The sequence below is a fragment of the Schistocerca americana genome, chromosome 1 (assembly GCF_021461395.2).
Source record: "Schistocerca americana isolate TAMUIC-IGC-003095 chromosome 1, iqSchAmer2.1, whole genome shotgun sequence".
NCBI lineage: Eukaryota > Metazoa > Arthropoda > Insecta > Orthoptera > Acrididae > Schistocerca > Schistocerca americana.
In genome coordinates, this window is record NC_060119.1 from 688,909,037 (window position 1) to 689,053,215 (window position 144,179).

Sequence of the window (144,179 nt, forward strand, 5' to 3'; positions counted from 1 at the left end):
GTGTGTGTGACATTTTCGACATTCATGTGAACCTCTGCTCCATCTGATGGAGTATAATTCCCGTCCATGAAGGGTTGGCCTGTTGGACTCCTCAACTCTGATTGGACATGCGTCAGCCGCTGTAGGTTGAATGACTACAGCCCTACCACCAGGACCAAAAACTACTGTTGACCTTCAGAGAGAGTTCCAAAAGGGCGCTAGATGACAATCCACGTTCAATGGCGACTCACCATGAACTCACTATCTGTCAGCTCCAAGGTCCACGTCCGGCGAGCCACATAATGCCTTCGTGTATGCAAGGCTAACAGATTACATTATCTTTCGGTCCGATGACAGGTGTGTGATCCAGTTGTTCTGCTGACTGGAGGTCTTCGGATACTTTAGACAAGATAATTGAGACGTTGGGTTTCAGAGGCTGGTCACTCTACTCATATCGACGTTGAATGTTTCCTTCCTCTTGGAATCTTCTCCGTATCCGTCAAACTATGCTACAGGCGGTGTTCACCTTAATGTGATTTCTTTTTTCATCAGCGAATGTGACACTAAACCCAGCGTAACACTCTGGAGCTCACCTTCATCATGTTTTCAAGTATCACTGTAGAGCAGTGGCTCCCAACCTTTCTTAGACCATTACGTGATGGAGAAATACATCCATGGTTGAAGCAAGCACCTGTTCAGATTTGGCACAACTTTGAAATATAGAAGGTCTTGTTCGCACAGTACTTTATTAAGCGTTACACGTTTCAAAATTTCTTCGTCAGACTGAAGCTGTGGAATGAAGTTTACAAGAGAATTAATGACAAAAAATGTATACATAACTATGGATCTAAGTATTCCACTATACAGAAATTTCAATTGCTATCGTACTTATATTAAAATAAAACTTTAGTACAAAGCTCACGAAAGTGAGTACATAGGCTGAATACAATACAGATCTCTTTTCATGCGGGTACATTTGACGGTGCCGTTGTCTATTCGAATAGAACCAGTGCCAAACTGAGTGTGCCGATTAAAACATCAAAGTGGTAAATGAAGGCCAGTTTACATTAGAAAGCAAGTCAAAGAGTAACTTTACAAACTTCTATGCACTGCAGTTAAGTACAAGTCAGCCTCCGTGAACAATTCACGAAATACATTTACGCTAATTTTGTGGAAGAGAACTCATACTAACAACATGGAAAGTATGCCGTTAGGTAACATTGTGAACAACGTTACAGAGATAGTCTTTAGTCAATAATTAAAACAGAACATAGTTGCAACTAGTAACTGGTGTGGTAGAATATAAACATAAAACTGATGTAGGTAATAAATAAAATATAAGTTGTGCAGGAATAAGTTTACAGTTATCACTAAATAAAATGTTACTTAAGTATCACTAAATGTAGTCAAATTACAATAGACGAACATGTATTCCTTTTTTACTTATTGTTAAATCGTGTAACTGTCCAGCAGTTATCAGTTTATAACCATCACAAAAAGAAATGTTACATTAGTATGATCATACAATATAACCATTTAGGCAAGCCTAGATGAGTGTCAACAATTTGAAATAAAATATTACATGTTTCCCACTATTTTACATTAAAACCGTAAAGGTATGTATTAGAAACGTACAAATCAGCTCGAAGTAGATGCATGAGGCCATTAGTTTGGCACTGGTTTTATTCGAATAGACAACGGCAATAACTGAAATTTCTTCGTGTATGAATACTTAGATGCATACTTATGTATATATTTCTGTCATTAATTTTCTTGTACAGTTCATTGCACAGCTTCAGTCTGATGGTGAAATTTTGAAAAGCTTAATGCTTAATACAGAGTCGTGCGATCAAGACCTTTCTATATTTCAAAGTTGTGCCTTTCTTATACCCTTACCCCTCGCCTTCCCATCTGATGCCCTCCCTCCCCTACGTTAGTACCAACTGTATAAAAATAAGTGTTCCATTCATATTGCCGGCCGAAGTGGCCGTGCGGTTAAAGGCGCTGCAGTCTGGAACCGCAAGACCGCTACGGTCGCAGGTTCGAATCCTGCCTCGGGCGTGGATGTTTGTGATGTCCTTAGGTTAGTTAGGTTTAATTAGTTCTAAGTTCTATATACACTCCTGGAAATTGAAATAAGAACACCGTGAATTCATTGTCCCAGGAAGGGGAAACTTTATTGACACATTCCTGGGGTCAGATACATCACATGATCACACTGACAGAACCACAGGCACATAGACACAGGCAACAGAGCATGCACAATGTCGGCACTAGTACAGTGTATATCCACCTTTCGCAGCAATGCAGGCTGCTATTCTCCCATGGAGACGATCGTAGAGATGCTGGATGTAGTCCTGTGGAACGGCTTGCCATGCCATTTCCACCTGGCGCCTCAGTTGGACCAGCGTTCGTGCTGGACGTGCAGACCGCGTGAGACGACGCTTCATCCAGTCCCAAACATGCTCAATGGGGGACAGATCCGGAGATCTTGCTGGCCAGGGTAGTTGACTTACACCTTCTAGAGCACGTTGGGTGGCACGGGATACATGCGGACGTGCATTGTCCTGTTGGAACAGCAAGTTCCCTTGCCGGTCTAGGAATGGTAGAACGATGGGTTCGATGACGGTTTGGATGTACCGTGCACTATTCAGTGTCCCCTCGACGATCACCAGTGGTGTACGGCCAGTGTAGGAGATCGCTCCCCACACCATGATGCCGGGTGTTGGCCCTGTGTGCCTCGGTCGTATGCAGTCCTGATTGTGGCGCTCACCTGCACGGCGCCAAACACGCATACGACCATCATTGGCACCAAGGCAGAAGCGACTCTCATCGCTGAAGACGACACGTCTCCATTCGTCCCTCCATTCACGCCTGTCGCGACACCACTGGAGGCGGGCTGCACGATGTTGGGGCGTGAGCGGAAGACGGCCTAACGGTGTGCGGGACCGTAGCCCAGCTTCATGGAGACGGTTGCGAATGGTCCTCGCCGATACCCCAGGAGCAACAGTGTCCCTAATTTGCTGGGAAGTGGCGGTGCGGTCCCCTACGGCACTGCGTAGGATCCTACGGTCTTGGCGTGCATCCGTGCGTCGCTGCGGTCCGGTCCCAGGTCGACGGGCACGTGCACCTTCCGCCGACCACTGGCGACAACATCGATGTACTGTGGAGACCTCACGGCCCACGTGTTGAGCAATTCGGCGGTACGTCCACCCGGCCTCCCGCATGCCCACTATACGCCCTCGCTCAAAGTCCGTCAACTGCACATACGGTTCACGTCCACGCTGTCGCGGCATGCTACCAGTGTTAAAGACTGTGATGGAGCTCCGTATGCCACGGCAAACTGGCTGACACTGACGGCGGCGGTGCACAAATGCTGTGCAGCTAGCGCCATTCGACGGCCAACACCGCGGTTCCTGGTGTGTCCGCTGTGCCGTGCATGTGATCATTGCTTGCACAGCCCTCTCGCAGTGTCCGGAGCAAGTATGGTGGGTCTGACACACCGGTGTCAATGTGTTCTTTTTTCCATTTCCAGGAGTATATATATATATATATATATATATATATATATATATATGTGTGTGTGTGTGTGTGTGTGTCTGTGTGTGATATATATACATGTTTGTGTGTGTGTGTGTGTGTGTGTGTGTGTGTGTGTGTGTGTGTGCGCGTGCGTTAGAATGAATGACGAACGAATTCGTGGTGCTTCGCAAGCCCTACCCACAACTCCTTCTCAGAAAAGAAACCTAACTATCCACAATGAGGGTACACAGTTGTTACAAAACATGCTTCCCCTGGATTATTGCTCTCCATTGCGGCACTTGCATTACCTGCACTCCTTACTTCTGAACTAGCAGAAATTGACAGACTTCAGGCTGTGAATGTTTTGTGTCTGACTACTCAAATAATAATAGTAATAATAATAAAACTGTGTACAGCACTATAGTAGCCCTTACGTAGTTACTGCCGTGTCGTGCTGTCAATTAATTCATTTATGTTTCGAATCGAGTAATGGAGGCAGTTTATCGACTACTGTAGGTGCTATCTGCAACTTGGAGAAGATATTTTCTTGAGATATTTAGCATTTGTTACGTATATGTCACACTTTTATCATCAGCAATGTACAGGACAAAGCACAACATACGTGTGTAGTGGACGGACTCTGTGAGGTACGTGTAGCCTCTACCGCATTAATGCTACTAATTGAGATAAAGTAATGATCAACATTGGTCTTACAAAATTGTGATAATACTAATGATCTTTTGAAAATAATTTAGTTTTTACCTCTCAGAAAATTTCATTTTATCCCTCAGGGGGTAATTACCCCAGGTTGGAAACCAGTGCGGTAGAGGATAGTACTCCAAAATGTAGTAATCATTTAGATAATCTTACTGTCGCATTCATGCAGTGTTTTTTGTTCTCTGCTACCAGTTAGCCTGCATAACATAATAACAGAAGTACTTCTCGTCTCATTTTACTGTTACTTGTGAAATTTGTCTTTTCCGGTGAATTAACCTGCTATATTTTATAAAAGATATGAATATTAAATAATATTTTTGTCCCAACTTATTATCTATCTAGTAACTAATTCCGAAATTGTAATGCAGTAGGTCAATTGAGTAGGTTATGAATTACACCTGTCCCTAATATTGACAATTTTCATTAATTTGTTCACAAGTCCTCCATGTCCTTCAATAATGTTATTTGTGTAGCACAAAACTAGTTCAGCTTAAACTTTCGTTCATCGTCAATTATGTTCCAATTGAGACAGATGCGTATGCCAACTTGCATATAGCTACAATTCCCAATTATTTGCACGTGTAATCATTACTGTAGTTCATATTGTTAAATGTGATTGTGGCCACCGACTAGAGTGAAACGTAGTTTGGTCCTATCTATAATGGAAACGGTCACAATACAAAAACTCCAGTTGAAAGACGATATTGTGACTTAAAGACCTGAGCCAACAAGTTTGACTTACTTTGTACAATCAGAATAAAACACATTTTGTGAATCTTTATTCCTCTGATCACTGAGAGCCTATCGTCAGTTTTCCAGCAAGTTTATGTAACTCTGTCTCATTCTGTGTTTTTTAAATAGTGTTATTCACTTTATTTATTCATGTTTGTCCGCATCCCTAATTTCTTGTCTCTGTGCGCTTCGACAGCTGATCTGGCGTCGGATTTTAATTACTAAGTGAATTACTTTTCCTAATACCACCATTGAACTGTTTGTGTTGTATGCATAACAGTGAAAGCAAACAGTGCAGTTGAACTTTGCATAGTCTGCAGTGGAATGCATATTACTATCAGCACCACTGAAACGAAAACTTTTCACTTATACACAGTTCATGTTGAATACTGTTTCTTACCTCATTTGTTTCACTACATTGAGTGACAAAATGACTAGATTCGAAAACTGTGTTGGTAAGTCAAACAGAACAGACCTATTCCATAACTAACTTTACCAGGCCACGCTTTGCTGTCGCTTAGTCTGATTAAACGGAAAAGAAAGACGTTTCTTATATGTATGGGAATTGGAGATACGTCCTAATCGCTTTCTCTTCCCGGTCTCTGTCCATCTCCCACTCCTTCTTTCTTCGCCCGTGTCCTCGTCCTTTTCCCTTTCTCCGTCCATCACTTCCTCCCCCCTCTCTCACCATCTCCTCCAGCCCCTCTCTCTTCTTCTAGCTCAGTCCATCACCTCCTCCCCCTTCCTCTGTCCATCTTGTCCTGCCCCTCTCATTCTATCTCCTCCTGCCCCCTCCATCTGCCCATCTCCTCCTTCCCCTATTCTATGTTCATTTCAAATGGTAACCCCCACTTTTTATTGCAAAATCAGTTTCTACAAAAAAACTACGTACATTTATTCTTAAACATTTATTTCGATTCTTGGTAGTTGGAGCTGTAATTCAAGAAAATCCATGTTCTCATTTTTGCGTGGAAAATGGTGACGGATAAATAAAAAAATTCTTATTTACTTCATAAATTTTGATTCGCTAAAACAGAAACTCTTCGTTTTTTTTTTTTTTTTTTTTTTTTTTTTTTTTTTTGCAGACTCGGATAAGTCTTGTTTGTTTCGTGGTCAAAATTTGTAAAACTCTAATCCCTATCTCTCAAATCCCACCTTATGGAAAGGGAGGGAGAGTTTTAGTTAAAGCGAATCAAAATACACAAAGTAAATAAGTATTTTTTATTTATCCATAACCATTTTCCACTCAAAAATGAGAACATGGATTTTCTTGAATTACAGCGCCAATTACCAAGAATCAAAATAAATCAACTGTTTAAGACAAAATGTACTAAGGTTTTTATGTAGAATCTTATTCGGCCAAAAAAAAAAAATAAAATAAAAAATAAAAAATTGGGGGCTTCCATTTGAAATTTTAAAGTTGCCGAGGGGGCTGGGGTGGCGGGCTAATTTTAGCACCAGCAGATGTCCCCCTCGAAAATGATCAACTTTGGATTCTACACATTTTTCCCTGTGAAGTTATTTTTCGAGTTATTCTCGTTTATCATCTTAAAATTTTATATATATATATATATATATATATATATATATATATGTATGTGTGTGTGTGTGTGTGTGTGTGTGTGTGTGTGTGCGTGTGTGCGTGTGTGTCTAAACGTTTATTACGCTAACGTGTAAAAATATGGAGCAAATCGGAAAGGCAAGTTTTGAGATTTTTAGTAACAGTGTTTTCCTGTATTGCACACATGCAATTATGTGTTACAAGTATATATATATATATATATATATATATATATATATATATATATATATATATATATATATTAAAGAACTAGTTACCTAACAGAGGCCTCATATTAGAATTCAACGTTGATTCAAAATTTTAAAGCAGTCGGTGAAGAACTTCTGGAGACTAACGATTTCGAAGAAACCAAAATTTATATTTTTATAACATTTGCCCTTTAATGACATGTATAGTACATATACACTAGATGGCGTTCCATTAGGTATATAACAAGAAATGTATATTCGAATGATATGTTGTCAGAATTTCAGAGTAATGCATGAAGAACTTTCGGAGATTTTGAACTACGTACATCTACGTTTGTTCTTATTTAGAAATTGCGAATGTTGCTAATCGCAAATCTCCTAAAGTTTTTGACCGAATGCTTTGAAATTTTGAAACAACGTTGTTTAAGAATACGCGCGTGTTTTTATATATGTGTTTTATGTACTAAAACACGCATGTATTAGAATGCATCATCGTGTCAGAATTTCAAAGCAACCTGTCAACGACTTTCGGAGATACACGATTTTGAACAAATGAACATTTACATTTTTGTATATATAGATATATATAGATAATGTATTCTCTATCATCTAATAGATAAAAAATGTGTTTAATTTATTTATCTGATGGGAAATGCACTTTATCTAAAATGCGAAAGCAATTTCTAAGAGGCATTTTTAATACAAAGTATGTTATTTTCTCCACTTCTTAACTTTTTCTGCACAACAGTAATTTTATCCACCGTGAACGTTGAGTCCGTTGTGACAGGAAAGTTAGTCAAGTATCCGTCTCCATCCCACAATTTTCTACATTCGTTTCTGTGCGTTTTCTGTGCGTAAACAGTTTCTGTAATAAATTTGTGATACTGGCTGTTAAATCTGGTGTTTTAAGCTGGATAGCTGTTTATTCCAATATATTTAATAATCTTGAGTTTGTTATGCTGACAAAGCAAGCAATGAAATGTGTCCACCTCTTTCCAAGCTTACTTTGTCAATGAAGTTTCAACTACTTAAAGATTTGTAAAATTTGCTTTCAGTCCGTGTCTACGAATTTCCTTTCCGGTGAGTACGCATTTTTCGGAAGCTTGGCAGTTAATGACGAAAGAGTCGTTTGTAACTACCGCTACTGCGTATTAAAACGTACAACAGAATGTAATCCACTTGGCAGTGTGACGTGACCCTTGGGCAGCGTAGTGTCTCGAATAGAACTGTGACTACCGCAGGACAACATTTAATTAATAGGATGTCTATGGTTGGTAGGCAAACACACACCAAAGATTCGTCTGCAGAAACGGGAACAGAACGCAATGGATTTAACGTTTTGCGAATGAAGCAGATATTTCGTCCTGTTATATACATGCGTTAATCGTATACTTTGAATAGTGGAATTCATGATATTTTAGTGAACCAGAACCTCACTGATCTTTCAATTAGAGCCTAACAATACTTCCGAGTTAACTCCTAATCGCAGAACTCCCTCACTTGGTTCAGATTAGGGGCTACGAATTAACACGCAGCCACACCCTCTAATGTCTAAGCAGATAATATGCAGAAGTGTGCAGAGAAAATCCGGAGCGCATCTATCAACAATTAACGCGGGGAGCTGCTACGAGCGCTAGTTACTTACTGGGAACTGCCCCGAAGCGCGAAAATCGGTCGACAATAGGCCTGAAAATAATCACGGTTGCGTCCACGCACAAAAGACAGATGCAATAACGATAATGGAAAGCACTGCGGGAAAGCGACCAGCCCACCCTACAAATACTAACCAGAAAGATCAATAGCGATCAACATGCGGGCGTCACAGTGGCACAGAAAAGGAGGGACGTGGGGGAGCCTGTTGACATTTATCAGGCGCTGTTGCAGCGTGGGACTGCGCGGGCGGAGGGGTGTGGGGGAGGGGTAGGTCGCGTGCCGGCCGCCACGCGCACCTCGGGGAGGGGGGCGCTCTTGCCTGGGACTACACGAGCGCGCCGCCGCGGCCTGCGCTAAGGTCTATAATCGCTCGGCTGCGCGCAACAGTTTGACCCGCAGCGTTGTGCCAGCGCCGCGGGTCTGCGGCAGAGGAAAGCCGCCCCTAGGTACGGCGGCGGCGGGCCACGTGGTCGGCCGTGTGAAACTCGGAGGCGGCCGCTTTCCCACAGTGGTCCGCGGGCGCACCTTGCCTCGCAGTGGCGCCTGCGGCAGGGGCAAGGGAGGCGGCCACGCGACCGCGCGCCGCGTTCAGATCGTGGGAAACGCCGTGCGTCACAGCGCGCAATTACTGAGGCGCCCGCCAGGAAGTGCGTTTCCTACTCGTCCCGCCGGCTGCGGGCGCCGCTCCATACGTAATTAATTTAATGCGGGCGCTGGGACGCCTTTCCTCCTTCCACTTACGCGCGCTACTGTACTTACAGCCGGCCTCGTATCTAGTTTCACTGCCTACACTGAGAGTCGTATTCAGTTTCAACTACTTGAGCATCGTGCGAATGTAGATTTGTAAGACTAATATAAACGAAAAATGGCATTCCACACGCACAAGTTTGGATGGCTGTTAGCGCTACTGTCTGTTCAAAACATAAATTAAAAGAGAACATAACCAATTTGTAAATTTCAAGATATTTGTTTACAAATGTAGTCGGCCTGTTTTTGTTTTGCCAGCGTTTTGTGTACAAATATAACCTTCATCGCATGACTTGTCGATAACTTTGCACATACGCATGTTGCGAAGGCATTTTCCGAAAGTCTGTTTAAAATACGAAGAAGAATTATCGAAACTATTTACCAAATTTCTAAGAATGTTTATTTAAAAACGTAAAACTCTTGTGATTTGTTAGTTGTGTTAAAATGGTTCAAATAGCTCTGAGCACTATGGGACTTAACATCTGTGGTCATCAGTCCCCTAGAACTTAGAACTACTTAAACCTAACTAACCTAAGGACATCACATACAGCCATGCCCGAGGCAGGATTCGAACCTGCGACCGCAGCGGTCGCTCGGTTCCAGACTGTAGCGCGTAGAACCGCTCGGCCACTTCGGTCGGCTGTTAGTTGTGTTTCTCCTTATAAACTGAAAAATATAATTTTCAATCTAATATCGACTGAGTGTATGTATCTAATCCCTGATCCTCGCAGATTCTACTTTGCAACTCTGTGCGGGACTCACAGACAAATACACTAGTTCGAAGAAAATATCTTCTCAGTGATGTTCACAATAAGAGGCGGTCTCTGTTTACCCTGTACCGAATCGTTATGATTAGACCCTGCGAGTTGTAAAAAGTCATAATCACTTTTCCCATCGACGTAACTCTATCGCGTCTTTTCGTTGTGCATTTTCGCTTATATCAAATCGTTGTTTAAACTGCAATTTCGTATTTGACGTGCCATTGTAAATCTACCTCACGACTTATTGAGACCCTACGATTCTTCTTCAACTTTAATGATGTGAACTCACCCCATCGTGTAGTCAGCTTTTTGATAGTTGATAGATTACATGTCGGTTCATAAGACATGCTTAAACATGTTATTAAGCTGGTTAATCTGCATGTGATAGACTGCTGTCACGACACATGAGTTTCCTCTCTGTCACAGCCTTTATTGCAGACGAAGTGGCTCTCCAGTGATTTTGTGCGATTTCTGATATGATGTGGTGGACTCTGAGCAATCGCAACATCTTTGCAATATAACGCAGGAGGTGGAAAAACCTATGCGGGACTAAACAATGACGAGCTTCGCTTAGTTACCAGACCACTAAAGAGAAACCTTAAAATTAACACTGAACTATTTTTGTAAAAGAAACAACGCATAATGGGCATTTATTAATCATCGATTTCAAATTACACGACCACTTTTCTATTCCCAGGATCTGAGCACAAACGACGCAGAAGGAAGAGTGAAAAGTAACGAGCTGGCTAAACCGAAGTATCACAGTAAGCCTAGTACGTATACCGCTGCTCACCACACGTCATAGCAGACAGGTGTAGTAGACCGACCATTGGACACAGGAACGCCGGTGCTGGACTCATCTGCATCTACGTCTCTATCTGTACACCGCAAGCCACCCTGCAGTGTGTGGCGGAGCTTACTTCGTGTACCATTGTCATTTCCCCCTGTTCCTGTTCCAGACGCGAATAGTTCGCTGGAAGAACGATTGCCGGTAAGACTCCGTGTAGCCTCGAGTCTCTCTAATTTTATCTTCATGGTCTTTTCGCGAGTTATACAGAGGAGAAAACAATAGATTTGTTAATTCATCAAGGAACCTACGCTCTTGCAACTTCAACAATAATCCACATGTGATGCAAAGCACCTCCCTTGCAGCATCTGCTACTGCAGTTGAATGAACTACTACGTGGCACATAAGTGAATGAACCTGTAACGAAGCGCGCCGTTTTTCTTTGGATCTTCTCTGTTTCCTTTATCAATCCTATTCGATGCATATCTCGCAATGATTAGCAGTATCTAAGTATGGTTTAACGAGTGTCTGTAAACTGCTTTCTTTGTTGATGGACCACATTTCCAGAGGATTTTCCAGTGAGTGTCAGTCTGGCATCTGCTTTACTCGCGAAGAACTTTATGCTGTCATTTCACTTTAGATCGCCCTGTAAGCATATTCCTAGATATTTTATGGAAGTAGCTGGTTCCTTTGATTGTTCAGCAATGGTGTAATCATACAATAAAGAATGTTTCCGTCTATGCAACCGCAAGACGTCACATTTGTTTAAGTTGAGAGTCAATTGCCACTCCCTGCATCAAACGTTAACCCTCTGTAGGTGTTCCTACATTTCGTTAAAATTTATCTAGCTTTGCGACTTCTCTATATACAGCAGCATCATTCGAGAAAAGCCTCATGGAACTTCCGACTTCATCTGCTAGGTCATTTACCTATATTCTGAAAAGTAATGGACCCATAACATTCCCCTGGGGCACACCCGGAGTTGTTTTTACGTCTGAAGACGTTCAGAATGACATACTGTATTCTGTCTGGTAGAAGTCAAGCAACACGTCATCCAACGGGGCGCCCGGCGTATACTGACTTCCGAGGCTCGTGGACGAAAAGAGCGAGCTCGGTTTCACAAGATCGTTGTTTTCGGAACTCAGTTTGGTTTCTACAGAGGGGATTTTCGGCCTCCAGAAATGTCATAATCGCGAGCATAAAACATGTTCCAAAACTATGCAACTGACCGACGTCAGTGATATAGGCCTTCTTGAAAACGGCAGTGACATGTGCTTCTTTCCAATCATCAGGAACACTTCGCTCCTGTGAACACCTAAGGTGCACAGCTGTTAAGAGGGGGGCAAGTTCTTTCGCATACTCTATGTAGAGTCGTAAGTAGAATCGTATTGGTATCCTGTCAGGTGTAGTGGCCGGCGCACATACAATAGTTCGTAGGGTGGGAGGGGATAAGACCTGGGAATATGCAGTATTTTTAACATTTTCAAAGGCGAACGGTGAACTGGAAGTATCCATAAAAAGTTCCAATTCCGACCCTGTAAAAATCCTGCATAGTATCGATTTTTAAATTATTTTCTTGAAAAAAGAACATCTGACTACACTATTTTTGCCTTTCACTGAGAGATGGGAGGGTGGGAGAAGGACCCCGCCCCCTTGCTCTCGGGTAAGGGCGTCCTTGACCTGTAGGTACACCTGCCATCATCCCTTGCTGGCGAATAATACTAGATCACTGATTGTGTCAATCGGTTCGCCTACAATACCGCGTAGACGAAGTGTTCCTGCTAAACAATCCACCATATCACCACTCTGGAATTGTCAGAATGATTTGAGCAATAGTCCACCGACACAACGGTGTTTGTATGGCCGCCTCGGGTCGCGCAACGCATTTTGTAGGGCACACTGGATCGCCATCGAACAAGACGTGTGCGCCTTGGTCCCAGTTCCGACTAACATCTGCCAGTTGTAGGCGCGGCTTGAATGATAATCAGGACGGCTACAATTCATTTGGCCTTTTGTTTAGTCCACGCCACGACAGCCTTCGTCAAGGAGAAAGACGGGAGTTATACGTTACTGATAAGATATCTAGAATTCAACCACCCTTAAGTGAATAAACTTGTAATGTGACATTTAAAGGATTTTATTATGTAAATATAGCCGCGTAACTCATATCAGTAAGAGAAGATTTGTATGTCAATACAATTATTGTATGTTTTATGACACAAGCATACCAACATCTTGTTGAATCGTATCTATGGGTGACCTAGCATGCCCCGAACATTTATGTAGTTAATTAATATAATAACAAATGTTGGTATTGATAATTTCGTTTACATAACATCTGATAGTCAGACAGGCATTTACTTGCTGTCTCTTATAAAGATACTGTAGGGATTATCAGATTTTTCTGCTAGAGTGTTAAAAATTATCAGATGTGCCAGTAGATTAATTGTATTAGAGTTACAAAGCACAGGAAGCTTACAGTGTTTTGTCTAGTCGTGCAGACTGTCTTTTACTGATATCCATTTATTTTATTCATGCATTTATTTCGCCTGGCAAAATAAGGCACATCTAAGTGACTGTCGTCACAAAATTCACAGCACATGAACAGTAGATGATAATAATAATAATAATAAATAATAATAGTAGTAGTAGTAGATACAGTAATGCTTATATGCATTTAGTATGAATAGTCATAACAGCAGATCATATCTCTAACGATAGAAAAATGATCACATGTGCACAATCAGCACCAAATGATGTAGCATCGAGTTTCCAAATAGAGACTGATTTGGCAAAATCTATCCTATTTTCTACAGCAGTGTCATCTACTCCAAGAACTCAGGCGAGGCGTTCTCTCGCGTTGTCACCCTAAGAGAGGCGCTGTTGTGAGACTTGTACTCCCACGTAAAATGGCAACGAGCGCCTGCATCCTACGCCTGATATTTCCCAAAACGCGTAACGTCGACAGAATTGGAAAATTCAAGGTAATCAGGACTCCTCACGGTGCACTCGACGTGACTACTGAAAGAGCACGCAACGCAGGAGAAAGAACCATCGCTCAACAGTCTGGCGTTCTTTATCGTGTCACATTAAAATAACACCATCTTTGTGTTAATGGATAGAAACAAACTCTTAGAGAAAGTGTGAAAGCTTTCGAATGGATTAAGTATCTGGTGGCGCCAGTGTAACGCGAATACTCTCATGGAGATATATATGAAGTCCCTAGAGAAAGTGTTCGTCCTTGTGAACATTATTCACAGATTTAAGAGCCTTTGTGATCAACAACCTTGGCGTGAGAAGTTTCCTGTCTGTCACAGTTTACGGCTCCCGGTGGCCACATAATAGAAGCTAAGGAAGGAATGAGTCTGTCTCCACTGCTAATTACTAGATCACTAGTATCTTCCAAGAATGAATTTTCACTGTTTAGAGGAGTGTGCGTGGATTTTAAACTCCCTAGCAGATTAAAACAGTGTCCCGAATTGGCATACCGACCTGGGACCTGTGTCTTTGGCGGACAATTGCTCTACCGACTGAGCAGTCCAAAGGAAGGTAGGAGCTGAGGTATTCTCGGAAGTAAAGCTGGAAGAGCAGATCGTGAGTCGTACTTGGACAACTTAGTCGGTAGAGCATTTGACCGTGAAAAGCAAAGGTCCCAGGATCGAGTCCCGATCCGCGACACAGTTTTAAGTGCCAGGGTTTTTCACATCTGCCAGGAAGTCTATAATTTATTATTCCAGTAAATGGACTGACTACCTGGCGTTACTGCGTTACTTATTTATCCTTATCTTGTATTTGACAGGAAAAGGAAAGTACTTTGTCTATAGGGGAAAATCCAACTTTTTTACACTTTTTGAAAATTACAGTCACCGAAAATTATGGCTTCGTCCGTAAAACTGGTAGTTTTCAATGATTTCACGTCACCCTCTAACTATCCAACCCCCACTACAGCAGTGCTCGGAACATATGGAGAAATTTCAGCTAAACGTTCTGACATGTCTTACTATCTAGGTAAATGAGCTGTGGACTTAAGACAACCCTCGCACCGCTAGGAGTGGGGTAAAAGCTGGAGGTGATCAGTACTATTTATCTGTCATTATCTTGGCAGACTATGATGATTGTTGCACTGTCACAGGCTCAATCCGTCAACCCCAGACGGCTTTTCTTGTTCCGTGAGACACAGAGTACGGTTAACCAGTTTCTATGTTAATTGCGAGTTAATTTTCGACTTTAGTTTTGCTCTGCATGCTGACGCTACATTCGCCTCGCCGATATTACGCATGTGATATGATATGATATATGACATCACGGTAGCTTCGAGGTGGGTGGCAGGGGACATACTGGGGGGTGGGCATGTCGCGCCAATCTGCTGGCTGTGAGGCGTCTCACGATAGTAGGACGAGGCGACCGCTGTTTAGTCGGAGCGTCCGCCGGAACCGTATTCGTCAGATTAGTTGGACGGCCGTATACGACCGCACGCGGGCGGCTGATCCCACGACATACAGTTACAGCGGCATTGGCACGCGTCCAATGCATACGACCAAGTCGACCGCATAAGGCCGTACACGGCCGGCTGACGGACGCATCCCAATGAAATGGCAGTATTCTTATGTAGTTGGTGCAAGTGAGCGCTCGTTCTTGCTTGTGTCTGGATGTGTTTCACACTTAATTGCAAATTCTGGGGGTAGGAAGAATGTGAGTGAGAGCAGGTGACTGTGGAATATGCATGACACGACGTATCACCTCCGCGAGTTACAGAGGTTGAAAATCACAGAGGAAGCTAAGTGGAATCTCTAATCATAAAGTAGCAAAAAAAACGTAACATTCTGCGATCAAATTTATTAAACATGTGATACGTGACGTTCAGTGTACATTCAATTAGGCTGTTTATAAAATTCTAGACACTGTATTTAAAGACAATATTGAGAAGATTGTAAAGACGCCGCCCAAATGCCGTCTTGCATGCGTCTGTCAGATCATCTTCGTGCGTCGTGGTGATAGAAACAGCACAGATCTTCTAAATAGCACGCGTCCTTGCACTTTTCTATTGTTTGTCTGTTCTTTTTGTAAATTAAATATCGATTGAAAGCACACCATTCAGTAAGAATGCTTCAAAAATTCTGGAAACTGCAATTAAAATTAAAATTGAGAATACCTTCAACCGTACGTCCACCTTATGTAACTAGTATTCTCTAAATTACTCAAAATTCTTTCACTGGTACACTTCAGCTGGGCAAAAGAGCGCCATAAATTTGTCTCGGATGGAATACACCGCAGTGACTGCGATCTCGCCGACAGAATCGTATCTATTAATCGGTTGTGTCAGCTGGCAACTGAATGCAGCTGCTGGTTCTTCCCCTTGCTTGTCAATTACGATGTCGTGTACCAAATATCTACATTTGAGTCTAATGTCAAAATAACTAGGCTTACCAATTTCAGCACCATTTTGCAGCAATATCCATTTAGTAGACCTTATTCCAAACGCACGTTCCATTACTTGTCGAGCCTTGGAATTTGCTTTGGTCACTGGGATTGGTCTCAGTCTTCAGTTCAGTTGCCTCGCGACTGGCTGTTGCTGGCCGTGTGTCAGACGTTACTCGGCTTCAGTGGACGAGCTTCGTCGCGAGCGGGCCGTAGTCTATCACCACACAGCCAACCTGTTGCAGTCGGACGAATGCGGCCCCAGTGGACGTCCAGGCTTAAGAGTCTTGAACCGGTGCTGTTTGTTTCGTAGCGCGGGAAAGTCGATTTCGGTGTCGGCAGACTAGCTACTTTCGTTAGTTCCGTATGCGAACGGCTTATGACTGTCGTCTGTTCCTTTGATAGGAACATTTAGGTTGGATTATTCTTCATTCCTTCGATACTGTTTAATGAATTGCAGATATGTGTTGTCCTTACCGTCGTGGTTCTCCACACACACACACACACACACACACACACACACACACACACACACACAAAAGCATCGTGATTTATACGACAGTTTTCGTTAAGAAACTGCGACGACACTGGATACTTAGAAGGTCAAATCTTAATCAGATGAAACAATGGTGAACGACTGGACTACATAACCCGTAGACTGAGACACTTTCTCGGAGAGACTGCGATGCAAAAATTAAAACACACTTTTTCTAGGGCCTTTTCTCTACATTGGACCTTGAGGAAGGTGACCACATCTTCGGTAACCTCGGTGTCAGCTAACATTTTTATTAACTGTCGAATAACTGAAACTACTGTAGGTAAAACATCAACGCTAAACTCAGCCCCATTTTTATGTAGAATTTTGATGAGAAAAAGCACCTGTAAGAAAAAGAAAATGTTCAGAAGAGTACATACATCATATGAAGCCATGTGGTGCAATCGGCAGAAAGCAGAACGTGCGATCCAAGGCAACTAAAACGTTGGTGGGGTGGCGGGGGGGGGGGGGGGGGGACGCCACAGCAGCGTCAGGGGAGTCAAAACAAAGAGAGCATCCACGGACTTTGGAAAAGCTGGCCGAATGCTATGAGAAATATTGAGATTCGTTACAGTTTAGACAGAATATTGAGGGGATAGGGTAGGCTTACTGAGTAAGAAAATTATCGGGACAGTTTCATTTTTACAAAGCTGTGAACAGAATGGAATAATTTGGTGTAATCAAGGTTAAGGGCGTATGGTAACAGGTGCTGAGAAAACTGGTGAAGTGGAAAGAATAAGTGATATCTCAAAAGAATGAACTGTAGGTCTATCAGTGCCTTTAATCGTTTACATGAGCAATAACTTCAAGAAAACATCAACGAAAGCAAGCTGAACTCGTCATTGTCTTAAAGTGAACACATAGCAGGTTATAAGCAAAAAGGTACAGTGAAGCGACTCTAACAGCCTCTCCTGTACAAATGTCAACCTCACCTACCCGAGTTGCAGCTAAGGATTGCTGCACGGTACACCCTGTTATTGCTAACGAGGCTCTGACGACCGAGTGTTTCCCGGGATAAGGAAACGCCCCCTATCAAGTGCCAACGGTCTCAAAGAGAGCGGATGAGCGGATAGAGGCAGGGCACTCTCTTGTCCTTGGAGTGAGAAATTGCTCCTAAAGGCGGAAGAACTTCACAGTCAACGGCATAGGATGGAGAAGGCAACGGGAAACCACTCCATTAAAGATCACTCAAGATATCCCAAGAATCAGTAGCGCACCATGCCAGAATCTTCTGTTAAACATAAATCCGGAGTAATAGTCCCCCAATCGGATCTCCGGGTGGGGACAATGGAAGGTCAGGCAAAGTTGAAGAATACACTAAAAATAGCAAGAAAAGAGAAGATTAGAGGCATTCGAAATGTGGTGCTACCGGAGAATGGAAAAAATCAGCTGGCGAGACAAGGCTACAAACGAAGATGTCCTCAGAAGAGTGAAAGAAAACAGATCTCTTTGGCGAAATATACAGAAAAGAAGAATAACCTTCATAGGTCACATTTTACGGCATAACAATTTCATTAAGAGAATATTAGAAGGAATCATTGAAGGAAGAACTCGCCGAGGACGACCTAGATTAAGCTACATTCAACAAGTAATAAATGACATCGGGTGCCAGACCTATGCAGATATGAAGAAGAAAGTTGACAAAAGAACGGAATGGCGTGCTGCTGCCAACCAACCTGTGGGTTGATAACCGAAGAAGAAGAGCGCAGTAATTCTTCGAAGCTAAAAAAGACTCGGAAATTTCAGAGATCAGAATTAGACGTTTTCGTGCAGCAGATTCTTGTAATAAGGTTGCGTAACAGTCAGCTGACAAAAGATGTTCAGAAGATATAAAAAAGGTGTTACGCAAATAAACATTTAAAAACTAACACTTAAAAATTCATAAACCATTTTTAAAACTTTTTAACAACGTTGATTAAGCCGCTAGTATGTTTTTTCCATTAGGTGATCCGTAACTCATATTTATTGACGCGTTTCGAGATTAACTCGTCATCAGAACATCTAAGAAGAAAGGTGGAGTTCTTTATACAGAGTATGGTGTCTTCTTTGCGCGTCACACGTGACGCCATACAGTGTATGAAGAATTCCACCTTTCTTCTTAGATGTTCTGATGAGCTGATCTCGAAACGCGACAATAGATGTGAATTACTGAACACTAAATGACAATTTCGTCTAGTAACCAATTTGGCAATGTTAAAAGTTTTAAAAACTTATTAGCCGTTAGTCGCAATCCTCCTACGCGACTGGATTTTAACAGACATAAACAGTATAGACAGTTTATACCAACAGAACACATGATATTTGGTCATTTGTCTAACGCTAATAATTTTCACTGATGGACTGATAGCTCTCACCACCTCTTCATCTTTAACATCTGTATGGACATTGTGAACACCACCTTTCCTAAACGCTATGTGGCGTAGAATCCACGTTTCTACTTGCTTAGCGTGAAGAAAATTTACTTCAAAGAAAAAATTTACAATTTAGCGTGTTGTCTAATTTATCGTAATACTGTTCTTCATTACATCGACATTTATAGTCTTCGTTAGGCCAGCTGGGCTGAATTTATTAGTTTTCTATGGGCACTGTGTGCAGAATGCCTATGTTCCACGACGATCCTTTTATGTACATACAAAACGTTTTAATACAATTTTATAACGATTCTGTATCTCAAGTGCACAATTTGATACATTGTATTACCGCTGCTGTGTTACATTTGCTTGAGGAATGTTACCAGGGTTTTGAAACAATTCTTGTGTGTAGTTCAGTATGGTAAAGCTGCCTTTGCGGGTTAGCGGGCATTACGCAACACTAACGAAGCCAGCAATGCTCCGCAATTACTAAATATGTATGGGAATTGAAGATGATGTCCTAATTTCCTTCTCTCTCTTCTCTCTATCCATCTCTTCCTCCCCCATCTTCGTCCATCTCCTCCACCTCCCCCCTCTCACTGTACATCTTTCTCTCCCACCGCTCTCTCTCTCTCTCCCTCCCCCCCCCCTCTCTCCCTCTCTCTCTCCATCTCCTACTTCCCCCTGTTTATGTTCGTTTCCTCCCTCCCCCCTCTCTGTCCGTCTCCTCCATTCTCTCTGACCTCGATCCTTGTTTATTGTTACTGCAAACGAAGACTTGATTGGGAATTGAAGTTGCTTAAAATGAATGGGTAAATCGGTTGGGATGACGGGTATCCGGGATATAAGAGAGACCTCTCCAGCTGCTGGGTCTCTGAGGATAGTAGCTTCAGTGGCAATATTTGGCATTTTTTTAAACCTGCGAACGCGTAGGATGACGAAGTTTCGAACGATTTTTATCCCTAGTAGTATTCTAATTATAATATAAGCGATATAATTCTAATGATAAGCCATCAATACAGCTTTCTTGTCTTCCATTAACGACTATGAGGAAAAAAACAAAAACACGCATAGCTGTGTATACAATTTTTGTTTGGGATGACAACTTACCTAATGGATTAAATGTTCTGCTATCGCAGTGAAAACTAATTGTAAGAAAGAAACCGCACCTTTTCATAGCACAGCATCTTTTTTCTTGCAGTCGGGGTTAGCAGAAAACCTGTAAACTTTTGTTTAAAAAATTATGCAGTACATGTCCGTCTGAATGTGTCTTGTAGTGTCGTGTAAAACGTTGAAGTAAATTGGTCATGATTTCAAGAATTTCTCGAGATTTTTGCTAATAACGTTTCCCCATAAAAAAGAATGGCGTATGTCCATCCGAGAGTTCATTAGAGCATTGTGTAAGAATTGGAATCAAATTTGACAAGAATTTTTCAGATATTTTTGACAACAACTTTAAACAACGTCTTGCCTTTGTACGGTAGAAAAGGTATAGATATGGGACGTGGAGTCATCTGCCTATTCACAGTAAGCATTCTTTTAATGACTACCGGCTTGATCTTGCCCTTTTCAGCCATTTTCCCCTCGTAATGGCGTTTGTTAACTATGCTGCGGACCATGGCGTATTTGTCCATGCTGAGGTGTAGTACAGATAACGCTCTTGGTGCTGCCGTCTGTTAATAGTGCCTGTATAATCTTTATGCACGGGAGGATTGCACCTTCCACCGTGCGTTCCGCTCTCTATGTTACTCAGTTATTAGTAGTCACAGTAGAAGTTAAAGATGCATGTTACTACTCGAACACCAAGTGTACTTATAACTGCATCCGCCGGCCGGAGTGGCTGAGTGGTTCTAGGCGCTACAGTCGTGAACCGCGCGACCGCTACGGTCGCAGGTTCGAATCCTGCCTCGGGCATGGATGTGTGTGATGTCCTTAGGTTAGTTATGTTTAAGTAGTTCTAAGTTCTAGGGACTGATGACCTCATAAGTTAAGTCCCATAGTGCTCAGAGACATTTGAACCATTTTTATAACTGCATCCCTCCATAGCCACTTCGAACGAGGAAGTATACACGAAAACTGTTTAGGATTTCAGCCTTATTCGAAACTGCGTGTCGGACACTGCGGAGAATTTTTGGACTGAGACCTAATTTTATTGATTATATATACTTTTTATTTATATAAGACATTTGTTCATACTCTGATGCTTTATAATTCATATCTCTTTTCATGTAGTCCAGGAGTGACCAGAAAATGGTCTTGATGGAAAGTACTGAAAAACTGGAGAATTTGCTCATTTATGTTTTTGGTGGGTGCTGATAATGAATTTCAACTTTGTCATCTTCGATTTTCCCACGAAATGCAGAAAAAAGAATACAAAACGTCATTCAGATTTATGCTAACTGATCATAAATAAAAATGATGCTTTTTAAATAAAATCTTTCGATAAAAAATTAAACAACACTAAATTCATTGCAACTTTGATCCTAATGAATTTCTCACACACACTCTCTTTGTTCGCTCTCATTCGCTTTACTTCTGTCTCAGCTGTTGTGCTTCACGTCACTCGTTAGATCTACATGTAGGGTTCTTTTGTTTGCCCCCTGCCCCTTCATTTCCGTCACCATCATCCCCTTACTGGTCCCCATTCTTTTCACGATGCATCCCAGTCACTGTTCTTTCGTTTCACGTGTTGGTTGCCTTGAAAGAAAATACTGAACTGAAATTGTTTTGTTTATGAAGATCTGCTCAGTGGCGTAGCTATGTACACAAGGGCCCCGGGGCAAAAATGAATTGGGAGGGGGGGGGGACTATTTAAACTAAACTAAATACTTTACAGATGCAAAACTACTTGATCACAATCTTCTTACCGCCCACCACATGGCATAATAAGGCAAACCCACTTACTAGTAAGTACATTATTATATCTAATGCAGTAAATAATATTTTACCATACCTCATAATAATATTACAAATGTGAAAGTTGGTTTGTTTGTTGCACTTTCACGCAAAAATTACTAGTTGGATTTGGATGAAATTTTACACACGGATAGAGTTCGATCTAATTAGGACATAAGATGCTTTCATAGCGATAAAAGGATCCCGTGGGATAATTTTCAATGCGGAACAAAGTCGTGGGCAGAAGCAAGTAAAAATAAACAACGGGGAAGTAGTTCTCAGCCACGAAAACATGCTCCCTGGCCGCGAAGCACGATGGGAACTCTCAAGTCAGGACTTGCGCTACTGAGGTAGGCACAGAGGTGCGGGAAGGTGGGCTATTGGCAGTGCCGCCAACTCACTCTCGCTAAACTAGTGCGCTGTACCAATCAGCCTGATTTCGTTTAGAGCTACGATTTCCGATCAGTAATTGTCGATAAGCATCGGAGGCAGGTGCCATGTTTTCGTGGCTGTAGCAGATAACAGTTAATAATATAGGTAGACAATAAAACGAAGTAGACAATTCTGTTTTAACTATATACACTCCTGGAAATTGAAATAAGAACACCGTGAATTCATTGTCCCAGGAAGGGGAAACTTTATTGACACATTCCTGGGGTCAGATACATCACATGATCACACTGACAGAACCACAGGCATATAGACACAGGCAACAGAGCATGCACAATGTCGGCACTAGTACAGTGTATATCCACCTTTCGCAGCAATGCAGGCTGCTATTCTCCCATGGAGACGATCGTAGAGATGCTGGATGTAGTCCTGTGGAACGGCTTGCCATGCCATTTCCACCTGGCGCCTCAGTTGGACCAGCGTTCGTGCTGGACGTGCAGACCGCGTGAGACGACGCTTCATCCAGTCCCAAACATGCTCAATGGGGGACAGATCCGGAGATCTTGCTGGCCAGGGTAGTTGACTTACACCTTCTAGAGCACGTTGGGTGGCACGGGATACATGCGGACGTGCATTGTCCTGTTGGAACAGAAAGTTCCCTTGCCGGTCTAGGAATGGTAGAACGATGGGTTCGATGACGGTTTGGATGTACCGTGCACTATTCAGTGTCCCCTCGACGATCACCAGTGGTGTACGGCCAGTGTAGGAGATCGCTCCCCACACCATGATGCCGGGTGTTGGCCCTGTGTGCCTCGGTCGTATGCAGTCCTGATTGTGGCGCTCACCTGCACGGCGCCAAACACGCATACGACCATCATTGGCACCAAGGCAGAAGCGACTCTCATCGCTGAAGACGACACGTCTCCATTCGTCCCTCCATTCACGCCTGTCGCGACACCACTGGAGGCGGGCTGCACGATGTTGGGGCGTGAGCGGAAGACGGCCTAACGGTGTGCGGGACCGTAGCCCAGCTTCATGGAGACGGTTGCGAATGGTCCTCGCCGATACCCCAGGAGCAACAGTGTCCCTAATTTGCTGGGAAGTGGCGGTGCGGTCCCCTACGGCACTGCGTAGGATCCTACGGTCTTGGCGTGCATCCGTGCGTCGCTGCGGTCCGGTCCCAGGTCGACGGGCACGTGCACCTTCCGCCGACCACTGGCGACAACTTCGATGTACTGTGGAGACCTCACGGCCCACGTGTTGAGCAATTCGGCGGTACGTCCACCCGGCCTCCCGCATGCCCACTATACGCCCTCGCTCAAAGTCCGTCAACTGCACACACGGTTCACGTCCACGCTGTCGCGGCATGCTACCAGTGTTAAAGACTGCGATGGAGCTCCGTATGCCACGGCAAACTGGCTGACACTGACGGCGGCGATGCACAAATGCTGCGCAGCTAGCGCCATTCGACGGCCAACACCGCGGTTCCTGGTGTGTCCGCTGTGCCGTGCGTGTGATCATTGCTTGTACAGCCCTCTCGCAGTGTCCGGAGCAAGTATGGTGGATCTGACACACCGGTGTCAATGTGTTGTTTTTTCCATTTCCAGGAGTGTATTTTACCATCATTTTCTGGATTTAGTTCTGGCAATACCATCAAAAAGTACCGTTACATCTAGGCTTAATGGGGCCTTGTTTTCGGTAGCTATGAGTGCCAAATGTCGCAGTCGAGCTTGAGCCATACGATTCCTTAAATAAGTTTTGATCATTTTTAATTTGCTGAATGATCTTTCGGCGTGCCGAAAGTGACAGGTACCGTATAAAATAATAAAACTGAAGTAAACACTTCCGTAATGTCGCATTCTAGCACTGCCTTTTTAGTTATAATTTCCTTACATGATTGGTGAACAGTCCATGTCAGAGTCAATTTGGGTAGTACAAGGTGATAAATATCAATAAACAAAAGTGAAAAATGAGAGCCTATGAAATAAAAATATTTATTTTAGAATTGATCGCGTGTTTTGTAATAAAGTTAGTTCATCTACAGTGAGCAAAAATGAGGGTGTTAGGAAATTAAATATTTGATAGACTGCACTCGTTTCAGTAAAACATGTAATTAATTGAGCCTTTATGTGTCTAGTATATTTTTGAAAATTGTAACTTTAAATATTTCTTCCTGTTCCGAAATCAGTGGTCAGAAGTTAGTTCATCAATATGTCTTAACTTTTTTTTGCTGTGTCTCGTGAAAACTGGGATCTATTTCATATTTTTTTGCAGCTTCAATTAGTTTGACTGATTCGACATGATTTCTGCAAAATATAAATTTTGTTTTAACATGTGTTAAAGGTCTGTTTGCCTCGTCCAAATCGATACCTCGCTTTTTGTAAAATTTTGGATGCGTAACTGTGTGAAGAAGGTCAGAACGCAAAGCTGTGCTTATATGTCAGTAATAAAGTGGAAATGTGACCTCCAGACCAGATGAGAGGAAACGAAGATTAGCAAATCGTAAATAACTAAATTTTACATAAAAAATCGAGACGTGAACTGTTGAATGTTCTAAAACTAACAAAACTGTATCGTTATAGATCCCGCTGATGATGCCTTAGAACAAGAAAAAGGCGAAACGCGTCTGGGATAAATAAAGTGCCAGCAGGATAAGGCAGTTTTATTTTTCTATGCTTGCTGCGGAGGATGGCCACGCAAACAAACTTGCTAGAAATAATACTTTTGCTTCTCTATCGATTGGTTGTTCATTCTCAGACCTGGTTGCTACTGTGTATCTCAGAACAATGCTTAGCTGATCTACCTTCGATATATTCTGTGCAGTGTCCATGATAGCGAGAAAGGGTGATGCTCTAATTTGTTCTCGGAGCTAATTTTGAAGTTTGTTTCCTAAGCACTCAGTCAGCTCATTATGAATTGTTGGAGTCATATACCTTTTAGATCATATAAACAAAAAGGTGCAATTTTAAATATGTTTTCGAATGTAAGCAATCGAAAAAATAAACAAAAAATAAAATTTAAAAAACTTCTAGTAAGTAAAAATTATACATTTGGGCATATCCAAAACTTGCCGCAAAATGTGATCATACAGGACGACAACCTCTACAACGGACAGAAAATTGCCACGGTATCCTTTCACCTGACTTAAATTCTCTCGGTGTCCTCTGAAAGTCAATGAACTTTGTGCTAGAGTAAGTATGATGTCGAATAACCTTGCAAGAACATTTTCCAAAATGACTCTTCCTTACGAATTTTATTTTCAACTTCCTTGTCGATAGGATTATTCTGTTTCCAAAGTTCAATCACAGCCACTCGAGAAACTGTTTTCTTTAATTCTTTCCAATCCCGATTACCCGAACAACGTGCATTACCACTTTGCGAGCAAACAATCACCAATGTTGACATCAGGCTGCTCCTAGAATTTTGCAATAACACAGCAAAAAACGATTAACTGGTCCCTACTAATAATGTGGAACATAGTACGATATTGAAAACACCTGTTGTTCTGGTGGGGATCTTTAGGAAATGGTCCTGAAAGCTGTAACGTTCCCATATCAAGAATTAGACGTTTTTCTTTATCACTCAATGCGTTGTTCGTGAAGTTTCCCAGGGCATAGCAAGTTTTATTTACTTTTTCTAAGAGTGTTTAGGTCTATGGTTCTTTCCCTGTTTCGCATGTCATGCAGATGTCGTCCACGTGATCGTTGGCGTCGTCGTGACTGGCGGTATTTTTGACTGCAATTATTGTCGGATCGTCTTCAATAGGCTTCTCAGCACATACCATGTTATCTGAGTGACAGTCAACATAAATGTTTGGGCCGGAAGTACTTGTAGAAGGCTGAGTAAGAAATTTGTCAGTTTTTGTCAGTTTTTATTTACTCTCTTCTTTTCGCTTAAATGCACCACTGGGTATCTGTTTTTTATCCTTTATTTTAGTTCACTTCAGCAAAAACTTCGCAAAGTGAACAAACAGTTCTAATGTTTGGTTACCCTTATGTGCTCGAGTCGAGTACCCACTGCATAGCACTAACTACACGTTGCTAAAAATAAACCTGGTGTAAGGATTGAGCTATGTATACTTCCGCGTTCGCTGTTACCTCCTTGGCGTGTCGTTTACGTGGACCTTAAAGCACACCCTCTCCAGTACATTCAAGTACGACGATAGTAAGACATGTTGCGCTGTAATGTCACCGGTAAGACCGAAAAAAATCTCACAACCGCACAAATATTACCGGCAGATTTGCGCTGACTGGCCAGCTCACTCATGTGAATATCTGCACATAGTTTGAAGACACGACGAGCTACAGAGAAACAACAAAACAGCAAATGCTAATTGAGTTTGAGATAATGAATTAAAATACGGTGAAACTTCGAAATACGGACTTTAACAGCCAGGTGGAAAGCATATTACGGTAAGTGGAAAAGAGAGAGAGAGATTGTTAGTGTACATGATAAACTCTTTCCTTCGAAAACTTCCATCTTTCAATCTCCTTCGTGTTACCACAGATGACGTGTCACTGATCTCATTTGTTCTAAGATTGCAGTATACACGGGATGCCTATTTGCTTTCATCGCCCTGAGTGAAATGCATGAGTTCAAAGCAATGTTTATCAACCTGCATTCTTCTATAGTTGTTGTTTCCTGCGCAGAATACAGGACTTAGGTCTTGAATCCGTTATCTTGAGGCAGTAAAAAATTCTACGCGAGGAACTGATATTGTATAAATAATTAAATCTTCAATCAGTTTGTTTGCACGGGATGCCACTCGCTTTTTTATTAGCAGAACACGAGAAACTGCACAATTACAATCCACTTTATGAATCACAAATAACCTCCATTTTTTACACTTTCATAGAAAATAAAACAATGAACAAAGTATTTGCGTAATTACTATCAAATTGTTCTCAGTTTCCACATAACCAGAGACTGCTAATTAAGTTCGTAACCGATACTGACCGAGGCAGACAATGTGTCTGTCTTCCGAGATTGACGAACCGGCTCGGATCTTACAGCCGAACCACTTTGCCAGCCATCCAAGTTAGGCGCGTTTCGAAGATTTCCGAAGCGCTTCGTTTGCTTTTTCGTTTCGCAATTGTTTATTATTCTGCTGGTTATTAACACTTTTGAAATAATAAAATGATAGCCTGCTATTGAGAGATGCTTTAATGTGAAACAAAAGTAAATTCACTGTTTAGTTTTTATAATATTAATAACAGAAGTTTAACATTCTGATGCGCTACTTTCGAACGCAAGAGACAATCGCGGAGGATGAACATAATTGAAGCGGTCTTTCGCACGACATCCGTACTGAACAAACTGTCATCGCATACGTCACCTTCACACTGCTGCCTTCTCAACTGCTCTAAGAAGCGCTTCTACTAGCAGAATGTGATTCCTGCAAAGTCAGAAATATTACAATATGTCAGTTCGTAAAAAAGAGCAGGCAAAGAAGTTGAAGCCACTGAAGGCCGTACTTCGTCATTAACTCATTCGGTAACCTTTTAACTCACAGGTCACCACTGGAGCTGTTATTTGCAACAGTGATGACGAGACGATAATTAACACAATCCACAAAACCATCCAAGACCAAGATCCACATTTTCTCTTCTTCCTTTATGAAATTCAGAGTGAAATTGGTTACAACACATTATCGGCATCTATGATTAAGGATCATTCGCTTAAGCCGGCCGGTGTGGCCGTGCGGTTGTAGGCTCTTCAGTCTGGAACCGCGTGATCGCTACGGTCGCAGGTACAAATCCTGCCTCGGGCATGGATGTGTGTGATGTCCTTAGGTTAGTTAGGTTTAAGTAGTTCTAAGTTCTAGGGGACTGATGACCACAGATGTTAAGTCCCATAGTGCTCAGAGCCATTTGAACCATTTGAACCATCATTCGCTTAGGGAAATTCCCTACGCAAGCAGTTGATTTACCTTGCTTACTGTCATATTATTGCTTGTCCGCTACGACGCGGCATCTCGCTGCCGAGGAGAATTCTGGGAAAATGCGGATCAAGGCCTAGAGGACGCGGGAAGGAAAGGTCGGGGCTTTGCAGGGCCTGCTATTTCGCACGTAATACTATCGCTTTCGACGTTAAAAATGACGCGTGGCAGCAACAGCGTGTCATAATGAAACATTGTAGAGACTTCATATTCAAATGTGTTCACACTGTGCATTGTCAAACACACTGCTAGTAATTCAGCGTCACTGACTGACGGGACTTGCTTTTATTTGGCGTTTTCAGGGTTTGTGGGGTAGTATTTAAGGTAAACCTCATTTCAACAAATACGAATTCCGGATTTGTTGTTTATATTTTATAAACAACTGTCGGTTTTTAACTGTCTGTACAGAAATATGCTATCTACTCGTTGCAATATTCTGCCACGAATGGTAATTGCTTCAAATGACACTTATCAGTGTGCCTGGTGAGCCAGTCCTTAACCAAAATATTGTGAGTCAGTAATGCAAATATACCTAACAAATTTTTCGGCAATTCAGATACTTTACTGTATCTAAAGGGTGTGGGAAAGTAGGGGGTGGGGTGGCTCTATGGCCTTGGCAATGGTAAGATGTGACGAAGCTGATGTCATGATTCCCGTAATGGCCTTGGAGATAAGAAAAGTACTGATGCACCCCTCCTCTCCCATCCTTAACGTTGGTATCAGACTAGATGTCATGATCGTGGAATGGCCTAGGTGATATGGATATACGTGGTTGTCTCAGGTGTAATATGATACCAGAGATAAAAAACGCTTTTGGTGATGTCAGCACATTCTTCGCCAGAATTCTCACTGCCACCCTACTTCAGTCAGCTAAGCGCAGTCCCAATTCTGTCATGGTGTATTGCTCTTTAGTAGGGAAGAGTTGCTAATGGACAAATTGTTTGTTAATTATTTAGGACCGAGCGAGTGGCGCAGTGGTTAGCGCACTGGACTCGCATTCGGGAGGACGACGGTTCAAACCCGCGCCCGGCCATCCTGATTTAGGTTTTCCGTAATTTCCCAAATCGCTTCAGGCTAATGCCAGGATGGTTCCTTTGAAAGGGCACGGCCGATTTCCTTTCCCACGCTTCCCTAATCCGATTGGACCGATGACTTCGATGTTTGGTCCTCTCCCCCTAATCAACCAACCAACCAACCAACCAATTATTGAGGGCCACTTCCTCACACACTAAGAGCGTCAACAAGTTCATTTTCGCTTTAGTGGATGCTTTCAGCCGGATTGTGTGGCTTCTCTCAAGTATGGAGGGGTATGACTATAGGTTTGACAGTTCAGCATCTTGATTAAATAATTTCTTACTTGGCCCTCCCAAGATGCTAGCAAGGGATAATGTGCTTACCTTGACTTTTAGAGAATTAGGAAATTTTGTTTTGATAGCGCCACATCGCATATCATCAATATCCCATTCTATTCTGAAACATCATTCACTGAACGTGTTAATCGGTATCTTAAATCAGCACTGATTATATGTTTATCGTGACGAATCTCAGAATAACTGGGATAAATCCATCACTTGGCTTAATTTTGCTTGAGTTTATAACAGTACCACTACTATGATAATTTAGTATGCTTTTACCTAAATAACAGAAAACCCTGTCTCTATGTTGCCACGTATAACCCTCTTACTAAATTTAGTTTAGTTTTTAAATAAAGTACACTATGGGAGGAAAGTCCTGTAGGAGAAGCTAACAAGTGGAGTTGCCCTTTTTACGGAATTTGACCGAGTGTTGTGTCTGACTGATGAGTAAATCAAACTATTCAATTCTTTTCCTAAGATGTTACACAGCGGTTAGAAAGAAGCGCAGTATGAATAGTATTATATTGAAGGTAGGACAGCGCAGTTCCAAGTTTATTTAGTGTTTTAAAATAGGTACTAACGGTCGCCAGCTTATCCAGGTAATGAAACAGTGAAGTATTGGAAAAGCATAAGTACGAATTTTTCCTACTTTCTTGCTACTGGCCGGCCGGAGTGGCCGAGCGGTTCTAGGCGCTACAGTCTGGAACCGCGCGACCGTTACGGTCGCAGGTTCGAATCCTGCTTCGGGCATGGATATGTGTGATGTCCTTAGGTTAGTTAGGTTTAAGTAGTTCTCAGTTCTAGGAGACTGATGACCTCAGATGTTAAGTCCAATAGTGCTCAGAGCCATTTGAACCCTTTTTTTCTTGCTGCTGTCTAAGGTCTTCTTCAAATAAATTTTGCTTCACATGAACAATGTTGGTACCGACACTGGACTTATTTGACTAATACACCCTTATACACAAAGTTTTTAAAAGAGAAAAAACCCAATAGATAACTTCAAGTTCAAGGAAGCTAAAAAAAAAAAAAAAAAAAAATTGGCCACGGGGGGGGGGGGACGACGACACGACCTTTAGAAAATCACTTTCCACAACCAACAAACTTAAATACTAAAATACTTAGATACTAAAGCATGCAGTTTTTATACTGAATATTTCACTTCAAGAAAACCTCTTTCTTACTGGAATTTACTTTCAAAAGCTTTTATTCTTTGAACTGTGTATAGTCATTAAACAGATCCTAGTAACTTTGCTTCACTCTGACTTAATTTTACGTAAGGAAACTTTTACTGTACCATTTTGCAATAATTACGAAAACTTTTAAAACAAGAATAGCTTGACTTTATTTCCCTGTAATGTACTAAAGCATGGACGTGTTATTACTGTAACTAAAATTTTCATTACGCCTTTCAATGAAATAAGTAAGACAACTGTTCTTTAACTATTGCTTAAGATGAAAATATTTATTAACTCTTTAACTTTATGATGCAAAATTACATTTAAAGTCACTTTATTCAATTTACACTCTTCGACTACCGAGACGTAATTTCATTACTACAGGATTTAGTCCCTCACACATATATCTCATTATTTACAGAAAAACAATTGAAATGGTGCCTCCTTATTTTAACTTGGCACTTCATAAGTCTGTAAAACAGGATACTCGGATTAATCAAACACCAGGGAGGAACTCTGTATAGGTGCATGTTTAGGATGAAATAACAGGGTGAACCAGTTTATTTGAAATTCAACTATGATTATTCACTAATAAAACACACTTTAGATCAATGGCTCACGCTGTGCAAAAGTAAACAAAAAATAAATCTTATCTGGTGGATGCAGGCTTGAGTGCGGCGAACAATTAAGGCAGCTACACTACACACAGTACGGCATGCAAGTATCTTGTTGTATGGGCTCAATTTCTCTTCTTTGAGTCGTTAAATTTTACCTGCAGTAGCCTAACAACTCGCAGCTGTGCCGTAAGCCGTTTGCAGTCTTCATCCGAGGGATTTTTGTGCAAATTTGTAGCCAAAGCTTCTCCTGCTCCACAAGGGTGTTGCCTCAATCACTGCTGCCTACAAACTGTATGACTTACGTCCCGCGCTTGCTCTCTGTAGCGCGCCAATTCTACCTTGCCGCCTTTTCGAGTCCCCAGAGCCACTTGCGTTTCAAACAAAAGCACTCTCGCTTGTACATAACACCTATTTGTTACATTGTTCCTAAGCGTGACCATTCCTTTCAATTGTCAAATTTACATCAACATGAACAGTTTATACACACAAACATTTTTAAATACTAAATGTTATCAAAAAATTATTTAACGTAATAGGCTATTTACAAAGTTTTTTACGTACTTACTCACATACAATCCGCGCGACCGCTGCGGTCACTGGTTTGAATCCTGCCTCGGGCATGGATGTGTGTGATGTCGTTAGGTTTAAGTAGTTCTAAGTTCTAGGGTACTGATGACCTCAGATGTTAAGTCCCTTGGTGCTCAGAGCCATTTTATCCATTTTTCACATACAATGCAAAGAACTTCAACCTCCAGTACAGCACACTTTACTTTACATATACAGAAAATATAGTACAAATATGCGAAAATTTTAAAGCAAGAGAATTGCAAAAAATTTATATGAACCATAAACAAATTCCACAGCGCAAGAGGTGCATAAGAACAACCCATGCAAAATTAATGCCTTCATACCCAAGTAACTCTCTGTTATCTCACGTTTTGTCTATCAAGGACCTCCTTCCCGAGAAAATTGATTCTGACAGCATTAAAAGAATTTGAACACAAGCGGGAGGCACAGAAGCGTAAGAACCATAGGCGTTCTGCCTCGTTAAGGATTGGGCATCTAGTTTTCGTAAACTTCTGAGCTCAAAGCATGGAAGCAGTCAAAATTTCTATTAAGCTATTGCCACGTTTTGTTGGACCATGTCAGATTGTAAATACGCCCGTCCCAGTTAGTACCAGTTAAAAATTTGGCTACCAGTAAACTTCATAGGGTTCATCTTAAGCAGGTTAATGTTGGTGTTCCTTGTGAGGTCAGCGGAGCTCAATAAAACAAGGGGTGAAGTGCTCAATCCATTATTCCTCCCCCCACCCCATATTTGACTTTTAGAGGGGCGGGGGGTGAGGATTTGACACGTGCAGTTCTCTGATATGAATTCGAAACTGCGATATAATCTCTGTGACCGTGTAGCTAGGCGGTTACCTGTTACGTGTCCTACCTGGGGGCTTGCATGCTCTCCACCATGCCGACTTAACGACGTTGAGCATGAGCTCACATTCAGTCGTTTAACATCGATAAGTACAGGATGGGCATCCAAGGTCAAGTACTGTCAGTCATTGGCATGTGGATGCTATGAACATTTGTCAAAGTTGAATATCTCGTTTAGCGGATGTGTGGTTATTAAGCCAACTTATTTGCCTAAGAAGCACGTTGCTTGGGTTTAGTGGATGATAGCCTCGAAACTTTGTCTGCTACTTGTGTCTACAGAATTCACTGACAAAATGAGATTAATGAGCTGTAGTCATCTTTGTTTGTTGGACATGTCTGGTGAGCATCTTAATGTAGAACTGTACGAAGAGTTGTTCAGAACTGTCCGTTGCGCTTTCGTGTTCTTTAAACTGTTTGCGTGGTATTGTTTTAGATTTGAGTTAAAACAGTTTATATTCAAAGAATTTACGGTTCCAGTTTGGTCAAATTACACTGCTAAAACTGTTCGTGCCACAGTTACTTGGGGCAGATTGTGTAGTTCCTGTCTGTTAAATCTGAGCCCTGTTTGTAATTTATGAATATTATCTGTACCGGCCTCCCCCCATGAACCATGGACCTTGCCGTTGGTGGGGAGGCTTGCGTGCCTCAGCGATACAGATAGCCGTACCGTAGGTGCAACCACAACGGAGGGGTATCTGTTGAGAGGCCAGACAAACTTGTGGTTCCTGAAGAGGGGCAGCAGCCTTTTCAGTAGTTGCAAGGGCAACAGTCTGGATGATTGACTGATCTGGCCTTGTAACAATAACCAAAACAGCCTTGCTGTGCTGGTACTGCGAACGGCTGAAAGCAAGGGGAAACTTCGGCCGTAATTTTTCTCGAGGGCATGCAGCTTTACTGTACGATTAAATGAAGATGGCGTCCTCTTGGGTAAAATATTCTGGAGGTAAAATAGTCCCCCATTCGGATCTCCGGGCGGGGACTACTCAAGAGGACGTTGTTATCAGGAGAAAGAAAACTGGCGTTCTAGGGATCGGAGCGTGGAATGTAAGATCACTTAATCGGGCAGGTAGGTTAGAAAATTTAAAAAGGGAAATGGATAGGTTAAAGTTAGATATAGTGGGAATTAGTGAAGTTCGGTGGCAGGAGGAACAAGACTTCTGGTCGGGTGACTACAGGGTTATAAACACAAAATCAAATAAGGGTAATGCAGGAGAAGGTTTAATAATGAATAGGAAAATAGGAATGCGGGTAAGCTACTACAAACAGCATAGTGAACGCATTATTGTGGCCAAGATAGATACGAAGCCCACACCTACTACAGTAGTACAAGTTTATATGCCAACTAGCTCTGCAGATGACGAAGAAATTGAAGAAATGTATGATGAAATAAAAGAAATTATTCAGATAGTGAAGGGTGACGAAAATTTAATAGTCATGGGTGACTGGAATTCGGCAGTAGGAAAAGGGAGAGAAAGAAACGTAGTAGGTGAATATGGATTGGGGCTAAGAAATGAAAGAGGAAGCCGCCTGGTAGAATTTTGCACAGAGCACAACTTAATCATAGCTAACACTTGGTTTAAGAATCATGAACTAAGGTTGTATACATGGAAGAACCCTGGAGATACTAAAAGGTATCAGATAGAGTATATAATGGTAAGACAGAGATTTAGGAACCAGGTTTTAAATTGTAAGACATTTCCAGGGGCAGATGTGGACTCTGACCACAATCTATTGGTTATGACCTGTAGATTAAAACTGAAGAAACTGCAAAAAGGTGGGAACTTAAGGAGATGGGACCTGGATAAACTGAAAGAACCAGAGTTTGTACAGAGTTTCAGGGAGAGCATAAGGGAACAATTGACAGGAATGGGGGAAAGAAATACAGTAGAAGAAGAATGGGTAGCTTTGAGGGATGAAGTAGTGAAGGCAGCAGAGGATCAAGTAGGTAAAAAGACGAGGGCTAATAGAAATCCTTGGGTAACAGAAGAAATATTGAATTTATTTGATGAAAGGAGAAAATATAAAAATGCAGTAAATGAAGCAGGCAAAAAGGAATACAAACGTCTCAAAAATGAGATCGACAGGAAGTGCAAAATGGCTAAGCAGGGATGGCTAGAGGACAAATGTAAAGATGTAGAGGCTTATCTCACTAGGGGTAAGATAGATACTGCCTACAGGAAAATTAAAGAGACCTTTGGAGATAAGAGAACCACTTGTATGAACATCAAGAGCTCAGATGGAAACCCAGTTCTAAGCAAAGAAGGGAAAGCAGAAAGGTGGAAGGAGTATATAGAGGGTCTATACAAGGGCGATGTACTTGAGGACGATATTATGGAAATGGAAGAGGATGTAGATGAAAATTAAATGGGAGACACGATACTGCGTGAAGAGTTTGACAGAGCACTGAAAGACCTGAGTCGAAACAAGGCCCCGGGAGTAGACAACATTCCATTGGAACTACTGACGGCCTTGGGAGAGCCAGTACCGACAAAACTCTACCATCTGGTGAGCAAGATGTATGAAACAGGGGAAATACCCTCAGACTGCAAGAAGAATATAATAATTCCAATCCCAAAGAAAGCAGGTGTTGACAGATGTGAAAATTACCGAACAATCAGTTTAATAAGTCACAGCTGCAAAATACTAACACGAATTCTTTACAGACGAATGGAAAAACTGGTAGAAGCCGACCTCTGGGGAGATCAGTTTGGATTCCGTAGAAATACTGGAACACGTGAGGCAATATTGACCTTACGACTGATCTTAGAAGAAAGATTAAGGAAAGGCAATCCTACGTTTCTAGCATTTGTAGACTTAGAGAAAGCTTTTGACTATGTTGACTGGAATACTCTCTTTCTAATTGTAAAGGTGGCTGGGATAAAATACAGGGAGCGAAAGACTATTTACAATTTGTACAGAAACCAGATGGCAGTTATAAGAGTCGAGGGGCATGAAAGGGAAGCAGTTGTTGGGAAGGGATTAAGACAGTGTTGTAGCCTCTCCCCGATTTTATTCAATCTGTATATTGAGCAAGCAGTAAAGGAAATAAAAGAAAAATTCGGAGTAGGTATTAAAATCCATGGAGAAGAAATAAAAACTTTGAGGTTCGCCGATGACATTGTAATTCTGTCAGAGACAGCAAAGGACTTGGAAGAGCAGTTGAATGGAATGGATAGCGTCTTGAAAGGAGGATATAAGATGAACATCAACAAAAGCAAAACGAGGATAGTGGAATGTAGTCGAATTAAGTCGGGTGATGCTGAGGGAATTAGAGTAGGAAATGAGAGAGTTAAAGTAGTAAAGGAGTTTTGCTGTTTGGGGAGCAAAATAACTGATGATGGTCGAATTAGAGAGGATATAAAATGTAGACTGGCAATGGCAAGGAAAGCGTTTCTGAAGAAGAGAAATTTGTTAACATCGATAATAGATTTAAGTGTCAGGAAGTCATTTCTGAAAGTATTTGTATGGAGTGTAGCCATGTATGGAAGTGAAACATGGATGATAAATAGTTTGGACAAGAAGAGAATAGAAGCTTTCGAAATGTGGTGCTACAGAAGAATGCTGAAGATTAGATGGGTAGATCACATAACTAATGAGGAAGTATTGAATAGGATTGGGGAGAAGAGAAGTTTGTGGCACAGCTTGACCAGAAGAAGGGATCGGTTGGTAGGACATGTTCTGAGGCATCAAGGGATCACCAATTTAGTATTGGAGGGCAGCGTGGAGGGTAAAAATCGTAGAAGGAGACCAAGAGATGAATACACTAAGCAGATTCAGAAGGATGTAGGTTTCAGTAGGTACTGGGAGATGAAGAAGCTTGCACAGGATAGAGTAGCATGGAGAGCTGCATCAAACCAGTCTCAGGACTGAAGACCACAACAACAACAACAATCTGTACTGGTTATGTGTAATTTAGTTGGTTCTCAGAAGATATGGAAGCTCAATTTTATTACCTACTGTTTAAGTTTAAGCCATGCTGTCCTTGATGTTTAAATTTATGTATAAATTTTATTGTAGAATTAGCCTGAATTATCAACTTAAAAACAAGCTACGTACATTGGCACATTCTGTCTTGGCTATTTGCGTTGTATCTAACTTCATGTTTGGCTTTTGTTCCTAGTCCCGGGATCTTTTATGTGACATCTGGTACCTATTTATAACACATCAATAGTGTTCCTCTGATATATGTACGGTTATGTTTAACAATACTTTTATTGTTGCTCAGTGACTGCTGTGATGTGGCGTGTTCGCAGGTGTTAAGTGAAGTGTTAACCCAAATTTTTATTCATTCATGCCTGATGTTTTATTATGGTACATTTTTCAATTGAAATGTTTTTGTCTGTTCTATTATTATCAGAGTTCATACTGTGTTTTACTGAATTTATTTTGAAACTACCTGAGTGAGGTAAAGTTCTACGGAAGATTATGACTAGAAATCTCATGTTAATATTTGAGATACTGAAAGCTTAGTGCCGATTTTTGTGAACGTTATAAATAATTGCATTTACGTGTTAAAAAAATTCGCAATAACACTCTGAACAATTTGTTAAATAAAGTTAATTTATCTTGCCTGTGTGTTATCTTGCCTGTTGTGTTTATTGTGCGTGCCGCTTTACCACTCCATCTTCCCATTGCTAACTTTTCCAAAGATGGACAGGCAGAACGATATTAATCATTCGCAGTGATATTGTCGTTAGTCAAGCCACCATAACCTATACACTGAGAGGTCTCCAGGCAGTTACTGCAGGAAATAATACTAGACACCTGCTGCAGGTTTCTTTGATGACAGATAAATGAAATGAGGAGCACGTGTTAATACACAGAAATATCGAGCGGAACCACCAGTATAAAAGGTTGTTCAAAAAGAGCCTTCCTAATTTCTGAAGGCTATATTTTTCACACTCTAGATAAATTTAAAGTTTTGCGTAAGACAACAAAGTTTTTGCTTTGAAAAGAAAATTATACATCTTATGTGAATTTACATACAACCTTGGTATCTTCTTTTGTCCGGTATTTTTTGTCGTATATCACAGACCGGACGTTAATAATGAGGGGCCAGATACACTTCCTGTCGCCATCATACGACCTTGGGATGATTTTTCAAGTTACATTTGCGATCAAAGTCTTCATTTAATTTTCACAAATGTTCAATGGACCTTCCCAACGGACGACTACAGCCGTTCAGACCATAATCAAACACATCCTACACTTTTGCGAGCATGTCGGGAGTCACTGCATTCAGTGCTTTTACTACGCAACGTCTCGATTCAGACCTGTTTGAAGAGGAACCACATAGGCAGGATATATCACCAGCCTCAAAAAATATTTGCGTCACATACCGTCGAATTGGGCGACCTTGGAGTTTGGTGGTGCTGTGCGAGATCCGCATGCCCCCTACATTCGATTCATCTTTGAAGCAGCTGATTGTTAAGAAATACTCTTACATGTCCCAAGGTCCCGAGTTCGAGTCTCGGTCGGGCACACAGTTTTAATCTGCCAGAAAGTTTCACTCTTACATGTAGGTTGCCAGTGCAGTGTCTCTCCGCGCTGTTAAAAACACAAATTTTCAGCGTGTTCTCGCCATTGTGGAAAAATCAGCGTCTTTAAACTGCTGGTCTGAGTAGTCTAGCGTGCACAGCATGCCACGTTTCCCGCAGTCACTGCCCACTGTGCTTCTGCCAGGCGGTCGTTGGGGTGTTTGTATCTTCATGTTCCAAAATGGTCCTTTAACGTCATGTAAGACAATTTGACTTCTTGTGTCTCGATATCGCCACAGTTCTTTGCGAATTTATTGCGAAGACTGTTAACTGAACCAAACCCATCGCGACATAATAAATCTACCTTAATACAACTGTGGTGGTTGTTTTTAATACTGGTTGCGGAGTACAAGATGACCAAGCATTTGTTATTGTCGTACGGATCCATCACTTCGCGTGACGGTATGCGACACCGTAGGGTACATAACACCGTAACATTTTATACAAACATAGCGAGTAACTTGGATCGTAGGTGTTACCTGCCTGACGAATTGAGGCCAGTGACTGTGCCTTCTCTTCGAGGTCTTGCGCTATCTTGTTGAAATACAATTTTGAAAAGATAGCGCAAGACCGCGTGTTGTCCGTGCTGTCCTGGCCTACATCGATGCGGAGTATGTTTGTCACCCTGGCCGGCATGTTTTTCGGATCTCACACGCCAACACGACGGCTGATGAATCAAGCATGGAGTTGAGCCAATCAGGATGTCGTACGCGTGTCTGTCATCCTAGCTCGGTTCGAGTTGACATCCAACAGAGTTAGAGGCATGGTTGCTGCCAGTGTATAGCCGTACACCCTCAAAATTGTGTAATTTTAGGCTTTCGCGGTGTATAATGATTTTGACATGTTCTCGGGTATTCGGTCAGGAGGCGACGCAACCAGAGGGCATTTCAAAACTTACAAATTTAATCATCGATTTCTGATGCTACACAATATACACACAAAAGTAAAATTTCGAGATTTTCTATACTCGTGAAAGAGAAATACCGACGACAGCCGCATGAGGACGTTGAAATAATTCAGTGGCAACAAGTGAAAATTTGTGCCAGACTGGGACTGGAACCTGGATTTTCCACTTTACATGAGAGGCCACCTTAAACGCTTCAGTTTTCCGAGCACGCTTCCTGTCCAACTCAAATTCCCAACTCGTCGCACACTACTTCCGTAAAGCCCCCTGTCCATTTTGCTCAGTGCTCGCAGCATCTCGCATTATTCCCGAAAAAGGTCGCGCTACGGTGCACGCACTCTGAAGACATGAAATGCCGTCAATGAGCAGTTATTACTGTTATATGTGTGGTGTCTTTTTCTTTCTGATATGTCCAAAATAACAGACACCAAACATATATAAGTAATTTTCTACCCTTCCTGGTGTTGCATTTTAATGGGAGGTAGTGTACTATCTAACCTTCTTACTGAAAAAATATAAGAAAATGACATTCAAGCTTGAAAAAAGAAAAATATTTTCTTTGATGACCCGTACACAAGAATGTGGCTATAATTGTGAGATGAAAGTGTGCTATCTGTGGAAAAGTGTGTAGTCGCCAAGCCAAAATTTTTGTGACTAGAGATAATTTTCACTGATTTAACAAAGTAATCTTTGAATTGCGCTCATCTTACTTCAGCACAAAAGGAGGTACGCTACGGAATTGTAATTAACATATATGTCTTGTACAATGTGTAGAAGAAAGAAGGAGTATTTTCAGAGCAACGCTGCTACGTAAGCCTATTTCTGTAAACTGCTGTTAGGTATTCGGCAGTAGGTACTTTTTATTCTGCGATATCCGAACCGTATGATCTAGTTGTTTTAAGTGAGTCACACTACTAGTATGTTCGCCTTTACTGTATGGGAATAGGTAATGACAATTTTGACTGCAACACAGTAACTGTCGAAGGTCACGAACGTCAAAGATGTTCCGGCACTGAAGCTGATGCTATCTTGCACTGACGTAATATCATTTATCATAGTACGACGCCTGCTGTAGAAGCAACAGAGGCCGTGAAAGACCCATTACAGTTGTCCATGGAAGGCTGTTTGCCTTTTCATTTTTTGTAAATGACTGTGAATGTCAATAGCGACTTAGTACTCATACCCTGTAGAATAAATTTTTGTCACAACCTGAGTTTCACATTACTGCAGGATGATTGGCATTTGATGACAGTTGTCTAATATTATTTCGTGGACAACCTGAGGCTAGTCGTCAAATTTGGAGCGCTGCTGGTGACAATGGTTACTTTTTGGTGAGAGACTATTAAAATATGCACGAAATTTTTTGATCGGTATTAGTGCCAATTAGTTGTCGTGGAAGTCAGATGGTTGGAATTAATTATGTAAGGGAGCCAGATGTTTGTAAAAAAATATGTAACGGTCTAGATCAAAACAGCATCACGAAAAATTCCACGTTACCCAGTATGTGTATCGCCACCACTAATTATTTTTAGGTTTGTGATATGACACTACAGTTTCTTTTATAGACAAGTACCATATGTTGTTATGACAAATGTTTTTCTGTATAGTAACAAAGAAAGGCGCTTGATATTCTGAAAATGGATAAGCAGGTGGATGTTCCAGTTGTACTGAATGTATGGGTGCTATCGTTCAAATTCATGTGGAAAGGATTTAAAATTTACAGATAATATCACAAAAACTGTATGTGAGCACATATGGACACAACATGATGGTGTACTTAGTAGCACTATAAGAGTGGACGCTGACCGTGCAGTTACGTACCCGAAATTATCGTCGTTACATGATCGCAATGAATTGTAGAAAGGCTTGGAGAGTATTTCCACACAGCGTAATGAGTGACAAATGTTTTTCAATGTGGTTATACGTAAGATAATGCCCATAACAGAGATAAAGCAGCGAATTGTATCTGATTTCAAGATCAGTGGTGAACATCTTGAACAAGTAGCATCGTGCAAATATTTAGAAGTAATACGAAGAAGCGATATCAGTTAGGATTATGGAAGGATAACGGAAGACTTAGATTTATTCGAGAAATTATGGGTAAGAGCCGTGCGTCTATAAAGGTAATCACGCACAAGACGCTAGAGCAACCATGACAACAAACATCAAGCAAATAAAGAGACATGCGGGGAGTATCATAATATGTCGGTATATTCCATACGGAAATGTAACAGGTATGTTCAAGGAAGTTAAACAGAAATCCCTGGGAAAAAACTGTGTAGTTCCCGTATAACCCTCTTGAGTAAATTAGGGTAACCTGTGTGCGGAGAAGACCTTTGATCATTATGGCGCCATCAAAGTATACCTGGTGCAGACATCACAAGGAGAGGATAAGAGGCATCAGGGTGCGTACAGAGTTATACAGACAGTCAATTTTTTCTCACTGAATATGCGAATGGGGTAGGAAAGTATGATACTACGTAGCCTCCACCATGCACTGTACAGTGGCTTGCGGAATAATTATGTAAATGTAGATGCATCAACTATAAATCGGCGAGTTTGTTCAAATGGTTCAAATGGCTCTAAGCACTATGGGACCTAACATCTGAGGTCATCAGTCCCTTAGGCTTAGAACTACTTAAACCTAACTAACCTAAGGACATCACACGCATTCATGGCCGAGGCAGGATTCGAACCTGCGACCGTAGCAGCCACGTGGTTCCGGACTGAAGCGCCTAGAACCGGTCGGTCACAGCGGGCAACGGCGAGTTTGTGCATGAACTTCTAAGCGCATATATGAACGTGGCTGATAGCCTGATTCAGCCCTAGAAGGCAAAGATGTGCGGTTCTAAGGGCATACACGAACGTGGTTCTATCGCCTAATTCAGATCTGGAAGGGAAAGACATGTGACGTAGACAATGCGTGAGGGTCCTCCTGGCTGTGCGCCGTGAACGGGAGAGGACGCAACCCGCACAGAACGCAAGTGTTTTGATCTGCCGCACTCAAAGGGGCCAGTGTCTTTAGACACATTGCATCAAGTGTTACTTGGTATGTATGACCTTCAAGCAGAAAGTAAAGCCTAATAGAATCTGTCTTCGATGACAGCAGCTACAGTGTAGCTTCTCTCTGCACACCATTAAGTTAGATTTGCAAAAGGTGGCTACTAATTGCACGTGTCGTGGAAGAGACTATCGGCGTATCTTTTTGTGGTGATTACAGCTGCCATCCTACGTTTTAACTGCAAAACACAAATGCAAAATATTCTGCTTTAAATATTCAAATATTTTCTGCTCCTACAACTTTCCACTACTCGTTACAGTAAAAACTTAACTATTTATAAATGCAGAAGCGTGTAGATGTGAATATAATATTGACCGGCGAAATAATTGTTAAAAAATTCAATGCGTTTCCGAGTTAACTAGCACTGAAGTTAGCCAATCAGGCCGTGGTGCGCGCAAACTCAAGCGGTCTGTCAGATACAATCTGTGTCAGTTGTTCTCGTAGCGTAGATGAGCACGCGACTTCCCAGCCTTTGGTTCGGTTTTGACACATACTACCGTTCCAGTACAATTTTTGTATCGCTCTCTTGTTCGGTTTTAGGAAGCCAAACGAACAACTTAGTTGGTTACACAGTCGTTGGCGGGCCACTTGAATTTGTGCTCGCAACGACCAGATTGGCCAACTTCAATGCTAATTATCTCGGACAAAGTGCAAAGTGCCGAATTTTTCTCTTAACGATTATTTCTCAGCACGACCAACCCTGAAATACCCTTACAAGCTTTCCAGATTGTTTCTGACCACGCTGTATACAGGGTGAACCAGAACTCCACCGAAAAAATTTAGAGGCAGTTCAGGGATACCTTCTCAGTATTTTGATATAAGGGACCAATCGGTCTCCGTTGGCTCGTACAGAATAAGAATGGAATTACAATTTACTCCGCTTTCTAAAGCAATCTTCGTTCGTTCTGTAAAAAGACCTTCACAAGAGTGAAGAACCCTCTAATATACAATAACCAAAACGTGCAACACGCAATACAAGACAAAGTAATGAAAAAGCCTCAGATGTAGAAGTACTGTGACGTGGCTGCCGTCTCTGCGGGAACAGCTTAGCACAGCGTCGTTGTGCCGCTCTCCCATCACATTGGTGAATCCACATGCAAGCCTCATACTGGCCAACTCTTCACCAGTAAACGTATACACACTGGTACACTGAACTATTAACGTACATCCAAAACGCAGGAAAACAAAACACTAGACAGAAACGAGTAATATTATATACAAACTTCGGAGCAACGATTAAAGAAGGCATTACCGTTGTCAAGCGCAGACGCCGTGAGCGAATGGAAACAAGACACACAGCGCATTTCGTCGACATCTGCACTGTTGTGCCCTATTTTCAATATAATACAAATACATAGCTAATTGTGGCAAGAAACCAAACGCCCACGCAATAACTGTGTAACGATCCACCGGAGACGGTGAGTCACTTGCACCAAAATTCTCACAAGTGAAACGTCCCCTTTGAACAATTATACATGACTGTGCTTAAACTGACACACAATATTTTTAGCGCAACGCAATATGACTTTCAAAAATCCCTACAAAAGAATGGCCCTGACTAACATTAACCTATACCTTTCACAAATCACTTACCTCACAAAATTCTTCGTTACTCGAACTACTGCAATACAGCGAGCGCCACTGCTGCCAGCTAAATAAAAGATTCAAACTACTGAAGGCACTAACTACTGACAGGCACAGTTAGCAAAAGAAAGATTTTGATAGAGAACAAACAATGTATTTACCTTAATATTGTTCAAAAGTCATAATATATATAGCAGTTCATGACATCCATTCTTAAAAATGTACTGTTTCTGATGGACACACGTCCAGATCATCCGCACTCAAAAATCCGCCATCTCTCTCCCCACATCCACCACTGCTGGCGGCTCACCTCCAACTGCGCAACGCTATGCGCTGTTAACAGCCAACAGCCCAACACTACAATAGCGACTATTGCAACAATGCCGACCAGCCTCAGACTGCACACAGCACCGTCAGTGATTTTCATATAGAGCGCTACGTGGCGTTACCAATAAAAAAAACCTAAACAGCCTACTTACATAGCCCCCATGCTCCCCACAAAAAATTTTGCAAATTGTCTTGGGCACTGGCCAATACATATTTGTTAAAATTTTTTTACAATTACAATAACAAAGAAATCAAATGCACACACTTATTGATACAATGTTGGTCAAAAGATAAAATTTTCTCACAGTCCATAAAGACAGTCCTGATCATTCATCACAGTAAAATTATAGTGGTTTTTTTTTTCTCAAAGTCTGAGCAGTAAAAGAAAATGCACACAGAAGTAGTGGTTTCCATGCAGCCTTGAAGAAGTAGTTTTGTCCTTCCAACGGAAAGACAGTGCTGACTCTTGACATGCAGACAGGTTATGGGCCACAACAGAGCAAAGCCACCGCAGAGTCATTCGAAGTTTTGAAGAATATTGGTAGGTAGGTCATCACAGAGCAGACCCACTATAGTCTTGGTAGAGATTACGGTATTGGTGGGCCACCAGAGGTGCAGACCCACTGCAGTCCTTGTAGAGATAATGGTATTGGTGGGACACCAAAGATGCAGACCCACTGTAGTCCTTGTAGAGACGGTCAGTAGCCATCTGTTGCAACTGTGCAGGTGCACAATCACCATCGAAGAGTCTTGTGGACAATATAGCAAGTCCATGAACTACCACTTGTGCACTCACAAAAATTTTTTTTGGAATTGTCCTTAGAACCAGCAATGCTGTTAACCAGTCCCTTGCTGAATTATCAACACACGTGCAAACACTAAATTGAAAAATAAATGATTGTCGAAAGGACTGACTCAGCATATAGGAATGCGGAAACGACCTTTGGTGAAATTAAAAGCAAGGGTGGTAGCATTAAGAGTGCAACGGGAAGTCCACTGTTAAATGCAGAGGAGAGATCGGATAGGTGGAAGGAGTACATTGAAGGCCTCTGTGAGGGGGAAGATACAGGGTGACAATTATTTAACTGTATGAAAAAAACGTAAATTAGTTACAAACTACGGCGTGCACACACTTTATTCAACACGTAAACGTCACTACAGATATTCGGATTTAGGTTATGACATGTTCGATATCCCTACCATCATTGGCGATGATGTGGCACAGACGAATAACGAAATTCTGCATGACCCCCTGAAGTGTCGGAACATTGATGCTGTCGACGACCTCCTGAATGGCTGTTTTCATCTCAACGTTTGTTTTGTGGTCATTGCTGTACACCTCATCTTTGATATAGCCCCACAAAAAGGAGTCGCACGTCTTCAAATCCGTAGAATATGGCTGCCAATCGAGGTCAATGGCAGTGGCCTCTGGGTACCCTAAAGTCAGAATGCGATCCCCAAAGTGCTCCTCCAGGACATCAAACACTTTCCTGCTTCGAAGGTGTCGAGCTCCGTCTTACATGAACCACATCTTGTCGAAATTAGGGTCACTTTGGATAATGGGGATGAAATCAAGTTCCAAAACCTTCATGTACCGTTCGGTAGCCAACGTGCTATCAAGGAATATCGCACCGATTATTCCGTGGCTCGGCGTTGCACACCGCACAGTCACCCGTTGAGGGTGAAGAGACTTCTCGATCGCGAAATGCGAATTCTCAGTCCCCCCCAAATGAGCCAATTTTGCTTATTGACGAACCCATCCAAATAAAATAATTGTCACCGCGTATGTCTGATATGATAGTAGAAGAAACAGCAGTCGATTTAGAAAGACAGGGGATCGAGAATTAGAATCAGAATTTAAGAGAGCTTTGGAGGACTTCAGATCAAATAAGGTAGAAGGGATAGAAAACATTCTATCAGAACTTCTAAAATCATTGGGGGAAGTGGCAACAAAACAGCTGTTCACGCTGGTGTGTAGAATGTATGAGACTGGCGATATACCAACTGACTTTCAGAAAAACATCATCTACACAGTTCCGAAGACTGGAAGACCTGACAAATGCGAGAATGATCGCACAATCAGCTCTCATATATCCAAGTTGCTGACAAGAATAATATACAGAAGAATGGAACAGAAAATTGAGGACGTGTTAGATGACGATCTGTTCAATTTTACGAAAGGTCAAGGCACCACAGAGGCAATTCTGACATTATGGTTGATAATGCAAGCAAGACAAAAGAAAGATAAAAATACGTTCACAGGATCTATCGACCTGGAAAAAGCGTTCGACCGCGTAAAATTGTGCAAGATGGTCAAAATCACGAATAAATAGGGGTAGCTATAGGGAGAGAAGGGCAATATGCAAAATTTACAAGAGAGAAGAGGAAATAACAAGAGTGGACGACCAAGAACGAAGTGCTCGGATTAACAATGGTATTAGACATGGACGTAGTCTTTCGCCCCTACTGTTTAGTCTGTACATCGAAGAAGCAATGATGGAAATAAAGGAAAGGTGCAGGAATGGAATTAAAATTCAAGGTGAAACGATATCCATGATACGATACGCAGATGACATTTCTATCCTGAGTACAAGTGAAGAAGAATTATGCGATCTGCTGAATGGGATGAACAGTCTAATGGGTAAAGAATATGGACTGACAGTACATCGAAGAAAGACGAATGAGTAGCAGAAATGAGAACAGCGAGAAACTTAACAACAGGATTTATGGTCACGAAGCAGATGAAGTTAACGAATTCTGCTACCTAGGGAGCAAGATAACCAATTACAGACTGAGCAAGGAGGACAACAAAAGCAGACTAGCACTGGCAAAAAGGTCATTCCTGGACAAGAGAAGTCTACTAGTATCAAATATAGACCTCAATTTGGGGAAGAAATTTCTGAGAATGTGCGTTTGAAATACGGTATTGTATGGTAGTGAAACATGGACTGTGGGAAGACGGGAACAGAAGAGAATCGAAGCATTTGAGATGTGGTACTACAGAAATATGTTGAAAATTGTGTGGACTGATAGGGTAAGGAATGAGGAGGTTCTGCGCAGAATCCGAGAGGAAAGAATATGTGGAAAACACTGATAAGGAGAAGGGACAGAATGATAGGCCATCTGTTAAGACATCAGGGTTGGTTCAAATGGTTCAAATGGCTCTGAGCACTGTGGGACTTAACACCTGAGGCCATCAGTCCCCCAGACTTAGAACTACTTAAACCTAACTAACAAGGACATCACACACATCCATGCCCGAGGCAGGATACGAACCTGCGACCGTAGCGGTCGCGCGGTTCCAGACTGAAGCGCCTAGAACCGCTCGGCCACCCCGGCCGGCCCAGACATCAGGGACTTCCTTGGTACTAGAGGGAGTTGGTAAAAACTTTGGAGGCAGACAGAGATTAGAATACATCCAGCAAATAATTGAGGACGTAGGTTGCCAGTGCTATGCTGTGATGAAGAGATTGGCACAGGATAGGAATTCGTGGCGGGCCACATCCAACCAGTCAGGAGACTGACGACTCAAATAAAGCATTTCGCCGTTATTGCTGAAAGCCAAGACTGGTAGTTGCTGCGTTACATGAGTGCTCGTTTTGCTAGTTTTATGGCTACTGTTCCGCTGCCAGTCTTTCGAATCATCACTAGTACAGCAATGACATCACGAGCGCATGTATCCTTCAGTGAACAACATGAAAATGAAGATGAGTAAAATTCTCAAATCGACGACTGAGCAATCCCGTTTACGGCAGCCAAACCGGGAGCCGGCTCCTGAAAAAGCCTCGATGTCCCAGTTTCCTTGACAACAAAAAGTGTTAGGCAGTCTCCGAGTGAACCCCGGTAAACCTGATGCAATGTGGCAGTCGCATGTCCCGCGCTCGGTTCCGGTAAGACAGGAAATGAGGAGGGCAAGGTGAGGCTGCAACCTGAGAGGACTCCCCCTTACCCCCGGCAGAGCCGGCTCACAATGGTGGGTCGCGGTTCCCACAGAGCGGCAGCACCTGCTGGCACCGTGCATAACACGCGCCTCGTGCGTGCAGCGCTCCCGCCACAATAGCTGCCGCGGCCCGCTCTCCGCTGCTAATCAAATCGACCCCCTCCCCCACTACCGCCCCTCTCTCTGCGCTCTGAAACGCGCACACCACTGGAACTAGCAAGTACTAGCTGCATTCCCTCACGCTCCGCTTCACTGCTCCGAAACATTTCGCCTTCAGCTAAATAAGGAAAAAAACAGTTCTTTACTAGCGAGGCGCCGGGTCAGATGTAAGGATACCTTGACTTGCAAGAAAGCATGTACGAATGGTACCCTGCAAAAGGACCATACTGTCAGCCTCGGTAGCTGCGCGGTCAGCGCGCCGGAATGCTAAACGAAGGGGCCCAGGTTCGTTTCCCGCCCAGGTGGGAGATTTTTCTCCGCTCTGGGAGTGAGTGCTTCTTGGTCTTACATTCGTATCATGATACGAGTCATTGCACTGTTGAGACAGCTGTACGGGCTCGTCCCGAAAGCCAGTAAATTTAAAAACAAATAAATAAAAGAACACCAGAAACGTGAGCCTCTTTACAAGAGCGACTTTCTTGTCTCACTCGACTATCCGTGGCAAGTGAGTCTACTAGAGTGTTACTCCCTATTCTGCAACCTGCTTGTCACGGGTGGTCGGTGCCAAAACTGTGTGTGTTATGAGCGCCATCTTGTGAGCTTCTTGCCACCTTGTCAGTGAAAGTGAGACTATGAGGGTTTGCATTATTTACAAAAAAGACGAGATATAAAAAATGGTTCAAATGGCTCTGAGCACTATGGGACTTAACTTCTCAGGTCATCAGACCCCTAGAACTTAGAGTTACTTAAACCTAACTAACCTAAGGACATCACACACATCCATGCCCGAGGCAGGATTCGAACCTGTGACCGTAGCGGTCGCGCGGTTCCAGACTGTAGCGCCTAGAACCGCTCGGACACCCCGACTGGCAGTCGAGATATAGAAAAGGAATTTAGCAACGAGCAAGACAGAGTTCATTAATAACCAAAGAAACATTCAAGGTAGGTGTTGTTGAAAAAGATCGTATAGGGAATTCTCCGCAATGCTAAGACTAAAAGAATAGGAAAATTGTCGTCTAAACATTTCAATAGTTCAGCATTTGTATCGAAGGTAGTGCATAGTGTCTTGTTTGGTTTCTAAGAACCAGATAAAATCCAAAACTATTTTCTGCTTCAGTAGAGTTACCTTTTTCACTGTTGACGCAATTTTCATTATAAAAACGTTGCTCATCGGTTTAGGTTCTTATTCATGCTCATTGTAGGTTTTTTCTTTGCCCAAGTATCGTAGAACACAAACGACTTTTTTTTGCTGTCAAATAGTTAATCTCTCTTGTGAGAAACTACTAGTAGGAAAAATATGAAGTTCTCATACAACTTGATTAGTTATGACAACAGTGGAATACAGATTAAGAAGACACAGAACCTCGAAATCCATCACTGTAACATGAGAAAGCGAACGGGAATTGGTTAACCTCCGATCTTAGCAGACGATGACGCAGTTTCCGGTCAACATCAGTACGTCGCCGTTTCTGCGTATACGTAGTCTTTGGGATAACCACGATTTTAAAATCCTACACTCGACACAAACAGTTGATCACTGACGTCATAGACTCACTCGCTGTACGGTTCTCGGCTGATTTACACGCTTACTGTGTCGCACGCCCATCACGAGTAGTTGCTTTTGGACAAAACTTCGCTCGTGTAAAACAGGCTTTACATTTCGATACTTGGCTCTATTTCGTTCTTTTTATGTTGTTGGGTATTTTATTTACTACCATTCTCTGGCACAGGAATCGGAGTTGGTTGTATTCTTTTTCTTTACTGTTATTTCAATTCCCCACGAAGGGACAGGGTGGCAGCGGATAAAACCGAACCTCTCTTCGGACAAAAACTTGGAAAAATGTTTTAAAATCCATAAAAACAGATGACGGATGATCAATAATAAGTTAAAAATACACATTGGTGAACAACATTTATGATTTTCACGTAGAAATAGGTGACAATAGATGAGGTTGAAAACAGTGGGTACAATACTGATTATTTCTGAGAGTTTATAGATAATTTTATATAGCAGATAAGAGATTCAACGGCCTTGCAGCAGTGGTCACGCAGGTTCCCGTCAGATCACCGAAGTTAAGCGCTGTCGGGCTAGGTTAGCACTGCGATGGAAGACAGTCCAGGTCTGCCGAGCGCTGTTGGCAAGCGGGGTGCACAGCAGCACCGGTCACGAAAACTGACAACGGCCAGGAGAGTGGGTGCAGACGACAGGCCGCTCTATATCCGCATCCAGTGACGTCTATGGGATGAGAATGACACGGCTTCGGTGGGTACCACTGAGCCTTCACACTTGTTCGAAATTAATTCAGTGACTAAGAATTGCCTGACATCAGTTGTGTTAGGTACAAATCTACTATCCAAGAGTGACATACGCGACTCGAACCCAGCTTCCCGCTTAGTGCGAGCGGTCACCTTAACCGCTTCGGCCTATCTGTGCACGCTCCCTGGACCGATCCAAACTTCTACACTTATATCGCAGTCAACTGAATTCATCACCTACGAGGGTCGTTTGAAAACTCCGTGCAAAAATAAAAACTACTTACTTGTTTGGGGTAAACCTTTTTTATTTTTAGACGTAAACACTTCGTCCAACGCTGTTCTAATTTGTTGATCCCTTCTGAATAATAGGAATTGTCCAAGTCTGCAAAATAGCTATTAGTTACTGCAATCACCTTCTCGTTTGAATAAAATCTTTGTCCCGCCAGCCATTTCCTCAAATTGGGGAACAAATAGTAGTCCGAGGGAGCCAAGTCTGTAGAATAGGGGGGATGTGAAGCGAGCTGGAATCCTATTTCTATTAATTTTGCGACCAAAACCGCTGAGGTGTGTGCTGGTGCATTGTCGTGTTGGAAAAGGACTTTTTTGCGGTCCAATCGCCGGCGTTTTTCTTGCAGCTCGGTTTTCAAACGGTCCAATGACGATGAGTAATATTGACCTGTAATAGTTTTACCATTTTTCAGGAAGTCGGTGAGGATTATCTCTTGCGAATCCCAAAAGACAGTCACCATAACCTTTCTGGTCGAAGGAATGGTCTTCGCCTTTTTTGGTGCAGATTCTCCCTTGGTAACCCATTGTTTTAATTGTTGTTTGTTCTCAGGAGTATAGTAATGTATCCATATTTCATTCACAGTGACGGAACTACGCTTAAAGTCTTGCGGATTCTTCCTGAACAGCTACAAACCATCCTTGCAACACTTCACATTATTCCGTTATTGGTCAACCGTGCTCAATCGCGGAATCCATCTTGTGGATAGCTTTCTCATGTCCAAATGTTTATGCAAAATATTATGTACCCGTTCATTCGAGATGCCCACAGCACTAGCAATCTCGCGCACCTTACCTCTTCTGTCATTCATCACCATGTCATGGATTTTATCAATGATTTCTGGAGTCGTAACCTCCACAGGGCGTCCGGAACGTTCAGCATCACTTGTGCCCATATGGCCACTCCGAAAATTTTGAAACCACTTATAAACTGTTTTGATCGAAGGTGTAGAGTCACCGTAATGTTTATCAAGCTTCTCTTTAGTCTCCTGAGGCGTTTTGCCTTCCATAAAGTAATGCTTAATCACCACACGAAATTCTTTATCGTCCATTTTTTGACAATCACTCGACTTCCTTGATTCACACGAATGCCAAACACAAAGAAATAGACCAATATGGCTGAAACTAGGTGTGCGTCTTCGACCATAAATATAATAGACTGGCACTGACGTCATTTTCGTGGCCCCAACAGCTCTGGGCTGAAGTCACGTGAATGTTGGCAAAACATAGTTGTTTTGCGTTGCGCTTATGCCTGTACTCAGCGTTTTGTCGGAGGAAATAGCACTACATTTCACGTGTAAGTGTTTCTGTGATAGTGCAGATGCGTCTATTGAAATCTGCTGAAGTGACTTTTATATGTTTTTTACACTTGAAATAGAGTATCACGAAGTGTTGAGAGTGATGCCTGTAAAGTCAGACTCATATTACATTTTGGAAAGTATCTGTGATAATTCGGTTACAGAAGTAAGTAAAATTGTTTCTCGTTCCTACTCATAGGTTCCCTAAGGATGAAAACCGAAGGCAGCTTTGGATACAGGCTCTGAAACGGAAAAACTTTAAGCCATCTGCACATACGCGCCTTTGCTCGAAGCACTTCGCGGAGAAGTGTTTTGATAGGTTAGTTATTATTTACAATGTATATTTATAATTTATATTTTCAGTGTCTGTCATTTTTAAACCTAGGCTCCAAAATTATTTTCTGAAACTTCGAAGTCTCACCTTTCATCTAAAATATCATTTTTTTAAAACTGATAGTTTAAACTTTTGAAAAAATAGTGGGAACTGAACCTTTGAAGTGCACCTAAAATTGATACTCTAAAATGGATCTGCTCCTAAAGTCGACAATTTTGGCGCCTATAGTTGACATGATTCCCATATCCCATTTTCTTTTATAAGTGACTAGAGCTCAAAACGCGGCGAATCTAATGTTTAAAGTTTTAACACGAGCCCACTCTTACTGTTTACTTTATTTGATAGTTTATAGTAATTTCGTCCCGCTGCCCACCAGAGTGGCGTTCGATGTATTTGTTAGATTTTATAAATGGTGTAGTTCTGTCATAAATTTTTTTGTTGGAAGCGTTTGGCAGTAAACTGAGAAATGTGGGGGAAATACGATACAGACATAGGATGGCAGACCGCTGATTTGAAATCCCACCACCTTTTGCCAACAGTCACGTGTTTTATGTTGGAGCCACACCAGCCCTATAGCTTCTGCACAGCAAGGCCAGTCTACTAGTGTCTGTGGTCGAAGGTGTGCGTTCTTTCCAAAGATGCTACTAACTAAACAGGACTTCGATACACGCTGGTGGTGCCATCTCTCGGACTTTGCACGGACTTTTCAAACGCTCCTCGTAAAGCACGCATCATTAGTAGAATGCTCACAATGGGAAGAACGAGACAACGAAGAACCGAGACCAATGTTGTATCATCATGTGTCCACCTAGGCTTGTAATACTATGCGTGACTGAAAGAACAGACACTGCTGACGAGCCACAGCTGTGGGTAGTCAACAGTGTCCGTTCTTTCGGATAGGCACGAAAAAAATTCAAAGATAATCACTGATGATAATGTGAATGATGCTATGGTGATGCTGGTTTATATGAAAATGGCCATGGTTATGACGGGGCTGAAAATAGTGTGACCATGAAGCCTGTGGGACCGCAGATAGCAACTAGAAGTCAGCAAGGTGGAAGTTGGCTGTCCCAGATCATCACTATCTAAGGCTGGGGGTCGACATCGATTGGCCGGCGGGATCTCGCAGACAATAAAAGGGGCGACGTGCACTTCACGGGTGTCGGGGCAGCGGGCTTTCCGAATTGTCACTGTTGAACGTCCTGCGGCGGCCTGCTGGCCTGCTCGTGAGGTGTCTTTAGCGGGCGCCCCATACTCGCTTCTGTATGAAAAGGAGCTAGATACCACGCTCACCATGCTGGCCTCGGCCTCTGTATAGGCGTCATTGTCTGATACAGACAGGACACGCAAAGACCGACCGACTACTAAACAACCAAGTTGTCCTGTTGATCCTATGACCCGATGATTAGCACTCAGGTCTTGGCTGAATATGCTTGAGCCGTGGTAAAAATTGCTGTTTTGAAGAGCGCGCCGCAGCACGTTTTGTGAAGCAGTCGCCCTCCGTTTCTGGCGGTGGCGCCGCTGTGGCAGTCGCAGCTTTGGTGTTTCCCTCTGGTGGAAACGAGGAAAGGTTGCCTGTTCATTTGTGTTTAAGGGGCGCTATAAGCGCGCCAGAGGCAGTTGGTCAGTGGGGCGCGGGGAGTCTGGTCAGTTGGTCAGCAGGGTCAGTGAGGGGCAGTCAGTGTCTGTCTGTCGTCCGGAGTTCTAGTATGTGTTAGGCCGCCAGTTTGCTCGAGTTGGTTCGGGCAATGGTCATTGGCGGTTGGATCCACCGGTTGGTCGGTCGCGCACTGGGACACAAGATGACTTGTCCGTCTTGAGCGTCGGCGCATGTGAGGTCGCCACGTCAGTCCAGTGGGCCGCGCCTTATAGCGAGGGGTAGTGGCTTCGCGGCCGACACGAGAGCAACAGGAGCCAACCCACGACATCGATCTGGCCGCTGCGAGCTTCGACGCCGTGAGACGGGAGATCGGCGCGCCTTCATGCGTCCGTTGAAGCGGCTGGCAGCGGACGGGTCGGGAGAGCGATTTGGGGGTGCTGCGCCAGCTCTTCGCCAGACATCGCAGTTTATTAGAATTTAAGTGATTCGTGATATGTTGTTGCATTTACTTGTTAAATTCTACTTGTTTTCTTGGTCAGTCTCTCGTCCCCAGCTTGATCGTCTGTCTCCCGTCCGCATTTGTTAGGCAGCTAGTGTCGGTCTGTCTGTCTGTCGGTCTGCTGTACGTTAACAGCTGCCTCTGCCATGTTTGCCGGATTCGGTGTTAACGAATTTATTGCTTAAGGTGTTAAGGCCGAATTCCTGAAATATGTTTTTATCTTGCTATCATCTTGAGAGGCGGTATATGTGTAATATAGAGTACGTTTGTACATTTTATGTAAGACTGCATTTCAGGGGTTTTTATTTAAATGGTAATTTAGTATATAAAGTTGCCACCCTTCCACCGTAAGAGTTTTCTTTTAAAAACAAGTTGCACTTTCGGTGGCAAGTAATTTTTTTATGTGAGTGTCTTGTACTATTTCCATCCCTCCCACGGGGTGCACAGTTTATATGTTTGTGTGAGTTGTTAAAATTTTTTAGTGTAAAGTAATCTGGTGTGTGTTGCAGATTTTCACCAGTGTAGTCTTTCAGAGGTTGTTGTGAGCGGTCGTGACTACGGCCGTGTTAAAAGGGAGCGGCAAGGTTCTCAGCCCGAAAGCTCATACTGTCAAAAAAAAATGTTATTTCTGCCTCTGAATAAATTGTAATTTGATATTTAGAGGGTGCTTTCTGATTATAAATTTTAAATTTTTTTTTTTAAAAAAGGAGGAAGGTTTTATGAATGAAATTTCCATTTTTTGAAAGAAATTTGTTTTCACCAGTTACCCACTGGCAACTACTTCCACGCTCACATAGTGTGATTAAATGTGTTAATGTTCTTGATGAATCGCTAGTAAATAAAGTAAATTCTTTAAGAAAATATTTTGAAAGTAAATCCATGGTTCATTACTGTGTGCATTACTCCGACGAGGTTTAGCATTACTCACGTTTCTCGCCAGTCCGTTCGGGCTATCGAACACTAGTGTACCTTGGGTAGCATTGGCGGAGATACAACAGACGCGTGCGAGCTCCTAGGACGTCGATATTCCGGACCGAGTAAAAAGTATTGAGTGTAATGGATTACCGACGTTCAGGCGGTTACTTCTACACTCGCATCTCGCCACGCGTACTCTGACTGAACTACCAATAACATGGACACTATCTTCTCCAGTTTTTCAGAGAGAATTTTGCTGTGGATCCGTAGCTGATAAATTTTCCGGAAGTAATTCTTGCCGAGTTAAACTTGATTTTTTCCTTTATTTCGCCAGAGTTAATTACAAGGCCGAAGCCCCATTATGATTCACTCATGTTCGTTGAAGCCTGACACAAATTCTCGTCAGCCGGTCGCTGTGGCCGAGTGGTTCTAGGGGCTTCAGTCCGGAACCACGGGGCTGCTACGGTCGCAGGTTCGAATCCTGCCTCGGACACGGATGTATGTGATGTCCTTACGTTAGTTAGGTTTACGTAGTTCTAAGTCTAGGGGACTGATGACTTCAGATGTTTAAGTCCGATAGTGCTTAGAGCCAATTGAATTGTACAAATTCTCGTCGAACTGGTACACATAATAGAGTGATCACTTGTAATATTCTATCGAAATCAATCAGGTCTACAGGCCACATGCTCACATTTTGATGAGAAGATGGAAGAAGTGCAGAGACATACAAAAACTGACAAATGAGAGCAAATACCGCAGCAAAAAGATAACGGGGGATTTAATGCTAGGACCAAATCTAACTAAAATGGGAAAAAAAGAAAATGGCGCAGGATTTGATGGCCCTAAAGAATTTCGCAGTTTCAAATAACCATAGAGAAGTAAGTTCCAGAATAAATACAGATATAACGTCATCACACAGAAAATCAGAACCGTAAATAATGCGATGTATTTGTGAATACTGAGATATATAGATTAAATTATCCAACAATTTCAGCATCGTAGGAAAAAAAATAGATATAGGCGACAGGGGCCATTATTCAACAAAGGCACATTGGAAAATGGCAAAATGTGCAGGTATCAAAAAGACATATGTAAAGGACATCTCAAACGAAAGTGTGTAACTATTAATGAGAAAACGAGAGTTTCAAACATACGATAACAGAGACATGATAGAATATGTTGAATTAAAGCAAACTACTCGATAATGACATCGGGAGGGCAGCGGAAGGTACACCAGGAACGCGATAAGAGAACCAACTGAAAATAACAAGAGTACTGCTACGAAGAAAGCAAAAGAAAAATATGTTTGGTAGACATTACATTCATGTGTTGAGATGGGATACGGCACTTTAACTACCACAGAGGGTACACTGTACAAGAATTTGAAGGTGCTGATAAATATTTCCATAGTTTCCATAGTTCACAAAAGAAATTAGGAACACTGATGCTCAATAATGACCTTTCTGGAAGTAGTTGAGCTCTAAAAAGTATGAATAAGGTAAAGGAAGCTTGGGGTGGTGTTTCAGTTGAGGAAACATGACACAAAAGCAGAGAAGCACAGTTCCGAAAAAGTGGAGCAATGATATGACTGCTGCTTGACAAGAAAGAAGAAAATCGTTGCCTAAACAGGGTCTGTAGCACAAGCAATAGTTGATCGAGCTCAGCCAAGATGCGCTCGTACGCTTAACCATGAGAACAATGCGCTGCGGATGAAGATTTGTCACCACACAAAATATAAGCGTAGAATATTACGTATTTCGAAGTACTGCATGGAGGGTACATCACAAAAATTTGGTGTATGCGTCTTCAACGTGTACAGGATATTTCCCGTGTCGTCCACCGACCACTGGAAAATTTTGTTGCACGAATTTCCAAGTTGTTTTTTGTAGTTTCAGGTTTATTTTTCAGATAAAGTAACGTTTGAAAGACGTGGAATAGGAAATTCTTGATATTTAAAATCCTGACATTTAAATAATCCTGATATGCAAATAAAACGAAGCGTGTGGTTCATGTATGAGAGGGCTCGATAATATTACAGTACCACCGTTAGTTAGGCATTGAATTATATCTACTGTGCCACAGGCCCAATTCCGTGACATGAAAATTCACCATCCTAAATACTTTGAATTTTTATGAGGCGGCTAAAACAATACATTTATGCTAGGGGGGGCGGGGGAGGGGTAGATAGTTCAAATAAAGGGGCGCTCTATCAGTGCGTCATGGAAACCTGTTAAAGTATTCGGCATCGTCCAGTGGTGTTTGAAAGATTGCGACTGTCCATGAACCCACAAGTACATTTGGGTAAAAACAAGTTGATGAAATTTTGAATATTAGTTATGAGTACTGACTTGAGAATTGTTTAATCTCATTAACAACTCAATCATCAAGGATTTCCGATCATTTGTTTGAATAGACATTATTTTATTGTTGTGTGAGGAATTCGGCCCCAAAGTTTGTAATACGATATAACTTGCACATTGGTCACATGCATCATCTAAACTCAGGGGACGAAACCTTAATCACAACCTTATGAGAGCACACTGTTCGCCTTGGAGCACTTCAGATGGTGCAGAACTTGTACTGCGTGGTCATATGATTCTCCACTACTGACCGTCTGTTTTGGATTTTCTTTTTAACGTTGTCGACGACAACCAGACCATTTATGTCACGTTCTCAGCACAACTCGACAACCTGATGTTCAAAGAACGAAACCGGACGTGACACAATATATGTGTAAAAATATAGTTGACATGGTTTTTATTAATCATGAACATTAGTGTCAAAAGTGTACTCAGCATGATCAAGATTACAACAACAAGAGTGGTCAACGTGCAGAAGTGACAAATGGCGGACAGGAGCTATCGTGTTTGGTCGTAGCCATGACCCCACAGTAAATGACGTCGCCCGACTTGGTGGTGTATCAGTGCGGACTGTCGAGATTGTCTTCAAGGGATGGTGTACCACTCGCAGCCAAGCAAAGCGGCGTAAAGGGGCCCTCACACGCTCAATAATTATTTCGCAGTACTGAGTACTGCGCAGTAATACTGATTGTCTGAGACCGGTATTGACGGTCTGTGCAATATATTGAAGAAGACTGCAGAGCTTTAACAATATTGATGCTGAAGCAGTGTATTGCGCAATATGGAAGTAGTATTGCGCAATAAATGGTGGTGCCTGAGAGACAGATAGGAATTCAGTTCGTTCTCAACGAATTTCAAGAAAGGACTCAAAAAAGTAAATGACAACAGATCAGAGTATATGCTGGAGGATATAATCTTAAGTCCTCACTGTTGAGAACATTTCAGATACCTCGTTGTCGACAACAGCGGAGGAAACTGAAGATCGTGGTATAATAAAGCAAAAATGTTTATTTTACTTGCAGCAGTTTTCAGAGTTGGAAAACAAGATCAGGTCGCCTGTCCAGTGAAGACATGCCCTTCTTTTTGCAAGTTTTCACACCATGGACATAAGACCAATCAGTAAATAATTATTTTATTTAATTTGAAACAGCTGTAACAGTAACGAAACACATAAACAACAGTACATTTACGCTATCAATTCCACAGTTCACTTGTTTAATGTGTAATTAGTAGTAGTTGTGTTTACAAATCCATGCTGCACCTAACAAGGCCCTGGTCCTAGGATTGTCGGATGCCGGGCTTTAGCCGGAATGTCCGGTTTTTCACGGTCGTGTCCGGCCAAATGTCAAGAGCCAAAGTGGAACATATCCATCAGCAGATAACGATTCGCCCAGTTCCGCCAAGCTCACGCGTCATTTCCACGCATGTTGAGACACACAAGTCCATAATGAAGAACTTGGTTCGTAATTATGGAAATTTGCAAAGTGTTACTTTGCAGTTCCAGATGATAATGACAACGTCGAAAGGGTGTTCTCTTTCATGAACGTTCAATGAAGAAAGGAACGCAATAAATTGCCAACGATGCAATCACAAATAGGATGCTCCTGGCGCACAATTTAAAATTATGCAGTCAAGAGTCCCAAGAAAAATGACATTGTTGATAAAGTAGGTCCAAATGAGAAATATTTATGCGTAATTCTAGTTATTGCTATTTCTAATCGAAATGACTAAAGTGACTAACTCTCTTTTACTTTTCCGTCCCAGAAAAATAGATAATTTTTTTTTGTTTACTGGAGAATTCTTAGCTTACTTTGACATGAGATTATAACAGGAAGGAAGCAGCAATTAAGAAGACTGAGCACCTAATTGGTATCATAACTGCCAAATTATAAGGCAGTTTACGAATTGCTTTCATTTAAAGCACTTTTAAGGCTGATTTCATAAAAAGAAAACTGACTATAATTGACTATTGACAGCTTAAAATATCAGTTGACTATTTCTGCTCAAAATACGTAGTCGGCCTTTCAGGTCAAAATGTGCGGCTAAATACAGCTTCTCTATTTTTGCACCTGACAACCCTACCTGTTCAAAAATGGGACAAATGGCTCTGAGCACTATGGGACTTAACATCTGCGATCATCAGTCCCCTAGAACTTAGAACTACTTAAACCTAACTAACCAAAGGACATCACACACATCCATGCCCGAGGCAGGATCCGAACCTGCGACCGTAGTGGTCGCGCGGTTCCAGACTGTAGCTCCTAGAACCTCTCGGCCACTCCGGCTGGCCTACCTGTTCCATTGAAATGTTTACTGGAAGCTTTACAGGCTTATTTCGTTCGTTCTGCATAATCTCTGCCCGTGATTTGCAAAGCAAGCAACTCAGTCGTAGTTCATACGAGTTTCACATCGTCGAGCGCCGATATGTTCGCTACGAAGGCAGACTGTTGTGTAGTCGTAGAATTGTTGCGCAATAATATTCTGTTGTTCTTGGTCCAGCACATTCGTGCAACGTATTGATGCAACTAGAAGTTCCTAAACGTTAGGGAGGGGAGACTAGTGTGACGTCCTGTCAACCACAAACGGTTTGAAACTGGGCAGGAATTACGGAGAGAAACGCATGCTCTGGTCATATGCAGACGAGATCTCGTAAAAGGCCATTGCTCACTGCAGCACGTAAAGCTCTTTTCGAACGATGCGATTTAGTGAAACTTCTTGGCAGATTAAAACTGTGTGCCGGACCGAGACTCGAACTCGGGACCTTTGCCTTTCGCGGGCAAGTAGAGCACTTTCAGTCTCGGTCCGGCACACAGTATTTATATCAGCGCACACTCAACTTCAGACTGAAAATCTCATTCTAATTCAGTGTAGTGTTGTCCAAAGAGTAGCTGTTTTACTTCTTTTCAAATGATACAACACGTCGAGTGCACTGGCGGCCCAGTGAGGAACTGAACCAGCAGAATGTGGACGGTGTAGCTGAGGTCGGAGATGGTTCCGTCGTATTTTCCAGATCTTCTCGTATCGTCGTATTTAGGTTACTGTGAACGTGAAAAACAATGTCTGCTTCAATAGTCTCGATGATCTATTGTTGCTCTTTCTTTTACATCCTCTTGGTGACTATTTTTTGAACACCTTTCCTGCAAGATAACAACCACCGTGTTCACAGCACTGCACGTACATTTCTTGATTTGACGAACACTCTGGGACGTCATCGCACCTCGACTGGCCCTCTATATTAGCCGAACTTAAACCCACAGGAAAACGTGTGACTCTTCCAAACAACGGGTGAAACGTAGCAGTCAACTTCTCCTTTTGGTAATTATTCAGGATCTTGGGCTCGATATGGCATAACAGAAGAAATGTGTTCTCTCCCTCGCCTAACTGAAGGCATTACGAAGGCTAGAGGTGATATTACAGGACGCTGGGGTGATATCTACTGGGAGTACTCATTTTTGTCCAGTAATTATATAGTGCATGTGTGGCGATTTCATAGTATTCATACGTATTTTTACGAGAGTCATCCAATAAGTAAAGCAACAAGTTTGTTCTGTAACCAGGTTGGTTATATTCAGATTCCTATACACCATGTTATACCCCACTCTTTTGGCTACAGAATCCTATTTTTCACCATAATTTGCGTTCAAAGCTACGGCTTTAGGCCACCTTACTGGGAGGGCCCTTGCATGCCATCATGGTATCACTCTCCTGCTCGACGTCCGAGCCTACATCTTGCTGCATCCCCAGCATCCACGTACTATTTCCCGTGAAGTGCATCTATCATTGAGCCAAACGGATGTAAGTCGGAAGGTGTGAGACCCAAGTTGTAGCATGTTTGAAGAAGAACAAACCAATGAAGTTTAGTGAGCTTTTCTCGGGTGCCCCGGACGCGGTGGCCGAGCGGTTCTAGGCGCTTCAGTCCGGAACCCCGCGACAGCTACGGTCGCAGGTTCGAATCCTGCCTCGGGCATGGATCTGTGTGATGTCCTTAGGTTAGTTAGGTTTAATTATTTCTAAGTTCAAGGTGACTGATGACCTCAGATGTTAAGTCCCATAGTGCTCAGAGCCATTTGAACCATTGGTTATTGAACGCCCTTCGTGTTTGACGTCTATTATAGAAACTGTGCAGTGAAGTTTGTAGCTGTTACTTGATATAATCTCTACGTTTCTTCCATCTTATTGCTCGCAGAATATTTAATCAGTCCCTTCGCAGAGATAGCTTCAACACGTTCGGGCGTCCTTACGCGACTACTGCGGTTAGCCAGGGGTTGTGTCCGTATGTTGACTGTCAGGGGAGGCAGCGTAGGAGCGGCGCGCCTGCGGGAAGCCACAGCACGCCATTGATACGAGCCGCAGCCGCAGCCGGCGCGTCAAGCACCACTCGCCATCTGCATGTCCTGGAGCCCCCTCTCCCCCACCTCCCACTCCACTCACCGACTGCCACTGCACGGCCGTGACAGCGGCAGAGGCAGGCGGTGCAAAGCAGCAACGCAGCCATTCTCTGCTATGTATGTTGGTTGTTTCCCAGATATGATTGTAGTCAGATAGCTTGTAACATGTCGATTCGGAGCATGATCGTGACTTCCTGTCACCGATAAAGTGTGAAATTTGGCTGTTAAATTGCAATTTTCAACACCCAATTTTGCTATTTTACAATACAGTCATTTACGCGTATTAGCTATCGCAGGGTTATGGCATCGAGTATGTGTATCTACGAAATGAGAATTGCCAGTTGGGCATGTTCTCAACATCAAACTGAGCTAGTCACGTGATTTTGGGAGGACACTGCTTGACTACAATCTGAGGTAATAGCGAAACTTGAATATTACAGGTATACACCTAGTTTTTTATACGTTTATGTCGTGGTCCAAAATTGTCGTTGCTGCGGATACAAAGATAATTATGTGAAAGTAGGACCAGTTAATTTTCATAAGTATGTACAGCAAAAATGTAATTATAAATGTCATATTGGTCTGTTGAAAATTCGAGACATGGTATTATAAATTTTTGTATTGTAGAGATATTTTCTGTGATTTTATGGCTATATGTTTACGAGACTAGCGCTAACTAAATTTGCAAGTGTGTTTGAGTAAACTGTCAATCGAGCTACGTTGGTATGCATGTAATATTTATACATGACAATCACCTTAACTTCCTCCATTATATGCAGGTTTTCAAACCCTTGCACCTGTCTAAGTATTTTTGCATGAAACAGTTTCCTATGCAGTATCATCGAAGTTAATTAGAACAGATTCGATAACGTGAATCAGTGCAATACAAACCCTGACAATGAATGCCGCTGGCTATCACTTTTTTTATCATGTAAACGGAAGGTGGAGAAGGGGAAGAAAGGAAAGCAAAACGAATGGACTGTTGATGTCAGCTGCATCGGGACGAACCCAGGACTTTCTGCTTGATAGATAGTTTTGTTTACCACTGCGCTACCGAGACACAGTGTTTATCGCAACTGCGCGGACTATCTCTGTTTATGTCCGAAAGAACAGATACAACGCATTCATGTAAGATGAGATGGCGACAAAATGTTATAGATATTTTACGTTTGTACAAAAAGCAGAACGGAAAATATAGAAAAATTGAAAATAATAACGGACAAGCAGGTGGTGCAAATCGCTTACCGTACTTATCGCAACAGTTTCAGAATTCCAAATGCGTTGTTTTTTCGTGAATCTTTGGTTCCGTCCTCAGTGTCACTGTAATGTAATTAAGTAGAACAGAAATGCGAAAATACGAATAAATGGAATAGAAAAAGTAAAAAAAAATATTGTTGACTGTCAGTTCTTTCCTCGTTACCGAAAGATCGTAAATAAAGGGCAATCTGAGCTATGATCCTGGAGAAAGCACAGTACTATTGCTCCTCACATCTTTAAGCCAACTTCAGTTCCTAATATCAATTTGTTAAGATGTCCGTAAAATGCGTATACACTAATGCGTATGCTTTGCGCTTCCTGGTGAATGAGTCAATGAAAAATTTGTCTATTCAGAGGGAATTCTGGGAGCCTGCGTATGAATAGAGACTCTCGCGTGTTCTGTGGTGTGATGAACACGTGTTTTCGGTACTGAATGTCGCTCATTGGTGGGTTTGCGGTATGGTGAGTTCGTGTGATGTAGTTGAGATGCGTGTAGGCAGTGCATATCTGCAGTACTATTTTGTTAACCATTTACGACGTACATGCACTTCATGGTTAACTTTTCGTTGGTTCACGTTGAGAATTGCGATGACTTTCGCGTGTTTCACACGTGGTTACCTGGGGACTGTAGGTTACAATTCACGCATCGTAAACTCTACCTATCGTAAAAGGCAACTAAAAGGGGCTGAGTGGCCACTGGTACAAGTGGCCCCCCTCAATGTTGCCAACTGCCTCCTCCGGGAATGGATGAGCGAACTGAGGTCAGGGTAGTCTTTGTCTTTGGGATAAGAAAGAATTCATCTTGATCAACGCCATAGAACGGGAAGACAGCGCGAAAACACTCCATTAAACATCTTAAGGATATCCCAACGAGAATGCAACCATGGAAGTTGATGTTCACTAGGAATTAACTGCTGATTATGGATCTCGGAAGCCAAGATCTGGCAGGAGAGGTAAGAGCGCTTCTCAGGTCATTATCCAACGAAGTCGCTCTAAGACCGCGATGAAAATGGGAACACGGAATGTACGAATGCTGCTGAAAGCACAAAAACTGATGAAGTGAAAGACCAGACGAGGAAGAGGTATTAGATGTCCGTGAGACAAGATGACAGGGAAATGGAGATTTTTACTGTGATAAGTTTAGAGAAATTTATTGTGGTGGTGAGAAAAGAGGAAAGCATGGAGTGGCAATTTTAATAAGAGGAAAACAGTCAGATTTTTTGTGGTACTTGCCGTGTCAGTGAACAGTTAATGATGGTAAAAATTAGTAGTAATTCAGAATATTATCCAACATCGGTTCATGATTTGGAAGAACGGGAGATTATGTATGAAGATATTCAAGAACTATTAAAACTGACTAAAGAAAAAATAATGTTCCAATAATGAGTGATTTTAATGTTGTTGTAGGATCCCAGACAGACAATAAGATAGTAGGAAATTTTGGCTTAGGGGAAACAAATCAAGCAGGCGAAAATTAAGCCCATTTCTGCAATCAAAATGATGTGGTGCTTACACATTATTTGAACTTCCTCTTAGAAGAAGGTACACATGGGAGGGTTGCCGGAGGGGGGGGGGGGGGTAGGGGGGGGGGAAGGAACCAGACAAAACACGATTTTAGTTAGATTATTTAATAACGAAGCAAAGGTACAGCAGTCCGATAAAATCATCCCACATAGACATTGACGATAGACGTGCGTTAGCGAGGAGGAACATTGGGTTTAAAAGAAGCAAGAGATCTGTCAAAAAGAAATAGAGTGGGAGGGATTGAAAGAATAAGCGGTAAAGATGACTTTTGAAGAAATAATCGATAAAATAACTAATGAGTGGTGAGCCATTGCAGCTGAATAACATCAACATGGGTATAACAGAAGCAACAAATGAGATTTTAGGAAAAAGGAAACCAGAACGCAGGATACTTTGGATAACAGAAGAAAACTAAACCTAACTCAGAGAAGTAATATGCTCAGGAAGGAAATCAATCTAGGCGACAACAAAACGATTAAAAATCACATCACAGTCAAATGCAGAGAAAAAAAGAGAAACTGACCAAAAGCACTGCTGAAGAGATAGAAGAAGAAAAGAAAAAGTTTACACGAAAATCGAAGTCCTGCAGTACAAACCTTGAATAAAATCAGAAGGCCTAGTAGTTAAAAATGAAGAGGGAATATTACCGATGGACGATGAGAGATATGTCTTCGACGAAAAGAATTAATAGAAGTATTCTACGAAGGTAAGGACTTCAAGAATGAAAGTGATCTAACTGAAGACGACAATGAGATTGAAAGAAAAGTGCAAAGTCCGCCAATAACGAGACATGAATTTGAACTTCCTCTTTGGAGTCTCAAAGAAGGGAAAGCAATTGGTGATGATGCCATTCCTGTAGAATTGTTGAGAAGTTTAGGTAACATGAAAGACTAGTTATTCCGAGGGATAAATGACTGCTACGGAAGAGGAATCGTGTAAGAAGACTTCTCACAATTCTACACCATACCTAAAATAGAAAGGCAGGTGACGGCACCAACTGTAGAACACTATCAATGTATCTCATATCTCCAAAAGAATATAGTTAAAAACAGGATAAAAGGAAAAGTACATAGGTATATTGCTAAAGACCAATTTGGATTTAGAGAAGGAAGAGGAACAAGAGAAGCAGTTTTGATCAGTAGAAGAACTTACCTTACCTTCAATGACTTAGGAAAAGCTCTTGACAATGTGAACTCCGAGCTACTCTTTAGCACTATGAAAAAAATAGGACATGACTGGAATGATAGAAGAACGATTAATCAACTGTGTCAGACCCGAAATAAACGTGAATAATGTACAGGAAGAGGCCAAGATCAGAAAAGGAGTCGACAAGTATGTCCCCTAGCCCTTATTTTTTTAAAGTGTTCATTGAAGTAGCTATTCAGATCATGAATAAGAAGACACAGGGAATGAAAGCCAATGGTGCAATGATACATTGTATTAGACTTGCTGATGACATCGCGGTAGTTGCAGACTCCGAAAAGGAAATGAGCAGAATTTTGCAAGTACTATCAGACACTCTTAAACTGTGGAAATTAAAAGTGAAAACAAAAGTAAAGTAGTATGAAAAATATGCGCGAAATTAACTATTATAAAAATTGAGAATTGAGCAGATGAAGCCGCCCGGAGTGGCCGAGCGGTTCTAGGCGCTTCAGTCTGGAACCGCGCGACCGCTACGGTCGCAGGTTCGAATCCTGCCTCTGGCATGGATGTGTCTGATGTCCTTAGGTTAGTTAGGTTTAAGTAGTTCTAAGTTCCAGGGGACTGATGACCTCAGATGTTAAGTCCCATAGTGCTCAGAGCCATTTGAACCATCTGAGCAGGTAAAACAATTTTGTTGCCTCGCTAGTATAATCACAGCGAGAAATAGATGCTGAGTAAAAGTGAAGAGAAGGATAGCATTGGCAAATCAGGAATTTATGACTAAGAAAAATACTTTAATCAGCAAACATATGTCAGTAAATCCTTTGCAAAATCATTTGTATGGAGCACTCTGCTCTATGGAAGCGAAAGTTGGACGCTGGGTAAATTGTAGAGGAATCGACCTAAGGCTGCTGAAGTGTGAATATGGCGCAAAATGACAAGAACGAGCTATATGGAAAGAAAAATCAACTTGGAAGTCAACGATGAGAGAAAATTACTAAAAGAAATGGAAAAGAGAAAAATAAAATTTCTTGGACATGTCGTCAGACAACACTTTTATCACTAATATTCCTGAAGAGCACATGCTGAGAAAAAAAGAAAGAGGACGCCCTATGATAACGTATTCGTAAGGCATCGAGAACAGCATAGGATGTGGCAGTTACATGAAACTGAAACGAATAGTCAACGACAGAAGACAGCGGTCGTATCGATAAGGTATTATCCTTTAGAATATGAACGTGGCTACCAGTTCTTTGTGTCTTTGCGTGGGAAATAGATTACGAGACATGATACAGAATATGCTTGTAATCAATTAATTCGAATGATAGTAAGTCAGTTTAGTCACTCTTCCTATAAATGAAACTAACTAAATGCTTTTACATTTATAGTGATCTTTCTTTATTTCCTGTTGTCACGGAACGGCACGTGTCCTTCGTACACCAGTAGTACATGAGCTACTACAATTTTCTTGTCTTTTGAAACCAATTATATGATGTTACATTTGAATACGCGCTATCATTTAAATTTCATTGGTCACTTTTTCTATATACCATTGCGTGATTTTTACTCTGCAGTCTGCATACGATCACACAATGCGAATCGTAACATTTGCCTCCAGTAATTGGTAATATCTTGCAAATTACTACCTTCCACGTCAACGCTATCCCATTACTATGAACATAATCTGTTCCGTTCTTAGCATGATTTTCAGCCAAAAGGTAGATTCTGGTGTCGACACCGATGGCAGAATCGCACTATCTCATTATATAGCAAGTGTAAATGTTGGTCCACGCCCATGAACCACGGACCTTGCCGAAGTGGTGTGGCTAGCAATTCTCAACGATATGGACAGCTGTGTCGTAGGTGCAGACACAACAGAGGGGTATCTGTGGAGACACCGGACAAACATGTGGTTCCTGAAAAGTGATAGCAGCCTTTTAGTGATTGCAAGAGCAGCAGTCTAGACGATTGACAAATCTGGCCAACATGTACTTGTTGCCGGCCGCGGTGGTCTCGCAGTTCTAGGCGCGCAGTCCGGAACCGTGCGACTGCTACGGTCGCAGGTTCGAATCCTGTCTCGGGCATGGATGTGTGTGATGTCCTTAGTTAGGTTTAAGTAGTTCTAAGTTCTAGGGGACTGATGACCACAGCTGTTAAGTCCCATAGTGCTCAGAGCCATGTACTTGTTGCGCTGGTTGTGTAAAGCTGAAAGCAAGGGGAAGATACGGCCGTTACTTTTCCCGAGGGCATGTAGTTCTACTGCACAGTTAAATAATGGCGCTCTCTTGGGTAAAATGTTTCCCCCATTCGGATCTCTGGGCAGAAACTACTCAGAAAGATGTCGTCATCAGTAAAAACGAAATTGGCATTCAGCAGCTCGGAATGTGGTATGTTAGATCCCTTAATCGGGCCGGTGAGTTAGAAAATTTAGAAAGGGAACTGGAGAGGTTGGAATTAGATATTGTGGGAATTAGCGAAATTCTGTGGCAGGAGGAACAAGAATATTGGCCAGGCTAGTACAGGGTGTTAAACACAAAGTAGATCTAATAATAAGAAAATAGAAATGCGAGTAGGCTACTGTGAACAACGTAGTGAACGAATTATCTTAACCAAGATAGACACGAAGTCAACTCCCACCACAGTAGTACAGGTTTATATGCTAACTAGCGCCGCAGATGAAGAGACTAAAGAATGAGTGACTAGATAAAAGAAATTATTCAGGTAGTTAAGAGACAGAAAAATTTAATTGTAATTCCCCGATAGCAGGAAAAGGGACAAAGGAAAATTAGTAGTAGAGCATGAACTGAGGGAAAGGAATGAAAGAGAAATTCACATGGTAGAATTTTGCGTAGGGAATAATTCACTCGTCGATAAACTTGGTCTAAGAATCATGAAAGAAGGCTGTGTTCGTAGAAGAGACTTGAAGACACTGGAAAGTTTCAGATTAATCATATAATGGTGAGACCAATTTTGGAGTCGGGTTTGAAATTATAAAACGTCTCCAGGAGCAAATATGAATTCTGACCATAATTTATTATTTAAGAACTGTAAATTAAAATCGAAAAAATTGCAAAAAAGTTAGTAAGTTAAGGAGATGGGAACTGAATAAGACGAAAGAACCAGAGGTTGTTGAGCGTTTCAGAGGGACTCTTAAGCAACGATTGATCAAAACAGGGAAAATGAATGCGGCGAAAGACGAATGGGTAAATTTGAGGGACAAAATAGTGAAGGTAGCAGAGGATCACATATGTTAGAGGTCAAGGTCTAGCAGAAGTCCTTGACTAACTTATTTGATATTGAATGTAATTGGCGAAAGGAGAAAATATAAAAATGGAGCAAAAGAAGCAATTTGAAAAGGAATACAGATGTTTAAATTGACATTGACAGAAAGTGCAAAATGTCTAAGCAGGAATGGTTAGAGGACAAATGCAAGGTTACAGAAGCATGCATAACTAGGGGAAAGATAGATATAACCTACACCTGTATGAATTGGTGGGACATTAAACACGAATTTTTCTTTCTTCCTTGAAAATAAATGATTGTTGCTGTGAGACTGTTTGACTCTGGTATTTTGTCCGCCACGATAGCTGAGTGGTCTGCGTGACGGATTGCCGTCCTACGGGCCCGGGTTCGATTCCTGGCTGGGTCGGGGATTTTCTCCCCTCAGGGACTGGATGATGTCTTCAGCAGCATTTCATCTCCATCCAGCGCGCAGGACGCCCAATGTGGTGTCGAATGAAGTAAGATCTGCACCAAGGCGGCCGCACCTGCCCCGCAAGGGGCCTCCCTGCCAATGACGCCAAACGCTCATTTCCATTTTTTCTGGTATTTTGAACTATTAAGTCGAGACTTTTCTTTCCTGAGGTGATGACATAGCATAGAATCATTTGATGGATTAGATGGAGACAAATTCTGAAACTTTAGTCACATCTTGGAGTAATTCTGAGAGCAGGCAATTACCAACAGACCTCAAATCAGTTATGCGGGCTCTACGCCTATTTGATTTCCCCTCACTGTTCATTGCGAACTATTATCCCTTATACAGACAAATACACACATGTAGGTGAGTAGAAAGTTAATGCGTATTCGCCGATGAAATGGTTTCTTTGCCGACGGTGATGTAATTGGGTCCTTCAGTGAAACCGATTGTATCGTACAGAGTCTGGGTTACTTGGACGACTCTTCAGGCGATTTTTCGCCTTCATGGTAGGAGTGATCATCTCAAACTAAGTGAAATTGCAGTTACGTCAGCGATGCGATTTTTAGTGGAACAGTGAACCAAGATAAAGGCTATCAGATCACAGAACCCGCTTCCACTGAGTACTATGAATATCTCCGTCAGTATCAACCCCAGCGAGAGCACCCACTAATCTCTCATCGTTCCCGAAAGCATAATAAATTATGTATCTAAATATAATTTGGTGTTGAACGTAGATTTGAAGCTACACTGTGAGGGTGGGAGATGTCATGACGTGAAGTCATATACATGTTTTATCACGATTGCAGATGGTACTTCGCTGCGGTGGCAAATTATGTGAATTCTATTCTACCTGTTCTCATTCTTAACTTTGCATTTTTTTTCCTTTTTGATGTATTACTTCCATTTTAATAGCTATGTTTCTTAATTGTCTATACTATGGAGCACACATGAGGAGAGGTGGACTGTATATCAATGAAATACTGTTTCTGATATGCTGTACGATAACGTAAGTCAAGTACAATATGACCTAAAGAATGGTTTTGCTTATGTGGCTTTGCAAAGTACTGTTTGTGCAATATAACTAGGCACTTCTGATGGGGGTTGCTGATATTGCAGTGAACGTTAGAAGTCGACGCTTCTTAGCTTGTTTCCACTCTGTGTCAATTTTCTTTAGGAAACATCTCTGTTCGCGGTAGCACTATGTAATAATACTGTCTAAAGCACAGAAATACGGTTTCAGTTTCTGCCATATAACATCATTTAAGCGATCGTTACCTCAGTATGTCATCTCTGTTTTCTTAGACTGCCGCTTGTCCTACGAAAGCAGTGCTTCTGGTACGCAGAGATCGCTGGCATGCGCACCTACACTCCTGGAAATGGAAAAAAGAACACATTGACACCGGTGTGTCAGACCCACCATACTTGCTCCGGACACTGCGAGAGGGCTGTACAAGCAATGATCACACGCACGGCACAGCGGACACACCAGGAACCGCGGTGTTGGCCGTCGAATGGTGGTAGCTGCGCAGCATTTGTGCACCGCCGCCGTCAGTGTCAGCCAGTTTGCCGTGGCATACGGAGCTCCATCGCAGTCTTTAACACTGGTAGCATGCCGCGACAGCGTGGACGTGAACCGTATGTGCAGTTGACGGACTTTGAGCGAGGGCGTATAGTGGGCAAGCGGGAGGCCGGGTGGACGTACCGCCGAATTGCTCAACACTTGGGGCGTGAGGTCTCCACAGTACATCGATGTTGTCGCCAGTGGTCGGCGGAAGGTGCACGTGCCCGTCGACCTGGGACCGGACCGCAGCGACGCACGGATGCACGCCAAGACCGTAGGATCCTACGCAGTGCCGTAGGGGACCGCAGCGCCACTTCCCAGCAAATTAGGGACACTGTTGCTCCTGGGGTATCGGCGAGGACCATTCGCAACCGTCTCCATGAAGCTGGGCTACGGTCCCGCACACCGTTAGGCCGTCTTCCGCTCACGCCCCAACATCGTGCAGCCCGCCTCCAGTGGTGTCGCGACAGGCGTGAATGGAGGGACGAATGGAGACGTGTCGTCTTCAGCGATGAGAGTCGCTTCTGCCTTGGTGCCAATGATGGTCGTATGCGTGTTTGGCGCCGTGCAGGTGAGCGCCACAATCAGGACTGCATACGACCGAGGCACACAGGGCCAACACCCGGCATCATGGTGTGGGGAGCGATCTCCTACACTGGCCGTACACCACTGGTGATCGTTGAGGGGACACTGAATAGTGCACGGTACATCCAAACCGTCATCGAACCCATCGTTCTACCATTCCTAGACCGGCAAGGGAACTTGCTGTTCCAACAGGACAATGCACGTCCGCATGTATCCCGTGCCACCCAACGTGCTCTAGAAGGTGTAAGTCAACTACCCTGGCCAGCAAGATCTCCGGATCTGTCCCCCACTGAGCATGTTTGGGACTGGATGAAGCGTCGTCTCACGCGGTCTGCACGTCCAGCACGAACGCTGGTCCAACTGAGGCGCCAGGTGGAAATGGCATGGCAAGCCGTTCCACAGGACTACATCCAGCATCTCTACGATCGTCTCCATGGGAGAATAGCAGCCTGCATTGCTGCGAAAGGTGGATATACACTGTACTAGTGCCGAGCATTGTGCATGCTCTGTTGCCTGTGTCTATGTGCCTGTGGTTCTGTCAGTGTGATCATGTGATGTATCTGACCCCAGGAATGTGTCAATAAAGTTTCCCCTTCCTGGGACAATGAATTCACGGTGTTCTTATTTCAATTTCCAGGAGTGTATCTCCTGAACGAATTATCAAGATACATTGCGCATATAACAGCGAGAAAGTGCAGAAGGTGATGAGCGATTAAAGGTACGTAAAATGACTCTCCGTCTAGGTATATCATAAGTACATCATTTTATGTGAAGAGATTAGTCCGAGAGTTACTTTTTAATCTGGATACTGACGGAAAGCAAAAATGAACACGGATTCTTTAGTAATGTTAGAGCCGTTTTAATAAGAGCTGAGCTTTTTTTGTGTTTCGACTTGGTTCTACGTATGAGGTCTGGATTTACCGCTTCACACGAGAAACGAAACATCACTCAAACCAGTAGCTGTATGCCGGGGTCAGGCACCGAAAAGAACGGTGTCGATTCTTGTACCAGAAATACATTACTGGCCATTAAAATTGCTACACCAAGAAGAAATGCAGATGATAAACGGGTATTCATTGGACAAATATATTATACTAGAACTGACATGTGACTACGTTTTCACACAATTTGGGTGCTTAGATCCTGAGAAATCAGTACCCAGAACAACCACCCCTGGCGATAATAACGACCTTGATACGCCTGGGCATTGAGTCAAACAGAGCTTGGATGGCGTGTACAGGTACAGCTGCCCATGCAGCTTCAGCACGATACCACAGTTCATCAAGAGTAGTGACTGACGTCTTGTGACGTTTTCAATTGGTGAGAGATCTGGAGAATGTGCTGGCCAGGGCAGCAATCGAACATTTTCTGTATCCAGAAAGGCCCGTACAGGACCTGCAACATGCGGTCGTGCATTATCCTGCTGAAATGTAGGGTTTCGCAGGGATCAAATGAAGGGTAGAGCCACGGGTCGTAACACATCTGAAATGTAACGTCCACTGTTCAAAGTGCCATCAATGCGAACAAGAGATGACCGAGACGTGTAACCAATGGCACTCCATACCATCACGCCGGGTGATACGACAGTATGGCGATGGCGAATACGCACGTCGAATGTGCGTTCACCGCGATGTCGCCAAACACGGATGCGACCATCATGATGCTGTAATCAGAATCTGGATTCATCCGAAAAAATGACGTTTTGCCATTCGAGCACCCAGGTTCGTTGTTGAGTACACCATCGCAGGCGCTCCTGTCTGTGATGCAGCGTCAAGGGCAACCGCAGCCATGGTCTCCTAGCTGATAGTCTATTCTGCTGCAAAACGTCGTCGAACTGTTCGTGCAGATGGTTGTTGTCTTGCAAACGTCCCCAACTGTTGACTCGGGGATCGAGACGTGGCTGCACGATCCGTTACAGCCGTGCGGTTAAGATGCCTGTCATCTCGAGTGCTAGTGATACGAGGCCGTTGGGATCCAGCACGGCGTTCCGTATTACCCTCCTGAACCCACCGATTCCATATTCTGCTAACGGTCATTGGACCTCGACCAACGCGAGCAGCAATGTCGCGATACGATAAACCGGAATCTCGATAGGCTAATAGTCCGACCTTTGTCAAAGCGATGGTACGCATTTCTCCTCCTTACACAAGGCATCACAACAACGTTTCACCAGGCAACGCCGGTCAACTGCTGTTTGTGTGTAAGAAATCAGTTGGAAACTTCCCTCATGTCAGCACGTTGCAGGTGTCGCCACTGGCGCCAACCTTGTGTGAATGCTCTGAAAAGCTAATCATTTGCATATCACAGCATCTTCTCCCTGTCGGTTAAATTTTGCGTCTGTAGCACGTCATCTTCGTGGTGTAGCAATTTTAATGGCCAGTAGTGTATTATCGGCAGTTTTTTTAAAAAAGGAAGTGTATGACTGGATACTTTGCCAAGGGCAGTACACAGGCTGGGTACTATTACCAAAGCCTTTTGATCCAACAGGATATAAAAATACTTGAAAAGGGGTACCGTATGTAAAAGAAAAAGATGAGCATCATTCGTCAGGACAATGCGCTAGCCCACGAAGGTGGTTTGCGACGGAGAGAAGGAGGGATATGAGGTATAAATTTCATGCATGTTCGCAGTATTGGCTAGATTTGGCATTCTCAGACTTCAAGCTGATTCCTCACCCTTATGGAGTCGTGGCTGGAAAACACATAGAACCCAACGAAGTGGTTACCGCATAGTTTGGAAAAGTACATTCACCAAAACCGGATTTTTGTCATATAATTTGATACGTCTTGCATCGGATGGGGCGCAATGAGAACACACCCAGGTAAACAATATACAACAGTTATATTAATAAATCTATCAACCAAAAGCTCCTCTTTGGAGAAACGTTAGTCACTTTCCGGAAGTTCGTAAAGAGCACTGAATATATACAATCCAAACTTATGCCGAAGGCCTCAATGATGAAACAGTCAATGTTTGATATTCACTTGGTCGTGGAACACGATACAGTCTTTAGATTCGCTTGGTAGGAGAACGATGTATGAAGATAAGGTCGACAGCTGATCCAAGGTCCGGACGTTCCCTATGTAGAGGCCAAGTCCTGGTGATTGTAGCGGCAGGCACTGGCAGCTCCCTCGGTCGTTGGTGGCTGGTGCGGCATGGCGTCGTACGTAGCGAAGATTCCGAACGAGATTCTGAAGAACTGCGAATGTAGTCGGCGCCTGGCTCAGAGCTCGTCAAAAGACTACCTTGTAGCAATGTTGCCCCGCCCTAAATACCCAGGCCGCGTAGAGGTATTAGAGGAACTATTAGCGATCACGTTGTCCTGCGTAAGCAAACAGGTCCGCGAAGCCGGCGACATCTAGCAGCGTTCACGCTGCCACCTGCTAGTCGAATCAAATTGGTTCAAATGGCTCTGAGCACTATGGGACTTAACATCTGAGGTCATCAGTCCCCCTAGAACTCAGAACTACTTCAGCCTAACTAACCTAAGGACATCATACACATCCATGCCAGAGGCAGGATTCGAACCTGCGACCGTAACGGTCGCGCGGTTCCAGACTGAAGCGACTAGAACCGCTCGGCCACATCGGCCGGCGCTGGTCTAATCAACGTGCATGGTTGAAGGTCTGTCGTCAGCTGATGTTACCCCGTCCCGTTAGGCCAATCCCCAAACACAGGTGTAAGAGGGGTTGCAGGTTTGCTAGGCGAGCGGCCCACACGACACAATTAGTGCAATTTTACACGAAGTAATTCAATTTTTCACAGCAAGGCTGAGAAATTTTCACCTTTTTCTAGTATAAACTGATAGGTACTTTGTTTGTTTTCATTATCCGCTGTAAATGTCTATTATTCTTGCGGAAAAACTGAAAGAAATAAAATTATCGGAGAGGAAATGCAAGACTTTTGCTGTGTATGCAGTATTTTATCTAAATTTTGTGATATTCTCTTTGCAGAAAAGTTGTTAAAAAGAAATTGTTTTAAAGCTTCATCTAATTCCCGTGGTGTAGCTTCATATGCGTTAGACATGACTGTAATGTTTGCTGATCAATAAGACAACAATTTGAGTTTCTTGAGTCACGTCGAATCACTGAATGTGAGCTTTTCTTTCATTCTACAAAGTGTGTTCTTGTGCGTCATGTTTGGATAAATACCTAGATATCCAAAAGAAAGCGTTCTCGTAGCATCAAGAGGTCTTTTTCTGATCATCTTTAAATAGTCAGAAATTTGTCATTTGGCTTTCTATGATAGTGTAATGTCTGAGTCGTGGCGGCTCATATCGATAGTGCCACTCTTGTGGTTTATCTTTCCTGCCACGGTCAGGGCGGTAAGCAGCGCCTTCTGGGGCCTACGCGAGGAGTAACGTGGCGAGGTCGTGTGGGGGGTGTGCTACGGGACGTGGTGGAAGACGATTGTCGGGTTGACGCAGCGAGTGTGGAACCGGACCTATCGCATGGAGATATACAAGTTGGCTCTGAACGGAAGGCGCCGTAGCAAGCAGCGGGAAGCGGGCGTCCTGTAATTTGTGTGAAGGAGTAACGATTTTGAATTGGATGTCCCAGTGGTTCCCGAGAGTTGCGGTGGCTGCTTTCGGAGAAGAGAATTGGTAAGAGCTTGTGTCTACGCTCTTTTCCGTACGATGTTGCTGCCTGCCGTTATAAACGGGTGAAAATGAGGCGCTTGTATTGACTATACGTGAACTGGTGATGTAAAATTACATTTGTGATTGAGTCTCACTTGTACTGTGACAATTCAGAGGCGAAAACTGTGGTGGTTTCATTAGGTTTGGTTCTTTGCTGTGCAACTAAGGGAGTCAGTTATTTGGGGTAACTGAGGGAGCACCACTATGTTGGTCTAAGTGATACGTTCTCCACGTTTTGTCTATGGCTTTGCGAATCAAAATCGTGGGGGAGTACACGTGTGAGTAATTTGCTATTGTACTGACGGTTATGTTGGAAAGACTGTTCTCTGGTGTGTTAAATCACGCGCTGATTTGTAGCCAATCTAAGCAGAAGTTACCATTGCTACTTGCTTACGTGCTTCTGCCCTTATGATTGGCGTTGTTTGTCTTTTTATTTTGGGTGTGATCACGTTTAAAAAAAGAATTACGGCTACTATTCATAAGGGTTGTCTAGTAAGGAAATTGCTTAAGCTTTTATCATATGCTGGTCTGTTTGTCTATCACATTGGCTCTCTATGCAGTAACTGAAGGAATGTGTATGGCGGTTCAAGATTGTAGGCTGACTAGTATTTGAACTGGTGTTGAGGTTAAGGGCGAGATCAGCATCCAGCAAACCCGCACGCTGCGCGTGGTTAAATGTTCCGCTACTGGGGAGCCGGCTCTCTGTTCTTGGATTTTGTAAGGATACGTGATGAGTGCATCGCTGTAGTTTTTCGCGTGCTAAATTGCGTGGTGTCGTGCCCTCCTAGGGCTAGACTTGTGATGTATGTTATGTTGAAAGGGAATTAACTGTACCAAACTTAAGAGAGCTTTTAGTTTGTTTTAGGTGTGTACTTGGAATGATGTTGATATTTTGTCGATTGCGGCAATAACTTCCTGTGTGGGGCAATCCTCTGAGGGACTTGCATTGTACTGTTGCAGTGCAGTCCATCTGAAACGTGCTACTTAAAACTTGGGACTGCAAATGGCTCTGAGCACTATGCGACTTAACTTCTGAGGTCATCAGTCGCCTAGAACTTAGAACTAATTGAACCTAACTAACCTAAGGACTTCACACACATCATGCCCGAGGCAGGATTCGAATCTGCGACCGTAGCAGCCCCGCGGTTCCGGACTGAGCGCCTAGAACCGCTAGACCATCGCGGCCGGCTTGGGACTGCAGCTCTCTGATGTTATATATTACTGTTTAATCTCAAATGTCTTAGATGTAATATGGTTGTTGAGGATTATGTAATTAATTTTGATCGCTGGTTCCTTAAAGGAAGTATTTGGTTTTAAAATATGTGCTCGGTCAGAGCCTATTTAAATATGATTTTAACTCATCATTCAAATTTTCTAGTCTGGCTTTCTTAAAAGGCTTTCAGTTAGATAATTGCTATTTGCCTGTTTAAATGTTTGAGTGACTTAAAGGAAAAGAATATTATTTTGTAATTTGTACTGATTGTTCCTTTTGGGTAATACCTGAATTATGTGTTCAATAAATGAGTGTCCAGTCAATGGTGATGCACTGTTCTATTGCTAGCCTACCCCTTCCACTCCACAGCCTATTGAGCTGCTTGCGTCGAAATTGTGTTCAGAACACCCCTCTGACCTGACACCTCAGTGCCTGTTTTATGAAGAAGTATGATGCAATGTTCCATCGGACTGCGATAGGTATCATACCCATGCCAGGTAGCAACTGTCCCACGCCCACCCCCCACCTCCTCCACTCACACTGTATGGAATTACGTAAGGTGTACGAGCGCTGGTTGTGACACAAGAACGACGATATGTGGAAGTCTGGGTATGGCCGTGATACGTGCGCGGATAGCCAAATCAGTTTAGGTGACCGCTCGTGTAAAGCGGGAAACAACGGTTCGACACCCGGTCCGACACAAATTTTCATTGTCGTCACTCCCTTACTCATCTGATGGTTGTTTGTATTCGCAGCTGCTAATATATTGATGCATTTAGCTTTCTGACATCGGAAACAAAAATTCATACCCCCAAAACTGAATGTGTTTCGAAGGAAATGGCAACGGTGCTCCCTATACAACAAAAGAGCCCTAGAACCACTGCGATCACATCCCATCTCAGAATTAAAAAGGGGAAAGTTGACTAGGATTCTCACACAAAGACACAGCTTCTGTACTTTCTTTCCTAATCAAATTTCTTCAAGGGCTTCATGTCTCCGGAAAACCAAGAAATCAACCAGAAATCATGAAACACTATCATGTACACTCATGTGTCAAGAGTTACAAGAGTCTGACCTAACACCCAGTGAGATCGAGCCGCATCTAACATCCAGTGAGACCGAACCCTGAGACTGAGTCCGATCTAACATCCAGTGAGATTGTCTTTAGCCAGCAAACACAGAAGTGTACCGTGGCTGTACGGTCAGCAGATATAGTAATCCTATGGCAGCGAAACTTGGTAGATATTCCATATGCATTAATGCGGAACCGATTTACCCTGAAAAAAATTAGTTCCAGTTTCGGCCACAAGGTGTAATTCTGGCGTTTTGAATGCAAGAAAGACGTTTAGAAATGTTTCTACCTGGAATGGGTTAGGAACGGGACGTGGGCAGAAATTCTCAAGTGAGAAGCCATAGTGTTGATTTTATTATTAACCGCCGCTTACACGATTTGTTCAGTATGAGCACCGGAGACGTCGACGGGATGCTACATACATAAAACTTTCTGGTTAACAGTAGCTCCCAGCAGTTCAAATGGTTCAAATGGCTCTGAGCACTGTGGGACTTAACATCTGAGATCATCAGTCCCCTAGAACTTAGAACTACTTAAACCAAACTAAGTTAAGGACAGAGAGGTGGAAGGAGTATATAGAGGGTGTATACAAGGGCGATGTACTTGAGGACGATATTATGGAAATGGAAGAGGATGTAGATGAAGATGAAGTGGGAGATACGATACTGCGTGAAGAGTTTGACAGAGCACTGAAAGACCTGAGTCGAAACAAGGCCCCAGGAGTAGACAACAATCCATTGGAACTACTGATGGCCTTGGGAGAGCCAGTCCTGACAAAACTCTACCATCTGGTGAACAAGATGTATGAGACAGGCGAAATACCCTCAGACTTCAAGAAGAATATAATAATTCCAATCCCAAAGAAAGCAGGTGTTGACAGATGTGAAAATTACCAAACTATCAGTTTAATAAGTCACAGCTGCAAAATACTAACGCGAATTATTTACAGACGAATGGAAAAACTAGTAGAAGCCGACCTCGGCGAAGATCAGTTTGGATTCCCCAGAAATGTTGGAACACGTGAGGCGATACTGACCCTACGACTTATCTTAGGAAATAGATTAAGGAAAGGCAAACCTACATTTCTAGCATTTGTAGACTTAGAGAAAGCTTTCGACAATGTTGACTGGAATACTCTCTTTCAAATTCTGAAGGTTGAAGGGGTAAAATACAGGGAGCGAAAGGCTATTTACAATTTGTACAGAAACCAGATGGCAGTTATAAGAGTCGAGGGGCATGAAAGGGAAGCAGCGGTTGGGAAGGGAGTGAGACAGGGTTGTAGCCTGTCCCCGATGTTATTCAATCTGTATATTGAGCAAGCAGTAAAGGAAACAAAAGAAAAATTCGGAGTAGGTATTAAAATCCATGGAGAAGAAATAAAAACTTTGAGGTTCGCCGATGACATTGTAATTCTGTCAGTGACAGCAAAGGACTTGGAAGAGCAGTTGAACGGAATGGACAGTGTCTTTAAAGGAGGATATAAGATGAACATCAACAAAAGCAAAACGAGGATAATGGAATGTAGTCGAATTAAGTCGGGAGATGCTGAGGGTATTAGATTAGGAAATGAGAGAGTTAAAATAGTAAAGGAGTTTTGCTATTTGGGGAGCAAAATAACTGATGATGGTCGAAGTAGAGAGGATATAAAATGTAGACTGGCAATGGCAAGGACAGCGTTCCTGAAAAAGAGAAATTTGTTAATATCGAGTATAGATTTAAGTGTCAGGAAGTCATTTCTGAAAGTATTTGTATGGAGTGTAGCCATGTATGGAAGTGAAACATGGACAATAAATAGTTTGGAGAAGAAGAGAATAGAAGCTTTCGAAATGTGGTGCTACAGAAGAATGCTGACGATTAGATGGGTAGATCACATAACTAATGAGGAGGTATTGAATAGAATTGGGGAGAAGAGGAGTTTGTGGCACAACTTGACAAGAAGAAGGGACCGGTTGGTAGGGCATGTACTGAAGCATCAAGGGATCACAAATTTAGCATTGGAGTGGAGCGTGGAGGGTAAAATTCGTAGAGGGAGACCAAGAGATGAATACACTAAGCAGATTCAGAAGGATGTAGGTTGCAGTAAGTACTGGGAGGTGAAGAAGCTTGCACAGGATAGAGTAGCATGGAGAGCTGCATCAAACCAGTCTCAGGACTGAAGACAACAACAACAACAACAACAAGCTAAGGACATCACACACATCGATGCCCGAGGCAGGATTCGAACCTGCGACCGTAGTTGCAGCGCGGTTCCAGACTGAAGCGCCTAGAACCGCTCGGCCACAGCGGCCGGCTCCAGCAGTTCCAGTGGATCTGAAGAGCGTGTTCCTGTATCTGGCCTTCAGATCAGTGAGAGACCGAACGTGTCCTTTTAGAGGTCCCCGGAGTCAGAAGTCACATATATTCAGGTTAAGTGATCCTGAAGGCCATGCATCTGGAAAACCTCTGGCGATAACACGTTTGTGGTAGTTTGAACAAATAGATCTTTCACTGTTCGAGCGACGTGAGGTGTAGCCCCATCTTGCATGAAAACAGTGGTTTCCACACAGTTGCGTTCTTCCAACGCAGGTATCACATGTTGTACAACGAGATCTCGATAACCTGATAACGTGCAGACGTCACGGTACACCTGACACGCCGTCTGGGCGTATTCTCTTCGGAGAAGAACCTACCGAGATTAAAGGTGGTTGTGAATCTACACCACACAGTCACATACGGCGAGTACAATGTCTCTTCATGCACAATGCGTGGTTTACCAGTAGCCAAAATTGGGCAGTCTTGTGTATTCCCTGGACCCTGTAGTGTAAAATTTGCCTCGTCACTCCATAGAATATTGCCCCGTCACATGTCATCAACCTCGATCTGTGGCGGAAACCGAAGAGCAGATTCAGAACGTTACTGTGGATCATGAGGTCTCAGTTGCTGCACCGTCTGAATCTTGTACGGGTACCAGTGTGAAAACTTTCCGTACTGTTGACCCTGGGATGGACGATTCTCGTGACACTGCACGAGCGATAGCACTACCCGGGACTTGTACTGCATAATCAATTATAGCAACAGCAACCTCGTCAATAACACCCACCGGTTTAGGACACCTTCCCCTTCCACATGCCACACCAAGCTCACCTGAGTTTCCGAATTTAATTATCGCCTTCTTTAAACGATGTAATGGATTCGGGCCCCTCGTTCGACATTTCAGTCGACGATACTCCATCTGTGCAGCACTGTAAATGCTGTTGTTGACATAAAATAGTTTCACTAACAGCGCACGGTCTCTCTTCTCGACAGCCATACTGTTCACTTCTCGACAGCCATACTGTTCACTGACGTTATGGCTTGTCAGATGATAGCGTGTATTTACACAATGTACAACGCCAGACTTACACCTGGTGGCCACAACTGGAACTAATGTTTTTCCGATGTAAATCGCTTCCGCATTAGCACATTAGAGTATCTACCTAGTTTCGCTGCCATACGATTCTTATAGCCCACACTGGACCTCCGCCATGTTAATCATGATCCTCCGGTATGAATGTACACAGAGGGGCGGGGGGGGGGGGGGGGTAGAAGAAGTCTGAAGAGCTTGTAAGCGTGTTGCGGGCCAGATTCTCCTAAGAAATAATTGTTAAGAAAAAATTCGAAATTCGACACGTTTAATGAGAGCTGAAATTAGCCAATCGGGTCGTTGCGTGCGCAGATTCAAGCAGCTTGCCAGACACAGTGTCCATAAAAGGGTTCTTCGTTTGATACCTCAAATCACACAAACGCAGTTTTTGCTCCCCTAGCTTAAATTTATCACTTTCGCAAAAGGCTTTTGAGCTCACGGATCCGCACATGTCTCTGCATCACCGCATTATAGTGCGTGAAAGGGCTTGGTTGTACTATACACGACAAATATTTTTATCAAAGTAGTGAGGGAATCACGTACCCATATACCCCTAGGGATGGGGATGGGGACGCAGATGAGAAAAAGTATGATATGTAAAAACTGTTCTAAAACAATCTGTTGGTATTACTTTACTTTATTGAGTCGGCTTGGAATATTTTAACAGTGAGCCGTGGTGGCACCATGTCGATCTCTCGACAGTATTTTCGGTCGCTTATCTTTGGTTCGGCGTGACGGTGGCGTCTTCTGCGGTCGGCGACGGAGCTGTCGAGCTTGGCGGAAGCGAGTTGGCTTTCGCCGGCCGAGAAATACAACATTTGCAAACACGGAGCCGAGTGGGGCTTCTCACGAACGCTTTCCTGTGACCTGTTGGCTGTTTGGGCGCGATGGTTGGATTTGGTGGTTTGAAAGACTGAGGCTGTCAGGAGTGTGGTGTGAAAGAATTTAAGGTGAAGCTTGTCACATAGGTTATGTGGACACGTTATCGTCTCGCTCTCAATTTGTGTCTGCAGTGGAGCCCTTAAGAACACAAATTATTCTGCAGAAGGCTTAATTATTTATGTGATAGTGTTCACGACCTATCTGGTAACAGCTGTATACCCCGTTTGTATCGTGGCCTTTCTTAAATTTCTTCCGCCAGACGGTCCAGAGTTGCATCAGTTGATATTTCGTGAATGTGGCGCCCGAAACTACATATATCAAAAAAATTTTGCATCACCACGGTTCCGAGAGTTCCGGAACCTGTACAGAAAATTGGAATAGAGATCAACGTAAACATCATTTCCGCTCTTTTTATCACTCATGAAAACCACACATTGCATGTTGTAGCACCATACAGCGAGACCTTCAGAGGTGGTGGTGCAGATTGCTGTACAGGCCGGTAGCTCCAATACCCGGTAGCATGTCCTCTTGCCATGACGTGTACCTGTATTCGTCTGTGGCATAGTATCCACAAGTTCATCAAGGCACTGTTGGTCCAGATTGTCCCATTCCTCAAAGGAGATTCGGCATAGATCCCTCAGAGTGGTTGGTGGGTCACGTAGTCCATAAACAGCCCTTTTCAATCTTTCCCAGGCATGGTTGGTTGGTTGGTTTTGGGGAAGGAGACCAGACAGCGTGGTCATCGGTCTCATCGGATTAGGGAAGGATGGGGAAGGAAGTCGGCCGTGCCCTTTCATAGGAACCATCCCGGCATTTGCCTGGAGTGATTTAGGGAAATCACGGAAAACCTAAATCAGGATGGCCGGACGCGGGATTGAACCGTCGTCCTCCCGAATGCGAGTCCAGTGTCTTACCACTGCGCCACCTCGCTCGGTTTCCCAGGCATGTTCGGTAATGTCTGGAGAACATGCTAACCATTCTAGTCGAGCGTTGTCATTATCCTGAAGGAAGTCATTCACATGATGTGCACGATGGGGGCGCGAATTGTCGTCCATGAAGACGAATTCCTCGCAAATATGATTGCACAATCGGTCGGAGGATGGCATTCACGTATTCTGCAGCCATTACGGCGCTTCCCATGACCACCAGCGGCGTACCGCAGCCCCACATAATGCTACCCCAAAACGTATGGAACCTCCACCTTGCTGCACTCGCTGGACAGTGTGTCTAAGACTTTCAGCCTGACCGGTTTGCCTCCAAACAAGTCTCTGACGACTGTCTGGTTGAAGGCCTATGCGACACTCATTGGTGAAGAGAACGTGATGCCAATCCTGAGCGGCCCATTCGGCATGTTGTTGGGACCATCTGCACCGCGCTGCATTTATTTTTTTTAAATTTTTATTTACACGTCAAATTGAGGAGCAAATCTCTAAGGTCATGGACCGTGTCAGTACATGAACTTTCAACATAAGAGTAATAAACAGATAAAAATAAATATTCATGAACCTGAAAAAAAAGTCAGTCCATAAGTTTAAGTAAACGCTATCATCAATACAATAAAATCAGCTTAATTTTTCAAAGAACTCCTCGACAGAATAGAAGGAGTGACCCATGAGGAAACTCTTCAGTTTCGATTTGAAAGTTCGTGGATTATTGCTAAGATTTTTGAATTCGAGTGGCAGCTTATTGAAAATGGATGCAGCAGTATACTGCACACCTTTTTCACAAGAGTTAAGAAAGTCCGATCCAAATGAAGATTCAATTTCTGCCGAGTATTAACCGAGTGAAAGCTGCTTATTCGTGGGAATAAACTAATATTGGTAACAAGAAACGACAATGAGGAATATACATATTGAGAGGCTAATGTCAAAATACCCAGACTCGTGAACAGCGGTCGACAAGAGGTTCGTGAACTCACACCACTTATAGCCCGAACCGCCGGGTTTCGGAGCGAAAAATACCCTTCTAGAATGGGAAGAGTTACCCCAAAACATAATACCATACGACATAAGTGAATGAAAATAAGCAAAGTAGACTAATTTACGTGTCGAAGTATCACTCACTTTTGATACCGTTCGAATAGTAAAGATGGCAGTATTAAGTCTTTGAACAATATCCTGAACGTGGGCTTTCCATGACAGCTTACTATCTATCTGAACACCTAGAAATTTTCACTAATCATATGCCCGTTCTGTGAGATTAAAACGTCAGGTTATGCATGGTGTCGTGGTTGCAAAGATGGACCTCGTCATGGACTTCGATTAAGGGGAAATTATGGGAACTGAAATGAGTTTGGTGTGAAGCTAACATAGCTTTCTGTTACTAGCACATACCTTTAATAATTAGTATTTTAAACATAGCTGCACAACAGCAACGGTTCCACGTAATAAAATTATAAACAGCCGACCAGTTGCAATGGATGAAGAATTCTTTACCTAGGTTTTAACAAATGTAAATTGGTCTTCTTCAGAAGGTGGCAATTTTACATTAGTCCTTACTAATGTAAAATTGCCACCTTCTGAAGAAGACAAATTTACATTTGTTGAAACCTAGGTAAAGAATTCTTTATCCATTGCAACTGGTCGGCTGTTTATAATTTTATTACTTTTATAATTACTTATTTCCCTAAGTAAGAAACATTGTTGATGCCTTGTTTATTTGATATGCGCGAGCTGCTCATAACGTTGCCAGACTCCTAGGATGTTAGCAGACCCATTTTATTGTTTTTTCATGTTGATTAATTGTTTTCAGGCTAGTTTGGAGTGTCCCACACTGTCATAAGTTGGTTTTATTGTGCCTTGTGATGTCTCAAGCCCTTAAGCAGCATTTATCGTTTTTTCAGAACGCACTCTGTATCAACAGAATAAAATATTGTTGGCGAGCCCGACTGCCTTCTCAGCTTGGCGAGATACTGCCGGCCGGAGACTGTAACTATTTATTATTATTCGTTGCATCAATGTAATTTAAAAAAAATGAGGTTTAGGCATTCCGTAATGCTAAAACGATATACACTCCTGGAAATTGAAATAAGAACACCGTGAATTCATTGTCCCAGGAAGGGGAAACTTTATTGACACATTCCTGGGGTCAGATACATCACATGATCACACTGACAGAACCACAGGCACATAGACACAGGCAACAGAGCATGCACAATGTCGGCACTAGTACAGTGTATATCCACCTTTCGCAGCAATGCAGGCTGCTATTCTCCCATGGAGACGATCGTAGAGATGCTGGATGTAGTCCTGTGGAACGGCTTGCCATGCCGTTTCCACCTGGCGCCTCAGTTGGACCAGCGTTCGTGCTGGACGTGCAGACCGCGTGAGACGACGCTTCATCCAGTCCCAAACATGCTCAATGGGGGACAGATCCGGAGATCTTGCTGGCCAGGGTAGTTGACTTACACCTTCTAGAGCACGTTGGGTGGCACGGGATACATGCGGACGTGCATTGTCCTGTTGGAACAGCAAGTTCCCTTGCCGGTCTAGGAATGGTTTGGATGTACCGTGCACTATTCAGTGTCCCCTCGACGATCACCAGTGGTGTACGGCCAGTGTAGGAGATCGCTCCCCACACCATGATGCCGGGTGTTGGCCCTGTGTGCCTCGGTCGTATGCAGCCCTGATTGTGGCGCTCACCTGCACGGCGCCAAACACGCATACGACCATCATTGGCACCAAGGCAGAAGCGACTCTCATCGCTGAAGACAACACGTCTCCATTCGTCCCTCCATTCACGCCTGTCGCGACACCACTGGAGGCGGGCTGCACGATGTTGGGGCGTGAGCGGAAGACGGCCTAACGGTGTGCGGGACCGTAGCCCAGCTTCATGGAGACGGTTGCGAATGGTCCTCGCCGATACCCCAGGAGCAACAGTGTCCCTAATTTGCTGGGAAGTGGCGGTGCGGTCCCCTACGGCACTGCGTAGGATCCTACGGTCTTGGCGCGCATCCGTGTGTCGCTGCGGTCCGGTCCCAGGTCGACGGGCACGTGCACCTTCCACCGACCACTGGCGACAACATCGATGTACTGTGGAGACCTCACGCCCCACGTGTTGAGCAATTCGGCGGTACGTCCACCCGGCCTCCCGCATGCCCACTATACGCCCTCGCTCAAAGTCTGTCAAGTGCACATACGGTTCACGTCCACGCTGTCGCGGCATGCTACCAGTGTTAAAGACTGCGATGGAGCTCCGTATGCCACGGCAAACTGGCTGACACTGACGGCGGCGGTGCACAAATGCTGCGCAGCTAGCGCCATTCGACGGCCAACACCGCGGTTCCTGGTGTGTCCGCTGTGCCGTGCGTGTGATCATTGCTTGTACAGCCCTCTCGCAGTGTCCGGAGCAAGTATGGTGGGTCTGACACACCGGTGTCAATGTGTTCTTTTTTCCATTTCCAGGAGTGTATTTAACTATACATCCGAGGTCATTATGATTTACTGTTCTTGTTGTATTAGCCTGGGCTCCGCTTTAAGTCTGGAACTTCAGTATTCTGTGACATCCAACTTGTAACTAGTCTGTAACTGTCTGATCAAAGACATTCGGACACCCCCCCCCCCCCCCCCCGCAAAACACACGTTTTTCATATTAGGTGTATTGGTGTATTGTGCTGCCACCTACTGCCAGGTACTCCATATCAGCAATCTCAGTAGTCATTAGACGTTGTGAGAGAGCAGATTGGGGCACTCTGCGGAACTCACAGACTTCGAACTTGGTCAGCTGATTGGGTGTCACTTGTGTCAGTAGTCATTAGACGTTGTGAGAGAGCAGATTGGGGCACTCCTAAACATCCCTAGGTCCACTGTTCCCGATGTGATAGTGAAGTGGAAACGTGAAGGGACACGTACAGCGCAAAAGCGTACAGGCCGACTTCGTCTGTTGACTGACAGAGACTGCCGACAGTTGGAGAGGGTCGTAATGTGTAATAGGCAGACATCTATCCAAACTGCATCAGGATCACTACAAGTACTATGACAGTTGAGCCGGAGGTGAGAAAACTTGGATTTCATGGTAGAGCGGCTGCTCGTAAGCCACACATCACGCTGGTAAATGCCAAACGACGCCTCAATTGGTGTAAGGAACGTAAACATTGGACGATTGAACAGTGGAAAAACGTTGTGTGGAATGACGAATCACGATACACAATGTGGCGATCCGATGGCAGGGTGAGGGTATGGCGAATGCCCGGTGAACGTCATCTGTCAGCGTTTGTAGTGCTAACAGTAAAATTCGGAGGCGGTAGTGTTACGGTGTGGTCGTGTTTTTCACGGAGAGGGCAAGCACCCCTTGTTGTTCCGCGTGGCACTATCACAGCACATTGATGTTTTAAGCACCTTCTTGTTCCCCACTGTTGAAGATCAATTCGGGCATGGCATCTTTCAGCACGATCGAGCAGCCGTTCATAATGCACGGCTTGTGGCTGAGTGGTTACACGACAATAACATCCCTGTAATGGACTGGCCTGCACAGAGTCCTGACTTGAATCCTATAGAACACCTTTAGGATGTTTTGGAACACCGACTTTGTGCCAGGCCTCACCGACCGACATCGGTACCTCTCCTCAGTGCAGCACTCCGTGAAGAACGGGCTGCCATTCCCCAAGAAACCTTCCAGCACCTGATTGAACGTATGCCAGCGAGAGTGGAAGCTGTCATCAAGGCTAAGGGTGGTATAACACCATATTGAATTCCAGCGTTACCGATGGAGGGCGCCACGAACTTGTACGTCATTTTCAGCCAGGTGTCCGGATACGTTTGAACACATAGTGTATATCACTCTGCCCAGTGGAGTCAGTGAAATGAAATGTCGTGTGGCTAGGGCTTCCCGTCGCGTAGACCGTTCGCCTGGTGCAAGTCCTTTGAGTTGACGCCACTTCGGAGACTTGCGTGTCGATGGGGATGAGATGATGATGATGAAGACAACACAAAACACAGTTCCTGAGCAGAGAATAATCTCCAACCCAGCCGGGAATCGAACCCGGGCCCCTTTGAATGGCATTCCAACGCGCTGACCACTCAGATATCGGGTGGGACAGGTGGAGTCAGTTATACCGTTTATTTAATTGTTGATAAGATATCAGTAATGCTGAACTGGGGTACTGTGTTTAACCTCGGCGAGTCTTTAATTAAAATTTTCTGTGCTCCAGGCATCTGTCACCAAACTTGCATGAGTTGGTTGCGAGGCGGTCTTGCTGGAGCCGTTGTGATCAGGTTTTATGGTAAATTCACGTACAGTAAATGTCAAGCATTGCTGTAAATGTGAGGGATTATTTATTTATTTATTCTGATTCTTTAACTGCGCACTTATACGCATTTTTGTGGAGTGGGGATGCTCGAGCTTTATTGTAAATTTTACGTACAGTAGATGTCAAGTGTGGATATAAGTTTAGGGGATTTGATATTAATTATTCTGGCCATTTAACTGCTGGCTAAAATTGAATCTTCTTGTCGCAGTTGTTCTCCGACCTTAGATATGCTGTCAGGTTACGTAAGACAGAGAAATTTACGGAGTATTTCTAAACTCATGTTGTCTTCATATGTGTTATAGTTCACATGCATGTAAATCAAAGATCTTCTACGAATTACAAGCAACGAATGAAGCCTTCCGATCCCTCAGGTCCTCAGCTTCCGTTAACTTGGGTTTCGTAAGAATACGTGTATCGCCACCTCAGACAGTGTGGTGTATTTTGTTTCTTTTTTTCCTTTATTAAATTTCGATTCCCCCCCCCCCCCCCCCCCGAAGGGGGCGGGCTGGCAGCAGCTTAGTACGATGCTCTTCAGCCTACAGAATTTTTAAGGCATAAGAAGATAAGAAACCATAAAAGCAGGCGATAAAACGGTAACTCGAATTGTAAAAAAGCGGAAAATTGTGGAAAGTTAAAACATTCTCGTATTTGTGCCTTCAATATGTCAACCAGGTCGCGAGAATGGTCACTAATGCGAGCCAATGTTTTTGTTGACGTGTTTCGGGACCAAAGATCATGCCCCACAGCTGAATACCACAGATAAAATTAATATCGTTTCTGGAGTTGCATGGTGTAAAACAGCAGAGATTGATACATATAATCATGTGTGTGAAATGCGTTTGACATATGCACACGCGGGCGAAGCGGCGGGTAAAAAGCTAGCCATAATTAAAAACAAAACAAAAAGACAACATGCCAGGTGGTTCAATTGTGCTGAATAAACAGTATCTGCTAACAATGATCGAACAATAATCGATCGTTTGACGATAACCGTAAGAAATTCCTATCGACGAATCGAAGTGGTCGGATCTGCGGTTTCGACAGTGTGTATGTCGACCGCACACAGCGCCCCGCACGCCGCTCACATCTGCGCAGAAGGCACCAAATTTCAACGGCACGCCAACAGGTGTCACCGCGAGCCACGCTAAGCTACAGGCCTCGCCATATTCCTATATTCCTACTGATGGTGCTACGGACGCCACCAGAGCAAGCGGTTTTCGCCTCTACTTGCTGTAAGCAAATGCATCCGTCTGCGAGTCTTTTCAAGACGCCGCTCAACGAGCTTCGCTGCGCCAGACCTGGGATGATTCGCAATGGGGCTACTACGATCATTGTACGAAAAATGGTTCAAATGGCTCTGAGCACTATGGGACTTAACTACTGTGGTCATCAGTCCCCTAGAACTTAGAACTACTTAAACCTAACTAACCTAAGGACATCACACACATCCATGCCCGAGGCAGGATTCGAACCTGCGACCGTAGCAGTCGTGCGGTTCCGGACTGCGCGCCTAGAACCGCTAGACCACCGCGGCCGGCATTGTACGAAGTTGCAAGACGATATAATGGGAAATATATCAGGGATTTACTGGGACATAGACCCGCAGTGATCCAAAGTTGTATAACATTTTACTGTTCTATAAATATTGCAAAAAAGTGTGTTCATGTTTTATTCATACATTAAATGTCTGGAAAGATCACAGTCAACTACGCTACATCGTACCACCTACGGACACAGCAGGATCAGTTGTTGAATTTGTTCAGAAGTTCTACAAAAATAATCGTGAGCCATCTTTACCCAGTGAAAGAGGTCGTTGTTTTCGAAGTTGGTCGGGAACTTAACAGGGTTATGTTGAAGCTAAATAAAAGATGTGTAGCTTACAACCTGGCCACCCCTTCAGCTCCTTGCGTGCAAGTTTCACTGCATTTTTGTCTCAAATAGCTTTTCATTTTGCCTTGTATGGTTGACTGGAAACTGTTTGACCTCTCTATCCCAAAAAAATCAGATGCAATCGCCGAAAATTGAACTTAGGACCTCAGCAACACAACTCATGTCATGCAAATACATTCCGTAACCATGTTACCTGTTGGTAACATTAAACCATGATCCTCAGCAGACTACTTTTTTTTCACTATGATTTGAGGCCAGTGAAAAGGGTGCGCGTGCCCGCAAAAGGCACCAGTTGTACCGTCGTGATGTCAGTAAGGCCATTCCTTCGGCTGTGTGTAGCTGCATGGGATCATTGTCTAATGTCAACGCAATTCATCAGTATCCCTCTCTTAAGCCTCTCAAGCCTTATTTACGCAGTATTGGTTGTCTGATTACACGATGGATTCGTTGGTAGTCGCGGTGACAAGAAATGCGGCCAACCGCTGCGTTACCCATAGTAAACGGCGATGCCTTCAAGGATGTACTTCAGCACATTTTTGACACAGTGGACAAGGCATTGCTAAAATCCTTACAACTTCCACACTGAAATCGCTCATAGTTGTCGCTCAGAGTATCATTCCCCAATGCTTGTGGTAACCTATAATTAGGCCAGAAGGCATTTTTCAACAATAGTGGTCCATCTGGAGAATATAACTATCTGCTCCATTTAATTATTTTCTTCCTCATTTCGCATTATTTCCTACTTTTCAGCATATTTTCATTTCTACCCCATTATCCTTTCTTCCCCAGTTATTCCTCGTCAGGCCTTTCTTCATCCTCCAATTAGCTTGTGGTATGTTTCGTAAAAGATATTTCTCGTGTCTCATTCCGATGCTGCGCATATCGTTACTTTTAAAAGAGTTCTAACTCCGTGGTCGTCGAGGATTTAAGTGCTACTTAAAGAAAAGAACACTTTCAGGGGTGGTGTACAGAACAGTTCACATACTGTTTTATTTAAAATACCGTTGTTATAGCAGATTTTATGGTCTCGTTACAGCAGATACAATCGGTTATCTGAAGTATCCATTGTTCGGTTGGCTGCTACGCCCTGGGAGTTTAATAGCCCGAAAAATCTGTGTCAGGTACTACTGATAAAACTGCGGGAGATTACAGAAATGAAATTAGACTTTCCAGCCCTGTTTCATGAGTCTGGTCATCGCTGTAAAAGGGAAAGCTACGCCTGTAGCATGATTCTGTGTGTCGGATATCGTCTCATCCTCTCAGGCTACACCTTGTTCTCCCCACCGCCCACGTTCCCCCCCTGTCTGCTACCAATCGCATAATACACTCCTGGAAATTGAAATAAGAACACCGTGAATTCATTGTCCCAGGAAGGGGAAACTTTATTGACACATTCCTGGGGTCAGATACATCACATGATCACACTGACAGAACCACAGGCACATAGACACAGGCAATAGAGCATGCACAATGTCGGCACTAGTACAGTGTATATCCACCTTTCGCATCAATGCAGGCTGCTATTCTCCCATGGAGACGATCGTAGAGATGCTGGATGTAGTCCTGTGGAACGGCTTGCCATGCCATTTCCACCTGGCGCCTCAGTTGGACCAGCGTTCGTGCTGGACGTGCAGACCGCGTGAGACGACGCTTCATCCAGTCCCAAACATGCTCAATGGGGGACAGATCCGGAGATCATGCTGGCCAGGGTAGTTGACTTACACCTTCTAGAGCACGTTGGGTGGCACGGGATACATGCGGACGTGCATTGTCCCGTTGGAACAGCAAGTTCCCTTGCCGGTCTAGGAATGGTAGAACGATGGGTTCGATGACGGTTTGGATGTACCGTGCACTATTCAGTGTCCCCTCGACGATCACCAGTGGTGTACGGCCAGTGTAGGAGATCGCTCCCCACACCATGATGCCGGGTGTTGGCCCTGTGTGCCTCGGTCGTATGCAGTCCTGATTGTGGCGCTCACCTGCACGGCGCCAAACACGCATACGACCATCATTGGCACCAAGGCAGAAGCGACTCTCATCGCTGAAGACGACACATTCGTCCCTCCATTCACGCCTGTCGCGACACCACTGGAGGCGGGCTGCACGATGTTGGGGCGTGAGCGGAAGACGGCCTAACGGTGTGCGGGACCGTAGCCCAGCTTCATGGAGACGGTTGCGAATGGTCCTCGCCGATACCCCAGGAGCAACAGTGTCCCTAATTTGCTGGGAAGTGGCGGTGCGGTCCCCTACGGCACTGCGTAGGATCCTACGGTCTTGGCGCGCATCCGTGCGTCGCTGCGGTCCGGTCCCAGGTCGACGGGCACGTGCACCTTCCGCCGACCACTGGCGACAACATCGATGTACTGTGGAGACCTCACGCCCCACGTGTTGAGCAATTCGGCGGTACGTCCACCCGGCCTCCCGCATGCCCACTATACGCCCTCGCTCAAAGTCCGTCAACTGCACATACGGTTCACGTCCACGCTGTCGTGGCATGCTACCAGTGTTAAAGACTGCGATGCAGCTCCGTATGCCACGGCAAACTGGCTGACACTGACGGCGGCGGTGCACAAATGCTGCGCGGCTAGCGCCATTCGACGGCCAACACCGCGGTTCCTGGTGTGTCCGCTGTGCCGTGCGTGTGATCATTGCTTGTACAGCCCTCTCTCAGTGTCCGGAGCAAGTATGGTGGGTCTGACACACCGGTGTCAATGTGTTCTTTTTTCCATTTCCAGGAGTGTATAATCAACTGAACGTGGCGGTCTTGCTTCATCTATCTCTGCGTAATCTAAATTTTTTGTATTTGGGCATCAGATCACACCAAGGGTAGTTGCCTAAGCAGCCACCCATGCGCCACAAATCGTGATATATTCCAGACATTTGCTTGTGTGGCTGTTTTCCGCTACGAGCTCCAGATAAGCTTCAGCAGCCAGCTGTGTCCCGCGCATCGCCCCGGACAGTGGGTAACGGCCGGGAATACAGATGTAACAAAGCAGCCCCTCCCTCCCTCCCACCCTCGACGCCTCAGTAGCTCAATGCATTCACTCAAGTGCAGGCCGCGTTGATTACGCGCTCCGCATGTCCAAAGAAAACATTTCATTTTGTATGGACGGAAACGACTCTGGAGAATGCTAAGGCAGATATTTCATTTGCAAACCTCTATAACAAGAAAATCATTTGGTTTCTTTGCTGTAGGTCATGTAGCTTCTTTATACTCGTCTTGATACCATGCATTGCTTTCATTCTGTACTTCTTTCTCGTTACTATCCAGAATCAATTACTTGTAAGTGTGGATCATTTACTTCATCATTTCTAACATTGCTACAAATGAAGCGATTAGAAATTATAACTCATGTCTTGTGTTTCACGGTTATTCTAATAAATCTCTTATCTGTTACTCTTATTAAATCAAATCAGTTTTAGAGATCAGTTCTGTCCACTTAAACATACAAAGTGTAGAATAATGATATAACTAAACTAGTAACTGTGCTATCAACCTGAAATGGGCATCTAGCAATCAGATCAGAAGACAACAAAAGTATCGACAGACATTAGTGCTGCTAGCTACGTAAAGAACGTACTACAGTGCAACAAGCCTTATAAAAACAGGGAAATTGCTGATTTCTAGAACAACCGTAGCTCAAAATTTACTACTCATTCGACACCTTTATAACATTAACACTCATGATATATCCAAAGTATTAGCCGCGTTTTACGGATTTCCTGCCTACTCTTGTTTTCACTGACTTTTTCTTTTAATTTTGGGTAAGTTACAGTTTTGTACAGTAATTGTCATAATTGTACAGGGAAATACAGGTTGATAGATCTTAAGCTGCTCGCCTCAGATGTTGCCTGGTTCATGTAAGATATCGTAATTCTGTTTTCACGCAGATGAATTGTGGAAAAGTTCTTACTGAAAGACATACAATCTCTTTTCATAATTACATTAATTACCGAGATAATTTCAATTTCGCTTTTTCAGAAGAGCAATTATTTCTGTTTCTAGTGTCATAATTCTAAAAGAGACGAATTCAATGTCTTTTCATTTTTCAAATTCTACGTCAGGCTGATGCGGCGCTCCAGCTGTACGCAGCTAAGAGAGCGTGCTTACAAAAGCGGAACAGTGGAGAGCAGTCTGATTTAAATAATGAAAAGATCCATCTATTATTTATTTTTTTCATGATTGGCACAATGCGTTTCGAGAATTTATTCTCGTTTTCAAGTGCATTTGTCTACATAAATGTTTTTGTGGTTGTTATATGTGAAAAATATTTCAAGTTTCATTTTCCGATTTTACGATTGCAGTGTAACATCAAAAAAAGAAAAAAAAGAAAAAACCTGCTATGCAAGAGTGACGAAAATAACACATGAAACCACCACAAAAAAGTTTATGTAAACCAATGCTCATGAAGATGAGAATAAATTCTCGAACGCGCTACGCTAAGCATGTGAAAAGTAGTGCAGTTTTTCTTTATTTAAATAATGAAATATACGATTGCAAGTTTCCCAAAAACATAGGTTATGATAAGCGAAGTTAAGGAGAAATGTTTAATTTACAATAGACACTAATAACACTTGGCTATATGCAGTTAGACCGACATATCAACTGGAAAGCAAAGCACGTGGCATCTAAGTAGGTTCACCAGTTAACAACTATAACAGTTCTTTTTTTCCTGCCAGAGCATTGAAAGAAAAATGCTCGTCAAAAATTGAATGCATTATTAAAAGAGGAAATTGTGGTACAGTTTTGTTAAATGATAGCTTCACGTCATGACTTTAATATCAAGATACATGCTTACATTGTCAAAGTACAACAACAGCAACAAAAAGGAAATCGCGAAATAATGTGGTCATAAACACTTCCTTAACATTCCATTTATGTTATCAAGTGCAATGACAAATCTCGAATAATCCGACACCAAACAAAATGCAAACTCGAATTAAATTAGCAACGTAGGTTGTGTACCAGAAATCTATGGGAAATCAGCTGCTCAGATTATGGATCACACTACTGAAACTTGCAGAAATTTACGTCTTCTCAAGATCAGCAAAGTATGTCAACAGCCCCAGACGGCAGTCAGCTCCCCACTCCTCCAACTGCTTATCCCCAAATTCCCAAAAAAATTACTTCCTCGTGCCCACTTCCAACCTTTCAAAAATTCAAAGTGGAGCAGACGGCACCTAGCTACTATCAATGTGACAGACGAGAAATGTTTAAAAAAAAAAATTAAGAAAACTCAAGGAAACGACAGCAAGCTCCCCACTTTTTGCGTACAAGATGCACATTTTACCATCATGAAGATGGCACTGGGCTGAAGCAGTGTTATCTAGATTGGTCAGCCCGTAAGTACCATGTGCTAGGTGGCTTGATGCAACCTCCTTGGATAAACCAAATTTCTATAGGGAAACAAAATCTACGCTTCTAAGCTAGTCGAATGGCACTGATGTTTCTGGACCTTTGAAGTTAGCCCGTAAATGCAAAAAAATTCTGTTCAAATTGTCCCTGGGTGATGGCAAGGTGGACACAGCGTTCACCGCCCAGTATGTGGGCAGCTGCCGGCCGTATTCACACAACAGCAGTGGAGCGAGCCACGACTAGGGTTGAGCGGATGCTGGTCAGCGCCACAGGGAGGTGCCCTTTGCCTAATGAATCCACAGACTGCCCTCTGCCCAAGACTGTGTGGGAGCCCACCTGAACTGCTACGAGGGCGAGGAGCTTCCTCTCCAGCACTCAAAAACGTATCTGAAAAATAGTAGCCAAAAACGAATTGATATCACAAACTTCCCAGCTAAAACCATTACCTAAAATTAGTCTTATATAATACATATTTAAAGTGTTCGTAGTCTTTTCAGAAAAGTTAATGAGCCTAAACTGCATGTAAGTGTTACTGTGCAGAGAAACCTAAACAACAAGAATACTATGGTACCAATATCAAGTTGTAAGTTATGAAAAGATATACAGGTTGGTCATTTGATCGTGACGGGAATCCAGATGGCGCTATGGTTGGCCCGCTAGATGGCGCTGCCATAGGTCAAACGGATATCAACTGCGTTTTCTTTAAAATAGGAACCCCCATTTTTATTACATATTCGTGTAGTACGTAAAGAAATACGAATGTTTTAGTTGGACCACTTTTTTGGCTTTGTGATAGATGGCGCTGTAATAGTCACAAACATGTGGCTCACATTTTAGACGAAATGCTGGTAACAGGTAGATTTCTTAAATTAAAATACAGAACGTAGATACGTTTGAACATTTTACTTCGGTTGTTCCTATGTGATACATGTACCTTTGCGAACATATCATTTCTGAGAACGCATTCTGTTACAACCTGTGCCGGCCGGTGTGGCCGTGCGGTTCTAGGCGCTTCAGTCTGGAACCCCGTGACCGCTAGGTCGCAGGTTCGAATCCTGCCTCGGGCATGGATGTGCATGATGTCCTTCGGATAGTTAGGTTTAAGTAGTTCTAAGTTCTAGGGGACTGATGACCACAGATGTTAAGTCCCATAGTGCTCAGAGCCATTTGAACCATTTTGTTACAGCGTCATTACCTGTAAATACCACATTAATGCAATAAATGCTCAAAATGATGTCCGTCAACCTCAATGCATTTGGCAATACGTGTAATGACATTCCTCTTAACAGCGAGTAGTTCGCCTTCCGTAATGTTCGCAAATACATTGACAACGCGCTGACGCAAGTTGTCAGGCGCTGTCGGTGGGTCACTATAGCAAATATCCTTCAACTTTCCCCACAGAAAGAAATCCGAGGAACTCAGATCCGGTGAACGTGCGGTCCATGGTATGGTGCTTCGACGACCAATCCACCTGTCATGAAATATGCTATTCAATACCGCTTCAACCGCGCGTGAGTTGTGTGCCGGACATCCATCATGTTGGAAGTACATCGCCATTCTGTCATGCAGTGTAACATCTTGTAGTAACACCGGTTGAACATTACGTAGGAAATCAGCATACATTGCACCATTTAGATTGCCATCGACAAAATGGGGGCCAATTATCCTTCCACCCATAATGACGCACCAAACATTAACCCGCCAAGGTCGCTGATGTTCCACTTGTCGCAGCCATCGTGGATTTTCCGTTGCCCAATAGTGCATATTATTTCGGTTTACGTTACCGCTGTTGGTGAATGACGCTTCGTTGCTAAATAGAACGCGTGCAAAAAATCTGTCATCGTCCCGCAATTCCTCTTGTGCCCGGTGGCAGAACTGTGCACGACGTTCAAAGTCGTCGCCATGCAATTCCTGGTGCATATACATATGGTACGGGTGCAGTCGATATAGATGTAGCATTCTCAACACAGACGTTTTTGAGATTCCCGATTCTCGCGCAATTTTTATGTTACTGATGTGCGGATTAGACGCGACAGCAGCTAAAACATCTCCTTGGGCGTCATCATTGATCACAATAGCCATACATCAACACGATATCGACCTTTTCCGCAATTGGCAAACGGTCCATTTTATCACGGGTAATGTATCACGAAGCAAATACCGTCCGCACTGTCGGAATGTTACGTGATACCACGTACTTATACGTTTGTGACTATTACAGCGCCATCTGTCACAAAGCGAAAAAAGTGGTCCGACTAAAACATTCATATTTCTTTACGTACTACACGAGTATGTCTTATAAATTGGGGTTCCTATTTAAAAAAACGCAGTTGGTATTCGTTTGACCTATGGCATCGCCGGCCGCGGTGGTCTCGCGGTTCTAGGCGCGCAGTCCGGAACCGTGCGACTGCTACGGTCGCAGGTTCGAATCCTGCCTCGAGCATGGACGTGTGTGATGTCCTTAGGTTAGTTAGGTTTAAGTAGTTCTAAGTTCTAGGGGACTGATGACCACAGCAGTTGAGTCCCATAGTGCTCAGAGCCATTTGAACCATTTGAACCTATGGCAGCGCCATCTAGCGGGCCAACCATAACGCCATCTGGATTCCCCCTTCAAGCTAGACGAGTTTAGTTCTTTGTAGTCTTTTCGTTTGACGCTTATTTCGTGAGATATTTGGAACGGTATCCGGCGAACGGTCCGGACACAAAAAATATATACACAAAAAATATATAGTTTCTTATTTATTGACAGTGTGTGTATTTCAAATATTATTTTGAATTCTGAAGTCGTATTTCATTTTGTATCCTGTAGCTCCTTCTATTGTGCAAATATTACACACACGCGCACACATTTTTATGCACGCTGGCGTACAGTTCAGATGTATACCATCGTGTATGCAGGATACAGAACCAAAGACAGCTACAGCAAACAAAATGCGTTCGATGTACACAATCTTATGATAAATGTGCAGTTGTATGACTCCAATTACATATTGCTGAAAACCCAAAATGCGTCTTAGGATAAATAAAGTGCAACAGATGAGACAAGTTGGTGGATTTTTTAAAATTGGAGATAACTTAATTTTGCCCATGGGTCACTTTTACGGATCACTGCACCTAATAAATTAACAATTGCTGTAGATCCGTGTTTCATTCTGCCATCCTGTCACAACTTTTTACTTCGGAGGCAGTACCCGAAGCACTGATATCACATAATCTACTAGTCAGTATTAACTGTAATGATGTAGTGAAATCGGATGCAGTACACCCTTTTAACAAGTGGAATATGCGAAATACAGATTGAAATGAATATGCGGAAATTGAAACAGCGAAACTTCGAAGTTTAGTAAAAACCTATTCTCTGAAGAGAGTTTTATCAGTCCTAGGAAGGAAGCTGCGATAACTTCAGTTTGGCTTTCAAATAAAAAACTACGGTTCCGTCAATCAGATGGGGCGATAAACGGACTGCAGCATTGGCGGAATAAAAGCAAGAACTAAAAGGCACAGCAAGCACGCCTCCGAAGCAGATATAACTCTCATCAGCTGCAAACATAAACTAAGATACTGCTCAAGCGCAGAAAGAAGAAGGCACGGCTAGACCATTAATTCCTTTTGTGAGGACCTCCCTTCCACCATTATACGGCGTAATACGAAATTATTACGGTGACAGATGACGTCAGCAGCAATAACACTGTCTACCACGCGTGATCCATCTCCTGAAACGGTTAGTTCCCGACTCAATCGATCTCCGTATAAGAGAGGCAGAAGAAGCTCATGGTTTTCTCCGAACAGTCCTTCACATTCTTACGCACTCACGCAAATGTTGAGGCTGCTGTTGCCTTCTATGCCGAGCGCTTTCCAGAGAAAGCTCTCTCTCTAGTTCGTTCTTTTACAAGGTTGTGAACCCCTTTATACCTGATGGCAGCGTACAGACCGGCAAAAGGATACGAAGCAAACGTGTTACAGGAGAAACCGATGAAATAGCTCTACTGGCGGCAGTGCACCACAACCCAAACACCTGGGATCTAACCGCGACTCCGCTATGTCCGTAGGTTGCATTGTCTGTAGCACTCCATCGTCATAAGTATCATCCATACCACATGTCACTACATCAAGAACTTCATGGCGTCGATTTCAACAACCGGGTAGTACTTTGTGAACGGGCAGTGAACAAAGGCAAATGACTCCCACGTTCTATGCCGAGGAACTGTTTTTCGATGAAGCTACGTCAAACTATGGTATCGTTAACAGGCATAGCCTGCATTAATAGGGTGTAGACAATCCCGACTGATTACGGCAAGTTGACCATCAGCGTCCTTGGTCGGTTAACGTACGATGTGCTGTCACGGTGAAGAAACTCATTGGTCCGTACTTTATCGACGGGACGTTGAATGGACGATTATATTGACCGTTTTTGGAACCGGAACTACAGGTACTACTGCAGGATGTTGCCCAGGACGTTCTACTATGTGGTTTTAGCATGACGGTTGCTCAGCGCATTAGCAAGTGAAGCATGGGAGATGTTAGACTGTGTTTGATTCAAGTGGCTCTGAGCACTATGGGACTTAACTTCTGAGGTCATCAGTCCCCTAGAACTTAGAACTACTTAAACCTAACTAACCTAAGGACATCACACACATCCATGCCCGAGGCAGGATTCGAACCTGCGACCGTAGCGGTCGCGCGGTTCCAGATGTAGCACCTAGAACCGCTAGGCCACCCCGGCCGCCAGACTGTGTTTAGGCTGATCTGTGGATCGCCAGAGGTGGCCTTATTAATTGGCCTGCTAATCCGCCAGATTTCTGTGGGTGGGGTTATTTAAGAGATAAGGACTACCAGCAAGAGCCAACAGGCGTGAATAGGTGATCGACAGCACCAAAGACGCCTGAGCTGACATTCACGCGGATTTGCTTCTGTCCTGTGTACGATCATTTGAAAAGCGGTTTACTAAGTGTTCTAAAGTTGGCGGCACTACATTTGAACACGTACTCTAATTGGAAAAGTAGAGTAGCGTCCGCCTCGAGTCCCCTGTTCGATATGTCACAGGAATACAATGTTGCGAATGGGGTCTGTAATTAGAAGTTATGAAATACTGGCCTGTCGTGCCCTCACAGCAACGTACTATGGGATATTCAAGGGCCATTGAAAAGCAAGTCGGAAATTGCGATTGTGTACCCATTTCTATGCCTCAGATCAAAGTGCCATCCGTGGCGAAAGGAAGAAAATGCTTCAGACGACACACACGTAGATTTTGCCGTAGAATCGTTATCTGCGATAAAAAAAAAAGTCTGTTCCTGCTGACGATTTCAAACTTGTCCCCTTCCACCCACGCATGGGGTGGGGTGGGGGTCGAGTATGGTATCACTGGATGTCCCCTACCCAAGCCCCCCAGAAACAAACAAATAAAAATTATAACTTTTTTTTGATCCGAGATACTGAAATATCTTCAGTTAAAATTAACACCCAGTACAACAAGAAACTTTTTTCACTAAAAGCTTTTAAAGGTCTCAGAAATTACCTCAAAGCGAAAAGTATAGTTTCTTCTCTTAATATCTATCACCGCAGTAAGATATAATAATTTATTTCTGTTAGAGAGGAATGTTTGTGTAGTATTTGTTTTGAAAGAAGGAAAAAACAGACAAGTGCGAGTAGGGCTCGTGCTCTGAGGGTCGTACAAACCTAATGAAGTATACAGATATCTGTGTTCTTTGATGGGTGAGTTTGCGAGTGTCTAAGTATGTGGTGTAAATGGCAGCATTTTTTTATTGCATTTAGATAGAAGCTTAAATTTTTTAGGCCGTCATGGGACCGTAAACCTCAGTATTTGACACAAATTTGAACTTGACACCTCTACCCGTTCCTGCGAAAAAGAGATATTAACACACGAAGAGACAGACTGACAATAAAGTGATCCTATAAGGCTTCCGTTTTTACCGACTGAGATACTGAACTGTACAACAACACGCTTCAATGATTATTACGTTTTGCGTTATTTTTAAAAGTCTTCTTTGAGCTCTTGGAAAGGCAACTTATTGTCTGAAGGTCTGAAGCAGTGAGAGAGAGAGGGGAAGGGGGGGGGGGGGGGGGACCGGACTCATGTGTAGACGAGGTGAGCATCCTGCGTCACGTAATCGCACTGTACTCATGATAACGGTTGGTTGTCTATTTTTACGAGTTGCCGGCCGAGGTGGCCAAACGGCTCTAGGCGCTACAGTCTGGAGCCGCGCGACCGCTACGGTCGCAGGTTCCAATCCTGCCTCGGGCATGGATGTGTGTGATGTCCTTAGGTTAGTTAGGTTTAAGTAGTTCTAAGTTCCAGGGGACTGATGACCTCAGAAGTTATGTCCCATAGCGCTCAGAGCCATTTGAACCATTTTACGAGTTATCTTTCTCTTTCGGGTGTGACTAAGCACTATGAAATTTGTAACGTAAGAAAGTGTAGCACAGTAGCGGCTGTACGGCGAAGGCGCAGAGCAGAGACTCCGTTGCTCGCTCCCGCGTCGATAATACGAAGGCACATAGTAATAATTGCTAGCATTCAACGGTATTTGTCCCACATACTACTTGACCACATGGCTCAAATCCTTTCGTTCAGCAGTGTGTAGGGCAAAAACGGTGGAATAGTACTAGTTATTGTTGTTAAAATGTAACAACCACTACACCACATTCTTAAAATGCATAAAATCACGTTAGAAGTCTGCGTGACTATGTGTTCATTGAATGTAACGGTAATTTAAAAAATGAAATGACAGTGGACATTGCATTAATCACACACGGTGTATTTTTGCTGTTATATCCGCGGTTTGTGGAGCTAATCGAAAATAAATGATTTATTAGTTTACACGAATATCGCTATCTAGAGCTGTAAAACTACCGTAGGGTTCCGTAGACTACCACAAGTAAGCGTAGACTACGGTAGCTTTCTTGTAGCTTTGGTCATTTAATGTCCTGCACATTGCGTGTGTTGGATACTCATCGGCGTTACCTCATAACGATCGCTTTATTCACGTCTTACTAAATTTCCCTAAAAATCGGAAGCGATGAACCGTCTAGGAACTTAGTGAGGCTATCTGAAGGGCTGGGTAATCTACGAAACATTTTTGTTCCGCATGGCTATCTTCCTGTTTGCTACTCAAGAATAAACAGTATTTATAGCAAAACTGAAACTGCGAATGTGTAACTCATAATTCAGGTTTTATTCGAAAATTGTTGATTCGTAATGTGAAACAGAGGGATGTTGTAGTAAAAGTAAATATATAGATTTATCATACAGCGCTAGAAAATGCAATTTAGTCAACAAGAAAATAAAATAAAAAAGACAGCAAAACAAAAACATATCAAAAACATCGCTTCAATACATAGTCGGTCTTATGTAAAACATGTTTCTGTTATTCATAAACAACTTTCGCGTCTACGAATAATAACTGGAAACTCGTGCCTTTGATCACGATGGACAACGTTATTGAGTACAAAATAACAATTATATGTGTATATAGTTTTGGTAGAGCGAAACCCTTGTTGTAGCCATCCTCTAACATGACGATAAGGTCTCTTTGCAACCTGGAATACATTAATTGTGTGTGTGTGTGTGTGTGTGTGTGTGTGTGTGTGTGTGTGTGTGTGAAATCTTATGTGACTTAACTGCTAAGGTCATCAGTCCCTAAGCTTACACACTACTTAAATTATCCTAAGGACAAATACACACACACCCATGCCCGAGGGAGGACTCGAACCTCCGCCGGGACCAGCCGCACAGTCCATGACTGCAGCGCCTTAGAATGCATTAATTATTTCTTATATGTGCGAGCGTGAGGAACGAGCAACGGGACAATAGTGGGAGCTTACAGTACTTGCGTTTGATTTGTTGGTTAGTCTACCCTCACATATCACGCTCCGGCAAAAAATGTGACAGAAGTAAAAAACGGCAATTTTTAGTTTATGTCACTGAAAAATACGCGCGAAGTGCACCATCGCTCACGAGAAATGTCACGACTCTGTCTCGCAATTTTTCCACTTGAGGACAGCTGTGTCAGTTTTGCTGTCGGCAATTTCACGATTCGCCAGACCGAGAACAGAGTCGCTTTAGCCTTGCTACTGGCAAGGTATGCACGGGTCATTCAAGAAGAGCGGCACTTCCTGGGCTGTGACATTTTTCATGTATCAGGTAAGTTCAGTGTAATTTAAGTGAAGACCACCGGCCATTGCGTTGTCCGTAGTGAGAGGTAATGCTTGAAATTTGATATTCTCGTCGCGCTCTTGACGATGTGGATCTCGTAATATCGAATTCCCTAACTATTTTCGAAATAGCACGTCCCAAGCATTTAGCTGCAGCTACCATTCCGCGTCCAATGTCTATTAACTCCCGTCGTGCGGTCTTAATCTCGTTGGAAATCTTTTCACATGAATCACGTGAGCACTTACGGCACCTCCGCCACACGGCCCTTTTATACCTAATGTACGTGATACTACCGAGCATCTGTATACGTAAATATCGCTATCTCATGACTTTTGTCATCTCAGTCTTTTACAGTAACTAAAAAAATAAATATTATGTAGGGTCCAAAAGCGGCAAAAGTATAACAGAGCTGTCATAACAAAAATAACAAAGTTTTTAGAAAAGCGAGAAAAGTGACACAAATCAAAGAACTAATTAATAATTACCTGGTAACCCTCTCACTTTCGACGAGAACAGAACTGTTGTTGTTGTTGTTGTTGTTGTGGTCTTCAGTCCTGAGACCGGTTTGATGCAGCTCTCCATGCTCCCTATTCCGTGCAAGCCTCTTCATCTCCCAGTACTTACTGCAACCTACATCCTTCTGAATCTGCTTAGTGTATTCATCCCTTGGTCTCCCTCTATGATTTTTACCCTCCACGCTGCCCTCCAATGCTAAATTTGTGATCCCTTGATGCCTCAGAACATGTCCTACCAACCAGTCCCTTCTTTTTGTCAAGTTGTGCCACAAACTTCTCTTCTCCCCAATTCTATTCAATACTTCATCATTAGTTATGTGATCTACGCATCTAGTCTTCAGCATTCTTCTGTAGCACCACATTTCGAAACCTTCTATTCTCTTCTTGTCCAAACTATTTATCGTCCATGTTTCACTTCCATACATGGCCACACTCCATACAAATACTTTCAGAAACGACTTTCTGACACTTAAAACTATACTCGATATTAACAAATTTCTCTTCTTCAGAAACGCTTTCCTTGCCATTGCCAGTCTACATTTTATATCCTCTCTACTTCGACCATCATCAGTTATTTTGCTCCCCAAATAGCAAAACTCCTTTACTACTTTAAGTGTCTCATTTCCTAATCTAATGCCCTCAGCATCACCCGACTTAATTCGACAACATTCCATTATCCTCGTTTTGCTTTTGTTGATGTTCATCTTATTCCCTCCTTTCAAGACACTGTCAATTCCGTTCAACTGCTCTTCCAAGTCCTTTGCTGTCTCTGACAGAATTACAATGTCATCGGCGAACCTCAAAGTTTTTATTTCTTCTCCATGGATTTTAATACCTACCCCGAATTTTTCTTTTGTTTCCTTTACTGCTTGCTCAATACACAAACTGAATAACATCGGGGAGAGGCTACAACCCTGCCTCACTCCCTTCCCAACCACTGCTTCCCTTTCATGCCCCTCGACTCTTATAACTGCCATCTGGTTTCTGCACAAATTGTAAATAGCCTTTCGCTCGCTGTAACAGAACTACACGTCCATATTACTGTTGTACAGAATATAATGGAATTTACTGCCAAATATACTTAGTTGAAATGTAGAGAAAGCTTGTAATATTTCATTATAAGTTTTGTAGAATTCTTTAAGTCGATTTTTCTCAGATACAGCATTTTTGAGTCGTGTCATTATTCACGCTGGGGTGCGATATGTTTAACGAACGCCTGAAATATCCAGCAGTGTGGAGGGTCGCATTCACTGTATTGTGATGCATGCCCCTGCCCCCCGTCATAAACTTGGTGGCGCATATAGCGAGTGTAAGTCGGCGGCTCGTAATATTTGTCAGCAGCGTGGCACCGGGATGAGCGGCGAGCTGCTAATCCGTGCCGCCGCCCCGAGAGGTCGGCCGCGGCGCCAGATGGCCGCAGCGCGTGGTGCGCTACGCACAGTGATTGCGGCATTGTGGGCTCACTGACCACTGGCCAACAATAACACTGAGGCAACGGCCGCGCGCCCACCGGTCCTCAGAGGCCACTTGCTGGAGCAGCGGTCAGCCGAGAGGACGGATGGCGCAAAGTCACGCACGCGCCCTCACCTCGCCGACGCCGATGCCGCCTTCGGTGCGGCCATCTGTGGCACTGCCAAGCACTTAACACATGGCGTCACTGCGGGCCCGCTGAGAACCTTCAGAATCGTTCGTGATGCAAAGTCAAACATCTACGCTGTCGAAAGTGGACAAGTTAAAGGGGGTGGGGGAGAATAGATTAGCCATACTGGTATATCACACAGATATACAGGGTGGTCCATTGATCGTGACCGGGCCAAACGGATATCAACTGCGTTTTTTTAAATAGGAACCCCAGTTTTTATTACATATTCGTGTAGTAAGTAAAGAAATATGTTTTAGTTGGACCACTTATTTCGCTTTGCGGTAGATGGCGCTGTAATAGTCACAAACGTATAAGTACATGGTATCACGTAACATTCCGACAGTCTGGACGGTATTTGCTTCGTGATACATTACCTATGTTAAAATGGACCGTCTACCAATTGCGGAAAAAGTCGATATCGTGTTGATGTAAGGCTATTGTGATCAAAATGCCCAATGGGCGTGTGCTATGTATGCTACTCGGTATCCTGGACGACATCATCCAAGTGTCCGCACGGTTCGCCGGATAGTTACGTTATTTAAGGAAACGGGAAGTGTTGAGCCACATGTGAAACGTTAACCACGACCTGCAACAAATGATGATGCCCAAGTAGGTGTTTCAGCTGCTAATCCGCACATCAGTAGCAGACATGTTTGCTATCGTGATCCACCGACAACGCCTGACAACATGCGTCAGCTCATTGTCAGTGCATGTGCGAACATTACGGAAGGCGAACTACTCGCTTTTGAGAGGAATGTCGTTACATGTATTGCCAAATGCAATGGGGTTGACGGACGTTATTTTGAGCATTTATTGCATTAATGTGGTATTTACAGCTAATCACGCTGTAACAGCATGCGTTCTCGAAATGATAAGTTCGCAAAGGTACACGTATCACACTGGAACAACCGAAATAAAATGTTCAAACGCACCTACATTATTTTAATTTAAAAAACCTACCTGTTACCAACTGTTCGTCTAAAATTGTGAGCCATATGGTTGTGACTATTACAGCGCCGTCTATCACAAAGCGAAAAAAGTGATCCAACTAAAACATTCATATTTCTTTACGTACTACACGAAAATGTAACAAAAAACATGAGGGTTCCTATTTAAAAAAACGCAGTTGATATCCGTTTGACCTATGGCAATGCCATCTAGCGGACGAACCGTAGCGCCATCTGGTTTCCCCCTTCAAGCTAGATAAGTTTCTTTCTTTGTAGTTTTTTCGTTTGACGCTTATTTCGTGAAATATTTCGCCCGGTCACGATCAATGGACCACTCTGTATAATAGATTCGGTAAATAATAGGACTGTACTTCCTTACTTCATATGCACCACAGGGGATATCTGCGTACGTCTCTGCAGCGTTCTCTACTCTCATCGTCATTAACATTTTTTGTATTTCCTGCACGTCGTTGAATCCATATGTTGCTTTCAGTCTCCTGTTGCTCTGAACATTTGTGTGATGGGAGTCACCATTTTCCTTCAAATGCTTACGCAGTGTTGCATTTTTGTTATAGTATTTCGAGATATTCTTTTATTTCTAGATACTAAAAGCAATAAATAATTTCTTATAAACGGACAATTTTCTTGTCTGTTGACTAAATGTTGAAACAAATGGACGCCTCTTCGCACTAATGGCATCATACTTTCGTGATTCGACCAAGCGTTGAGGAAACGAAGCGTAGATAACAGCCACTGAAATGTTTCATGTAATATAAAATAACAATGAATTCGCCTTACACTGTGACACGTTTTTTAATAACATTCTCAAACCCAAACTGCGCAGCAGCGAAGTGAAGCACATATGTTACAGTGATCACTATAGTGCTTACAGGCGCGCTGTTGCTTGACTGCTAAGGTTGACAAGGATAGGACACAAAACACTAGCGACCCAAAGTCTTCGAACTTCTGCCAGTTAAGAACCAGGGAGACCTGACGACTTACAAGCCTATCTAAAGTGAGTAGATTAATAACTGCTCTTCGGAATTTTCTACTTTATTGTGAAATTATTTTATTAAAAACTTTCATAACATGTTCTATAGCTAGTCTGGTACGGTAAATTTTATACAGTGTTCTGATTTCATTAAAATCGCCTATTTAGCATGTTTTACTGCAATCGAATTGTGTGCCAGCGTCGTTTCATTTATTTCGCGAACGAGGAAATATAAGAAAGAACCGTTATTTGTAAGGCACCACAATTCAGTGTATAGAACAACATACACCAACAATGGTAAAGTTCAGTTTTTACACCCTGAAGTTGTAAATACAAATACCTTTAGATTCGTAGTACAAAATCAGATTTTGCTACAAGCTATTTATATATGCAGCGCATCCGCAGTTGCTGAAGACCATGATGAATGAAAACATCGCTGGCAGCTGGTAAAACTTGGTTTTAATTGACCACAGTACCGGTTTCAGGGCTTACAGCCGCATCTTCAGGTGCAACGAAAATGATTACATTAATCATTTACGTGAACACAACGGAGTTGGATTGGGTTGTTTGGGGGAAGAGACCGAACAGCGAGGTCATCGGTCCCGTCGGATTAGGGAAGGAAGTCGACCGTGCCCTTTCAAAGGAACCATCCCGGCATTTGCCTGGAGCGATTTACGGAAATCACGGAAAACCTAAATCAGATTGGCCGAACGCGAGTCCAGTGCTGTAACCACTGCGCCATCTCGCTCGGTTGAACACAACGTTCTTAGCCAAGGTATTGCCATTCTGAGAATATTGTCAATACTCTGAACGAACTGTTGTACTACCACATAGCCGTTGTTACGTAAATATCGCTTCCACATTAGGGGTTTAAAATGCAGAAAAAGTAGAATTCAATTGGAATGAGTAAAAAGAGACTGTAATAAATATTCGAGACTGAAGAAAAGTGGAATGATGTAATAATGATGGTCATTGTAGGAGTATGGAACAAAGTGCTGTATACGAGGGCGTGCTGTTAAGCAATGCCTACGATTTTTTTTACATGAAAATTCTTGAAGCTTTTTAAATAACACAAACTTTACTAAAATTCTATATCTTTATTCTTCATGTCCGCATATTTATTTCTCAACGTAGACCCCCTGGCGACGAACAGTTTGTTGATACCGCCAGTGTAGAATGTTTGACTTTGTTGACGGATCCACAACCTCACCTCTGCTTGCACCGATTCGTCACTATTAAAGGTGAAGTAAGTGAGTAGAGCACTTGCCCGCGAAAGGCAAAGGTCCCGAGTTCTAGTCTCGGTCCGGCACACAGCTTTAATATGTCAGGAAGTTTCATATCAGCGCACTCTCCGCTGCAGAGTGAAAATCTCATTCTGTTCTGTAAGTGTTGGAAACAGATGAAAATCGGATGTGGCAAGGTATGAAAGACGATGGATGATAGTGAACCCAAGGCGTCAGATCGTTGCCGAAGCTGCAGCGCTGTTGTGTGATCTGGCATTTTCATGCTAGAGGGTGCTCCACGCGTAGACGAACTCTTCGAATTCGAACCCGATTACAGCATGCTGCTTCTAATGCACCAACGTATTTACTTAACTCACCGCCATTTTATACACTACAGTTCGGTACCCACTAGCGGCAGAGGGTTACAAATATGTATATATGAAGAATAAAAACGCAGAATGTTAATAACGCGTTTTATTTAAAAATCTTGAAGAGTTTTCACGTAAAAAATTCGAAGGCGTTACTTTTCAGCAGACCGTCGTAGTTTTGGTGATAGCAGCATGCGTTTTCGATGGAAAACCGCACTTGGCGGCGATAATAGGTAAAAAGTAATTGCTTCAGTTGCATAGCAACCAAAGTAGAATAGTGGTAATGAGTCACATATATTAGCCATAAAGATTTTCTTGCGGAAATATTCAACAGAGCTTCAGGTATTACACAAAAGGTAAATACAGTAGAACAACCAAAAAGAGGTCATAAATATACTTTCAGATATTAATACAATTATCATGACATCGGCGTGCTGCAAGGAATACTGGGAGGCGGATGCCAAACACTTCATTAAGAATTTTTTGTGCAATAACTAATAAAGGTACATAAAATAATGCCAATCAGTAATAATAGCTCTCCTGCACAAGGCATAAGGATAACTTTAATGAAATTTGACACTGTCAAATTGAGCAGTGATCTATTTTGAAAAATTTTGTATTATTCACAACTACCTCGATCACATTTGATGTATGTATGATTGTTTCTATTAATGTGTCGTCATCAGAACTAAAAATTCAGAAACCAGAAAAATCCAAGTTTACTATTAAATATAAAAAGTTGTTTATATTTCTGTTAATTTACATTTAAAAAGAGAAAAATTAAAATACTGAGAATACTTTTATTTTTATGGTTTCGTACCTCAGTCGGTAAAAATGGAACACTTACAGGATCACTTTTTTTTTACAGGATCCGTTTTGTCAGGATCTGCCGGCCGCTGTGGCCGAGAGGTTCTAGGCGCTTCAGTCTGGAACCACGCTACTGCCATGGTCGCAGGTTCTAATCGCCCAACGACTCATCGTGCTGTTTGTTCAGGACCAGGTCTTGGTAGACATTCTGAAAGCGCCCATGAATATCTGCGACGCTCTGGGTTTCCACCAAAAGAAACTCAGCTCTCGGCTTGGAACGCACCTCCGTTACAGACGCCGTCCTGAAGGCCATGTGTAGCGCCGCCATCTGTCGGAGCTTCATGGAACTATAGGGGCTGAAGCGACAATATTCCACAATTTCCCACACAAAATTCCGCGTTTTTTCAACCGAAAATGGCTGAGAAAGAAACCTGGCGCATTACTTATTGAACGCGCCCCGTATAAACGTTGTTAACTTTGTACGGAACCCTAATAGCGCGAGTCCTACTTGCAGTTGTCCGTTTTTTTTTCTCTCTCTTTATCTTTCACTCCTTATATTTTGATCTGTTGAGTAAAGTGAACAGGTTACATGAAAAAAGTATAGGTACATAGTGAAAAATCCACATCCACTGAGTACGGCAAGGCACGTAATCTGGATGAAAAAGTGCAGTCTTTGTCAAGAACTGAATCTCAGTCGACTGATGAAGCAACAGCGACTACTGCGCACCACCCATTAGCAGTATCTTTTCAGTTCCTCTCTCTTTATGACTTCCTTGGCACTCCACGTTCTTTTTTATCTCCGACTTATTATTCCTCGATTAATGCGAGCAACGGATCTCTCGATGTCATCTGGACTAGTTCAAACCGCTTCATTTACTGTTCTTGGACATTTATTTATATTTGCTAACATTTGAGTCACGAAGTCAATCCCTCCAGGCCGTATTATACACTTTCCGGAGATATATCTGCACTAGTTATATGCGGCCTGTATATCCACTCAATCACTATCGAAGAGTCCCGGCCATTGGTGAACGTCAGGATAAGGACAGATGCATGAACGGCTATGTTTCACCGTTGAGCTATCACTCAATGAGTATATTAGTGTGATTACATCCAACAGACAGCCTCCGTCAGTTCCATCTCGTTCCCTAACTTCTTCTTCCCGGCCTATCGTGAGAGAGGCGGCGCACTGGAGAAGTATGGTGGTACAAATACCCCCCGCCCCCCCTGCCATCGAGATTTAGGCTGTTTTTTTTTTTTAATTTGTTAAGATGAATGTCGGGATGGATCCTTTTAAAGGGATCGTCAAATTACCCTCCGCATCCGTTTCCATTTCTAGCTTGTGCTTGTGTGTCTCTGACGACCTCGCCGTTTACGGGATGTGAAATCACGTTCTTCGTTCCGTTCTGATAACAGATTGCTGGTACTTAAATTCAGCTACCTCCTCTAACAACCGTAAACCATCGTGATTTGTTGTCTTTTTTCTCCTCTGGTAATAGTGGTGGACTCAGACTTCCCAAAATTCACATTCTTTCTTTGGTTCCTTCGCCCATTGATGATGATGATGATATGCGAAGCATGTTTTGTTCAGAGTATACTATCAATAGTTGACCTTAATATTCCAAACTACTCATTTTAGGATTAAGTAGATTCCTATACTCTGTTTCTTTGTTTGTGGCTACAGGACTACAATGTCTTTTCAATGTATACAAACAGAAAAAAAATCTCACCACCAAGAAGTAGTTGTGTATAAACGAAAGTTGGCAGGCGTGTTTTTTTATCTGAAAGTTGACTTCTACTCAGATTTCGCACCAGTCGCATAAGAAGGCGCTAGTAGCGCCACTGTGAGCATGCAAATCAGTTTTGCTTTAAATAGACGCTGTCACGGTCGTGAACGTTTTTTACCTCAGACATTGGACGTGGTGAGTTGATATCAGTAAAGAATGCCTTTAAGGTGACAGAATTATCAATACCTCACTGAGGTTGGACGAAGTCGTGCAATAGGATTGCGATAAGATGAGACTTGGCAGAAATGTAGCCACTGTACATGATTGCTGGCAGCGGTGATCACGATAATGTGCCATCGCAAAAAGACCGGGCTCCGAATGGCCACGTGGCAATACCGAGAGGGAATACTATCGTGTTCGGCCTACGGATCTGGCGCATGGTATTGCATCTGCAGCAGCAATTTAAACAGCAGTTGGCACCACAGTGACACAATAAACTGTTCAAATCGGTTACTACAAGGACACCTCCAGCCAGACGCCCTGCACCGTGCATTCCAGTGACCCTAAACCACCGCCATTTACGACTTCAGTGGAATCAAGCGAAAGCTCTTCGGAATGCAAGGTGAAGATCTACTGTGTTTTCCGATGGAAGTTGGGTCTGCCTCAGTGCCAGTGTCGTGTGTTGGTCGAAAGAGGTCAGTTGAGAGCCTACAAATGGCTCTTAGCACTATGCGGCTCAACTTCTGAGGTCATCAGTCACCTAAAACTTAGAACTAATTAAACCTAACTAACCTAAGGACATCACACACATCCATGCCCGAGGTACGATTCGAAACTGCGACCGTAGCGGTCTCTCGGCTCCAGACTGCAGCGCCTAGAACCGCACGGTCACTCCGGCCGGCTGAGAGCCTACAACCACCCTGTTTAGACACATTACCTACTTCTAGAGATATTATCTGGAGCCCGATTTCCTGTGACAGCGGAAGCACTCTTGGTGTAATCCCACACACCCTCACTGCAAATTTGTGTGTCAGTCTGCTGATTCGGCCTGTTGTGCTGCCATTCATGAACAATGTTCCAGGGGGTGTTTTCCAATAGTATAATGTTCGCCGACATACCGCCGCTGTATCAGCAGATGTGTCTCCAATAGAGTACATATGGGACATCATCGAACAATTTATTCGCAAACAGCGTTAATCGTCCGTTTAATGACCGACGAAGTGCATCAGGTTTGGAAATCCATTCTACAAAACGACAGCTGCACGTTTGCACGCTTGCATTCAACATTCTGACTGTTACATCGGTTATTAACGTACCAGCTTTTTATATTTGCAGTAACTTATCTCGTGGTTAAATTTGTGAATTTGCAATGTTAATCACTTAAATATGTTACCTAGAAAAATGTATTCCCGAAATTACATTACTCTACGTGAATTATTTTTGGTGTTGCGATGTTTTTGCGTCAGTGCCGGCCGCGGTGGCCGTGCGGTTCTGGCGCTGCAGTCCGGAACCGCGGGACTGCTACGGTCGCAGGTTCGAATCCTGCCTGGGCATGGGTGTGTGTGAGGTCCTTAGGTTAGTTAGGTTTAAGCAGTTCTAAGTTCTAGGGGACTTATGACCTAAGATGTTGAGTCCCACAGTGCTCAGAGCCATTTAAACCATTTTGCGTCAGTGCGTATCACAAAACGCAGGGGATCGTGGCTGCAGTCTTGCCGGATTTTGTAAAATGGCTTTTTTTTTAAATAATAATATCAATATTTATGTATGTGTTTGAAGAGAGAGGGATTGATTTTTGATTGAGATTTTTACTTTAAGTCGTAACCGGTACGTGAATTGTGGTTGCTGCCTCCTTGAATGCTCAGCTCCTGCACCAGTTGTTGACGTATTGCAATTTGGAGGAAGTTATTGTTCTTTAAGGTTTAAAATACGACTCTGTTAGTTACTTGGCCGTATTGCGGATAGCTTTGAGCCCAAATTTTCGTAGCTGTTCATACCTATGGGACCACTGATGGAAGTAAGTAAGATCAAACAGCAATCTGCTTTTCGTCAGAAAAGGAGATTGCTTGACACACAAACTTCGTTCAAACTACACGTCCTGCTACATCAAAATTGGCCAGTGGAATTCAGCACCATACTATTGTACAAGAACATTATCCAATTACTGTAATTAAGAAATTATGAGAGGTTGTTACTTATCGAATGAAAACTATAGAGAATGCATTTCTTTTCCTGTATTTTAGTGAACTTTGTACACTTACAATTCTGTCGATTGATAGACGGCGACGACAATGAAGTTCACCTACTTTTCCAAAAACAAGATATTTCTATTCTTCACTTCCAGAAAATTTGTATACATAAATGTTTGGCAACTATTACACATCCTATACTCGGTTTTGTCACTAAAATATCAATTTTCATTAAACATAACAATACGTTCTGAGCGACGGCCTAGCAACACGTCCTCTTTCCACAAGACACAGATTATCAGTTCTCATTTTTTAATAAATCAATTGTCTTTTTTTTGAGTCGATACTCAAAGATTTACAGCTACTATCGTTGCGGGGATTGCGCGCTAAAGAGTTTCTTGCTGTCCAGCTGCGCTTCACTTCACTTCAAGTACTTTTTGAATCACATTTACATTCTCGGTATTTACACACATTTCGGTATTCTCAGAATAAAACCAGGCACAAATTAGTTAAAGAAAAAAAGCAGTGAGGCACACATAACATTAAAATTTCTAACCTCGTTGTGGAGCATCCATTCACACATTTAAGTTGTAGGCAGCAGGCCAGAACACGTCGTTGGGACAATCTGTGCGGAATAACCAGCCATGTCGCCTGGGAGAACATTGCGCATTCCTCCGCGGAGGCGCTAAGGCAGCCGCAACGCAAGCTGCGGCGACCGGCAGCTGCGGTGCTTTATGTGTGTCATTAAAGGCGCGGCGGCTGCCGCGTCTGCGTCTGCATCTGCATCTGCAGCTGGTTTTAGCCGCGCTTTGTCTCGGCGTTTCCCGGAAGACGGCGCCGTGTTATGGCTGCGAGCGCGCGGCGGCTAACCCGACACACACACACTCACACACACACACACACACCGCCGGCAGTTATACCGCCCCGGCTCCCCCACCTGCCTGCCCATCAGCTCGTGTTCCCACCCGCCTCTGATCTGGGCCGTTTCAGGCTTCGCAGACTGGACAGGTGTTGGCAGAAACGGCTCCAACCATCTGCCCGGAAATTAAATTTTAATGGAACTGCTACTCATAAGCTCTCTTCGTTTCAGGCTTACGACGATCTTGCAGTACTCCACTGTGTAGTGTTGCATCAGATTTCTTTCACGTTTACACCATCTGCAACAGAGATATAAGGGGCAGTCAAATGAAAACAACACAGATGAAAAAAGTATGTAAACTTTTCATTATTTCAAAAGTAATCGAAACAACTGTTACAAGGGGAGTACAATAAATGCACTACTGGCCATTAAAATTGCTACACCACGAAGATGACGTGCTACAGACGAGAAATTTAACTGACAGGAAGAAGATGCTGTGATATGGAAATGATTAGCTTTTCGGAGCATTCACACAAGGTTGGCACCGGTGGCGACGCCTACAACGTGCTGACATGAGGAAAGTTTCCAACCGATTTCTCATACGCAAACAGCAGTTGTCCGGCGTTGCCTGGTGAAACGTTGTTGTGATGCCTCGTGTAAGGAGGAGAAATGCGTACCATCACGTTTCCGACTTTGATAAAGGTCGGATTGTAGCCGATCGCGATTGCGGTTTATCGTATAGTGACATTGCTGCTCGCGTTGGTCGAGATCCAATGACTGATAGCAGAATATGGAATCGGTGGGTTCAGGAGGGTAATACGGAACGCCGTGCTGGATCCAACGGCCTCGTATCACTAGCAGCCGAGATGACAGGCATCTTATCGGCATGGCTGTAACGGATCGTGCAGCCACGTATCGATACCTGAGTCAACAGATGGGACGTTTGCAAGAGAACAACCATCTGCACAATCAGTTCGACGACGTTTGCAGCAGCATGGACGATCAGCTCGGAGACCATGGCTGCGACTACCCTTGACGCTGCATCACAGACTGGAGCGCCTGCGATGGTGTACTCAACGACGAACCTGGGTGCACGAATGGCAGAACGTCATTTTTCGGATGAATCCAGGTTCTATTTACAGTATCATGATAGTCGCATCCGTGTTTGGCGACATCGCGGTGAACACACATTGGAAGCGTGTATTCGTCATCGCCGTACTGGCGTATCACCCAGCGTGATGGTATGGGGTGCCATTGGTTACACGTCTCGGTCACCTCTTGTTCACATTGACGGCACTTTCATTCGATCCCTGCGAAATCCTACATTTCAGCAGGATAATGCACGACCGCATGTAGCAGGTCCTGTACGGGCCTTTCTGGATACAGAAAATGTTCGACTGCTTCCCTGGACAGCACATTCTCCAGATCTCTCACCAATTCAAAACGTCTGGTCAATGGTTGCCGAGCAACTGGCTCGTCACAATACGCTAGTCACTACTCTTGATGAACTGTGGTATCGTGTTGAAGCTGCATGGGCAGCTGTACCTGTACACGCCATACAAGTTCTATTTGACTCAATGCCCAGGCGTATCAAGGCCGTTATAACGGCCAGAGGTGGTTGTTCTGGGTACTGATTTCTCAGGATCTATGCGCCCAAATTGCGTGAAAATGTAATCACATGTCAGTTCTAGTATAATATATTTGTCCAATAAATACCCGTTTATCATCTGCATTTATTCTTGGAGTAGCAATTTTAATGGCCAATAGCGTAATACAACACATTTTTTTCTGAAAGCAAGTTGGTTTTATTTAGGATTCCAATACACCATATTATTCCCCATTCTTTTGGCTACAAAATCTTGCTTTTCAACGTAATCTCCGTCCAATACAACGGCCTTAAGCCACCTTACTGGAAGTGCCTATGTACCCACTTGGTACCAATATACTCATCGACGTTGGAGCCATCGTCTCGCTGCATCAGTAACCTCCCCAGGACTGCAGAGCGGATGAAGAAGAACTGTTGTGCTGTGACGTGTCTGATTGGCAGCCATCGATCCCTTCGAATGAGACTGTCCGCACGTTCCAACGCTCCAGGAGTCACGCCAGTGAGTTGTAGCCCGGCACACAGGAGGCAGGACAGGTTTGTGCGACCTTGTTGCGATGATGACTGTGTCCTCACCCGACGACCACCGTGCTTTTATTCACTGCCAGGTCTCCGCAGACATTCTGCAAAGAGCATACGGATGTCTGCGATGCTCTGGTTTTCTGCCATAATAAACTAAGTGACAGCTCTCTGCTTTGAACGCATCTCCTTTGCAGACGTCATTTTGAAGGCTACGTACAGCGGCGCCACCTATTGGAACTTCATGGAACAGCAGGGGCTGAAGCAGGAATATTCCAGATGTCCCACAACAAATTTAGCATTTTTCAACGGAAATTGGCAGAGAAAACACGTGTGTTGCATTACTTCCTGAACGCCCCTCGTAGTACACTTATCCCATTGTGATTGAAGACGGTCAGACCCCTCCTGGAAACGTGTTGACGGTTGCAAACGGTATCATGATTGTGTCCAGGCGTGCACTTCTACGTCCCAAGCAAATCAACGGCCGCGAACGTCTTTCTTTAGCCTCGAAAAACGTGGAAAACGCATGTGGAGACATCGAGGCCATATGGAGGATGTATAAGGGATTCCCAGCGAAAGTTTTGCAGTATAATCCAAACAATTGGCATGCCAGCTTCGTGAAAGTCGCGATGATGATATTCTTTCGGTGCAAGGGCGCGCTGCCCATTGGTTTTCTGGAACACGGCGCCGCAATTAACGCACAGCGGTATGTTGACACTATGCAGAAACCGAAGCGTGTCTCCAAGTCCAGACGGCGAGGAATGTTCACAGACGGCATCATTCTGTTGCAGGGTAATGCCTGCCCACATATTCCCATGTTTGTTTCGAGTACACTGCAGACGTTTCGCTGTCAAGTCCTTTACATATCCCCCTTAAAGTCCCGGTTTCTCCCCATTCGATTTCCATATTTCTTGGAGCCCTGAGGAAAGACATTCGTAGCCGTCGATTTCCTTCGGACTTCGTCCACGAATGTCTTTCCTCAGGGCTCGATTTCCTTCGGACGACCGAGCGAGGTGGCGCAGCTGGACTCGTATTCGGTAGGACGACGGTTCAATCCCGCGTCCAGCCATCCTGACTTAGTTTTTCCGTGATTTCCCTAAATCGCTCCAGTCAAATGCCGGGAGAGTTGCTTTGAAAGGGCACCGCCGACTTCCTTCTCCATCCTTCCCTAATCCGATGAGACCGATGACCTCGCTGTCTAGTCTCCTCCCCCAGATAACCCAACCCAACCCTTCGGACGAAGAGGTGCACGACTGGGTACAATCATGGTTGGGTAGGTAACCGGAAACACTTTTCCATGAAAGCATTGACCGTCTTGTCTCAAAGTGAGATAAATGTATTGACAGAACTCATTTATGTACGAGGAAGCGTTACACGGTAATACTGTGGTAATACCCACTAGGTTCAAATGGCTCTGAGCACTATGGGACTTAACATCTGTGGTCATTAGTCCCCTAGAACTTAGAACTACTTAAACCTAACTAAGGACATCACACACATCCATGCCCGAGGCAGGATTCGAACCTGCGACCGTAGCAGTCGCGCGGTTCCGGACTGCGCGCCTAGAACCGCTAGACCACCGCGGCCGGCATACCCACTAGGATATAAACAGAGTATGTCTACCTCAAATACTGAAAACTGCCAATTACTGTTGCTAACTGGAAAGGTATACCAATCCCTAAGCTAAATAATATGGTCAATAAAAACTATAGTGGCTTCAGTCGTACAAAAACATGGTAGTAACAATGCGTTAGGATAGGAAGACGAATGTAAATTAAATAGTAGTCCTAGATTCTTTCGCTAGCATACTAGAAAACTGTAAATCATTTCGAAGTAGATTTATGAAACGCAACTGTGTCCTATGTTGGCATACTTTTCAATCTTGTGAGATTCATAAATGGTTGGTCGTGAAATGCGCTGGCCAAGTCATTAGAGCAGAGATACTGAAAATCCAACGGAGAGCGGCTCGTTTCTTCAATGAATTGTTTGGCAAGTGGGAGAGCGTTACAGAAATGCACAACGAACTTCAGTGGCAGACGTTACAAAAGAGATGCTGTGCATCGCGGAGAGGTTTCTTTAAAGTCAGTACCGCCATAAGACTGTTTTTCATTTGCAGTGTTACACTTATACGATCATGATTTCGGCTTCAAAGTGCCATTATCTAGTGTTTTAAGTGTTATATAGTGCCTAAGATTGCATACTGTCGTATTTAAAATACACTATTAGACACATTGCATATTTTACACATAGTTTATTTGAAATGCGACATTCATAACCCGTTTCGGCCACAGTGGCCATCTTCACGTGATGAAAAACTTACAAGACTTATATTAAGACCTTAAATCTACTTGTGGGCTAATTAAAGTGCTGTTAAACTGCATGTGGATCATATCTAAGAGCGGATTTGTTGAACAAATGTTCATGCGTTGTTAGCCGTCCGCGGTGGCCGAGCGGTTCTAGGCGCTTCAGTCTGGAACCGCGCGACTGCTAGAGTCGCAGGTTCGAATCCTGCCTCGGGCTTGGATGTGTGTGATGTCCTCAGGTTAGTTAGGTTTAAGTAGTTCTAAGTTCTTTCATCTAAATAAAACTGCAGAATCCAAAACAATACCAAACATTTTGTCCAAAAATAAGAGATTTTACAGTGATAAGCACGCCCAGGCGTTTCTGCCTGCAACAGACCTGGCGTTCGCCGTGCCCAGCTGACGTGACATCATCAACAAGCGCCGAGGCCTTCCTTGGAGTCGGTGTTGGCAGCACTCGGTCGCAGGGAGGCCGCATCATCACATGGAGCGTTTATGTAGAACGCAGCGACTACCTCAACTGAACAGATCCTCGCAGATAGTCCTATCAAAGTACGCGTCTGTTGCAAACACATTCCGCTCATTCAAGAGGTTTTCCGGTTCCTCCCGCTCCGTAGTATAAATGACCGGTCGGAGTGGCCGAGCGGTTCTAGGCGCTACAGTCTGGAACCGCGCGACCGCTACGGTCGCAGGTTCGAATCCTGCCTCGGGCATGGATGTGTGTGATGTCCTTAGGTTAGTTAGGTTTAAGTAGTTCTAAGTTCTAGGGGACTGATGACCTCAGATGTTAAATGCTCAGAGCCATTTGCACCGTAGTATAAATATCCAGTTTTTATAAAATGACTAACCGTTTACTTTATTGAGCTTTACGTAAAATTTGTAGTTGCTTGTGAACGTTAACAATATACAGGGTGTTTCAAAAATGACCGGTATATTTGAAACGGCAATAAAAACTAAACGAGCAGCGATAGAAATACACCGTTTGTTGCAATATGCTTGGGACAACAGTACATTTTCAGGCAGACAAACTTTCGAAATTACAGTAGTTACAATTTTCAACAACAGATGGCGCTGCGGTCTGGGAAACTCTATAGTACGATATTTTCCACATTCCACCATGCGTAGCAATAATATGGCGTAGCCTCTGAATGAAATTACCCGAAACCTTTGACAACGTGTCTGGCGGAATGGCTTCACATGCAGATCAGATGTACTGCTTCAGCTGTTCAATTGTTTCTGGATTCTGGCGGTACACCTGGTCTTTCAAGTGTCCCCACAGAAAGAAGTCACAGGGGTTCATGTCTGGCGAATAGGGAGGCCAATCCACGCCGCCTCCTGTATGTTTCGGATAGCCCAAAGCAATCACACGATCATCGAAATATTCATTCAGGAAATTAAAGACGTCGGCCGTGCGATGTGGCCGGGCACCATCTTGCATAAACCGCGAGGTGTTCGCAGTGTCGTCTAAGGCAGTTTGTACCGCCACAGATTAACGAAGAATGTCCAGATACCGTGATACAGTAATCGTTTCGGATCTGAAAAATGGGCCAATGATTCCTTTGGAAGAAATGGCGGCCCAGACCAGTACTTTTTGAGTATGCAGGGACGATGGGACTGCAACATGGGGCTTTTCGGTTCCCCATATGCGCCAGTTCTGTTTATTGACGAAGCCGTCCAGGTAAAAATAAGCTTCGTCAGTAAACCAAATGCTGCCCACATGCATATCGCCGTCATCAATTATGTGCACTGTATCGTTAGCGAATGTCTCTCGTGCAGCAATGGTAGCGGCACTGAGGGGTTGCCGCGTTTGAATTTTGTATGGATAGAGGTGTAAACTCTGGCGCATGAGACGATACGTGGACGTTGGCGTCATTTGGACCGCAGCTGCAACGCGGCGAACGGAAACCCGAGGCCGCTGTTGGATCACCTGCTGCACTAGCTGCGCGCTGCCCTCTGTGGTTGCCGTACGCGGTCGCCCTACCTTTCCAGCACGTTCATCCGTCACGTTCCCAGTCTGTTGAAATTTTTCAAACAGATCCTTTATTGTATCGCTTTTCGGTCCTTTGGTTACATTAAACCTCCGTTGAAAACTTTGTCTTGTTGCAACAACACTGTGTTCTAGGCGGTGGAATTCCAACACCAGAAAAATCCTCTGTTCTAAGGAATAAACCATGTTGTCTACAGCACACTTGCACGTTGTGAACAGCACACGCTTACAGCAGAAAGACGACGTACAGAATGGCGCACCCACAGACTGCGTTGTCTTCTATATCTTTCACATCACTTGCAGCGCCATCTGTTGTTGAAAATTGTAACTACTGTAATTTCGAAAGTTTGTCCGCCTGAAAATGTACTGTTGTCCCAAGCATATTGCAACAAACGGTGTATTTCTATCGCTGCTCGTTTAGTTTTTATTGCCGTTTCAAATATACCGGTCATTTTTTAAACACCCTGTATGTCCCTCCTTTTGCATATATAAGCCTAATGCTGTCTCATTGCTGGTATGAGTGTGCTCCTTAAATCTCAGGTCAAAAAATCTGCCTGCCTCCCCGGAGCTTTTTTCACAATTACATCATGTTATTTTACAGAACCGAGATTACCCATATTTATTATTCTTAAGTGGCAAATTATGGCGCATTCGTGTTTTAATACTATCGGATATTCTGAATGCAAAAGTACGCTTAATTGGATCTATATAATTCCTCGATTTTTCATATTACATTCAATCTGACAACGCTAGAACATTTGTCACCCTTAGTTATAATCCACGTGTAGTTTAATTTCACTGTACTTAGCTCCTCTCTCATGTAGTTTGGTGTGATTTCTTTACAAGTAAAAAATTTTCCATATAGTGCCCCTACCATTAAAAAAGATCATAAATTGGAAACTATTAGAGATGTAGAATTGTGGTTTGTTGTAAAACGTTTAACAGCTCTCAAAGTTTTTTTTTTCCTTTGTTGGAGATTTGACTTGGAGTGCATCGAAATAGCGATGGACGTGGAGAAGACGCTATGTATCTTTTGGTATAATATCTGTGACAACGGTATTACGGAATCATCGACGCCAGTATGAGAGTACATGACCGGCAAAACAATTGTTAAGAGACAGACAGTGTCCGCCCCGTTCACAAGCACGTGTTGATAGACTGGCAAGCTCCATTTCAGCGGCCGGCCGAAGTGGCCGTGCGGTTAAAGGCGCTGCAGTCTGGAACCGCAAGACCGCTACGGTCGCAGGTTCGAATCCTGCCTCGGGCATGGATGTTTGTGATGTCCTTAGGTTAGTTAGGTTTAACTAGTTCTAAGTTCTAGGGGACTAATGACCTCGGCAGTTGAGTCCCATAGTGCTCAGAGCCATTTGAACCATCCATTTCAGCGCAGCCCCCACATACGAAATCGTCGTGCATCACGCGAATTACGGGAAGCAAATCAACTGTCCATAAAGAATTACAAAAGCGGTTACGCCTATTTGCGTACAAAGAGTAAATGGTCCAAGCAATGCAGCCAGACGATAGCCCTTGCCATAGACATTGGCTTGTTTCAAGCTGTCTTCCATACATGCTCACAATGACTACCTAAAATATGGCTGTTTTCAGATGAAGCAACGTCGCACATTTTTTGACATATGATTTGTGGCTCTGAAATCCTACACAAAGCACGTGAACGCATACATGATAGCCCGTAGTTTGGTTAGGCTTAGTGCTCGATAGAGTGATGGTTTTTTACAGAGGAAACTATAACCGGAAATATTTGCCTGGACATGCTCTAACAGTTCCTGCAACCACATATTAAAGAGCTGGAACCGTCCATCACCTCCCATTGTGACAGAGCTCTACCACATTATACGAGCCTGAATGGGCGGGATGTGTTGCAAGACACATTTCCTGAAAGCTGGATGGATCGCGATCGCATGGCCCTCTCGCTCTCCCTGTCGCACCATTAGACTTTTTCTTATACGATTGCGTCACGGGTCGTGTGTACACAACACCAGTGACGACAATGCTACCCTTCGTGCACGGATCAGTGAGGCAATCAGAACTGTTTATCCTGCAGTGCTGTTGAGTACATGGGTAGAATTCTAATATCGACATGATGTTCTAAGTGGAACACGCAGTGAAATTCTAGAATAACAGAAAAAAAAACCTTTTAGAGCTGCTGAACGTTTCACAACAAACCAGTTTTCGCAATGGTTTTTTGAAATGATAGACTTCGAAGACACCCTGTATAGATGTAGATGTATATCTACAGTAATTAAAATAGGCAGCGAGAACTATTGCGTAACTTCACAATAGGTTTCTTGTTGACGTGTCAAATCAAACAACTTAAATTAAACACTAATTTCTGTACACAATCACTAACATAAAGCTTAAGACAAAACTTCAATACAGTCTTCACAGAAACTAGACATCAGTACGCGATGGTTAAGGCAGTGTAATCGTCCAGCCACACATATTGATGTTTTCCATTGCTCTCACAAATCTCCTACGCCAAATGACATGATGGTCTAATTCAAGAGCACACGGCCAGTTTGCTCCTCCAGTCGGAGCTTTCGTCTCGCCTCCGATGATCTCGTCGTTGAAGGGATGTTAAATCTTTCCTTCCTCTAAATAGAGAAATGTTACTGCTTTACCTCGTTAGAACCGTAAGAGTCTGGCTCCAACTGGGCTGCCCGTATGTAGAGTTTCAACACATAACTACAGAACCATTTATCGATAGATTTAGTACTGTTTAGGACTGAGGTTATATGATGTCAGAACCTAAGTTATATTTAGACATACTCCCTGACTTCAATAATTCTTTCTTCATATGTTTTACATCTATGGATTAGTTTCAGTTATTCGAATTAAATGCATATTATCCTGCTCACCCTTCCAAGGCCTGTTTGGACGGAGTTTAGTTTAGGTTATTTACCCTGATCGCAAATGCAAACTATGTAGTTGTATCATAGATCACCGCTGATTGCACTAGATTACATGCGCTAAATTTCACAAAATGATCCGCGTGCCTAGTATACGCACATTTAATTTGAAATTGTTATAATGCGAGATGTCTTCACCACTAAACGGCAGATGGTACCGCAGAAAATAGACAAACACATTATGAGCTACGCAATAATCTAGTACATAAACCCTTGTACAAAAATTCAAAAGGTATGTCATTTGTTTCGTCATCTTTGACGTGTCTCTGTACTTGTAAGTCAGGTCGACTAATAGCTCATCAGTTTTGTTCCTAGTGGAAAGTACATTAATAACGCCAAGTATCTAGAAATCAGATTGCCGGCCGGGGTGGCCGAGCGCTTCTAGTCGCTACAGGCTGGAACCGCGCGACCGCTACGGTCGCAGGTTCGAATCCGGCCTCGGGCAAGGGTGTGTGTGATGTCCTTAGGTTAGTTAGGTTTAAGTAGTTCTGAGTTCTAGGGGACTGATGACCTCAGAAGTTAAGTCCCATAGTGATCAGAGCCATTTAGAAATCAGACTGAAATTGTGGTTGAAGTTTGAACTAAGGTCGGTCTTGTACTGTGACTTTGTTCAATCCTCTGCACATACGGTAGCCTCCATTCCGTCAGATCTAATCTCCATCAGGTAGCAATTTTTGGGGAACTTGCGGCTTTTCTAACAAGGGAAACTCCACATGCCCGCCCCCCCCCCCCCCCTCTCCCTCCCTCAGACTGAGTGGTAAGATGGCCCAGTGGCTTCCCTTATAAGTAATGACACGCATTGTGGGGTGTCTTTTGTGGTCTCTCGCAGCAAAATACTGCATTGTGAATCGAACAGGAAAACTGGTTATGTCGTAGACTGTACAGTTGTTTATCTTGCTGTCCCTGATGAAACACATACATTTAATGTCCGAACGAGTCCTCGATTTAGCAATTTTACGCCGGGGAACATAAGACCAAGGCCTTCTGCAAGAAAAGCACCACGGCTTTCCGAGAACTGATTGGTTGGTTGGTTGGTTTGGGGAAGGAGACCAGACAGCGTGGTCATCGGTCTCATCGGATTAGGGAAGGATTGGGAAGGAAGTCGGCCGTGCCCTTTCAGAGGAACCATCTCGGCATTTGCCTGGAGTGATTTAGGGAAATCACGGAAAACCTAAATCAGGATGGCCGGACGCGGGATTGAACCGTCGTCCTCCCGAATGCGAGTCCAGTGTCTAACCACTGCGCCACCCCGCTCGGTCCCGAGAACTGACTAACGCTGACTAGTCGCAGATTGATTTCGTATGTTTACATTAAAGTTTATGTAACATCATTATTTAATTTGATGTAATTTAACAAAATAAAATAATTACTGAGGTAGGATTCCTCTTCTTACTTTGGCGTAGTGTGTCAAGTGTCTGCGACGTGTGAATGACTGATTATTGGTTGTTCGTTTGGTGTCGTGCCCATACTACTACAGATGAGTACGGAAACGTGAAAAAAAATGAGAGAATGGTACCCAGTGTATACAACACATAATACCTCTCCTTCTAAAAGTCGTTGCTAAACGTGCCAAGCTTAACGCCTTCTTCTGACGGAAAAAATACACCGGTAAGGTTTGCAAGTTAGCCCAAGACATTGGGACGCAATCTGGCGATCATGGACTGGGAACCTCTTGCTGTCTTCTTGCTACCGAAATTCTGTCACTGATAATTTCTTGCGCCGCTATAGTTCTTGGTTAACCACCTCGACCACTGAAGTTGATACCTCTCCAAAACTAGGGTTACGTTTACTTAACAGACTCGTTGTCGGTACATCGCTGCTCTCTGTTGGCTTATCCCTAAATGTGCAGGGATCTCGCTTCTCGCCGGGAACCGTTACCTTGCGGCTCTTAACGTCGCTAGTTGAATCGGTTACTTGGAAAATATGAAGCAAAACGATATCCTCTATGTCCTCTTACGACAATAATGGTGGTTCGTTCACGCCAAAAACGTGGTTATTGCAAGGAGAAAGATGAAGAGGTAAGGATGCACCCTTTGAATGTAGACTGTCCACACTTCACGTATTGTCACCAGTTCTAACAACAGTTTAAAAATTTTACAGAATACTTTTTCAGACAGTTATGAGAGTCACAACGAACTTTGCAGTTTATTTTAAACTTTATTGAGCTATAAACAGCCGGCCGCGGTGGCCGAGCGGTTGTAGGCGCTTCAGTGTGGAACCGCGCAACCACTACGGTCGCAGATTCGAATCCTGCCTCGGGCATGGATGTGTGTGATGCCCTTAGGTTAGTTAGGTTTAAGGGGATACGGAATCGGATTTTGGGTTAAAAAATCGAATTTTTTTTATTGGCGTATTATATTCTGCCATGTTTCCTCTTTAAAATGACGTATCATACATAGCTCTACTACAATTATAACTATTTTATTTTTATATATTTGTGAGATCGGGTATTGCGCTTTAGTTATACACGTCTCTCGTGGCTGACCATGAACTTTTTGGCAGTACCTTTAAAGTGACATGAATTCAAATATCCCGGTTTCCAGCGACTATTTATACACTAGTTGCCCGAAAATGTTTCTCTCTGGTTTCCTCAAGTTACTCTTTGACTTTGTGGCGGGACTGTTTTGTAAACAGTGTGATATAAGAAAGTAGTTATTGTTGAGTTATTTCGTATTTAGTGCTTCATTTTTCGCAGTGAAAATGCCTAGAGCTAAAGCAAAAGTATTTAAAAAGCGTGTGAACTGGCAAAAGAAAAGAAATAATGATTCATTAGCAAAGCAAAGCAGTTCATCATCATCACTGTTGGAAAATGTGAATCCACTTATTACTGATTTGCCGAACGAACTTACACCAAATGAAAACAGTGCTTCTCATAAAAAACTAAGAGATTTGGAAGAGAAATATAATTTACTTGATAGAGGGAATGAAGTTTTTGAACTCATTGATACGAATATATTGTGTGAAGCTCTTGAAAACAGTTTGTGCTGCAAAAAATGTCATGGAAACGTTTCTCTGAAAGTAGAATCCCATGTTGGCCTGACTGCCCAGTTTAATTTAATATGCAGTGTTTGTAAATACAGCTGTAAGTTTCCAAGTTCGGTTTCAGTAACTGTAAATAATGGATACAAGAAAACTGAACTTTATAGTGTAAATATTAGGTTAGTTTATGGATTGCGAGCAGTTGGTAAGGGCAAAGTAGCTGGTGATATGCTATGTGGTGTTCTAAATCTTCCAAGTGCACCTTCAAAGTTTGAAGCTTACAATTATGTACTAGGATCTGCAGTTGAAGATGTAGCACAGAAGTCAATGCAGGTTGCTGTGGAAGAAGCAGTGGAAGAAAATGACGGCAGTCGTGACCTCACAGTGGCGTTTGATGGCACGTGGCAGAAAAGGGGCCACACCCCCAACAATGGTGTTGTAACAGCAACTAGTGTTGATACTGGCAAGGTTATTGATGTTGCAATAATGTCTAAATACTGTAGGTGCACAGGCAGGCTGAAAAATGAACACAGTGATGACTGTATTGCTAATTATTATGGTAGTAGTGGTGGCATGGAGGTTGCTGGGGTGAAGAAAATTTTTCATCGCTCTTCACAGTGGTATAATGTTCGCTATGTCAAATATCTGGGAGATGGTGACTCTAAAGCATTCAAAGAAGTTTTGGAAAGCAAACCATATGGGAACAGTGTAAATATAAGCAAACTTGAATGTATAGGACATGTGCAGAAGAGAATGGGTGCCAGGCTGAGAAGGTTAAAATCAGTTATGAAAGGGAAAAAAACTAGATGATGGGAAAACCTTGGATGGCAGAGGAAGATTGACTGATTCCATAATAGACCACATTCAGAACTGCTATGGCCTTGCAATCAGGCAAAATACAGGCAATCTTGAAGAAATGAGGAGAGCTATATGGGCTTTATATTTCCACACCGCATCCACGGATGAGCATCCACAACATGGTTTGTGCCCCAAAGGTGAAAACAGCTGGTGTAAATACAATAGGGGACTAACAACAGGAGAGAAATACATTCACCACCACAGTCTACCATCAGCCATCATGGCAGAAATAAAGCCCATTTTCAGAGATCTGGCTGACAGAAGTCTTCTGATGAAATGTCTTCACGGAAAAACGCAGAACCCCAACGAGTGCTTGAATAGTGTGATATGGCATCGTCTCCCAAAAACAGTGTTTGTCGGAATTAATACACTACATTTTGGTGTGTATGATGCTGTGGCAACCTTCAATCTTGGAAATATAACTAAATGCCAGGTCCTTCAAAAGTTGGGTATGTGTGTTGGTTCCCGTACGGTACGTGCTATGTTCTTTTTAGATCAGCACAGACTAAGGCATGCTGATAATATAATCAAGACATTAGTGAAAAAAGCAAGACAGGTGCAGAGGGGTGCCAAAAGAAGACTTGAAGATGATTATGAAGACTGTGAAGGGGGTATTAGCTACGGATCAGGAATGTTTTAATCTTCTTTCTCCGTTTCCCGTAAGTTTACTTTTTACTTCATCTAGGAACATTATCTCAGGTACTGGTCAACCTAGAAGTCTGAAATTTTTATGACGTAGTGACATAGGTCCCTATTACATACTGAAACAACGATTTTTTAATTACTTGATTTACAAAAGACTTAGGGGTGATAGTCTAGTAAAAAGCGATGGAAAAAATTTACTTAAAAATAAATGTACAATATCTCTGTAAGAAAATACTTTGACAATAAACTGTTGTTTCAGTATTGTTGTAACATATGAATGCACATACAGTAAAATTTTTACCTCTCTGTCTCCAGTAGTTTGTGAGAAAATGTTCCCTATAGTAGGCATATATTAACATTGCGGGGATAGGTGATTCCGTATCCCCTTAAGTAGTTCTAAGTTCTAGGGGACTGATGACCTCAGATGTTAAGTCCCATAGTGCTCAGAGCCATTTGAACCATGTTTTGAGCTATAAAAAGGAAAACATATGAAGATTTGGCATGGAACACTATTGATGCAGTTTCTGTAGGAGAGCTATTGGTAGGGATTACTCGCTATGAGATAAAATTTCGTCAGTTTTTATCCGTTTCTACATCATGTGCTACATCTACCACTTGTAGACTTTTCACTTGTAGATTTTCGTCCTGATATTTTACAGAATAATAGGAAACCATATATTAGGTGAAAAAAAGAAAATAACTTCCAAAAATTATTACACCCAATATTATCCATCGTGAAGCTGCTGTAATAATCTCTAGGCCTCTGGTCCCAGATAGCTTTCAGTCCAGAATGGCTGCAATAAGAGCCTGTTTAAAACTGTCACTTTTAGTTGTGACTCTCGACACTATCTCGTAACACTATCTCGTAATCTCACAACAAACTTTACTGTCTGCGTATTGTGGTTTCATTGTCGGGGTACTGGGAAAATGCGCAAAGTCTACGATGGAGATGGATTACAATGCATTCGTGCAGTTCGTCCCAGAATATTCCTCAAGTATGTTGGATGCATACCAAATAGGATTACCAGCAGGTATTGAATGTGTACAGAGGTCTTCACCAGTGGTGACACGTTTCTTTAATCAACTTGAGAGCGTCGCAGAAATGCAGAGAAATCTGAGCTGGCAGATGCTGGAACACAGGAGCAAATTATGTCGCGAAAAACAAGTTACAAAGTTTCATGTACAATTAGTGTAAAATGAGAATGGCAGGAATAAGGACACACACTGGCAAATCTTGTACAGACACATTAAAGGTACAAACCATTTACATCTCTCCTACAACGAGAGATGAAACGAATAATCGAATTCGAGACACATGCCGATGACTACCACTTCCGCAACTACACTAAAAGGGACCTGACTGAGGAGCGTTGAAGGAAAGGAAAAGTTTTTGGGACGCCCTGGACATCTTACACAGTCACACGTAATATCACGTCTTTACTTGTGAGGACTAGAGTTTGCGAGTGATAGCGCTATTTGGCGATCAGAACATACGGGTGCGGCGTCGCCCCCCACCCCCCAGGGAGGACAGGCCACAGCACAGTCTTTTGTTTCGCGACCCGCCGCGGCCGCTGCGCTTCACTGGCGCCTGGCTGGCGTTTGACAAACGACCGGACCGCCCGATCACGCCGCTCCCAATCACTATCGGCTCAATTACCGCGTGATTGATTCGACTGCGCCTTCCCCTAATTGGGAACACTTGTATCCGCTTTTCAATACCGCTACGTGACTTTCCATCCTGCAGGGGGATCATCCAGAGGAACAGATACACGAGCACGACCTAGTTCTCGTCTAGATTTTGGCGACGATGTTAGTGCTTTATTTGTAACTTACGGGATTTCGTAGATTACTCAGATTAATGTATTTACACACTCCGTCCTAAGTTCACCGTGATAATGATACTGACACACCGGCGTGACATCCGTAACGTTATTTGCACAGACTGCCAACCTTGCATTGAAATGTTTATGCTTCCCGTAATAAATAAAATCCAACACAAGAACCCCGTTGATAGGTGCAAGCTCGGGGCTCTCGGGCTCCGTTTCCAACGAGAATTCCATCTGACACACTGCAATAGCGTCCTCTGCACCTGAAGCCAAATGGAACTGCTTGCATCAACATGAGCCACCGAAATGGCATAAAATAAAGAGTTGCATTAGCTTGCCAGTCTCAAGAGCCATTTGCTCAAGACTTTTTACAACATTACTTCTTTTTTAAGGTTATAACATTCCGGACAAATATTTCCACTCAGGACGCCTCCAACAGAAAAAGATCGAGTAAGGAACGTAATAACAATGTACAACCTTACTCTTTACTGGGCAAGGGTATTATCTACCTTGATGTAGGGTCACTAAACTGGAACATAACGAACAAAGAACTGTGGTGATCAAGATTTTGCAAATTCTGCCAATTCATTACCGTCGAGAAGGATCTACTATGAATCACTAATGATTTAGAGCAGTAAACTGTAAGTTCGCAGTTTCAATGGAGAGATAAATTTGAAGCGGGTATCAAAATAAAAGGCGGTATTGTGTATTGGAATTAGTGGTAGTGCATTAAATAATTTCTCAAACATTGATCGGCCAGTTAACGTCAAGTATTTGGTACTGCATTCACCAAAACTTATTGTGCGATCTCAAATCATCCAAACACATTCTTGAAGAGGCATGCTTTTGGGGAAAGTAGTTATATAACAGCTTTCGTCCAGGCGAAAGCGATCATAAAAGGACTAAGTCAGAGACAGCGGAAGAAAATGTAAACCTGAACGTGAATAGTTTATAGCTCTACTGGAACATACAAGCTTTAACGAGCTAATTGGTTCAAGGACGTCCCTAGCCGTCTCGGTCTGATGCTCCCAAAACTTGTGGTTTTTCCTACATAGAATAAATAGTAACTATTATAGATGCATAAGTTCAGAATCTGAAGTCGAACTGCCCATTGAAGACCAAAAAGTTGATTGTGTAAGTGATTGCTTCTGATTCGTGCCTAAACCATACCTGACAGAAAAATCTTATTTTAATAAACTTACGTGCAGTATTTAACTGGTATAAAAGAAGAAAGGTAATTTAACAGTAATATGATCTAAAGATAAGATTGACTGAATGAGGACTGAATGAAACGGAAGTGTCTGTCAACGGGAGGTAGTGCTAGAAGAGCCAAACCGTAGCATTTAGGGCTGAGCTCCTTCGTGAAAGATACGGGAAGTGAGAGCAGTTTCTCAAATTAGTAACGGTTTCTGGGGTAGATGTCACAATCTCTTGTCGGAGCGAACTAACGCCCAAAGATAAGCTAACGGACAAAATATCACACACCCCCTAAAATAACATATTGGTCACTTAGGGCGCTGTATATGGTGAAGATCTGGTGCCAAACAGTCATGTGACGTTTCACGGCCGGCCGCGGTGCCCAAGCGGTTCTAGGCGCTTCAGTCCGGAACCGCACGACTGCTACGGTCGCAGGTTCGAATCCTGCCTCGGGCATGGATGTGTGTGATGGTGTGTGATGCCCTTAGGTTAGTTAGGTTTAAGTAGTTCTAAGTTCTAGGGACTGATGACCTCAGATGTTAAGTCCCATAGTGCTCAGAGCCATTTTGACTTTTCACGACAGAGTAAGTCATGGCAGTAAAGTGGTGTGTACGTGCCAGTCGGAAGTTGGGGATCGCTGTAGTAAGATGACTCGACATGGAACGAGATTGAAAGAAAGTAGTTATCGTGTCTACACGAGCCCGTGACCACACCGTGAATGAAGTTGCCCCATTTGTTAGTGTTCAACGCGGACTGTCCAAGTGTCTACAAGAAAAGATCTATCACTCGTAGCCATTTAACACCACATAAGAACAATGGTCGTAAACACATCCTAACCGACCGGTCCAGACACGAGTATCACGCGTTGTCAGTGACCCAAAAAAAAAAAAAAAAAAAAAAATGGTTCAAATGGCTCTGAGCACTATGGGACTCAACTGCTGTGGTCATAAGTCCCCTAGAACTTAGAACTACTTAAACCTAACGAACCTAAGGACATCACACACATCCATGCCCGAGGCAGGATTCGAACCTGCGACCGTAGCGGTCACGCGGTTCCAGACTGTAGCGTCTAGAACCGCTCGGCCACACCGGCCGGCCGTCAGTGACAATCGGTTTCAAACACAACAGGGATTGTTGCTGCCAGAGTATGTAAATACAGTTGAGCCATTTTCAACATTGCGAAGGGAACTGCATCCATTGGACGTTTGGAGTCGGGTACCTCGCGATACAAAGAGCTGCACGTCTTCAATTGGCCAAACAACTCAGTAAGCGGACAGTAGCTGACTGGAATCATTTGGTGTGCTCGTACGAGTCTCAATTTTACCACTTTTCTAATGGTGCATGTCCAGTGAGGCTTTTAACCAGCGGTGTATGAGGGTGCATTTCTGATCGGAGGAGGGTCTGTCAAATTTTGGGGATTTTTTCGACCCATGATTTGGGCCCACTCATTCATGTTATCGTGAATATGAAAAACAATGTCTTTTTCAGCAGTGGCGGTGGCCAAGTGTTACCCATTTTTCCACGTCTTCATGATGAGTATGCTGTGGACACCGCCAAGATGACGAGAGCCGTTTTGAAAGGGCTGCAAGCATACGTTCCTGGCTGAACGAACGCACAGGCGCCCTACTGTACCTCGACTGGCCAGCTAAATTATCCGATATTTAGAAAATATCTGGTGAAACACAGCAGCCAACATCCCCGCAATGTGGTGGCTCTACGGGATGTAATGATCAATGAGAGGCTTCAGCTGAACCTGGCTTACCTGGAGCAACTTGTGGACTCTATTCCTCCACGAACTGAGGTCATTGTCAAGGACAGAAGCGATGTTGCCTCGTATTAACGCGAATCTCCCAAGTGCTTAGTGCTGCGCAGGGATGAAGCCAAACGGCGTTGTGTAAATTATTCCCTGATGACACAACGCTACCTATCAACTACTTTGCCATAGGATGAGATACTCTCTGAGGTACTGCATTTCATAATGCCGTGTATTTGTATTTTCCCTTAAAGGCTTATACAGGATTATCTTATTGTTGGACAGGAAAGGATGCAGAAACATGAAAACTTTCTAAATTGTTGATGAGTAAAAAATTGTGGATAGAGACTCAGCGGAATGTTAGTCACAAAGGTAAGTTTGCCTGATCGGTGTGCTGGCATCGTGTGGCTCCATTGTAGCGGATTCCGGATATGCAGGGAGAGCTACGAGGGCTATTCAGAAAGTAGGGAACGTTTTGGCATTAAAAAAAACTAAGTACAAGAAATAAAATTTATTACATACATCTGAAAGAGCGACTGACATACTACTTTTACACATAATCACCAAACAGATTAAAGCACTTATGATAGCGGTGGACAAGGTTTTAAATGCCTCCGTCGCAAAATTCTGCCGCCTGAGACTTCAGCCAGTGCGTCACGCCCGTCTGGAGTTCCGCGTCGTCTTCAAAGCGCTGCGTTGCAAGCCAGTTCTTCATCTTGGGAAACAAGTGGAAGTCGCTTGGTGCAACACCGGGGCTGTAGGGCGAATGAAGGAAAATTTCCCATTTGAATGAAGTAAGGAGTTGCTTAGTGCGGTTTGCCGTGTGAGGTCGTGAAATTGTCGTACAAAAACAAAATTTTGGACGTCAACTTTCCTCGGCGTTTGTTTTGAATTGCTCTTCTATGGCTGTGCAAAGTTTGACAGAACCAAGCAGAATTTATGGTTGCTCCACGTTCGAGAAAATCAATAAGAAGCACACCTTGCCTATTCCAAAACACTGTCGCCATCAACTTCCTTGGTGACAAGGTTTACAAACATTTTCTTGGTTGTGTGCCCCCACCCCATGGACTGTAATTTTGTCTTGCAATTGACGTCTTTCACCCAGGTCTCGTCACCGGTTACGATTCGATCCAGTAATGAATCGCCATGGTTGTGGTAGGCCTCAAGGAAGTACCGACGTTGCCCCCATTCGCTGTTCTTAATGGTGCTCTGTAAGCATTTTGGGCACCCATGGTGCTCAAAATTTATGGTAGCGTAGTATTTGAGTGACAATTTCAAACACCAAAGTCCGTGAAACTTGTGGAAAAGAAAGCGAAAGCTCCGTTATTGTGAAGTGACGGTTTTCACGAATTGTTTCATAACTTTAGCGACAAGATCGTCAGTCACAATGTTCGGGCGTCCACTCTTCTCTTCATCATGAGCGTTAGTTCGGCCATTTTTAAACAGGATGCACCATATCCGAACGGAACATTCACTCATTACGTTGTTTCCGTACACTTCGCACAATTCACGATAAATTTCTATAAGTTTTAGGTTTTTTTGCCAACAAAAACCGTATCACAGACCGCACCTCACGACTGGCGGGATTTTCGATTGCAGCGCTCATTTCAAATTCGAATATCGAAAAAACCACACGCGCAGAGACGTTCCCACGGTCACGGATGGATGTCAACTGAGCTGTCGAGCACACACGTACCAAAATATACGAGATCGGCGCGCGCCGAGCGGCGTCAGAAGGAAACGTTTCCTACTTTCTGAATAGCCCTCGTATTTTAGACACTGAGGTCGCAATTAATCTCATTCCACGCGGTTAAGAACTTTGTACGTGTATATACCAATATACTGCGGCTGACGTTTCAAGTTCCTTCAACAGCCATTGCTGGCCTGAAACGTTAGCGCGACGAGGATAGGATTTGAACCGTCACCCTCCCCACTGCGAGTCCACCGTGGTAACTAATGTGCCGCCTCGCTCGTTGCTTACTGGCACGTAACCATTAAGTTTCGCATGGACCAGGCTCTGTGGCCGATCGTGCTTGTCGTGGAGGCACCTGATGGTCGAGAGGTCGGCAGCGCTCATCAGCGGTTCTAATCTCGGGTTAGTGACACGCGCGTGGCTCTCAATTGCTCGCGGAGCGACTTTAAACTCTGGCGGGTCCTCGAGCTGTGGCCACGCGCCGCGGGACGTCTTTGTGGGCTGCAGCAGCCCTCCAGTTGGACGGAGACACACATGGCGTCCCGGCGGCACGGCCGCAGCTGACGGCCGCTCCCGGTGACTCCGCCTGCGAACCCATCCAGCAGCCACCGAGTGGGCAGAACGCGGGCCTCACAGTAGTTGGTACCGATAACCTTACATCTGTCCTCTGCAAACACTATCTTCACGAGCAATCTGAGGCTCTCGGTATTTGTCCTCCTCAAAGAGTAATTACAACGTGAGAGGGAGGGGGGGGGGGGGGGGGAGGGGGCACAACTGATTCAGCAGCACTGTCGAACACTTTGTATAAACAAGGAGAAAAACGATTTAGTTGTCTCGAGTGGTTCAAAATGGCTCTGAGCACTTATGGGACTTAACTTCTAAGGTCATCAGTCCCCTGGAACTTAGAACTGCTTAAACCTAACTAACCTGAGGACATCACACACATCCATGCCCGAGGCAGGACTCGAACCTGCGACCGTAGCAACAGCGCGGTTCCATATTGTAGCGCCTAGAACCGCTCGGCCACCCTGGCCGGCTTGTCCCTCGTGGCACCTGGGAACTACACAACCCTTTATTGTTTCATTAAAACTCCGAATGTCGTGTTCCTAAGGAAAGACTCCCGATTTGCTTTCATTTAAAATAAACTTATGAGAAATGGCGAGTCAAAATGAGAACGGAAAAGATAGTTAAGCAACTGGCTGCTTAAAGGAGAATCTCCAGCGCCGGATGCTGTGACCGAGCAGTTCTAGGCGCTTCAGTCCGGAACCGTGCTGCTGCTGCGGTCGCAGGTTCGAATCCTGCCTCAGGCATGTATGTGTGTGATGTCCTTTGGTTAGTTAGGTTTAAGTAGTTCTAAGTCTAGGGGACTGATGAGCTCAGATGTTAAGTCCCATAGTGCTTAGAGCCATTTCAATCATTTTTGAGAATCTACAAAGAAGCAAATCATTTGGAATGAAATAAAATCGTATAATTCAGTCGCACACTTGCAAACGAACTCGTACTCTTAGTTCATTCAGAAGGCTTTAGCCACGTACTGCTAAAATCAGAGCCGCCATTCACATCGTATTTCTTCTGTATGATTATTTTTGTTGTTGTATACTCTGTAGAATTGTTAACTCTGCTCCGATGCAATCTTCTGTATGTATTTCTTAGCCAAAATGAAGGTCACTTTTTTCCTATTTTCTAAAAACTCAGTTCCGAGCCGAAATCAGAGTTCGCGCCTCTTTATAAATTTGCTCTTGCAAACGGCTCTGAGCACTATGGGACTTAACATCTGAGGTCATCAGTCCCCTAGAACTTAGAACTCTTAAACCTAACTAACCTAAGGACATAACACACATCCATGCCCGAGGCAGGATTCGAACCTGCGACCGTAGCAGTCCCGCTCTTGCAAACGATTAATTATTATTACCAAAGGGAGATGTGAAATATACTTACATATCTCCTGACAGTCAATAAATATAGAGGAACTTATGTCCGACAGAGACCATGAATGATGCGCCTGGCTGTGTGCATACCGCTCAAAACTGTCGGTAACTGCAACGATATTCATAGACAGATTTGGGGTATTGTCATTCAAGTGTATAAACTACCCTGCTCTTTGCTCATTCAGTATGATTCAGAATGTACAACGGCGTGCTGAAAAGTAATGCCTCCGAGTTTTTATGTGAAAACTCTGAAAGCTTTTTAAATAAGAAAACCGTTATTAATATTCTACATCTCTCTTCCCCTCTTGTCTCTGCCGCTACAGGGCTCCGAATAGTAGCGTGTAAAATGACGGTGTGTAACGTGGCTATCGGTGCTTGAGAAACGGCAAACTATAGTACAGTTTTGAATTCGAAGAGTTCGTCCACACAGGGAGCACCCTTTCCTTCAGCAGGATAATGCCAGACCACACACGAGCGCTGCGACATCTGCAACAATCCGACGTCTTGGGTTCACTGTCATCGATCATCCTCCGTATAGACCCGGCTTCACTCCACCCGCCTTTCATCTGTTACCGGAACTTAAAGAACACCTTCGAGGACTTCACTTTAATAGTAATGAAGTGGTGCAAGTAGAGGTGAGGTTGTGGCTCTGTCAACAAAGTCAGACTTTCTACAGTGACGTTATCAACAAGCAGGTCTCTCGTCGCCAGCGTGAAATTTGTTCGTCGCCAGCGCGACAATTTTGGGAAATAAATATGTAGATATGAAGAATGAAGATGTAGGAGAGTTTTCACATAAAAAATTCGGAGGCATTACTTCTCTGGACTCCCTCGTGTTTCTAGAAAATTTTGATTTCTTTCTACAGTTGTCTCAATGTCAATCAACCCCACAAATTCACTCACTAGTATTTGTGAAAAAAATCATAGAAACTTTGTCACGTGTTAGTCGTTCAAATGGTTTGAGACTGTCCTGCTTCTTTTCCCACCTCGTGCTCATCCTTTATTTTCTTGGCTGTACGCATTTACTACGAACAACATTTTAGATATTCTGCTTTTCAGTTTATAGTTTTTGTTTACATTAAAATCTTAAGATAGTGTTCACTTCTAAGTTAACAATTTCCTGACATTTCGGCAAAAACCCTTCTAATCTATCCCTTCTTCTGATAACATTTTCCTATAGATCATAATGAAATCCTCAGTTTTTAAGCTGCTGCATTTCATCACAAGTCACTGTTGTCCTTTCCAATATTTCTTATCAATTTCATCTTTGCTTATTCTATATAACAAAAATTCTATGGTAAGTAGTCTGTCCATTTCACTCATCGTTCTTCGGAGTTTTTTTTTTTTTTTTTTTTTTTACTTTCCACCGGAATGACTAGTCGCCTGTGGACCTTTCCTAAACCTTCATTCCTGCTCAAAATATTTTACGCTTCCTACATTGCTTTGACTGAGAAATTAATCAACAGCGGTAATACATTGTAATCTTGTATTATAGCTTCTTGACACGAACTTGTTTTTAGACTTTCTGTGCCTTTTCGGGATCCCGAACATCTTATTCGATCATAAATTATTTGAAGTGTCGAGCCAACATGTAATTCCACCTTTTACGCAACGATAGCCGCACCGAACATTTTATTTGGTACCTTTAAACAAGAGAACTTGACAAATAAAACCATCACATGTTTAAAACTACCACACATCTTTAAAATTACCATTCAGGTGGAAATAAATTACTTCAATTTTAAACTTCAATAAAAACGCGGCACTTATGGCCTTTTACACATTTACAGAAATGAGTTAAATTTTATATCCTCTAAATTGTAATCAAGGTGAAGAACAATTTACTAAAATTTAACTAATGTACTCTTCCATTACGACTGTGATTGTTATTACCAAAATAACTCAGAGTTCAGGCAACAATCGGATACCATGGCACACAACAGGTTACTTAATAGTAGGCACACATGATTTAGCATATAAAATATAAAATTTCATGTGAACAAACAAGCTCGTGCGATTCAACAACTACGCTCAGAAAACGGACGCCCGCCCGCTCAGTTGTGTCCAATACAGGGTCGACATGGGCCCCCAGACGGGAGCAGCAACGGTCACGAATGGGCACGAGAAAATCCCAGAACTCGTAGGTATCTACAACAGACTGACATCTGCCTTAAATAACTAGAAACACAATAACTCATTACAACACATCAGTAAAATTAATACATGAAAATAATTACAATATCGATCTACTGTCATTGAAGGAATTCTGGTACCACCATCAACTGATTTCAAAATTATACACGTGTCTCTCAGACACACTATTAGTTCAAACAGAAACGTAACAGTAAACAGTAATGTTATTACAATTCTGAGATAAATGTATCCAAGGAAATATCAAAAAATGGCTCTGAGCACTATGGGACTTAACGTCTCAGCTCATCAGTCCCCTAGAACTTAGAACTACTTAAACCTAGCTAACCTAAGGACATCACACACATCCATGCCCGAGGCAGGATTCGAACCTGCGGTCGTAGCGGTCGCGCGGTTCCAGACTGAAGCGCCAAGAACCGCTCGGTCACACCGGCCGGCGAAAAAAAAAAAAAATATATATATATATATATATATATGATAAAATATATATATATGATTATATATGATAAAATATTTCGCCGGCCGGTGTGGCCGAGCGGTTTTATATATATATATATATATATATATATATATATATATATATATATATATATATATAGAGAGAGAGAGAGAGAGAGAGAGAGAGAGAGAGAGAGAGAGAGAGAAGGAGAGAGAGAGAGAGAGAGAGAGAGAAGGCTGGCCATCTTAACTCCGGTACTTAAACAAGGACCAGCAAAGCTCTCAATGGCGGTAGGGATCTACAACGGAATGTCTCAGCACTCCAGGCCCTCGTAAAAGTTAATGATCACACCACATACACCTTAAAACATTACGTATTAAACCAATTGAAATCAACACATTGAGGGCCAGACTCAGTAGGAGAACCGACGGCCGCCCAAGAACATACAGTCAACCGCACAGAATCCAGCAGTGGATTCCGGCCACAATCTAAAGGACAAGCAAGGCCCGTACCCTCTTGCTTGTTCGACGAAGCCAGCCGCCGCACATCCTGATGCCAGGAGACATGAAGCAAGTGGAAGAAACACCAACGGCTTCCCACCAACGGCTTCCCAGGAACGTCTCTTTCCGCGCCGGCGTTATTTGCCACGGCGCCGTCACCCGGGTAACAGCCCCCTTTAGACGTGCCCTGCTTGCTAGCTGAAAGTGGTCCTTAGCTGTCCGCCATAGTTCTCAAAACGCCGTTACTGCTCGGCGTCCCAAAGAAAAATCACCCCCTCTTCCTCTGCTTTTCCTCTCGCTTCCGACCGGCAAGGTAGATGGCGCCAGCGCGCGCTCTGCGCACACCGCCGGAAAGATGACCCATACCGGCGGCGGGAATATCGCTGGTCGAGCCACACGGCTCATTATTGAAGGCTTGCTCTACATCTATAAGCACCAGGAAGGTTTCCTAATATTTCTTTACTCTGTTCTCCATTAAGAAGATTCACACTAAGTACATTGGTGTACGGCATGACAACGGAGTTATCTTCAAAACAAATGTTAAGGAGAAGAAAAAGACGACACTAAAGATGCCGATATTTCTCAGCAAAGATCTCAACACAGCAACGAAGGTTAAACTCTTCAAGGTGACGGTACAGCCTAGCCTTCTATGTGGCAGTGCCGCTTGAGGGACGACCTGCAACTACGGTATTAAAGAACTTCAGACTCTCCAGAGCAAATGCCTTGAGTGGTGTTCGGTCTCCCATGGCGGATAACCAAAAGAACGATTAACAGGACCGTTTACGGAAAAAATCTTAGCGAAAAGATACGCGAACACGCAACTGCCATCTTCCAACGGATAGTCGATTTACGACATGTTCTCCAGCAACTTTAACACGTAGGTAACATCGAACCACGTCCGTGGCATATATACAATGTTCCCCGACAACTGATATACCGTTAACACAAGAATCTGCGCTGCCCAAAGTTCACCGAGGTCTTCAGCTACTTCCAGTCTTAGTACACACAGTTCAGAGCTGAGCCCTTCCACATTTACGACCTCTGAGGTGGAAAGGACACTGTTGTGTGCCCACCCCCCTTTGGAAGCGTCAAATAAAGAGGAAATTGAGGGCAGGTGCAAAAATACCGTCAGACATCCGGCGTACATAACGGGTTAAATTGGTTTACACGATGTTAAGGCAGATAAAGTGCTCCTGGATCAGGGTCTAGATGTGGAGAAGGGACAAGCGGATGCGGTGAATGCTGTTAACATACATCTTATCAAACCACACTTCTAAAGACAAGGAAAGAATCATCAATCTACATCTACATCTACATTTATACTCCGCGAGCCACCCAACAGTGTGTGGCGGAGGACACTTTACGTGCCACTGTCATTACCTCCCTTTCCTGTTCCAGTCGCGTATGGTTCGCGGGAAGAACGACTGCCGGAAAGCCTCCGTGCGCGCTCGAATCTCTCTAATTTTACATTCGTGATCTCCTCGGGAGGTATAAGTAGGGGGAAGCAATATATTCGATACCTCATCCAGAAACGCACCCTTTCGAAACCTGGACCGCAAGCTACACCGCGATGCAGAGCGCCTCTCTTGCAGAGTCTGCCACTTGAGTTTGCTAAACATTTCCGTAACGCTATCACGCTTACAAATAACCCTGTGACGAAACGCGCCGCTCTTCTTTGGATCTTCTCTATCTCCTCTATCAACCCGACCTGGTACAGATCCCACACTGATGAGCAATACTCAAGTATAGGTCGAACGAGTGTTTTGTAAGCCACCTCCTTTGTTGATGGACTACATTTTCTAAGGACTCTCCCAATGAATCTCAGCCTGGCACCCGCCTTACCAACAATTAATTTTATATGATCATTCCACTTCAAATCGTTCCGTACGCATACTCCCAGATATTTTACAGAAGTAACTGCTACCAGTGTTTGTTTTGCTATCATATAATCATACAATAAAGGATCTTTCTTTCTATGTATTCGCAATACATTACATTTGTCTATGTTAAGGGTCAGTTGCCACTCCCTTCACCAAGTGCCTATCCGCTGCAGATCTTCCTGCATTTCGCTGCAATTTTCTAATGCTGCCGCGCTTTGTGGACTGCTGCGCGCTGCTTTGACCGAGGCCTACGAAAAAGGCAGGCCGAGGCGGTATGTCACGAAGGTAGATGTGAGCTCGCTGGCTCGCTCATCTCAGCAGACGAAATGCGTTTCCAAACCTGTTAAATCGCAGCTGGGCGTGTACGTACTAACGACAACTGAAGTTCTATTGGAAACTGCTATTATGAAGTCTCACTCATTAACAGTACTACAACAAAATTTAATTTAAGATCGATATCGATCCTTCCCCTCGGGGAAGATCAGTTTGGATTCCGTAGAAATATTGGAACACGTGAGGCAATACTGACCCTACGACTTATCTTAGAAGCTAGATTAAGGAAAGGCAAACCTACATCTCTAGCATTTGTAGACTTAGAGAAAGCTTTCGACAATGTTGACTGGAATACTCTCTTTCAAATTCTGAAAGTGGGAGGGGTAAAATACAGGGAGCGAAAGGCTATTTACAATTTGTACAGAAACCAGATGGCAGTTATAAGAGTCGAGGGGCATGAAAGGGAAGCAGTGGTTGGGAAGGGAGTGAGACAGGTTTGTAGCGTATCCCCGATGTTATTCAATCTGTATATTGAGCAAGCAGTGAAGGAAACAAAAGAAAAATTCGGAGTAGGTATTAAAATCCATGGAGAAGAAATAAAAACTTTGAGGTTCGC